The sequence below is a fragment of the Coloeus monedula genome (assembly GCF_965178545.1).
Source record: "Coloeus monedula genome assembly, chromosome: Z".
In the NCBI taxonomy this organism is placed as follows: Eukaryota; Metazoa; Chordata; class Aves; order Passeriformes; family Corvidae; genus Coloeus; species Coloeus monedula.
The window spans coordinates 61072242-61216420 of NC_138822.1; the positions used below are offsets into that span (position 1 = coordinate 61072242).

Genomic DNA, 144179 nt, shown 5'->3' on the forward strand with positions numbered 1-144179 from the left:
CATAGGAACCCAAGAATTATACACATGAAAAACTTATTTCCTGGTGTGGGAAACTTAGGTAAGCTGTAGTAGAGGTAAGAGAGTATAACAGCTGGACTTCTGTCTGACAGCACTAGTTCAACTCTTTCTAACTGCATGTGCTTTTACTATGCAAAGTCTCCAGGAATTATGTCTGGTGGATCTAGAAGTGTTGTAAATATGTGAGATTTCCATAGGAAAAAGAGGTCTCATACTATGTTGGGTGAATTTTATTTTTCTTTTAATAGTGTTTTTAAGTGCAGCTGCTCCCTCAAGGCCCCCTCTCTTCCTCTCCCACCCTGGTGGAATGAGGAGAGAATTGAAATAAAACTTGTATGTTGAGATAAGAATAGTTTATTAATTGAAAATGAAGTAAAATACAATGATAATGGTAAATAATAATAATAATGGTAATAAAAAGGAAAAAAATATGAAATAAAGATAATAATAAAAATGGAAAAGTGCTGCACTCTGCAATTGCTCAACACCCAATGACCAATGCCACACCACCCTTCCCAAACCCAGACTGGCCCCCCTTCCAAATAACTCCCCCCAGTTTGTATACTGGACATGATGTTCTGTGATGTGGAGTAACCCTTCAGTCAGTTTGGGTTGCCTGTCCCAGATAAGCTCCCTCACAGTTGGTTTTTTTTTTTACCTCTTCACTGGCAAAGCACGAGACAAGGGAAAAAAAGAATCTTTGGTTTAGAATAAACAGGACTTAGTAAAAAGCCAAAACATCAGTGTGTTATCAGCACCGTTCTCATTCAGAATCCAAAACACAGCACTGTCACAGCTACTGAGAAGAAATTAACTCTACCCTAGCTGAAACCAGGACAAACAGTAAACTGTTTTTACACTTCTTGAACTTTGAACCCAACTGATAACAGACTGTAAGTCAAATAATTGTGGAAAAGAGCAAACACGAAACATATTCTGTACATACGTAAAAACATCTACATATGTAAAATTAAGTTCGAATTTTTCCTGAAAAATATGGAACTATAAAGCTGTGATGTATGAACACAACAGATTAGATCACTCTCCACTCTTTTTCCAGGTTAAATACAAGAGCAAAATAGTGAATAGCCTTGCATTCAAACCAAACAAATTCAGTATGTTCTGCAATTGAGTTAAAATACACTTTGATGCCACAGATATAATGGAAATCTGTTCAAAATTGATTTCTGTTCCCTCCATGTCTCCCTCTGTATTGTTATACTGTCTTAGGATTTTTCGTTTTTTTCTAATCTCACATTTCAAAGAAAATTAGTTTAAAACAAATTGGGAGAATAGTTTTAAATGAACAGAAGTCTTTAACCAGTCAGATGACATGAAAATTAAGGAAATGCTGAGAACACAAAGCAGAAAGATAAATAATTAAATTTCTTTTGAACGTTGAGTTGTTACCCTGTCTTCCAAATGAAAACGTACATACAGTCGTCAGTTGTCCAACCAAAGTCAATGAGACACTGCATTCTTCTGTGTTCGTCCACTTGTGGGATCACGTTTTCGTCTCTGGACCTGTTTATTCTCGGCCACTAGAGGGTGCTCAGATAGCAGTATTACTGGGAGTTTATAAATCGTTTCAGGGATTTGGGGCTTTTATGCAGCTAGCCATGCATTTAATTCTCACGTTCCTACTTGTTTTGGCTGGTTTATTTATTTGCTTGTTTATTTTCAGTCTGTCTCTTTATTTAGAGCTTCTGCAAGGTGAGGGGTTCTTGCTGAATGAGTTAGTTCTTTGTCATCTTGGTGTTATTCTAATGATCAGCACAGCACAAATAGCCTTACCGTGTCGCTCCTCATATGGCCAAACATGCCTTACTACTCTGCAAATGTGAAATCAGCGTTAAAAAACAGCTTCCAAGTGATTAAAATAGATGTGATAGAATCCAGGAATTCAGGACCACTGCAGGGTAAGCAATGGTACATGGCTCACTCCCTTCTCTCTCTCCTTCTGAGAAATTCACATATATGTCTTCTCCAAACATATCAACTTCCATTTCCCATGCAAGGAGACATTCCATGTCATAAAACTATTCACTCTGTCACTGGTATTAAAAGCCTAAGCAAATGCACAGGTCTTGCATAAGCCTCATGCATGATGAGTGTTGCCACTCTTCTGTAAGTACATTTCACTGCGCTGCGTAGTGTCACCCTGTGTTAAAAACCTCAGCCACATGGGAGCCTTTGTGGTGACTTCAAAAACTTTGTGTGTAAACTCTTCTATATTCTCCAGGGACAAAGATAGGAAATTTTACATAATCGGGACGTCTGAACAGCTAGCAACCAGCCTCAGATTAACTAGGCTTTAGCAGTAATTGAATAATCTGTGGAACACCACATACCTAGACAGTGCCGACAAAACCCAAACAACATTATTGTTATCCCCCATTTCTGCTTCAGTCTACAACATAGGCCAAGAAACTGTAAAGAACCATTATTTAATTAAAGATAGGTTTGAGAGATTATAGGTCAAAAAAACCCAAACCAAAACGAAGCCCACCTTTTGGGGGATTCCAGGAATGAATGGATTGGAAGGAAAGAGAGCACCCAAAGGACAAGGAGAAAAGTGTGTGTGACTGTAGGCTATTGGCAATTTTCAAAGATGGGTGAGGAAAAGGAGATAAAGTCTCTATAAAGAAAGAGTTCTGGAAAAGTGCCTGACCACCTGTGGATACAGAATTGAGTGCCTTTGCTGTATACAGTTCTGCAGGCATATTGTGTATGAAATCGTTCCAGAGTAAGCCAGAGCTTTTAGTTAGTTGGGTTAGAACGTAATTTTTCAGGGACAAAGACAAGGAGTTTTCTTAGAGTTTCAATGAATTAACTCCCTTTGAGAATAGATAGTACCTGTGATTCTTTTCTTCACTATCCTGTGCAGAACTGAGTATCACCATTTCTTCAGGGAGGTTTTGTTGATGTTTTTGCTGAAGCAAATGTATCTGGGTAATTGTGGTCCTATTAAGTACTAGCTGATGCTAAACTACTCCTTGTACAAAGGAAGATGAGAAAGTCATCCATTTGCCTTCAGTATTATTGATCAGTATTATTTCAGAGTCATGTGAGTGAAAGAGCAGCAGTAGCTATAGATGATGATCTTGCAATGGGCAGAAGTATCATGTGTGTGCAGTTGGATTAGTTAAATTTTGATCATCCAGCTACTCTTGGTCATAAGAGGATGAACATGTGATGATGGTCACAGATAGAAGGCAGAACTGCATTGGGATAATTTTTTCTCTTGGTTTTATTTGATCATATCTTTTTTCCAATCTTTTTTGTATTAGAATTGTACTTCTGGTTATGGTCAATCAACTAGAAATTGTGATTGCCCTGTGAGTGAATGGTCACTATCACTACTAGATCTTCCAGCAATGTGGAGGGCTCAGATAGATGGGAATATCATCAGCCTTTAAAAGAACTGTTTGATGGAATAGAGAAAGCAGAAAGCTGATTTAAGGGGTCACCATTTAATTACAGAAAAATTAGGTAGAGAAAGGAACAGCATAATCCAAAATATTGGAGATGAGAGAAAGATGGTGTGAGAAGGCAGTAGCTTTACAAACTATTATTGCTGAGTAAAAGGTTTTTTGGAATAGAAACCCAAGGTGTGGCCCTGTAGACAGGTGGGGCAAAAGGGCAAAAACTGTAAGGGAGAAAATGCTCATGGAGGTGGAAAAAGACACAGGGAAGGGAGAAGCAATGGGATGAATTTGGAAGTTTGAAGGGAAACTGAGGCAGGGTAGTCTCTGCAAAGGCACATTTTAATAAAAATTAATGGGTAATGTCATAAGTCTAAGGCAGCATGGTTTTTTTACTGGGGTTTGTTTCCTTCTTTAGCTGAAGTTGTGGTATTTGTTAGTATCTGGTATAATCCACTATGGAAAAATAACCCCGCTCATACAGTGCACTGAGAAACCCATTATGTCATTTTAAAGGTCAGATTTTAAAATGGATTTGAACTTGGTTTGTAGATATGAGCCTGTAAACATTGCACATGGTGATTTGCAACTGCAAATAAAGAATATTTTACCTACCTGACTTGTGGATGAAAATGGTCTGGGTCAGCAAACAAGTTGCAAAGGGTTGTATATTGTTCACAATGGTCTTACTTCCCTAGGTTTTTCTAGGAGGCGTTTTCCAGAAGTAGGTAGGACTGCCCCCTGACCTGAGATCTCATGTGTTTATTCTGTTACTAGAAATAAGTTGGGGAAGAATGGTAGCTTTGATAACTTTTGTCCTTGTGCAAGAAGTTGTCACTCAACTGAGTAGTACCTTTGCCTTTGTCTGTGAGTTCTGTGAGGAGTGCTTTTCTTCTGGAGATCTCACGGTCTAAGTGGTGGGATTTTCCAGCCTAAGGGGCCTGTGAGAAATCAGCCAGTCTCCTAAAGGGGAGCACATTCAGCTGCTGTAATCACAAAAGTCACTACACAGCCATGCAGAGCACATACAGCAATCCAGCACAATGGCAAAGAAGGTGGCAAGATAGCAGGACATGGTTACCACCCCTCCAGCAAGCCATCCATGCCCCTGTGGAGTCTACAGGGACAAACTGCAGACAGCGACCAGACTGGGAGTTGGCTTGGCAGATACCATGTTGCCACTTTGTGAGTCAAAGTACTGGTATGCAGCAGGCAATTCAGTGACTCTACCCCCAAGTTCATGAAATTTCAGGCTGCCTTCAGGACTGAGGCACCCAGGGGTAACTGCACCTCTTTGTTGCTGCTCTTAGAGCATTATGCCTTGAACACACCACAGCTTTTTGTACTCTCATTTGCCATGTGCAAAGGACTTCTGTGCCTTTTGTGCAGATATGTTTTTAACACACCTACTACCACAGCTAGGAAGAAAGTAGTGAAGACGCTGCTTGGATGCTTCTTGGGGGGCAACACAAGTCATCTTCATTGCTTGTGGAAATAAGCAGATGGCAGCAGTTGTACTAAAGACAGGACTGTGCAGCTCAGAGAGAAATGTATAGTTCTGCCACCAGATCTTTTACAAATTGGTATGGTTTATTATGGTCTTTACGGTTTGTTTGTTTGGTTTTTTTTAATGTTGCTGTTTCTAAATTCCTGCTCTGGAAATCATTTTTCTCCAAGCCTGACATAACTACAACTAGTTTGTAGATACGCTGAGACTAATGTATGCACAGGATATACAGTTTTAATGTTTCATGAAGTAGAATGGTTTGGTGACTTTTTTTCTGCCAGCTGCTGGACCTAGCAAACCTTCACTGCATTTCTAAAATTACATTATTTTAGTCATTCCTAGAGTAACTCATTCTTGTATGTGCTACACTAATTCATCCATATGTACAATAGAAAGCAAAAATCCCAAAAAGAGGGTTAATCTTTCTAAACTGAGTCTGTTTGTAGAAAGCCATGACTTGCACATCTGTGTACACCACTTTTTGGTGCAATGGCTCTGCGTTAAACATTATAATATGGAACAGAAAGGATTCTTTCTGCTGTGTCTGTCTCATTAGTTGTTCAGGACTGATTGTGTTTGTGCAAGTTCGCTGCATTATTGCAAAGAGATGCAAAAATTAGATTATTTCTGTACAATGAGCTGGGTAGTATTTTCTTAAGCAATAACATTGGAGAGTTTTCAAATGCACCTGTTAAAATATTTGTATTCTAGCAGGTGCAGAAGCATTCCTTTGTAAACATCATATTAACACACGTTTTGCACAGGTACATTATCTTTTGCCCCAGAACTGATGAGTTTTTAAAATGTCACGTGAAGTCATTTTTAAAATGACTCACGTGAAGTTTGTATTCATCATAGTTACCTTGGCATGAGCCCTGTGCCTGCCTATCCATGCATGGGTGTCACACAAGTACACAGTCTGTGATGTAATAATCATCTGTGACAAAGGATTGCTTACAACAGGGTCCTGCTGTGGAGTGCTCTAAAATAGTGAATTCATGTTTGTGTGTTTGAAGCGTTACCCTGAGAGATTACAGGCACAGAATGATTCATGCCGCTTCCTTCTTTTGTGCCCCAGCCAAGTAACAGGATTCTGCCAAGTATTTGTAGCTCTTGAAAGCTGTGTTCATGTCTTTCCAGGATGGAAGATATCCTCAGTAAGTACACAGCCTGCCAAAATGAGAAGAAGAATTCCCCTACAATGGTTTAGATGAATATTCCTAGTACTATTTTATAGCAAAATTTATGTCAGTGAATACTCAACAACAAATTCCCAAAGCTATTAGTTACTGTTTGTTTGTGGGAGACAGCAAAAAGTGCAGAGAGCTTTGCTTGAGCTAGAGAAGATTTTTATTTTACACTACTTTTAGTATGAGTTTGGTCTGCAATTCCTTATTTTTTGAAGAACACAGTACAAATGAGGACTTGCTGAGTTCTTTTAAACTGTTTTTCAATTAGAAAATGTCTCCTTCCTCTGACTCTATAAGTGGCATGGCTTACTACTGAAAGAGGAGTGGACCACATGATCCACCAATGATGCATAATGATTGAAAAAAACAAAGTCTTCATGCTGACAAAAGGACCTGTCCATAGGTGTCCTAAATATACTTGAGAGTGAGAAAATCTCATCTGAAATATGTGGTGAAATGTATGTTCTCTATTCTAGACAAAAATGTCTTACAGTGCTTAATTCTGCTAGTCTGGCTCCTTGAATTGGGCATTTCAGTATCTGTAGTTCTTCTTCAGTGTTGTGTAGTGTTCTCTTCTGGTTTGCAATAAATCTAGAGAGAAATAGTATCCCTCATGAGTATTTGCCTTGTGTGATGTTTGTGGCTTTCTAGTTTATATTTTACAAGTTTTGCTGTGCTATTATTATACTATTTTTATATTTAATTACTTTTTTTACCTCATAAGAACATAAAATAATTCCATCAGACCGCATGTGTAACAATAAATGGATTGTCTGCCAATCAATGAACCACTCCAAGGCAAGACAAGATGCTACTGTATATATCAACTAATACAATTTATAACATCAGCTGGTATGTACTTAAAACATTATGGCATTGGTTGCATATAAAGATTACACTGTAAAAGATTAACTGTGGCAAATTAAATGATTGATACATTCTGAAACCTATAGATAAGAGGATTAGTGAAGTATTCTGCAGCTTTTCACTCATATTAGCAGTCCCATCAAAGTCAAATGCTGTCAGGACTGTCTGAAGCCTGCTGGAAACTCTTTGAACTGACACCCCTCACTCCCAAGTGACCAGTGATTCCATTTCATCCCCCGTGGTTCTGAAAACCAGGCTCAAGAAGTGGGACTGAGAGTGCCCGAGAACCAGGCACCTAAAGAGCAGCATAAAGCCCACAGCTTTATCACCTTTATCTTTTATATAAAATGGCAGCAAATTGTCCAGGAATGTAAATCTATAGCTATTGTTACTATTGGTAGTAGTAGTAGTAGTAGTAGTAGTAGTAGTAGTAGTAGTAGTAGTAGTAGTACTGTTACTGATTGACACTTCCTCTCTGAAAATGGTTCCTTCTTAGCCACAAGCAATACTTTTCTGAGTACGCATCACATGATAAATCTCTGTCAGGCAGTGTCCTGTTCATCCAGCTGTGCTCTACTAGAGAGTATTGTTAGGTATCTGTTTACCTCAGCTTCTAACATCAAACCTTAATGATTTTTTTCTGTTTGTTCTTGCAGTGATCTGAAAACTTGAGGAGAGATTAAATTCAAGCTGGTACATAAGAACTGCATTAAAAAATAGTGAAGGAGAAATGCAGGGAAAGGACTGTGAGGAAACTGCAAAAAGTCTATGTTGCTGTATCCAAAACTTAGTGCTGGGGGCACTTTTGAGCCTGTGTGTCCAGATGAGCACTCTGCCCTGATTGTGATGCAGTGCCTAGGTAAGATACTTCTTTTGGGTTTTTGTTGCAAACAGAACATGGCTGCATAGAATGGCAAGAGTAATTAATTAGTCTCTAATTTGTCCACCTAGGGAAGCAGGCTCCCAGGGCAGACTGTGATGCTTTCTTCTCTGACAATTATTGGAAATAACTGGGCAAAGCTGATTCTGAGATTTCTGGTTGACTGGTTGATACCTGGCACTTTTGCAGAAGAAGAAGAATGGTTATACCTCCTCTGAGACTGTATCAGGGCTGCAGTCCCAGGTATCCAAGAACATGACTGCATGCAGCTGAGGCTGTAGGAAACCTCCCACCCACCTCATCCATGCAGGACCAGGACCTTTGAGAGAGTGTCAAGGACATGAGCTCCCAGACAACAGCTCTTGCAGATGTATGGCCGCAAAGAGGGGGATGTTCTGACCTGCTTTTGAGGGCATTTCAATATGCGCATTGTCTAGGGTTTCTGGAGAGCTCAGGGATTGTATTTGCTGACTGTGTGTCTTTTTCCCCTAGAAATAGGGCAGATCTTCACAGTCCCTAGCCTCAATCTGACATAACTTGCTGATCCATGCTTGTTCTGCTTCTCCTGTCTAGAACAAATTTTCTGCACAGGTTCAGTGTGCTGGGTTTATTTTGTGTAGTGATTGGTGGGGTTTTTGGTGGTTTTGGCTAGACGGTTGCTGTAACTTGACCACTACTTGTCCCAAAGCTCCCAATCATCTTTAATATTGCTCTGCTTTTGTGACATTCACATGCTCTCCACTGCCTTGTGTGCAACCCCTTGACTTTTTTGGGTAGGGATTGTTTTTTATGGTGTTGTCTGAGTATCTTACAGAGTTCCCTCGTTGAGGCCTTGTGTACCTCTACAAAGCACTGACAATATTAATGAACTTCGCAGAAATAGCAAAAATCCAAAAGGAAAAACAGACATTAACTGTTTTTAAGGCAAGAGGGGAAGAGTAAGAAAATGAGAGAGTCAAGTCAAGCCCAAAGATGTCATACCCAAGATGATGCTTTCCACCTGCCTCGTACTTGCTGTATACTAGAATACCTCAAAGATGAAAATAGGCTGTTTGAAGTATGTTTCCAATCCTGCCTCTGGCAGTTGAGATTTGCTCCAGATCATGGTTATGTTGCTCTCAACTCCAGGCAATTTGTGTCCCTTCTCCTCCTGGGTTTTACTGGAGGATCCTGAAAAGCACCAGCACCAGCTATCAGCCCTGTGTGTGGATTTACCACTCTCTCTCAAAGGCATAACTTTTAGCTATGTGAATCATGCCAGGCTCAGAGCACCTGGTTCGCTGTACTTTCCCCGGGTGCTTTACCCCATTAGTAGATGTTCCCGTCGGGGCAAACAATGATCAGTACAGCGCAGGGGCAAGAGGGGAGACCCGTGTGGGCAGGTTAACTCGGGGAAGCCGTTTTGCTCTCCTTCCCTACGGGAGGCTCAGAGGCGAAACTCATCTTTCTGGAGCGCTTCCAGCCGAGCGGGGCCGGGCGCGGGGCGGTGGCGGGAGCTCCGGGGGCGGGCCAGCCCTGGGGAAGGTGGTGGTGGCCGCCGTGCCCGCCCTGCTCACCTGAACAGAGGCGCCAGCGCTCCGGCGCCGCTCCCTTCCGCTCCTTGGAGGATGAACGGGCCGGGGAGGAAGGTAAGGGAAAGCCGGGCGGGTCAGGGGGTGGCGGGGCAACCCCAGAGGTGCCCGAAGCTGGGACACGACGGCGTCGGGTGCTGACACTTTCGGGCGTTCTCCTGCTCCGGCCGGCGGGGCTGGAGGAGAAGTGTCCCACCGCCGGTGCCGCCGCGGCGTCTGCCCGGCCCCGCTCAGGGCGGCTCGGCTTCGCCGGGAGTTGTACTCAGCAGTGCCCGGAGCCCCAAAGCCAAGGAGTCAATCTTACCGGTGGTGCCGTGACCACCCGAGAGGGATTTGCTGTGCAGATATTCCCGGAGAGGAATAAATCAAGGGAGAATAGTTCTGTTGTTGAAGTAATAACGAGCAAAGAACAAGCTGCTCGTGACGAAACGACCACTTAAGTGCTGCTGGGGGGACTGTTCAGTGCTGACAGGAGAGCTGCTGTTGCATTTCTTAACTTTTGAGTGCTGTGGAGTATTTGATTCCAGCCAACCCAAAAGGCAAACCAAAGAGTTTGCTCGGGAGCACCAGCCTAAACCTTTTACATGTGGTGTGATCACTGTTGTTCTAGATAATTTGCTCATAACTAGAAGTATTTGGCCACCGTCCTGCCAAAAGTTAAGCTCCTCGGGTAAATGCTACCGCCTATTGCTACTGCTCGTGGCTGAAGACTGTTGTTACTATGTGTTTCTGTATGTTACTCTTCGTCTTCAAAGCAGTGTAGTAAAGGTTTGCTGTGTCTCTCAAAATAAAGCTGATAGTAAGGACAGTACCAATTTGGCCCATTCTAGGGAAAATGGCTGCAGAAGTCCATCCCCAGGAGGGAATCTGCATCCCTGGGGCAGCTCATCATCTCTCACCAGTGAGGAGCAAAATCCCAGAACTGCATCTTCTCCTACCGCTAGGGAGAAACAACTGCGTGACAGAGTAGGGCAGGAACCAATGCACTTCCTTGCTCGCTCACAAAGCAGTGGAGAAGGTAGAGAGTGAAGGAAGGCCCCCTGCCCCTCTCTGCGCTCTCAGAACAATTTGTGCCTGGTACACTTATACAGTGGCAAGGGCTGCTAGTGGAAAGGAAACCAGACTGAGCTTCCTCTTCATCTTTGCTGCCTTGAAACAGGCTTCTTTCCCCACTTGCAAAACATCCATAACGTAAAGTATTTTATGAACTTCTGGGCAAAACTGAACTAAGTGGTGTCCAAGCCAGTCAAAATCTGACTGTTAAAGGAAGATCGAAGTCAAGTTCTATGGTGAGATTAGCAAGCAATTCCAGCAACCTCATTCTGTTGAATGATACCTACTGGAGGCTATCTTTTTTGTAGGATTTTGCAACAACTATCAATTTTGTAGGATTAACTGGGAGACTGTTATTCACAGTATGGTAAATTAAAACACAGTTTTGCTGCAATGAGTGATTTTTCAAAGTTATGAAATTAAAGGAATTTGGTGCAAGAATTTAAAAAAGAATATTTTGTGTTTAGGTTGAGTTTGAGAGATGTCATTGGTGCTAGTGATGTTCCTCTTTATTTTTTTGTTGAGTGAGTCATTGGATTTGTGGACTGAAAACCACACTTTGCTCTTTCTCAAGCAAAAGTAACCTTCACCTCTTGTATTAAATAATCTTTTTGATTTCCAAGTGCCATAATTTCTTGTATTGTTGATGAGTAAAAGCATGAAGTTAGCATTTTATAATATATTATTCATTATCAAAGTACCATAAAGATGGGGGTTTTTAAAATTCAACAGAAGTGTACAAAGAAAAGTTCTATTCTAGCTCTCATGATTATTTTTCTCGTATCTAGTTTAAGTTAGAAACAGTGCACTTAGTCTGGATAATTTAAATAATTTTTAGGTATTGACTTTGCTCTAATCTGGGTGTACAGGATGTTAGATTTTACTGTAGTTAAGAAATTTGTTGGACCAATATGAAAGGAGTGAGAAACTGTTGAGCCTCCTAAGAGCCTAGTAAATTTTTTTTTGTACAGGCTTATTTATACATTCTTAAACTGGTTTTACAGTAAATGAACCATGAATAGAGGTAACTGTCTTCAATAGTGGGTTGTCAAGTACCAGATTTTCAAGTCTCTGTAAAATACGACCTCTGAAGTAGTATATTCTTACTGCAATGAACTGGGATTTACAGATGATACTTTCAATAATGCTGACATTATCTTAGCAATCTACTCGTAGCATAACGCCTTAATATTGAGGTCAAAGGGAAGCCTATGAGTGGCTTTGGAAGGGATATAAAGTTTTGAGGAGTATATTTTCTTCGTTCTGGAGGGATTTGCAGGTGTAAACACCATAGAGAATGTATATCCACTACTTTCTACTCGAAAAAAACCCCAAAAATACAAGATGCTTCAGGGTCCCACTGCTGGCTTCCAGAATCACTCATATGCTTAAATTCATCATGCTGAAATTAGTCTGGTGTAAAAAATTGGTTTCCTGTGAGCATAAATTAGTTAAGATTTATAAAGTTGCAGTTAAAGCCAGCAAAGGCTCTTTAGTAGTGGAAAAACTGATACATGTGAATATTTTCCTGTAGCTGGATGCACTGACTTCATTCTGGGGCCATACTAAATATGCGTTTCTGAGGGCAGATTCTACTTCAGTATATCTGTCCCTTCTGTAGGTCTTGGCTGGCACATGCTACTTGCAGTAAAGCCTTCTGCTTTAGTGCTCATCCAGAGCATACTGCAGCAAGATGACTTCAGAGGCATGACTGGAGTGTGCTATAAGAGGTGGTGCAAGTGTACATGCATGTGTTTTAAATAGTCCTTCTTTCTCCTTGTTCAGTAAATCCATGGTTGTCTTCTCACAGGCAAGATGCAGGAAGAGCACTGATGGTAGGAAAAGGAGTCTTTAACTTTCCTTCAGTTCCTACTTCAGTGACAGACATACTTTCCCTCTGCAGCCATTCACACAGCTCCACTCCAACTTCTGCTCACATTGATCATCACTTTCTTGTTCTGTCCCTCTAAGTTCCTCCTGAGCACCATGCTTCTGAGGAGAGGCTGAGAGTTGAGACTGTTGAGCCTGGAGAAGAGCAGACTCAGGGCGTATCTCATCAATGTATAACTGAGGGGAGGATGCAAGGAGGACAGACTCCTTTTCAGTGGTGCCCAGTGACAGGTCCAGAGGCAATGGATGTGGAACAAACTGTAGAATGGGGAATTCTCTCTGAACATCAGCAGGGAACTGTAAGGGTGGCTGAGCACTGGAATGAATAGGAAGTCTAGAGGTGTGGTCTTCATACTTGGAGATACAAAAAAATACATCCAGATACGCCCATCCCAAGCAGCCAGCTATAGGTGGCCCTTCTTGGGTGTGTGGGGGATTTGACCAGATGCTGCTTTCGAACTCAACCATCCTTTGGTTCTATGATTTTGTGATGCTGCTGTCAGGCAAAGCATTGTTACTCTTCCCACTTTTCTGTTGCTTTTCAGCAGTCACATAGTTCCCCATCCTGAAGCCTTCACTCCTCTCAAGCACTCTGGCACTTTGCACAGAGAGGCTCATTCTCTTTAATTGTGCTCTTTCACCACTAACCTAAAGTAAACAGCATGGGGGTTGCTGCTTGAGGGCTGCATTTAGCAACACTTCTCCAGAATTGTGACTTCTTATTACTACAACTTAATTTCTGGCATCAACTCAAATGTATACCTAAGCAAGGGAAGTCCATGTAAGAATGGGCAGATTCCTGAAATGCTGTCTGAAATCAATAGCAAAGTTGTCACAGGATTCAATAGGAACAGGGCAGAAACCGGAGTACTAGGATGTTAAGGAAAGTTGAGTATTGACTGACTAACAAAATAACTTATCTGATAATTGATATCAGTTCAGAAAAAGGGACTGTGAATAGCTAGCAACACAGTTTAGGGTATGACATAGTATTTTCGCCAAGCTCATGCTGCAAAGTCAAAATATGGTTTATGTTCATATCCTTTATTAAAATTCTAAGTGCTGTTGATACCTGGGGTGGATAAAATCCCATGAAAAAAGGTATCAAACTAGATACTCAACGAATCTTAGAGGTCTTTTGGGTAACATTGCTTACCCAAAAGCAATGGGTTTTGGGTGTACCCCACAAGTGTATGGGTTCTGAATGGCATTCCTGCGCTCCTGGCTCTCTTCCAAATCTCAGTTGTGATGTAGGGCAGCCAGCTCAAATCCCCAGCTTAAATTTCCCAACCATTAATAGAAAGGAAGAGAGACTTGAGAGTATTGCAAGGAATGCATAAAACTGACTGCTCCTCTTATTAGCTGAGGTTTTAGGACACATTCATCTGCAACTAAGTGCATTATGCTCTGGGAGGCAGCGAGGTCTCATCCAGAACTGCAGTCTAAGCAGCAAGAAAGGCTACATGGTTGAGTAATGAAACGCAGTCTGCTTCATTTTAGTTATACTGAGCCTATCTTCAAGGTTGTCCTCAAAGATAGCCACCAGCAGAGCACTGTGGCAATGGGCAAACATGCAAATATGTAGCATATGCAGGATGTAAGCCACAAGTTTATTTGTGAACAGTGACAACTAGTGGGGAAAACAATTAACTAGAAAAATGTGATCACCAGGGCCAACACGAGTTCACTGTGGCAACTGGAAATCTGAAAATACTTGGTCAAACAGATTGATGATCTCAGTCCAGTTTCCTGATGGATTAGTGCCTGTCTATATTGCCATAATTGCAATGACCCATGGACTGAATCAAGAGAGACAGAGGCTGAAGGCTCGAAGTCTCTCTAAACTGAGGCATTTTAGCTGTGAACTCATCACTTATGAATAAACTGATATCTAATTCATGAAAGTGCTTCAAAAGCATAAAGAACCAAAATAACATATTCAGACCATTTTGTCATTCAACATCATAATCCTTGCCCAACCACGCTTCACATTTCTGGTATTTTTATACCACTCAGTAAAACTAGGTGGAGAAATAGCGGTCAAACATCAGGTAATATTCCAAGAGGAAGAAAAGGTGTATACACAAGCGTTCCTTGGTGACTGGGTTTCAGATAAATGCTTTATTAGGCAGGAAGCATACTGCTTGGATGACATTACCAATTCTTGAAGGATTTATTATGTGCCATTGAAAACAGAGAGATTTAAACTAAAATCTTGCAAAGACTTAAACCCTCCATGTTTAGCTTTACACCTCCTACATAGTTTCACTGAGGTCAATGAAACTATTCACGGTGGAAAGCTAAGAAGGTGTGTAAATCTCTGTAGCATTAAACATTTTTCTTGATTATCTCCCCAGGGACTGGAAGCATGGATTGGCAGCTATCAGACACCTAGGGTAAAATGGCAACTTGTGTCATTGAGTGCTGGCTTAATTGAAAAAGAGCATTAAGAATTGTGAAACAATTCTGGCCTTTTTTCCTTAACTTGCAGTGGGTGCTATGTGGCTCTAAACTGCTCCCTTCAGTACCTCCAAACAACTGAGATTTGCTCACCCATGGCTAGGGCACATTTTGACTGTCAAAATAAGTGTTTGTAACTTCTTTTTTTTTTTTTTTAAGTATTTAGCATAACTGAGGTTGCAGGGGAGGTGTGCGTGTGCGTGCGTGTGTGTGTGTGTGTAATGTTGTCCATACGGGAGGCTTGAAAGCAGACCCTCTGCCTAGGTCGCGAGGGGGCTGCACCACCGGTGATGATCCTTCTCAACCTTCTTCTCATCCTTGTCCTCATCCTCCTCCCCCCACCCCAGGTGGACACAGCCCGGTGGTCGCAGGCGCTTCGTAAGACGCTGCCGAGGAGGGGAAGGGGCTTGGCGGGTCTGGGGACCCCGGAGGCAGCGCGGGGAGCGGGCGGGGGTGACGGGGAGGCGCCGCAGGGGCGGGAGTGGCCGGGGCAGTGCCAGCGGCGGGGGGAGGCGCCGGTGCCGGCGGCTCGGGGTGCGCGGCGCAGGGGCGGCGGCCCCGCAGCCCGGGCGGGCGGGCGGCAGGTGGGAGCGGAGCCGAGCCGAGTCGAGCCGAGCGGCGGTGCAGCGGGGCGGGGTGGCTGGGAAGGGAAGGGATGGGCTGCGCACCCAGCATCCACGTCTCGCATAGCGGTGTGATATACTGCCGGGACTCGGAGGAGTCCAACTCCCCCCACCAGACCACCACGATCTCGCAGGGCACCACCACCCTGCACGGCCTCTTCGTTAAGACAGACGCGGCCGACTCCATCCCCTCCGTCCTCGCCTACCAGAGCCGGCAGCCGCCGCCCTCCGCCGGCCCCCGCCGCAAGGAGCGCAGGGAGTCCGGCGGCGCCTCCGCCCGGTCCAGGACGCCCCACTGCTGCAGCGTTGAGGCGGAGACCCAGACCAGCAGCTCCAGCCCCAAGGTAAGCGTCGCCGCTCCGGAGGGGTCTCCAGCGGTGCTGATGCTGGTCCCTGCCGGCCGCGGCAGAAGGAGGACGGTGCACGGAGCCAGCGCCTCCCCCGCCGGAGGATGCTCGGCGGGCGGGATGCAGCTGGCAGGAGCGGTGCCCTAGTGCCCACTGACTCACCGCAGCTGCGGCGGCCGGGCCGGGCCGGGCTGGCACTGCTGCGGGGGGGCCGCCTCGCCTGGAGCTCGCCGCGGGGGGAGCAGAAGCCGCCGGGCCCCTCGGGCTCTCTCCGCCTCTCTCCGCCCGGAGCCCACGGCCTTGGTGCTGCTCCGGGGCGCCCTGTGCTGGGATCGATCACGCACGCCCAGCGAGCGGGGAAGGGGTTTGTTTCGAGCTCTGTGACTGATGGCAGAGAGTGGGCGCCTCTGGGAGAGGCGGAATACGATCTTCCCCCGAGTAATTCTCAACTGCAACAAGCCCCGTACTTAGTGCTGGCTTTACTTCATCCCTTTTTCTTCCCGCCGTATCTGGTTAAAATGAACTGTTGCTACTAGGCGTTGATGTTCCGCTGAGAACCGAACCACTGTGACCAGCACACGTATGCAGATGCACCTCGCTGGTGTAGGGCTGTGGAGATGTTCCTGGAGGGGCGGGCGAGGGCTGTGTCTGTAGGGTATCTTGAAGGCTTGGGTCCCCCTCTCAGCGCTTAAGGCAGGCACTGCCGCAACCCGTCTGTCAACGTCTTCACTTAAGTTTAGCACTTGAAAAGAGATGATTGTGCTGGATTTTTTTTTCCATGATGTTTGTTGGGGTTTTTTTTTTTAATATCAGAGTAGGTTTTTCATTAACTTCCCTGAAAGCCTTTTAGGAATTAAATTATGCTTTGTTGCTGTCTTCCAAAATTTATTAATATAAAAAGAAAAAAAGGTGTCATGATCCTAGCTGCAACTTAGGTTACTTTTCTGTTGTACTCATAAAGGAGGATATCATGTCACAAAGTAATCCTAGTATTTTGTTAGAATATCAGTAAGAAATTCCAAAGTTATAAAATATTCCCTAATAATTTAAAAATTCAGAAGTCATCTTAAGGAAAACATAAGTGGAAGAAATCACAGAAAAAAACCCAAAAGCCGCCACAAGCCATTGTCAGTTTGTTAGTTCAAATGCTGAGAAACTTGTAGACTTGTCTGCAGTCACATTGACTGTTTTACTCATTCAGATGAAGAACCTGCATCATCAATGACTGGGACAAAATTCAAGCATGACTGGAGTAAAACATTTCTTATATTTTTTGGGGGTGTGGATTTTTTTTTTTTTTTTTTTTTTTTTTTACATTTCAGAGTGCAATATTTAAGACAAAATATGATTTCTTTTTTAATGTAGAGGAGAGCAAAATGAAAAGATTTTCACAGTTGTTTTAAGTTGAGAGTAGAAAAAAATCAAAAGAATTGAAAAAAAATTTTAGAGTGGTAACTCAGTTCTCAATAGTTGTTTATTATACATTATTACATTATGTGCTGTTATAAACAAATACATTTCCCAACTTCCTAGTTATTAAAACTGAATGTATTTCAGATGTTTTTGAACTTTCTGATTTGTATTGTAATATTATTGGTTCAACAAGGCCAAGTGCCAGGTCCTGCCCTTGGGTTACAACAACCACAGGCTGGGGCAGAGTGGCTGCAAAGCTGCCCACAGGAAAAGGACCTGGGGGTGCTGGTGACAGCGACTGAACGTGAGCCAGGGTGTGCCCAGGTGGCCAAGAGGGCAAATGGCATCCTGGCCTGGATCAGCAGTGGTGTGGCCAGGAGGACCAGGGATTGTCTTCCTTGTTTGGCACTGGTGAGGTCACACTTCGAATCCTGTGTCCAGTTCTGGACCCCTCACGACAAGAAGGACACTGAGGTGCTGGAGCATGTCCAGAGAAGGGCAAGAGAGCTGGTGAAGGGTCTGGAGCACAAGTGAGGAGCAGCTGAGGGAGCTGGGGGTGTTAGCCTGGAGAAGAGGAGGCTCAGGGATGGCCTCACACTCTACAACTGCCTGAAAGGAGGCTATAGCCAGGTGGGGGTCGGCCTCTTCTCCCAGGCAACAAGTGGCAGGATGAGAGGAAACAGCCTCAAACTGCTCCATGGGAGGTTCAGGTGGGACATCAGGAAGAATTTCTTCACATAAAGGATTGTCAAGCATTGGAAGGTACTGCTCAAGAAAGTGATAAAGTCACTATCCCTGGAGTTGTTCAAGAAATGACTGGATGTGGCACTTAGTGCCATGGTCTAATTGAAAAGGTGATGTTAGGTCATAGGCTGGACTTGACGATCTCAAAAGTCTTTTCCAACCTAGTTAACTCTGTGATTCTGTGAAAAGATGTCCAAGATTGAATCCAATCTTTGATCAATCACCTCTGTATCAATGAGACCATGGCACAAAGTGCCACATCCAGTCTTGTCCAACCTAAATGATTCTGTGGTTCAGTGATTATTTTTGATAGCTTCACTTCTTTTCACAAATTATGAGTTTGTTTGGTGTCTGGGATTTTTAAAGTTATTTATCAACTATTTCAATTATGTAGAGAAATATTTCCATTCTTATAGGAATTAAGATCTGTAAAATTTTTTAGATTTTTTTTTAAGTTGAGGTAGAGCTGCCATTCTTACTGCCAGTCCTGTCATAATTTTGTACATCACCCTAAAGTATTGACTAACCCAGGGTTAGATTATTACAGAACTATCATAAAGGCAAAAGAGTATACTACACTTGACAGAGTATAAGAAGTGGTAAAGTGTGGAAACATGCTTTTCCAGTAGTACATGATAACAATATTTATTTCTACAAAAGTGAGGAAAAGCATTATTTATTTTGGTACAGAAAGAATGTCTAGCAATTCCACATGGTTTTAGCTGCTGTAGTGCTTAGTTGCATGTATTAGCTGTATTGGATATTCCATACCATATGTCATCACACTCGGGGAAAGAAGGAGAAGGGGGGGACATTTGGAGTGGTGGTGTTTGTCTTCCCAAGTAGCCACTGCACATGATGGGGCCCTGCTCTCCTGGGGATGGCTTTACACCTGCCTGCCCATGGGAAGCGGTGACTTAATTCCTTGTTTTGCTTTGCTCATGTGTGCACCTTTTACTTTAGCTACTGAAGTGACAAAATTAATGAGTTGTTTCACTTCTACTCTTCAGATTCTCTCCCCATCCTGCGGGTGATGGAGTGAATGAGCAGCTGCCTGGGGCTTAGTTGCCATCTGGGGTTAAACCACCACAAAATCTCATCTAAGTGTATTAGGGGACCAAACCAATATACTGGTCAAATGGCTGTTAGCACTATTATATATTAAAATAATCTTCCAGTTGTGTAACTGCTCAACCTGCTTAAACCATGTTTCTTGATGTGTCTTCATTTTCTGTTCTAAACTGTTCTTTAGTTGTTTACACAATCAAATATTGCACTATTTACATTTGACCCTGCCTTTTTAAAATGTTTTAAAACTCATCCACACCATGGTATGAAACTAGCACTAAAAGTAATCAATCTGTAATAATTTCAACCCTATTCAGTTCAAATAAATAATAAAATAAAAACCAACCAAACAAAAAATTATCCATGTCACTTAAAACATATGGCTCATCTAAACCTTACTTTCAAAATCAATTTGATCTGTATTCATTTGGCTTGAGGTCAGTGTTACAATTTTTTTTTTTGTTCTCTTTTCTTCTCCTTTCCTTAACGAAAAGTTCTGAACTGTCCAGAGCATTGAGATGTGTTGGTCCGATCCCACTCACACTGTTTATGAGTAACCATTCAGCAGTTTTGGTGGGTGTATGTGTGTTTCTTTCAATCTTGAAAGCTTGGTAACGAGTACTGGCAGGTTGCCTGACAAAGATCTCAAGTGGACTTGTTAAGTGTTAGAAGATGCATCTGCACCCTGATTTGGAAAAGGACCCACAATTCCTGGTGCCCAGCCATACACTGTGCAATTAAGGTACTTGGGTAGAAGCACTCAATTGAAAAAACAGACACTTCTTCCCTTGTACCCTCCTTAACAAAGCCAAGCAGTATCATGAAAAGAAAGAGTAGTAATATCTCAAACCCTCCATCAGCTTTATATAAAGATACAAGGCATTTAGCTTCCATTACTGAAGCATAACAATGAGATGAGAAGGTGCTGATTGTATAATGGCTGCTTGACCCATTGCTCGGTTATTGCTGGTTCTGAAGTGCAACAGTACCAGCTGTTTGGCAAGAAGTAAACAGTTTTTTGGACACTTCCTTGGGGATTTGAAAAGGTAATAAAATGCTTACCTTATCTACTTTTGTATCTTTTAATTATGGCCAAATCTTAAGCAGAAGTTATGAATAGTTCTGCTTTTCTTGAATATCTTGAGACTTTAGCATTAACGAAACCTTACAACAACAGACAAGTTTCAAAGCTCATGTTGCTAACATATTAGCTAGATGGAAAAAAGCCTCCAAACAATTTGCAGTCTTCCATTGATTGCTTTTTTATATTTTTCTTCTTGAAATTACAAGAACAGCAGGTGTAATCATTTGGTTCTTCTTATGCTGTGTTCTTTGTGGAAGAGAAAGGCCTGTTTATGAACCTCTCTTGATCAGTCACAATAGGAATAGGTTTTGACAGTTTTCAGGCTTTTCTGTAGCAAAATAATTATTAGAAGCAAAGCTCAGAAATAAGAAAAAATATGGTGGGACAGTATGTCTTACCAGCATTGGTCTGTGTTATGTTCCAAGGTGGAACTATTGGGACAGATCCTCCAAAATGTCAAGGACCTAGCTTTTAGAATTTTGGGTGGGGGAGTGGGGGGTGGTTGTTTGGGTGGGTTTTGGTTTGTTAGGTTTGGGGGTTTTTTTGTTTTGGTTTTGGGTTTTTTTTGTTGTTGTTGTTGGTTTGTTGGGTTTTTTTTGTTTGGTTGGTTGGTTTTATTTTTATCTGGAGGAATATGTGAAAGAATGCAGCTGCCAAATACAAAGTGGAGAACACTGAGAAATCCAGTCATGAGAGAGTTGCATCCGGTCCACAGGTCCTGGAGAAATGCAGTCATAAGTATTGCCTTGATTTCCAATGCAGTTGCCTTTCAAGCAGTACCATGTGTAAGAAAACTCCATGTACTTCTTGCACTTCTTGTTTTGTTTGAAGTGTACTATGGTTTAACTGGCTGCTAGTAAGTTCTCTGGCATGTGGAATATACCAGATGTAGTGTAAACTTGGAAAATAAACCTCCCAACTCTGCAACTTGGTGTGATGAAGGTGCATTTCACAACTCAGTAGGACACCTGAGACATAAGACACCTCTTGAACATAGCTGAGGTCTGCAGAGTTGGCATAAAAAAATTGAGCAGGCCAAAAAGTTTTGAAATATGTTACTGTGCAGGACCTTGTTAATTTAGGCTAGCTGTTCTCTGAGAGATGCTGGCCTGAATAGCTCTTACCGTAAAGAAAATTGCTACTATAGAAGTGTTCTTCTCTGACTAAGCCCAGACATCATAAATGAATACACTAAAAGGACTTTTGCTGCTCTTTGTCTGACCTTTCCATTCCTCCTTCAAATGATGCAGGTAAACTTCAGCAAGCACTGTAGTTATGCTCTTAAGCAATGCTACACAGAAGAACTGTTATAGAACAGATAAAACCATTTCTTCAGAAAATATTAAACCACCTGGCAAAGACAAGCCTAGTGAATGACTTTGCATTGAGTCACACAACGTTCTGGACTGCAAAAACTGCTCTGGATGATATGCATTTAAATCGTTAAATATAAAATGAGCACATGTGTGTTCACACACACATATATAGGAAAAGTGAATTGCTGAAAGATTGTAGGAGAACCATGAGCCTCAGCTGTTTCATCATTAGAAGTCAACAGGTCCAGGAGCCCTCTAAGTCCTTAAGTAAAAATTTATTTTGGAACATTGGTTTTCAGCACCCAAAATACCAAGCAGTTTTAAGTAAACTGACCACTAGTAGCATCTGTTTTCCACCCCTTACTTTTGCTATGCACAAAATGAGACTGAGGTTTTATCTTCTGAGGAGCTTGGAGTGAATCTCTCAACACTGTCTTTAGTGTACATGTGTAACTTTTCTAAAAGTGCCTTTAGTGAACACTGTGTGTTCACTGTATACCTGTGTGGCTGCTAGAAAATAACATGTGAAGTGCATTATGATGTAGCAGAGTTTACCTCTTTTTGGTGAGTCTTGTCAAACCCAGGATCATAGCTTAAGGCAATCAACAATCACATTTACTCATGTAAAGACAAAAGTACAGAGCATTGTGAAAAGCAGCCTGTGTGTTTGAAGTGATTGAGGGCACGAGCTTACCATGACAACTTCTACCCGATGATCTCTTGTGTAGTACTGTCTCCCTCTGGCACAGATCAGTAGGTGCATTTCTGGCCCAGTAAGTCACCAGCCTTGCAGGGCAGCAACACAACGCCTGGCTGTCCCCTTGCTTCTCTGAGGGCATCTTCTCTGGGGCAATCTCATAGGCCATAAAGTAGAATGAGCTCATTCTGCAGGAGCTTCCACAACTCCTCCAAAACACCGGTGCTTTTGGCTTGTGAAGCTTGAGTCACCTTTGCTTCTATGTGAGGAAGAAGTGCTGTCTAAGGATACATTATTAATTTTGAGTTACAGTGACATTCTGTACAGCTTTTTGGAGGTGGTGTCTACTGCAGGTAACTTTCTTCACTTTAGAGGACCATTAGTCCATTTGCTGGTGAACTTTATTTTTCCCTTTCACTTCAGCCATTTGTGTCAACCACAGCCCCATCCTTCAGCATCCAATTATTTATAAATGTCTTTCTCACCCATGTTGTCAGCTATAAAAGAACAAAATGCATTAGGGACATGCTGTTCTTTTGTATTACCTCTGACTCTTTGAATAGAGAGGTACTCTGGAGAATAGTTTAAAAAAATCCCTGTATATCTCTATCCACTGACTTGGCTATCCAGTGCCAAATATTTCGCATCTTGGATATAGAAAGGGTAGAGTGTAGATTTATGCTGAGAAACCCCTCAGCTAAATGGTGCTACTTCAGAAACTGTCTCAATATTAAACTCTTAATAATGTGAGTTATTCCCTTTGAAAATGCAGATCTAATTTTGATGCAGATTTACAATTCATTGACCTTTTGCCCTGGATTCAGACTGCATCCGAAGAGGCAGCTTTAGTTCCAAAAGTATGGGAAAACTGGACCAACACAGTTGGTTTCATAGCATGAAAGAGTGGAGCAGGAATTGCAAAGATCTGGGCCACCTGGACTCCAGCATGCAGAATTCACAGACAATGCAGCCAAGTGTGAACGTGCATATAGATATTATTAAACCACATTTAAATAAGAATTCCGATGGAACAACGGCTAATTGAGACACTCTGCATTAGTAGGGTCAGTAATGTCCACTGCTGAAATGGGCAAAATGGAGTTTTGAAGCAATATAGGTATTAAAAATCAAGCTATTCAACGTCTGTTTGTAAGCCTAGGAGAAACTGCTCACAGCCAGTTTGCATATAGAACTATAGCCTGTTAGATTTAATTCAAATCCATTTGTTTATATTTGGAGGCGTGAGGTCTGATTCCTATCTTGTTATATGCTTGTTTTCATCAGATAGTGATATAGTTACAGGTGGTATACCTGTCAGTGCTGTAAAAAAAAAAAATCAGTGTAATTGAATGTGGAATTAGATATGAGGTCTCTGGTGTTAGCTTGGTCTCTGGTGTTACCTTTGCTCTTGGGTAGCATCTTGCCACAGGGACAGTGAGAGAGGCTTTCCTCTTCCCCTGTCACAGATTTGGAAGGGTGTCTGAGGGCACTGTGAACTTGAATGTTGTCAGTGGTCATTGTTCTCCTGCAGTTATCGTGTCCATTATGAAATGCAATTTATGAAGCCATTGTGCTAGCCAGAAAACCAAGAAGTCTCTTTTAGAAAAGGAGAGAGAAAATGAGGCTTTAGCTTTTTGTGTGTGTTCTTTTCCAAAGTTTATCAAATTTCTTCTGAGCCCCCAGGACAGGCATTAATGTGATGGCTAGGGTGTTTTCTGGAGAGATACCCAAGCTTAAGTCTCTGTTTTGGAAGAGTCTAAAGAAGCTCTCCCATGTGAGTACCCTTCTTCCTGGACTGTTGGCTATTGTGGATTTCTTTTTCTCTTGCTTCTAAGACTGCTTCCCTGAAATCATGCATTCTGAAGAGTTCCTGCCTGAATTGCTACTTCCTCTTTGTTGCAAAGACAAATCTTTCTTAAACAGCTGTTTAATTATATTGTGAAAAAACACAAGCTTTCAGAAAAGGTGGTTATATTACATTTCAGAATAAAGCCATTCACATGTGTTAAATGGTTAGTGCTGTGTTAATGTTCAAAGCAGCGCTGTGACTCATGGAGGAAGTCAGTAACTGCCATGTCAAACATCTTGCTATGGCCTTGTTCCAGGCTGCTTCATTTTACCTCAAATTGCAATGTGAGGGAGACCAGGATAGCAAGACAAAAAAGTTAAGATTTCTTTCATTCTCATGGACATGGTGTGCTAGTCTGCAGCTGCTGGACAGCACTCCCTCCACATGGAGCTCTGGATGGCAGCCACAGTGTGCTGGTGGAAACCTGGGAAATCTTTGGCTACCTTTATTCTAAAGGTTTGTGCAGACATCAAAAAGGTCAGCTGGAGTACTATGACAGTGTGGTGGCTGGTTAGAGAAGAGATGGATGAAGTGAAGATCTGAGATGGGCTAAGCAGGTGAGGCATCATTGTTCAAGTGGGAAAAAAAGTGATCAATCTAGCCTAAGCTGGGGTGGTTGTGGATGGGTAATCTGTTATGGGCTGGGGGAGGTCAGAGCAGAGACATGCCAAAGGGAGTGGGGCTTAAGGGGCATATGGGTAGAGAGATGTTTTGGCAGGAAATAAAATGTCTTGTCTTGGTGGCACAAGATGTCTTTGACACTTGGGAGTCTTGAGGAGATGCGATTCCCAGTCTAGTGATTTCTGTCCAAGTCTTAGAGCTGTACATCAAAAAAGTCTCTTACCGCTTAGTGCTGCTGCAACAGGAATTGCCTCGATGGTGTTCTGTGTACAAAGTTTTAGTAATGTATCCACTACTGCCTAAAGTCACTTGATAGTCTGTGCTTGTCTCTGTTTTATTAACGCGCCCATCACAATAGCAGAGGACTCCTTCTACATCTTATAATTGAACATTTGAAAGCAAGAGAAAAGTGTCTAATATTTGTCTAGACAAATTGAAGATTGTTACAGTGGGGAAACTGTAATACGTGTATCAGATAACGAGGCCCGTGGAAAAGAAATATGTATGGACCGATTCTTGCTAGATGTTTCAGAGATGTTTATTTCCCCAGCCGCATGGCCGGGGCTCTGCCCAGGAACTGCTCAGTCACGGGACCCGAGGGTCCTTCTGCCCGTGCAGGGAACACAAACCAACCCATGGGAACGAGGCTGAGCAGGGGCAGGGAAACCCCGTGCCTGTGCCCTCAGGGCCCCTCTGCCAGGGCTACACGGCAGGGGGAAAGGGACCCCAACATTTCACCTGTTTATTTTTAACAAAAAGAGATTTAAGACTTAACATTGAAAACAACTGGATAAACATGACATAACAAGAACAGTTTCAAAACAAAACAAGACACCCTCCTGAGTCTTTAAATGTCCAAACAGATTCTTTGGAACATCTTAAGGCTGACAGAAGGGAGACAGGACTCTCCGGGCATGCTTTGTGGGGAAACTGAGGCAGGAGAGGGTTTCTTCCATTCGTACCTGTTGGAACTCTAAACAACAATAGTTAATTTCTTCCTTCCCCCCTCTTCATCCCCCACTCAGCATTGGAAAGGGATTTTTGGGGAAACAATTGGCAAAGGCATGGTTTTGTGAGGGAAACCATGGGTGAGAAAATGGATTGGGAATACACTGGGGGTAATAGGATATAGGATGAAAGGCAAAGGTGGGATTAGGAAAGGGAGACTGTAGGGGGGGCTTATAATGGAGATATTGTCTAACATGACTACAATTTTTAGCGTATATACTGCCTTTCACAGAAACTCCATCAGTCCCAGTGATGTCTGCTGCTTGTAACCCTTTTCTACCTTGCACAATTTTGAACTCTACTATTTCTCTGTCTCCTAAACTTGGGATGTATTTTTCAGGGTTATTCTTTTTAATAGCTGTTGGGTGGAGTCGCGGGAGACAAGCACTCAAGGCATGATGTTCAGCAAGTCTCGATTTATTTTTCAAAACTACACTTACTTATAGTACCTTTAATTAGCTCATACATATTGCAAAAGTTGAGCTCCTCATTGGTGGGAGCTATTCCGTGGGATCTGCAAACACGGTGGTCTTATCTTTCTCTTCCATATGGTTTCTGTCTTCTTTCTTATCTGAATGCACACTGTTATTTATGCAACCTCTTGCTCAAGGACTCAGTGTCTGCATCTTTTCTAAGCCTCCTGTGTTATCATGACCTTTGCTCTTTAGCCATTCTTCAGAAAGACTCTCAACAAATAGCAGTTCTAGGAACGAATATGTCTTCTTGGTTGTCACATCTTGTTATAAAACCATAATTTTGTTTAACATTATACCATTTTACTATTCCTAAAACCTTAGCTACGATGATCTTTTCCTTTTTCCGAGTGCTTGCTGTTTTCTGTCTCACTGCATTCTTGCTTTCTCTTTCACTTTCACTCGCTCCTGTGTTGGAACTGCCAGGGTTGTCAGTGCTGCTGGGGCCGTCAGGGCTGCTCGTGCCTGCACCCTCTTCTCGGGGTCGCATTCGGGGCCATGCGGGCTGGGCCGGGCTGCACCGCTCAGCTCCCCGCGTGTCGCTGCCTCTGCTCTCAGCTGCGCTGCCGCTGCCTGGCGCCGCACCCACGTCTCAGCCAGGCCCCTGAGTGACGACCCCCCTGTGCCCTGCTCCAGCACGCATTTTGGCTAGGTGCAGCTCCGCTCCACCACCACCCACGCGCCACTCGTCTCATGGGGCTCGCTCCACCACGCTCTGCACGGGGCCGGGCGGGCACCACCGGGTCCCGCCGCTCCCACCGTGCCCCACTCCGCCACCGACACTGCGGCTCGCGTGGCTCTGCCCGCACACAGGAACTGCCTCACTGCTGCTTGGAGAGTGCTCGGTGCACGTGGCCTGGGTCACATGGTCCCTGAGCCAGGACACAGCTGACATTGCTCAACAGTCTTGGTAATTAGTTAATATTCACTAAAGTATTCTTCCATCGGCATATATTTTGACTCAGAAATTTACTGTGTCCAAACAGTCTTCCAAAAGTCTTCGATAAGACTTAAATCCCAAGAAACGTAGAAAAAGTTCTTAAACAACCATGAAAGGAAGTATTTCAGTCCCTTTTGAGCTTGAATTAAGCTAAAATTTACAAATCATTGTTCAAGAATCTTCTCAAGTTTAAGATAAATGTCCATATGCAGCTCGGAGAGCCAAGAGTCCTTCCGCGGTTCCTCCATAGTTTAGAGATGGAACAGCAAAACAAGAACAAGAAGAGAAACCAGAGTTTACTCACAAATCAGTCGCTGTAGGGATTTGGGATCATTCTGCTCACATTATCCACCATTTGTTACAGTGGGGAAACTGCAACACGATATATCAGGTAACGAGGCCTGTGGAAAAGAAATATGTATGGACCGATTCTTGCTAGATGTTTCAGAGACGTTTATTTCTCCAGCCGCATGGTCGGGGCTCTGCCGAGGAACTGTGGCAACCACGGGACCTGAGGTCCTTGCCCACGCAGGGGAACACAAACCAACCAACGGGGAACGAGGCTGAGCAGGGGCAGGGAAACCCCATGCCTCCCCCCAAGGGCTCCTCTCCCAGGACCACATGGCAGGGGGAGGGCCCCAACAGAAGATCACTAACCACCTGTTTTCTGGAGAAAGCTTTGACAAAAGAGAGGCAGAGGTATTCTCCCCAAAACCAAAATTACAACAAAATAACACCAAAGCAAAACAAGTAACCACTAAGAATCCAAATTGTTCTAATATGGAGATATTACTAGTATAACTGGTTTTGGTACAACTTCTGTGATAACTTTGTTGAATGGCAGCATGCACTCCTGCATTGCCATCCCAATTAGAATATTGCCAGGAGAGGACCCATATGGTATGTTAGCTCTGTGAGTCTGGTGCATGGGCATCATTTAATGTTAACGGTAGTTTTTTCTTTCAAATGCAACTTCATATAAATGTTGTCATGTTATTTGGTGCAACAGTTTCTTTGATACATTCTGGCATTTTTTTCATTTCAGTGTGACAGAGCTTTTACTACTCTAGTCCTTCAGGTGAACTTGGACTGAGCAACAGAACTGGGGTTTTTTTTCTTACACCATTAGTCGGTTAAAAACTATGTGTTTGATAGATATTATTTAAGGCTCACATTCAAGACAAGAGTTGTGCAAGTCTTAAAGATAATATATTTAAAATGTCATAATTTTCAGTTAGATTCTGTGCTTCCTGGTGTTAGAGATATCAGTCTTTTTCTTTCAGGTTTATGAAAGTGGAATATAAAATTATCAATAACAGAAAAACTAGTGGGACTGATGAGTATTACACTCAACCAGAATGACGGTTTGCAGATACACATTAAATAAAACAGCTGATGCACATACAGATCTCTTCTGCCCCTCTGGCATTTTAGTGGCTTAGACACTATAACCATACAGTTCAAAGAGTTCAGTAATGAACTATCTTCAAAGAAGGGAATCTTTTTCATGGGTTCCACTGCATTTATACAAGGGGCTATTTTTAGATGAAGGATTTTTTTGCCCCTTTGCAGCTATAAGACATCTGTGACCTCACCTTTAAATTTGCTGTGCTGGAAGTAACTCCTTTAAGGCCATCCTTTCATGTTTGCTTTATTGTTATTTTTCATTTGGTTGCAAATATTTCCAGATCTGTAGACAGTTTAAAACTGATAAGGACTCTGTATTTTTTTAGCTCACATGTAAAGTCTTGTCAGAGAATACTGTTTTCCTGTATAGTTGATACAGATGGTTGCCCATCAAAGGCTGACCCTTAATCACCTGAATTTTATGTGTATCAGTTCCTATCATTGAAGAAATAGAAGCATTTTATTTCAAAATCTAATGAACGATCTTAAAATGCAAAACAGTGTTTAATGATACAACAATAAAAACTTGGTATGATTTTGCAGTTCCGGCCCCAGTGCAGAAATGGGAAATGTATACATGTAGCCCAGTAGTCCAAATTTAGCAGTCACCACTCCATATGTTAGAATGCAAATCTTGCATCTGGAAGGACTCCACTGACATCAGTGAGATGAAGACCTGACTTTTTTAGATAGGCAATGGGCAAAAGGCTATTCAAATTTTCTGAAAATTTTCCCATGTTTTATTTTTAATTCAATAGAAATAAGTGACTGGGCCTTGATACATTCTCTTGTCGTTAGGGGACTAAAAGGGATCAAAACAACCCCTGCATAGCCCTTGACTATTTTAGCTGTACTTGGGCTGGGCAGTGCTGCTCTTCCAAATGGCTTGTTCCTAACTGTACCTGATAACTGTTCAACATTTCTTGATTGCTGAAGGAGGTAGTGGCAGGGCATCAGTGCAACATACAAGATTTGCATCACTTGGAGATGTCAGCAGTGCTTCTTGCCACCACACCCTTTGGTTCATCTGCCACCCATCCTGTCCCAGGATTTTTATTTTTCACCTGTTCTTTCAGCATAGGATCACTGAGGAAGTGATCACATAGGAAGAGGATAGTCTGCCTTCTGTGAAAAATGGGAGATTCTTTTCTATGTTTGTACATGTACTTGCTGTATTCTTATCTGCAGGTTGGGCGAGCCATCTGCTGGCATCTTTCCTCCAGTTTTGGTTGGTTTTATTGCCAAAATAAATTTTATTTATTTTGTTCCCCCTCTCCTTGCCCTTTTGAACAGTTGCAGAGGTATTTCCTTTACTGAAAATGGAATAAAAACAGGATATATTTGAATGTGTGGATTTCTTGGTACTTTTGGGTCACAGTTCACAGCCTGCTTCTACCAGCTGCTAAATATCTTCAATCATTCTTCCTCACTCTGAAGTAGAGCTGTTCTTTGTCTATTCCAAGTATTATCTAAACTGATTAGTATCTGACAATGTACATATATCTTCTTTTCTACTACCAGCATGCATGCCATGGACAGGAAAAATAATGGCATAAATGTGGGACACAAAAAGTACCTTCATGCTGCCTATCACAGGATTAAGTGTAAAACAGGGAAGAGCCTTCTGCGCATCTTCTCTAACCTCCTTCCAAACTTCTCCTGCTTGCCCGCTCAAAAATTCACTTGGCAACTGAGTTGTATGCTAATGGGAAGTCAGATCCAGAACTGGATTTTCTGTTTATTTGAAAATTTCACTCCAACAAGGGAAATATTTCAAGGACAAAATCCTGGAAAAATGTTTCACATAAATCAGAAGTCAATATAGTCAATTTGAGATTGTGGTTATCTTTTGATAAAAATCATCACCTGATTTACTGCTTCTTCAAAAGGCTTTATTTCTAATACATTAATATCTTCTATTAGCTGGGAGGATCCAGCTGAAAAATTTTTCACTGTCTGGTATTGCTAACTTCACTTCATGCTGCAGTGCGGAGGTCCAAAGGCATGTTACCATAGAGATACCCACAGTAGTTTTAAACCAACTTTAGGTTACTGAAGCTTGAGTGCTAATGATTACTGCAACATCAGCTGTGGAATGCATGCTGTCAGGCTGGATATATGCTTCAGCAGCTGATTGCATTGACTAGCCCTAACTACAGCCCAACAGTACTCCTTTCTGAAGTTGGAAGCATAGGACTGAGACCTTACAGCTCTTCTGAGACACAGCCACTCTCATACTAGGGAACCTGACCAGGTCCATAAGCACCTCAGTTGTGCCACTATTATTAGGGAGAAGTAGGTGGCCTTTAACAACTAGATCAGATCTATAGAGGCCCAGTGTCTCCCCAGGTGGAATTGCAGTGCTTGCTGCTTTTCCTCATTTGGTAACTGACATGTTTTTTTACTTTTTGTGATGATGTATTTCACATCTTGGGCAGAGGTTGCACTGTTAGATCAATATTCAGGGTGAAAAATAAAATGAGTGATTATTTACTCATCTCACCATCAGCCATAACATCTTCCATGTAGTTATAGATTTGCTCCACTGTGTTTAATGCTTTCAGATGTGTTCAGTGAGCACGTATGGAAATGGAAGTTTAATCCCTTTTGAAGCAAAAGATGAAGTGGAGCACTAAGGTGAAGAAATTAGCAAACAATCTTTAAATAAATATGATTTCTGATTTGGTTTCCTTCTGATCCCAAATCAGACAACAGAAACAAGGCAAGGTGGACGAGTAGGCTGTTGCTGGTTCTGTTGTCATTATGTTTCTTTTTGTGGAGAACCTAGTCATATGAGGAAGCACATGAATGAAATGAAATGCTTTCCTGATACTGCTGGCAGCAATAGAAAGGTCAAGTGTATGACAGTGGGTCGTGTATGTTCTGCTGTGCATACAAATTCATGAAGACTACTGTGCTGCTTCATGCTGTACACATTTCAGTGAGAAGTAATAATCTCAGGTAGAAACACCTGCAAGTCTACCTGTCAGGAGCAACATAGACAATCATTAAACCAAGCCACCTTAAATAAGATGGGCACTCTTGAAGCTGTTTAATTTTCTCAGAATCAGTCCGTAAAGTAGTAGTAAAAGCATGCTTATAAATCCTTTCAAAGTAGAGTGTATATATTCTTCACTAATCTTCCAAGGATAATAGAATAATTTGTGGTGGGTACCAGTGAAATTACTGTGTTCATAGTATAATCTAGTTACTTGAACCTGTGTGAACGCTGTGCAAACCTGTGTCTAAACCTGTGTAAAGTGCTTTACTACTACTTTACAGACTGATTCTGAGGCCTCCCCAGAAAACACTGGCTGCAGAGACAGTTTGTGCTTTGGGATGAGGATTCCTGCAACACTGCAGAGGTTGTCTCAGTGTGACCAAATGGGAGCAAACTCCCTTGGCTGGAAGGGTAGTTTCCAACACACTCCCAAGAAAAATGGGAACTGTGCCTATACTTGCTTTTAGTTTGCCTTTGTAAACTTCCGAATATGTATCTCTTAGCTTACTCACGGTAAATGTTTTGAGGCAGTCATATTTTGAGTGCGGTAAGAGTGACTGAATAATTTAAAAATACCTCTGCATACATCATGATTGAAATTAAAATACAAAATTAGAGAGTGACTTCTTTTAATTTTTTATTTTTAATGGCAAAGTGTATTTCTGGGGGCTGTTTTAATGAAGTGAAATGTAAAAAACCAAACAGTTAATGCACAAGTATTTCATTGAAGCTTTTATGGGACAAACTGTATCTGCAAATATATGTGTGACTCTACTATAAGCTGCAAGAGGAATTGAAACTCAAGAAACTTCCAAAACATGAAATATTAAGCATAAGCCAGCACTTCAGACTTTTGTGGGGAAATGGCATTTTCTCAGCATTTTGTTTGTATTCAGTATATTTTTTTTAAAAAATTGATGCTGAAATGGGTCAGCAGTGCATGCTTCTATAAAATCCCAATGGTTGTCATCACTAGCAAAATGACTTCTCACCTTTCTCATCTTACTGCTGACTTTTATGGAGGCTTTTTTCCTGAGACCTCCACTTGTCTTTTAGAGTACACAAGGCAAACCCCAATCTCAGAACAGATCTCTCTGCCTGGTAAGTCCACCATGCTGACTGCAAAATTGCCTTTAAGTCTATCAGAGCTGTTGTCTTTGACCTACTGCAGATTCATACCTACTGCAGTGGTGTGTCAATGCCTCTTGTTTTTCAGAGTACACAAGGCAAATTCCCAATTTCAGAACAGATCTCTCTGCATGGTAAGTCCACCATGCTGACTGTAAAATTGCCTTTAAGACTATCAGAGCTGTTGTCTCAGACCTACTGTGGATTCAGGGTATGTTGATTCATACCAGCTTTGAAAATATGACTGTATCTACCTAGAGAACTTAAAAATGGCTTTGCTTTATTTTTAATGAAAGTTTTCTGAATAATCTGTATCTTTTACATGGCAGTCTCTATGAAAAACAAAATGACTGCAAATTACAGAATGTGTCAGACTGTGCCATGCTTCTCAGCTATATATAAAAAAAGAGGTAGTGTTCCGTGGTGCACATAGCATGAGCTCCCAGCAAGAGTACAAAAATAAGTAAAAGAGTGATTTTGGGAGGATTAATAAGTTAAAAATTACTTCTGTGTATTTTGGAAATGTCTAAGGCCTTCAGTAGGGAATGGATGTGGCAGGTGTCACATGTGCTTACGCTTGGTCTGGTACATATTATCTTGTGTCAACCCTTCTCAGAGATACGATGTTAGTTTGGTGGCTTGATATGACCCTGTGCAGCTGTTATGTCTTTGCAATCCTGACCTTCATTGAAGCCTGACTTAGCAAAATATTTAAGGGCACGAGTAGAACCATCCAGCTTGACTGGAAAAACCAGAGCACCGGTTTGACTTAATATTTTTGCAGGGTCATCGCACTCAGAAGAAGTCTAAAACAGCCTTGGGGTGGTTATGACCTGTGTCTGGCGGCAAAATATGGAGCAGTTGGTTTGTTCCATGCCATCGAGGTCTAAAACGGAAAAGTGGGATTTCTCGAAGAAGTGCATATGTGAAAATTCATTGTTTTATTAATTTTACGTGGATCTGAAGACCTGAGGTATAAAATCTGTAAGGAGTAGTAGTAATATATTTGCAGTGCCATAACTGAAGGGCTATGGGGTGCTCTTGTGTTAGTCATTGTGAGGATCCAGCAATCTACATTACCACTTCATCGCAGGATTTCTGCAGTTGGGACCAGTGAGCAAATCAGAGTGTTCTATGTGTGCCCAGAAATGAACTCTTTATGTTTCTTGACTATAACAATTACAGACATTTTATTACAGAGGAGGAGGCCTCCCAGCCCAACATTTCTTATTTGCTTTTGGGAAAGCATTTTATCTTCAACAGTAACTTGCTGTGTGAAGTAAAATGTAATTTCTGGACTCTAGGGTCAGAGACCTGGCCCTTGCAATTGTCGGAAGCCACCTCCTGTATCTCCTTTGGTTTCATCAAAGCCTTCAAAAAGTTTACTTCTGATCTTCTCTGATTTTCTGATGGGACTCCTAAGCTGCCATCTCTGCTTTTTCTGTTGTATTCAGCTAAAAAGCTTCTAACAGATAGCAACATAACTCTTTGTATTGTTTGAATTTCACCTCATTACTATGACTCCTGCAGTCAAGGTTCTCTGCTACCCTACCTACATTGCAGTTATTCTTTTTCCTCCAGTTTTTTTAATAGCTTTGCCTGTGGCATTCCAGCAAGCCCTTTTCAGCAGTCTTGAACAGGGCAGGTTTATTAAATTTCCTTTCTCTCGAAAATCACATTTATGATTTTATATGTTTTTGTATTTTGATATACTTTTATAAATATGGTTTTATCTGCACTCATTTTAGAGTGACCCCATACATTTTATAAAATGATATTGAATTGCATTTTCTGTTCAATGTAACTCAATGTTTTTGTTCTTCCATAGAACTCTGTCACGGAGTGACACATGAGCACCGCATGAGCAGCCTGAATGCCCATATCACTTTACCTGCTCTCTTGGCAGCTCATTTCACCCAGTTTATGCCAATCAAATATTCTTAACTTCTTTGAAAACTGAATGGTACCCAATAAGAAACTTACAGAAGTTACTGTTTCCTGTCTTGTGACATGCACTTGTAATAAGTACAATATTAACAGGAAATACAACATATTTCCCTGCAGACTCCATCCAAAGACGGCTGTAAAATAAAGAGATATGTGAGAGAGATATATAACAGAAAACTCAGCAATATTCTTTACTGTTGTAATCTCATGGACTGTAGTCTAACAGTGTGAATAATTTACACATAAGCAGTTATTCATTAGAGTTGTACATGATACAGGGTCTAATCCACTGAAGACATCATGTCTTAAAAAATCTGTGTTGGTGAAAATGTTTGTCTATGAAATGAAACTAAAATATTTTATGGCTTTCAGAGATTGGATTTCTTAATAAGGGTGGTTGGAAAGTGTCAGGCTTTTAGTGCCCATGTGATCTCTTGGAGAGGAATTTAATACTCTTCCACAATTCATGATATGTATACAGTTCCTGTTGCTTAATAAGGGCTTAATTCAGTGAAATCCTGAACATTTGGGCTATACTGCCTTTAACTGTAGAAAAAGCCCTTTTTGTCTCCAGAAATATTACTCATAAAATAGAATAAAACAATTGCTGAGCAGAGTTCACCTTCTGCAATATAAGGTGCATTGAAACTAGTCAATTGCAACTCTTCTTTGGGGAGAGAAAGTTTGGCAGTTAACACTGCACACAGCAGGCAGAACTTCTGCTTTTAATTCTTAAGGGTGGAAGTTCATGCTGTGCATGTGCAGAAGCCATGGGAGAAGATTGATTGCCGAGACATTTGCAAGAGGGTTGTGCTTCACTGTCTGTGGAGAATATAACAGTGCAAATTTTTTAGCTTCTCACTAATGTGTTGGTAGGAAGTTGCATAATTACAGCCTAATGATGGGCAATTCCAATGGTGGACAAAAATTACTATATTGTGTTCAAAGAGATGTCAGTACATAAAAACTGGAGTAGCAGTAAGAGGTCTCTGTAGAACATTTGTGTGACTTTTGTAATGCTGGGTCTGAACTGTGGCACTTAATTTGATGGTGCTTCTCCTTGGTAAGGCTGGAACAAAATGTCCAAAAAAACCCTTTTTCCAGAAAGCTTTTAATTTCAAACACACACACTGTGTAAGTAGATGAGTAATACCAAAACTATTATTGCTTATTGCATAAATAATAATTCGCACTGATGCAGCAGACCAGGTGAAGGTCTATGGTATGCCTTCTCTCCATGCTTTTGCAGAGCTTATTTGGATTGCAACTGTATGCAAAAGTTAAATCCTAAAATCAGATGCTGATCCTACCTGCATTTACATGAATGGAATAATGGCAGTGAAATTTTCATGATTGCATTCAAGTTTGTAAGACTGAGTAACTAAGTTTCATCAGAGCATTTCTTGCTCCTGCAAGGTATGGATTCCTCAGGTACATCTAACACCTGCTGCTCTGTTCCTCTGAGTCAGTGCTTCCCCTTTCTCCCCACTTCATGTATGTGATTTATACCTACCTTGTGTAAATACTCCTTCTACTCTTCCTCACTCTTCATGTCTGTTTGGGTAGGGCTTATAGGATCAGTCAGCCCATGTGCCCTATTATAAAAGTGAGAGGTGATCTTTGAGAACTGTAAAATAAGTCAGACAAGCTTTGTAAACACTTTAGTCTTGAATGACAAAACACAGAGGGTGGAAATGCTGGGTTTGGGTAACGGCTGTGTGGCTTAGTTTGATGAGTCACAAGTGGGCAAGGCACTGTGCATATCCCAGAAGGTGATATGTGGATATCAGTCTTGGAGTATTTGAGACATGACCACTGCTCTCTGGATCAGCTGCAATGGCTTTGTCTAAACTAAAATAGAAACTTGAGCTGAATTAAATGTAATCATGAATTATTCAGTCAGCATGAGAGTCCTGGAACTGTTTATTTTGATGAGAATTTGGCTTTGATTTTCATTGTCTGGACAATTTTTAGTGTGAGACATGGCACAGACTTTCATGTTGATAATTTGTAGTTTCACAATACAGACTGTTAAGCTGGAGGCTTTGTTACAGGAGACAGCATCACTTGTGATACTTGAGATGGTAGGGTCTGGTCTGGGAATAATTCTATTTGTGGGTTTCTACCTAAAGGATCAATGGCAAAATAGTTAATTTTGACACATATTTAAATGCTATTTTTGGATTTTAAGATCAATGTTAGACTGTAATGGGAAAAGTGTCCGTAAGTGTCTGTTATCCTGAAAACTTGGTAAGATTTAATTTTTGTTTTATTGGTGTTTGTACTGTGTATTTGCAGTTTGGACTGTTGTTGGGTTTTGTATTTTGGGGTTTGGGGATTTTTTCAATAGAGTTCCTAGGCATAATTCTAAGACATATCTTGTGGATGGTAAAGTTTTAATGAAAAGCCAAACTAGTTGTTTTCAGTTGCCTTTTCCCAAACTCAACAGTCAAGACAGAAGTGCTGCAAAACAAACACTGTTTGACAAAGTGAAGGAGCAGGGAGGAGAGAACATCATGTTTTCAAAGGATGTATACCTGTCCTTTATGTAAAATACCATGTTCTTTACTGGAGTTTATTTTGGTATTTTTGTAAAATGTAGATCAAAGTTCAATGCTGAGGTTTTTTTCTAACTGCAAGACAATTCAGAAAACTTCAGTAAATGACTCACTCTCATCAGAACATGCTGGTTCTGGATTTTGTTGGGGGGGGTTTGTCTTTTTTTTTCTTTGTTACAGCAAGAGGAATATATTACTTTATAGAGGTTATAGTCTGAGATAGTATGTAGGTGGCTTTCAGGAGCTGGCAAAAGAAGATAGGAACAGACCTCTTTGAACCAGGAAAAAAATCCTTCCAGCAATGCCCACCAAGAGAAGAAGTAAGAGGAGGTAATACAAAGCCAAAACTCTAATGGTGATGTCCATCATGCATCTCTGGAAAAGCAGCCTGGTAACCACTGCAGCCTGGGGTTGATGTTGAAAGCTAGCAGTATCTACAGTGGGTAGTGATGGAGAAGTGGTAGAACAAAGCCACAGGTGTTGGTTTTGTATGGCCTGGTTTTTGGTAGCAGGGGGCCACCGAGGTGGCTTCTTGTGAGAAGCTGCTGAAGTTTCCACTGTGTCCAGCAGAGCCAATCCCTGATGGCTCTGAAGATGGACATGCTGCTGGCCAAGGCTGGGCCAATTAGAGATATTGGTAACACCTCTGTGATAACGTATTTAAGAAGAAATAAAAACCAAAGTGGGACACGGTTTTTTCCTAGCCAGAGAAGAGGAGGAGTTGAGAACATGTGAGGGAAACAACATGGAGACACCAAGGTCAGTGGAGAAGGAGGGGAGGAGGTGCTCCAGGCAGCAGAGCCGAGGTGCAGACCATGGTGCAGCAGCTGTGCCCCTGCAGCCCATGGGGATCCACAGGGGATGCAGAGATCCACCTGCAGCCCGTGGGCGAGGTGCCCCTGCCAGAGTGGGTGGATGTCTGGAGGAGGCTGTGATCCAGTGGGAGACCCAGTGGAGAGAGGGGGCCCTTGCTTCCAGGCCAGAGCAGCCTGTCCTTGGAGAACTGCACCCCGTGGAAGAGTGACCCATGCCACAGCAGTTTGGGGAGGACTGTTTGCCCATGGGAGGAACTCCCGTTGCAGTAGTTTTGGCAGGACTGCTGCTCGTGAGGTTGGAACCACGTGGAGAGGTTCACAGAGAACTGTCTCATGCGGGATGGACCCCATGGGGTAGCAGGGGAAGGACTCCTCTCCCTGAGCAGTGGAAGAAAACCTCAGGTGATGAACTGACCAAAACCCTATCCTGTCTCCTTGTGCTGTTGGTCGAAAGGAGGGGGAGGGGTTGGGGAAAAAAGGTGTTCTATAAGGGCTTATTTTTACTTCTCATAATTCTCCTCTGATTTTCTTGGTCATAAACTCACTTTGTATTTCTAAGATGAGCCTGTTTGCCCTTGGAGTGTTTTCTCCCTGTCCTTATCTTGACTCATGAACCCTTTTTCTCTCCTCTGTCCAGCTGTGGCAGGGGAGGGTGAGTGAATGGCTTTTGTAGGTGCCTGGCGTTTGGCCAGTGTCAAACCATGGTGCCACAGCACATACCTTGGGTCAAATTCTTTTTTCCCTTTTAACCTTTGTAGTAGAGTCCATAGTTACCTACATGTGCACTTGCACACCAGGATTTCAGGTCCTGATTCTGACTGCTCTCAGGCTGTTGAGGGGCATAATCTTAGTGCTTTTGTGTACTTTCAGTAAAATGCTATGTAGTTCATGCTAAACAGTGGAATCCAAGACAACTACATTTTTCAGGTTATCTACTACTGGAAGAGTAACGTTAAATTAACTGAGTATGCAGATAACTCAGGTGGATGCAGGTAACTTCTGGATGCTTTTTCTTAATCAGTGTTTGGAAGGCAAAGTAAATTTTGCATTTTAAAATGATTGTTTGATTGCAGACTAGCAGTATGCTTCACAAGTTATGGGTATTTACCTAGGCCAAGAGGTGATGGAAGACTATCATGACTATTTAGCTAATATATTCCTGTAATATTATGTTCTAGCTGTTTCTGTGCATATTTCTATGATCATCTTACCCGAAATTTCCAGTATTGAAACTCACTTTTTGGGGTTTTTGAATCAATTTTAATAGCCATGCCCAAGAATTGATCTACTGCATTGTAAATCTGTCTGCCTGTTATCTTGTCTTGGGCAAGTGTAAGGAGCCTTAGACAACAGAGAGAAAAGAGGGCAGATGGAGAGGGATCACTCCCTGGGCTTCTTTTATCTTATAACTGAAGGGCTTGTGAGTTGAGGTTATGTTCCTACTGATGTGTTCTGCAGCAACACAGGGGCCTACCTTTGGTAAGTTTTGTTCAACTGCTTTTTTAACAGTGCCACTTCCAGTGGCCTGCTCTAAGTGCAAGCATTGTATTTCTTGTATTGGGAATACTCTTGGTGCGTCATTCTTCATTCTGCTCTACACTACTCCTGATTTTAGAGATGCCTATTCAGTTCCTTAGGTAGCTCTCTTCCTGGAAGAAGCAGCCTAGTCTTTTCAGTTATCCAAAGATATATTGAAATTTCCCGATTATTCTTTTTGCTTTCTCTTTAATTTTTCTAGTTTTCATTAATTCATCTCAAGGAAAACAAAAGATTGTGTACAACACTGAAAGTGTTTGTTCACTATAAATTTACATGGTAGTATAAAGTTGTTTTGTTTGAATCTTTGTTCCTTTCCCACGTTGGTTGCTTTTTTGACTACCTCAACATGCAAACATGAAAACAAGATTAATTTTTGTATCTTTCTTTGTCTATTGTCTTGGGTCTTGCTCTCTCCCAGACACAGTGCACAGTGCATTTTTGAAACAGCTCAGTCTCAGTTGGTGTGTTTTTCCCTAAGGTTGATGTAAAGAGATTTGATTGGGTTCCACAGTAATGTACGTGACTCATGCTCCTGCAAAGTTGAGAATGGACAGTAATGACAGATGGATTTATAGAAAGAAGTCTCACCATGACAAGATCCATAAGTCTGGACATATTCTGTTCAGTCTGACAGATGTTAGGAAAAGTTTGTTTTCCCCTCACCTCTTCACACTGCAAGGACATTAACATAACTTACCTGCCATGCATATTTAGTGAACTGAAATTTGTGTGCTAACAAAATAAATATACTTTCAGAGAAACTGCTGTTGATAAAGTCAAAAGTATTCAAAATAAACTTGATGCATTCTGTCATTGATTTTCCTTCCAAAAATCTAAGAACACAGTAGTTTGGAAATTAAAGCACTTGTCCAGTAAATGGATTTTAATTCCTCTCTTGTCAGTACAGGCTGGAATGTGGTTGCTGAGCAGCAGCCATGTTGACAAGGGATAGGGAAAGCTGTGGCTGACCTGATCAAGCATTGCAATGGCACCACTTGGAGGGACTAGATGGCCTTCAGGGGTCCCTTCAAGCCAAAAATTTTGTGATTTTTTATTCATTGGTGTTTCACTGAACATCTCAAGCCATTAGCCTGGCCCTTCCTCTTATTCAGGTTCTTAATATCTGGGGGAAGGGGAGGAAGTTTCCCAGTGCTGTGAGTTTGGAGACACTGTACGTGGTCAGTGAAGAAATGGATGATCTTCATTTAAATGCCCTACTGCTTTGTGAGCAGAAAAGCATAAGCTGAGATGAGCTATAAATGTCAAAGTTAGGGGGTGTAAGGGACCATGTCACTCTGTGCTTGCCCTGGTTTTGCCTTTTCCAGTTTTCCATCTGCTTTTGGCCACTTCTGAAGACAGGATATTGGGCCAAGATTGGTTGGTCTGGCCGATTTTTTGATTGTTCCTCACAGGATTTTTAAAACTGTGAATGTGTTTAGAAATCTCCCTAGAGATTTTTTGGTGTTTTTTTTAAGGAGCATCTTAATCAAATGTGTTCAGGCAACTGTATCTTGGACACCAAATTTGCTCTGTGCTGACATCAAGAAGCAGAATTTTGGTAGTGGTCCTAATGGTAGATTGTGATCCTTGAATCCACGTAAGAAAAATCTGTGTGGTGAGAAACTGTGTGTACAAAGTGCAGGACAGCTTCTAGATGCTGTTGAAAGCCCTAATGTGCAAATTATAGGAATAAAAGGGATGTGGACTACCTTCTAGGGATTGAGGGTTTCTGAGCCTTTTGTAGCCTTGAAAGGCCTCAAAGTAGCTGCTGCTGTGCACAGAATTGAGGACTGCTCAAAAATGGTAGTTTGTATGCCAAGTGTAGCACCATAATGGCTGAACTAGTGTCTTTTCTGCTTGTTTGTTCTATTGTCCTATTATGATAATGTATTCACAAGGAAGCTGCTACCAAACTGTGAGCAGAATATAAAAAGTCCTAAAATAATATTCTTTCGTCAGTTACATGTTTATTATACTAGAGCTCATAGGATTATTTTACAAGTGTCAGCTTCCTTGTTCAAAAAGTCATCTAAAATCTCTATCAACTTGACACTGGTATTTCCTTCTCAATTTTTGTTCTCCTTAGGATGATCCATTAATTATGACCTGTTAGTGCTAACTGCTTCTTGTTTCCCTCTCTCTTCCCCACGTCTTTCAGAGGTTTACCTGCATTCCCCTGTTTGCTTTTCTTCCCTTACCACTGATTTTAAATTGAAACAGCAAGATTATATGATCATTACTGACTTTAGTTGCTTAAAAACAGATTACTTATGTTCTGGGCTGGAGAAAAGGAGTGAGAAATAGAGAAGAAACAGATCTGTGGTTTTGACTACTTATTTTTCTAATTTCTTGTTTGAAACACAAGTCAGGAAACCATATAGAGAGGAATGGGAATGAATGAAGAAAGAAATCTTAACATCTGTTCCTGAAGCTGACTCTGAGACAGATCTTTTCAGCTTTGCACAAAAACAGTTGTAGAAGCGGACTCTGAGAACCAAACACAAAAAACCCCAAACAAATTAAACATTCAATATGTTAACAACTGTGTAATTCCCACAAATTCAACTTTAGGCATTTTATCCTTACTTTGAAGTTTTTATGAAGACTTATTCTTGTCTCCAGAACTCCTGACCATCTTATCTCTACTAGGATATGAAGTCTTGGCACATGGCTCACAGTGAAGAACGTGTGGAGTTCTCAGTCAGAGGCATCTCTGTGGCAGGTCCTCTGAGGAACCCAGTCAGGCTGCTATTCAGAGCATGGGAGAAATGCAGGGACTGCAGTGGACTGGTGGATCTGATATATGGTGTTCTATGCCTAGCCATGCTTGGTTTGAAATGCTTCACTCCCAAATGGGAGCTCTCCCACCAGGTGAAGGCAAGGTTGGTGGGGAAGAAGGAGATGTGGAAGAAAGTTAGGGCTTAAGGCTCCTTTTCAGACACAGATCACTGCAAAAAAGGAGCTCAAGGGTCATGGGTGAGAGTATGCAACAGGAGCTGGATTTCATCAGCCAGGAGTAAAAGTAGTAATGGAAGGAAGGGCTCTTTTTCCTCTTGACTTTTTCCGCTCCCTTGTAAATTTCTAATTCTTTTGTGTGCAGACACAATTGGGGGTGTCAATATGGCCTTGTCCCAATTCTTGCTTTTCAGAGGCACAAAAACCAGATGTAGGTTTGTGAACTCTACCCTTGAGCTACATGTAGGTACAAAGTACGGCAGAGCCTGCCAAACATACGTGTCTTGTGGGTTTGGGGTCCAGTGTGTTGCCTGTGCCTGTAGTATTTTCATGCTGCACACCTCAGTGTGTGTTGTCACACATGCTGTTAGCAGGCCACCACTTCCAAATGTCTATTTTTTACCTGTGTACCTGATGGGTTGGGCTTCTGTTAAGGGTGCTTGCAGAGACTGCAGGAATGAAACTTATTTTTTCTAAGTGGTATGTGTGTTTGATGATTGTTTTCAGAAAAAAAAATAGCATGACCTTGCATTAACTTCAGAGTTGAGCTATCCAACCATCTGATGCTCCTCTGGGCTCCTTGGATAAGTGGCAGCCAGCTAGCAAGAGGGGAGCAGCTTGTGGAGCAGAGTGAGTTGGCAGCCCTCTAGTGGGGGCGAGGAAAATGAAGGGCGTGAGCATCTCAGGAAGCAGATGTAAAAGTCATCTGGGAAGCATAGCAAGGAGAATTTGACGGGAAAAAATATAACAACTACAAAACCCAACAGAATTTGACAACAGAAGTGGCAGAGAGAAGTGCTTCCTGAAAGAGAGTTGTGACAGTAACTGTGCTGGTGGGTGGAGGGGATGAAGAGGCAGTCAGTCAAATGAGTGAGGTAGGGAAAGATGGTTTCTGAAAAGGCTGGGGAGGAAGGTCAGGCCAAAATCCATCTAGCTCAGGACCAAGTCTTCAGCAGTATGAGTATGTACTGTAGGAGTGATTCATCCTACCTAGTCTCCCCCTTTGCCAGCTTATCATTTAGAGGCTTTTTGACTCAGAGTTGAAAAGAGCTCTTCAGTTTTCTCCTGTAAATCTGCCCTTTCTTTATAAACACAAATTGCTAAACAGGTCAAGTGATAGTCTGTGTAACAGTTGGAGCTGGCAAAGAAATATAAGGGGACTCCAAACAGAGAAAGAGTGGCCAAGTGTTAAAAACTGTACCAAAATGCCAGTGGATTGGAGTTGAATGGACCAGCAGTGATAAAAAAGTAAAAGAGGAGAAAGATTGTGATATAGTTCTACTAAGGAAGACAAGACAAAGAAAAAAAGGGGAAGAACAGAGAAGTGTAAATTTGCTGTCGTGTGCTCTAGCAGGTGGAGGAGCAGGACACCAGCTCCAGGCCAAGGGTGTTGGAGAACAGCTCTTGGCCCTGTGTCTCATAAGGGAATTCATGCAAGACTAAGGCCAGTGTTGAAGTCACACGTTTGTGGACTGCTGTTTGACCAGGCAAAAAAAAAAAAAAAGCGAAGGGCCTTGAGGTTCAAAACAGTGGTACAATCAAACCTAGACATGGTAATAGCCATGAGAGAGGCTAAGGTGCCAATCTTCACCATCAGTGTGGATAGAGGAAACTGAGCTGGAGGGAAAGAACAAAAGAGCCCTGGCAAAGATGGGGAGATGTGGCCAGGCAAACACAAGGCTGTGGTGAAAGCTGGGTCAAAAAGAGATTCCTGTTAACCTGCTTGAAAAACCGAAGGGGAAGGCATCTGAAAACACTACAGAGCTGAACGAAGGGATGCACCAGGGAAAGGGAAAAGGGCAAGGAGACCTCAGGGCAAAAGGGCATCCAAAGGGACCTTGGCATCTGTGTGTTGCTTCTCAACTGGCACATCCATCCTGAGCCTTTTTAAGAGACTGAGCTCACCAACACCTTTGCTTCACTGCTTGGTTGGCTATAGCTGCTTTTGTTGCTCCGAAGCAGCACAGAATTATGCAAGAAGATGTTGCTGTACTAATTAGTCAACACTAATTACAGTGGCGTGTTGGTAATTATTGATGATTCATAAACTGCAAGGGCTGTAAGTCTGCAGCCATAATGGGGTGAAGACTTTTGTTCTGGGGATTTAGAAAGGTGAAAATTCGATGAAGTAGTAAGTGCATTTTGCTTAATGGCCCTGCTATGATAGTAAGATAATTGATGATCACCGATTTACACAAAAGCCTAAGAGCTAAGAAAGTGCCATTGACTTTGTCTAATTATTTGTTTCATAGCTGATTCCTTTGGAGGTTGCTTAGGAGATTATAATGATACTGAAAATAGTTTTCAAAAGTTAAAGATGTTAAACCTTTTTTTTTTTTTTACTGTTTTTAAGCTTTTATTATTTCTAGGTGGTTATTTCTTTGCTTTCAACAGAGTGTCTGCTCCTCTGCTCACTGAAATTGGGGATTTTCTCACTGGCCTCTTTGGAATCAGGCTTGTCTCTGCATGTTTTACCAGAAAAGTCTGTTATGAGCTACTACACTAATTGATTTAGGTTGCAGATCTATTAGCAGTCCTTCCTGGCAGCCAGTCAAATAATGAGAGCTTTATTTAAATTGGAAATCATCAGCAATGTGATATTCACTTAAGTGAGGAAATGAACAGAGGTATGGTCATGGTATCACTAATATGGAATGTCCACATGATCAAATTCTTCTGGGAGTTCAGAAGATGCGGAATTATTCCCTCCAGGCCAGTGAGAGATCCATAGGATTTGTGAAGGCCAGGAACACGTCATTATTTTTGTTGCCTCCTTTAGCTGAGTCTTGAAAGAGAAAAGTGAGTCAGTCACTTATACCTGCAGCAATTTGGGCATATGAATCCAAGGGTCTGATTCAGGTTGTAAAACAAGACTCAGAACTTAAAGACCAGAAAGGAGGATGTCAGACATAGTTTTTGCTGTATCTAATGAGAAGGTTTATTTATCCTTCCCAAACTGAGGTCCATTACCAGTCTTGATTTGACAGTCCCATCTGTTTCCATCCATTGTATAAGTAATGAAGTTGAGCATTTTAGGGACTTAAAGGCTATACATAGCAATCTTTCAGACATAAGAGCACCTATTCTGCATCCCTGTGTGGTTCTGACCCCATCATGTCTGCACTGAGCAGGACAGGGACAAGTTCACCTACATCAAGGCTCTCAGATTTTCTAATTTTTACCTAGCTTTCCTGCTGTTAGCAAAGACAGGAGCACCCTGAAACTGGAAGGAAGAGAGAGAGATAGAGAGAGAAAGACCCTGATTTTTTTGTCCTTCTATTCAAGTGTTTTCTATTCATGAGGCTGACACAGAAAGAGCCAGGAGAAAAACTCTGAGTCAGAGTCTGAGTGAGCGGATTATTTTGTTGCTGTTTTAAAATAAACAGGATAAGAAAAGTGGCTAATCTATAAAGTAATCTCTGTAAAGGATTTGATAGACTTGCCTGCATTGATCTGTGTCTTGGACATAGTTATTCCAGTTTTGACAATAGAGAATGACTAACACTGGATGTCCTCTGAAGTGGTAGAAAGTGGAAAGCATTCATTTACAATGTGAGTTCCCTAATATTTCTCTGGCATTAATAAATGGATAATAAAATAAATATCTGTGTCTGAACATACATGGATGTGTCTGTATTCCTTTGTTGAAGAATCTCAGGCTCCTGATCCACAGATTCTGAGACAGTTTGAGCTATGTATTGTCAAAAAATAAGCTTTTGCTCTGAGACTTGACTGAAGTCTGTTGTGTAATCTTACAGATTTGTCTAATAAGATTACTTCAAAATATTTTTTAAATCAAAGCATATAATGATAAAAGATTTATTTAAGAGCTTTGTACTTAGTACCATTGGAGTGTGAATGTGCAGGGTTTGGGGTTTTTTTGGTTGGGGGAAGAGGGGTTTTGAGCTTTCAGAGGACTGTTCCTTTAACTTACTCTTAACTCGTGGCTGATGATGGGTGCTAACTTCCATTTCTGTTCAGATAGTCTTACTGGCACTAAGCTAGGTTCTGCTACAGCAGGAGCTCAAGTGGGAAGTGAAGCTTTTCTGTGAGAAAAGGAGAGGTTAACTACACTTATATTGGGGGCAGTTTTTGCTTTGGAAAACAGTGGCAGGCTTTGTAGTTTAATCTTTTGGAGTGCTGCCCGTTACCACCTTCTGACGTACGTTGTTGGGCTGAGAAGAATCGATGTGCAGTGGTGCATGAAAGTCCAACGTGTCAGTTGTAGCTATACATAATGCCACTGTCTCACATGCAGGCAAGGCTGTTAATGCTTAACATGGTATTGTATTCTCTGAAGAAAAGAGTGGAATACTGGGAACTTCATCTGCTCTAAATATTTATACACATTCCTTTGAAAAATACATTTTTTAAGGATTAAGTGTTGCCTGTATCAAAGGCTCAAACTTATGAGTACCACAGAGCAAAATACCACAGAAATAAGGCTCCAGGATTCCTGTGTGTCAGGGAATGGCCTTGGGAATCTGCCTGCAATTAGGGGTTTGGTCAGATTACATGTCTTGCAGGGTGATTGCTTTAACTCACCTACACCTGGGACACCTGGGCTAACTGGTAACCAGGAAACCAAAGAATCTGGCTTTTTGGAGATTGGTGACTTGCAACTAATTCTCCATATACATGAACATTTTAAGGGTTTAAAGACTCTTCTCGTTAAGTGTGTGCACCTGTGTGAGGACATATGTATTGTTGAGTTGCTTAACAACCTTCTGTAGCTAATGATCTGAAGTGAAACAAACCAGTAGTGTACAGGAGAAGTGTACTGAAATGTATCAAGACACAAAAATACAAAAAGTATTAGCGTAGTCCAGCTCCTAAGAAGTAAAACAAACAAAGCAGCCACAGCCCACATCTACTGGCTTTCTTGCAGTAGGTTTAAATTATGATGTGCTCTCATGTCTTCTGAAAATGTCACAGCTCACATGGTAGTGATATTTTTACCTGAAAACTAAAGGCTGTGGTTCTGGGAAACAACTTTAAATCTGCAACCCAAACAAGTTCCCTTTTCTGAAAAGTCACTTCTTTCCTAATCAATCCCATTAAAACATTATCATCTAGGATATGTCACAAGACCATAATAAAATTTCTGTATTACATTCAAATGAATAACTTTTGGCCAGAGATAAATAGCTTTCTGTAGTCTTCAGCAAAAACAATCCTTCTATGTAACCAAGGCTGGGGAAGGAGGGAAAAGGAAATGTGTGTTTCTTGCTTCCTTATTTAAAACCCTACAATTTTTAACTTACAGGCAAGTAAAACAAATATACAAATCTGGTAAATATGACCATGTAAGATACACTTCAAAACAACCAAGTAAGGCTGCTAGTCATATGCCACTGTGCCTTTTAGCATCCTTTGTGGTTCTGTTTGATCTTTAATTCTTGTATGTAAAATGCTATCTCGTTAAGAACCAGACTGAAAAAAAATATCTGTATTACTCTTCTTTAGCAGGCTTCAACTACAGAAGTACAAGTTGGGCCCATGAGACTGACACAACACCCAATACAGGTAAGATCCTCCTTCAGTTTCTGATAGAGCCAATTCAGTGTTAACAGGTGAAGAAATTAAGGTTCAACCTCTATAGTTAAGTATAATATTTTAATTTCACTTGTACAAGGACTGTGAGATGGATATTGTACATTTTGTGTATCTGATTGCTTGAGAAGAGATCTACAAGTAAATTGACTCGGTAAACAAGACATTTAGATTTCCATTAACATCCCCTAATTCCTTTTATCTGTCCTGCCAGTAGGAGTGTGTGTATGTGCATTAAATGGGGAAAGAGCTGCCCCTGTGGATATTAAAAACTGTTCCGTTTTGATATACCAAAGCAGAGAGCTTCATGAAGTTTACGTACGTGTTCAGTTTTGCTGGATTTTGCACAACAGGACAGACAACTGTAACAGGACAGAGAACTATGTTCTACAGACCACCAGTCCAAGAAATCACACAACCTCCAGCAAGACAGGTTGAACTTCAGCTTAAGGAGCAACAGCTCTTATCCACACCTGCTTCTTTTTCTGTAGATTTTGTTCCTGTGACAGTATCAGATCCCAAGTGGGTATTTTTTTAGCTTATAATGGATGTTGAAACTCTCAGATTATAGGAAATGAAATAATTTTAGCCTTTAACATTGTTTTAGTGATACGTAATTAATCTGAATTAATTTATGGGTCACTTAATTCTGTGAATTACAAAGACATTTAGTCACCAGTCACCCTCTGTGTGAAAAACCTATGTGTGGAAGAAATGCATCATAAGGCTTTACATTTTTATGTCATTACATTCAGACTTAATGATGACTCAATCTGATGAAATTAGTTGTTGATACTGCAATAAAACTGTGGGGCAGTGGCTTCAGCAGTAGAACAGTCTTTGGTTTTGCAGGGAATTTCAACACATAATTGTGGAACTCTTCACGGAAAAATGTTTCTAAGTCATGTTCATCTTCAGAAAGATTATCAAGCAGATATTTAACAACTACAAATACTCTCAGTGCTTTGGTCAGGATATTACTTTCTAGAAATTGGATTTGCCCAAGGGAAAGTTGGATTTTTGTTGTTTTTAAAAACTGACATTCTTCTTGGTATCTTTTCAGATGGGGCTGTTATTTTGTCCTTACATTGCACAAATGAGAATCTGTGTACGAAAAGAATCTGTCTTAAGCAGAAATTATTAAGGAAAATCATTAACTGAAGAATTTTCCTTCAAGACGTTGCCATAAATTAACTTATTTACAGTAAAATAAAACACTTTATGTAAACCCACCTCATTTGTTTGTGGAACAAGTCACATTACCTCAGATAATTTGGCAAGTATTGCACACATCCACGCATTTAAAAAATGGTGTGCTAATCTTTTATTCCATCTTGACAATACAATTATGTGTTTCTCTGTGCAGTGCAAACAGCTACTGAATATCACATTTTAAACGTCTATTTGTGGATGATTAATCATGTTTACAATTGTCTGAGAGAAAGTTCAGTTTGTTAAAACAATTGCTACTGGGGCTTTTCTTGGTGAAGTCCATTTTATTGCTGGTGTGTTTTAGGCTGTTATGGGACACCTGTGCCAACCTCAAAATGGCACAAATTTTTTGTCTGAGAAGTGACCTTACTTGTGCCTGTGACCTGCCATAAACCATTTAATAGATTCCCCATTGGACTTTATGACCATATATGTCAGAGGAAAAATCTGGTTTAGTTTGTACAGAATTGTGACCGAGGTGCTCCTGGCCTTAAGAGGCAAAGGGAAGAGTCCAAAGCAAACCAGCCTACTCCAACTCTCCAAACATCCCATATACAGCTTGCACAGTTGCCTAAATTTTGTGCCAAGTCTTGCAAATAGGAATGGTTTGATTTCAAGACCTCAGAAATGACCGTGCTGAAAGTAAGTGAAAATGTGGTTCCTCCAGGGGACACAGGAGATCGGTGGTTTTTATAAACAATTAGTGCACATAAAAAAGGTGTTGGATCCTCTTGCAGAAATGTTTGCTCATAAATGTTTGGGTGTGTTCCTATTCAAATGCTGCATTTTCTCACCTTTTAGGACATTTATCTGCCATCATCTCTTCCACAGTGTTGACACTGTGATTTTCCCCCATGAGCTGCAAATGAAGCACGACGATGCACAGCATTTCACTGTTCCTTCATACCAATATAACAGCAGCCCCTCTGTAAATTTATTCAGAGATACTATGTCTTTTCCACCTTGAAAGTCTCTTGCTGGGATATGATGATTTGAAAATAATAAGTAACTTCTTAAGCTGCTGTAATTTTCTTTTTCCGTTTGGCAGCCTGTGTGTCCTCAGCTGGTATTTCTTCTTGTTTTTCAAACTCTTTAAAGCAAATTTCTGTCCATTTTCTGTATTTGTGTAATGAACTGGGAACAAGATGTGCAATGGTTGTGTGAAGCAAATACTTAGAAAGAGGGTAAAAATTTCAGTACATCACCAAAATTGTAAAGGCCTCTACAGAGAAAGTCCATGGTGTTCCCAGACTAGGGCAACATTGAGTAAAATTATCTTTTTACAGTAACATCGGTATACTATGCAGCAAAAGAATAACTACATTTGGCAGTTTTTTGCCAAGGAACACATATTGAATTTAAGCATTTCCTTGATAATGTTGTTTATACGGATTGTCATATTTTTATCTTGACTTCAACAGCGTTCTTCAAATGTACTTGTAGTTATGTTATGTTTTGATGATTTATAGTAAGCTTCATACAAATGTTAATGAGAAAGCATAGTATTAATACTTTAAAACAACTTTCAAAGTTAATATTCTCAGAAGGATTTGCACACTGATAATTAGCTACTAGTGAGAGATTGGATGGTTTCATTAATCTCCGTTATTTCACAGCTGGTAAAGGATTGCATTTTGCCATCCTTTATTTCCAAACTGGGAGTGCTGAGAGAAGGAAGATATCAAAAAATGAGCCACCCCCAACCACCTCAAATTTTCTTTCCCCACAATGTTCCAGACTAAGAACAAAATAAAACTAATGGCAGTTGGAACCAAACAGAAAATTGTATCAGAGAAGGGACTTGAATCAGGAATCAGCAAAATCTGCAGCTTGGCCACATCACTGCTTTCCAACACACTGATGGCTGGGAAAAAAATCAGGGATTAGGAGGAGTGACAACAGTTATCTTGGGTGTTAAGTGTCAGTAAACCAAATCTCCTCATTGATAATGGCAATCAAAAACCTTCCAATAAATCGAAACTTTTACATTCTTAATATTTACAGAAATTCTGAGTGTATCATTTTCTTCCATTGTTTAATAAAACTCTGACTGGTTGTCCTGTCACAGTAACAATGATTGATTTTTTTATTGCTTAGAAGCCAACAATCCAGACAACTAAAGACAAGAGGAAGGCTACTGTCACCTTTTCTAGCTTCTAGACTGATGGTGTTGAAATTCATGTGCTGACACCCCAGCTGCATAAAGCAAGACAGATAAAGGTTATTGACCTTTCCTACAGGCATTTGGAGCAAATTTTGCATATTTTTCTTAAACAGGTTGCTTCAGTAAAGTCAGGGGATGACTTCTATTTGTGAAATGAACAGGATTTTGCTTTATACATAACTAGTCTCTGGGTGCTGACTTTTTGTGCAATTTTAATAGCTGTGGATAAACTTTTGACTTTTTGATGCCTTCTTTTTCACAGCATATTTGCATTAAATGAGCCCTTTTCTGTATCTGACACATAGGGTAGCATGGTTAGTTATCAGTAGCCATGGTAAATGTGTGCAGTTGTAATGGGAAATGTCTGCACAACTGGTATGAATAAATTGGATGCTGATAATGTGTGCACTGTAGGGCAAGGAAGAAAAATTTATTCTCTCTGAAAAACACTTTGTTTTACATAAGAAGCACAGAAATACAGCTGTTTTCAGCCTCTCCTCTCTGTGCCAGCTTGCAAACAGGCTTCCTACAGCATCTCCTTGATCTTTAGAGTAGTGCCTCAGTAGACTTCCTACCTTGTGTGATCAGTTCCTTAAGTGTTCAGTTGAAATTGTCTAAACTACTTCATATGCTTAGGGACAATTTGGGACAATTTATTGGGTAAAAAATTCTCATATTTGAATATTTTTCCTCCATACTCCATCCTGTACATACCTGCTTGTCTGTTGCTCTTTTTGGCTTTGAAGTAATATTGGTTAATGCCATATTTTTTGCCTTAAAGGAGAAAGAACAAATAAAACTGTGTTAATTGCTTGCCCATGTCTTCAGGGATGATAAGTGGTAACTAAGGCAGTTGCATTTCACACAGTTCATTACAATCAAAAGTGTGTGTGGCTCGGATGGCCTGATGAGAGTGGCAATGATGTTTGAGAGTGGCAATGATATTTGAACACTCCAGCTGGTTGCTGATTGAATTGGAACAGGAGGGAGGAAAAAATCATCATGTGGCAAGTTGGTTTTGTCCTAAATACCAGTCCTTGTTTAAAAAAGGTAACTATTGATTATCTATTGATGACCACTTTATCCATTAAGAAAGAGGTACTACTGCATTGGCTGGTTTACAACCTGTGGTTCAAGCTTCCCACTTCAAAGCAGACTCAATCTTCTACAGGGCAGAAGTGTTTGTTAAGACTTGCACCATGCAGAGGACTACTTTATGTGTTTAATGTGGTGCTGCTGTTTTCCATCCCCTGCAGGTTTTGCTGGTCTTTGCAAAAGAAGACAACCAAAGCAATGGCTTCTGGTGGGCTTGTGACAGAGCAGGATACAGGTGCCACGTTGCCTGGACTCCAGAGTCAGCGCTTGAATGTTTCCTGGATAAGCATCAGGAAATAATTGTTATAGATCACAGGAACTCCAAATATTTTGATGCAGAAGATATCTGCAGGTAACCTAAAGGACCTTATGCTTCTCTTAAGCTGCAGAATACATTGTACAAAACCAAACCTCCTAATTTTAAAAGAAAAAATAGGGGGGAAAAGAAGATAAAAACAACAAACAAAAAATGAACACCTAAAATTGTAGTAAAATGGAAGTTTGGGGACTGAGGCCAGGAGGTTTGCATACATCTGTAAGAGAATAACGATATGAAAACTACACTATGCCAAAGTTGAATTGTAGAATTGTCTCTAGGTCATGGGGCTTCTATCAGAGCATAAGCCAAAGCTGTTGTGAAATTATTCCTTGCTGTCTGTGCTGCATCTTTCCTGGCTTACTGCTGCAGCAAAATCTGAAGCTGAAGACTTCAAAGGAATGTGTTTGTTTGTCCACAAGGTCAGGCACTGCCAGTTCTTCGCAAAGGTTTGCATCACTCTTCCAGTCCACATGGTTGTGTCTAAGGTGCATTAAGATTATGAGTGCATAGTATTGGAATTCTTTGCTAAAATACACTGTTTCAGCTGCAGCATGCATTTTGCATCATACTGTGCTTCTAGTCTGCCATGAGCTGAAATTCGCCACGTTTATGACAAGGGGCATTTAGTGCTCAAATACTTGTGCTGATGTATGTTCTTCTACCATACTTCTAAAGACCAACAGATGAACATAAAGATTGTTTATTCGGGACAGTGTGATATGAGTCCAAAAACCTATGATTAGACAGTAAAACACAAATGGGGTGCTCTTCTGATAGCTGGTAATATCTTTTTCGGTTTCTCAATAATATGCAGGGTGGTGAAATTTTGCTTATTCTGTATATAATAAACTATAGTCTTTTCGTAATTTGTTATGCCCACTTTTCTTACTTGCATGCCTTGAAAGCACTTCCCACCCTGTAAACAAAATTTTGTGGTGTCTAGAAGGACAGTGGTAAATATTAGAGGGGGCAGAGATTCTTGTTTAAATTAGTCAAGGGCATTGAAAATGCTTTGCATGGACTGACCTTTCTCAACTCTTGAATTCAGGGCAGTCTGCCCCAGATAAGCTGAGTACACAGGGGAAACCTTCACTAGGTCATGCGAGTGGGTTTGAAAAGCTGATGTTTGTACTCTGTGGTTTTGGAGCTTTTGCCTTCTTACCTGCTTAGAGCAAAATGAGAAATCTGGTGGCAAAATGAAAATGGTTTGTCTAAGTGGGGATAGGCAGGTTTGGCAGTGCACTATCGTATTTTCTAGCCTCAATGGTGTCTTTCAGTCCTGACTTTCATTTATATTTTCAGTGAAGGTACTCAGAACAATATTGAGAAAGCATTCAGTGTAACTGACAAATTTTTGTTTCCTCAGGTCTATTCGTGCCACAGAGCCATCAGAGCATACTGTAATACTTGCTGTGGTTCCACGCATGTAAGTATTACTGGTTTGTGAAAGGTTTTTATTTTACTTTGTAAGAACAGTAATTTAACATAGAACAGTTATATCTTACTAGCAAGTCTTACAGAGTAAATGCAGTATTTTTCACCCAAAATGCGCTAGTGATGTTTTATGTTTTATTTGAGTGTTTTATAACTTTCCTTTAGTGCAGATTAGTATTATCACTGTCACCTTCAGAACAGGTTGTATAGTAAGAAAATCAAACAGGTATGTGTTTTTTCTAAGAGAAAAAGAAAATCCAAACCAAAACCAGAAAGCTGTGTATTACTTTCTAAAGGAAATTACTAGATAAGTAACACGTTGTTTATTGAACTGGGTTCTGGGGAAAACCTCAATCCTGTTGATGCTAAATTCACCAGAATGTTGTCCTGAAACCCTTATTCACTAATTCATACCCCATACATTTAAGAAGAATTCTTACTGATTTAAATATATATTTATCAAATACCTTCAAATACCCTTGTTATAACTCCTACACACTACTGAATCCATTGTCATTTTATTAATTTCCTAGATCAATTAAAATATTAGGAAATAGAGTGGCAGGAGAACTATTACTGGCAAGATTTGAAAATCAACTAGATTTGCTGCTGAACAAGATTTTGCAACTTAACTTTATTTTAATAACATTTTTTTAAGATTGTTTCTCATAGGATATCACAGAATGTCTTTTATCTTTTTCATACTTTCTTTTTGCAATCACCTTCTGTGTATGTAAAGAGATACAGGACTTCTCTGGATGACCTGTCAGGTTTGCTGTAGGAATAACTATCAAGCTGTATAAAAGCTGCAAATACCTATAATAGAAGGCTGTAGCACCAACTTCTGTAACAGTACGATTTTACGTATGTATTTTAGGAAAAACTCTTCTCACTGAGTTCATTATAGTCAGAGAACTATGTCAAATTCATACCATCTAATCCTCAAGTGTTCTGTGCCCATACAATATACCAGCCCTGCTTAATATCTGTGTCAATGTCCTGGACAATGGGATTGAGTGCACCCTCAGGCAGTTTGCAGATGACACCAAGCTGGGTGGGAGTGCTGATCTGCTGGAGGGCAGGAAGGCTCTGCAGAGGGATCTGGACAGGCTGGATCATGGGCTGAGGCCGATGGTGTGAGGTTCAACAAGGCCCAGTGCCAGGTCCTGCTCTTGGGTCACAACAACCCCAGGCAGTGCCACAGGCTGGGGCAGAGTGGCTGCAAAGCTGCCCACAGGAAAAGGACCTGGGAGTGCTGGTGACAGCGACTGAACGTGAGCCAGGGTGTGCCCAGGTGGCCAAGAGGGCAAATGGCATCCTGGCCTGGATCAGCAACAGTGTGGCCAGCAGGATCAGGGCAGGGATTGTCCCCTCATACTCGGCACAGGTAAAGCCACACTTCAAATCTTGCATCCAGCTCTGGGCCCTCATGACAAAAAGGACATTGAGATGATGTCCAGAGAAGGGCAACAGAGCTGGTGAAGGGTCTGGAGCACAAGTCCTATGAGGAGTGGTTGAGGAAGCTGAGGGTGTTTATCCTGGAGGAAAGGAGGCTCAGGGATGACCTTGTTTCGCTCTACAACTACCTGAAAGGAGGCTATATCCAGGTGGGGGTCAGTCTTTTCTCCCAAGTAGCAAGGGACCTGACAAGATGAAATGGCCTTAAGTTGTGCTAAGAGAGGTTTAGACAGGGCATTAGGAAAAATTTCTTCCCTGAAAGGATTGCAAGCATTGGAACAGGCTGCTCAGGAGAGTGGAATCATCATCCCTGGAAGTATTTAAAAGATGTGTGGATGTGGCAGTTTGGAAATGGTTCACTGGTGGGCTTAGCAGTTCTGGGTTAAAAGTTTGACTAGATGATCTTAACAGTCTTTTCCAACCTGAATAATTCTGTGGTTCTGTGATTTTGTTTTGTAGATCTGCTGACCAAGAAGAGACTTCTGTTCTTCCCCTTCTTGATGCAGGCTTTGATAGGGTATGTATAAATTGCCTATGTAATACAGAAAACAGTAACTTCATCAATTACAGACACTTCCACTTCCTCAAATTGAAAATTATACATCCTTTTCTGTCAGAAATTTATTGTTAAGAAAGCAGTGGCAGTTAATTTACTTTTCTTTTCAACAGTGTGTTCCAGAAGCATATGAAATGAGAAGCTCTGTGATGTAGCTAGTCCTTTCAGAATGGCAGGAGTACTGAGATTACTTCCATGTGGTCTGGCTGGGTAGTGGGTGCGTTTTGTTGATGACTGCACTAAAAAACAATGATGGGAGACTCTGATTAAAATATTGCAACATGCTGGCTCATCACCCAGACCCCCCGTGTGTCTCAGGCTGCTGGGATTTCTCTTCTAAAGGGCCTACAAACCTGTCCAGCTCGTGGTGTGAAGAAGAATTTTTTTTCCCATTATGTCTGTTATGTTGGTTTGCACAGTTCTTCTCAGTACAGAGTTAGAGACACTCCTGTACAAGCAGCAGAAGGGAAGATAACTGTTGATACTGTTTCTCAAAGGGCTTTGAAGGAGAGAGCCAAAAGGCAGGAGTTCTCAGCTCTGAAAATCTAGGTTGCTTACCCTCTCCTAATCTTTATGTGAGTGGCTTTGGATGGATATGACTGTTACATTACTCTAAAATAAACCAGCTGCATTTTTTAAGTTAGCCATTCATAGGGAAGGATGTGTACTTAAGCAAAAGAAGCACATCTTGAGTTAGAATTAACTGTATATACTTTCTTAAATATATATATAGTTAGGAAAATTAACTATAGTAGGTAATATCAGGGAAGAGATGGAATTAACCCAGGCAAAATCTCATGTTCCTATGCTCATACTGAGTCCAGTGTCTGAGCTAACTCACATTCAGCCCAAGTTTGTTTACACAGCAGAACATGAACCAGAATTACCATTTTCAGATCATCTCCCAAAAAAAGAGGTATAAGATCTTGCCTCTGCTACAAGGGTACTGTGGGGCCAAAGCATTTCTAAAGCACTTAGATGCTCTAAAAATTGGAAAAGGTGAATCTAAGAGAAAGGTCAGCCCAAGAAGGCCAGTGGTCTATTAGTGTAGTTTATCTCTCTCCCTCTCTCTCTCTCTCTCTCTCGGGCTTTAATATTTTTCAAAGAAAACTTTGTTACTTCTCATGTCTAGGGTTTCATTTGAACACGATGCAGGGCAATATGTTTTGTGAGCTAGATTGTAACTCTAGGTGTAGCACTGGGTAAAGTCAGAGGAGACTGTGCAGCTGTGAGACACGGCTCAGTGGTGCTCTCTGCCTTGGAAAGAAAAATCTTTTTGCACCTGACAGCTGCAGTAACTACTCTCTCTTGCTGTCCCAAATTTATCAGAGAGCTTGCATAATGTAATAATTCACTATTGGAATTATTTTCAAGACTTTAAAATACATCTGATGTCAAGATTTCTACTTTTGCTGTGGGGTGCACATAGGAATCATTTTTGCTTGGATGGGGATCAGTAGGGACTAAATCCATTACCACACAAAGATTTAAAAAGACCCTTCTTCAAACAGAAAGGTGTATTTGTGGGGAGTCTCTTCCTCAGCAGCAAAAATGAAATTTATTTTTGGAAAATCATACCTGCTGAAATCATAAGTTTTTTTTTTTGCTGACTTATTTCTGTTTTTTCTTCCTTCTTCTCAAGAACATATTTTATTACATCTTCTGATTTTCCCCCTATATCATTAACAGCTTTTGTGTTTGTGTATTAATGCTGTTGCTAATCCAGTACATTAATTATGCTGATTTTTTTTTCCTCTCTGCCTCATTAATCTGATAGTGGTGGCCTACTTAGGGTGGGCTAATTTGAATAAGCAATTTAGCTTCCTGACTGATTTTTAGCTATGATTTAAATCAGCAAACCAGGGATCTTAACATTTGCAGTTACTGAATTACAAACTTGTCTTGTATTTTGAACTTTTTTCCTAAACAAATGTTGATTCTCATTGACCAGATACTATTAAAACTTTCTGGATTGGAATAAAAGAAGTCTTTAATATTAAACCTAATTTTTATTGCTAAGCAAGAAGAATTATGCATTCCTGTTGGCTTATAACTCTTGTGGCTTGTACTAAGTTCCATAAAGAACAACAGCAGAATCCCATTATAATGAAGTAAAAAATAATTTAAGAGTACGTGTTACTTAAATCACAATCTACTATATACATACAAAACTTTCTGTAAAGAAAGTGTTTTGTCTGCCTTCTAATATCTGAGAGTTCAGAGATCTTCTTATCCTTGTGTCACATTAGCACAGATTACAAAAGGAAATGTCTCCTGCCATTTTCATGTCCCAGTCAATTTCTCAGCTTTGAGTCAGCCAGCGAATGACCAGCATCAACACTGTGAACTTAGGGAAAGTGATTCTGTACATCTGCAGAAGACTATACAGCAGTTAAGAGCACAGTTAGAACTTTGATAAGCTGCAATTCTTGATTCTTAGCAAAAGATTTGTGCCAAGAGTTTTGTAGGTGAACAGCAGTGGTTAAATTTTTTCAGTAAAACACACTACTGTAAAATTTAGTTTATAAAGAGCCTTAGTATAGTCTAGTAAGTCTATTTCATAAAATAGGTTGCCATCATTGATTAATTTTATATTATTGATAGATTTGTTCTTATTGTTTTAAATTTAGCACAAATGTATTTGATTATTTAAAAGAGCACCCTAAAACTGAAAATCTAAATCTACACTGCTGTAGAAGAGAAGTTTGTTTGCAGGCAGTTTGATATACAAAAACAAAACTTTGTTTGCTCCTTTGCTTCTGCCAGCTTGATATTGTACCTTTTGTTTTCCCATGCATTCTGTAGTGTATGAAGTGAAAGTTACAGCAATATTTTAAGATCTTAACATTAAGGAGTGAAACAGACCCATGCCAACAGTTGTTTTTAATTTTACTTTTTTTATGTTTTGCTCACAACTTGGAATTAAGCCACTGGTCTCCAAAACAGAGTTTTTCATCCAGGACAGAAGCATAGATTTCTTGAAGGCTCTTCTTTGGACATTTGCATGCTGCTCTGGACTGTGTGTGCAGCTGTGCTGTGAGAACTAGTGACAACACAGGGCATTTCCTGTGATAACTAAAGTCAGTGCATGTGATTGATCAGTAAACTTTAACTGAAGTCAGAGAATCTACTTCTTTTGTAGCAACATAAAATTTCTGATTTCAGCAGGACCAAGCACAAGCACTTTCAAACCTAACAGAGAGAACATTCTCTCCTGTCTAGAGTAAAAGTTTTTTCACTGTGGCCAGCATGCTTCTACTTTATATACTTTTCTGCACTTCTGAATTCACAGTGACAGCTCAGTGAGATTACTTGTGAAGCAAACTTACTTCCTTTTCTGAGCTTTAGCCGCAATATTTGCTTGGAAACAAATGCCAAATATAATTCTTTATCTTTTTCTTTTTTGCATGAATGTTTTTATGTCTCTAAGGTTTTCCATTTCCCTTGTGAATGAACGATAGGTGTTCAAAATAAAACATCAAGGCAGTACTGGTTTTGTGTGAGACTGTGTTTGGGGTTCTTTTAAGAGTATGCGTTGGATTGCTAAAACCAAATGGGAAAATTGAGTTAAGGATTTAGCATATTTTTATGCTTGCTTTGTATTTAGATATTTGTGTTGTCTTAAAAAACAGAAACTCATTCCTGAGGAAAAGATGATTATTCACAACACAAAAGGTACAACTAGAGCTTGTTTCTACAGAAAAAGAAAGCATGGTTGAGGTTGGGAGGGACCTCTAGGGGTCATCTTGCCCAACCTCCCTGCTCAAGTACAGCCACCTAAAACAAGTTGTCCAGGACCATGCCACACAGCTTTTGAACATTTCCAGGCATGGAGACTCTGCAACATCTCTGGGCAACCTGTGCCTAGGTCACCCTCACAGTAAAAAAAAAAAACCAAAAAAACCAAAAACCAAAAAACCCTGTTGCCTGATGTGATGTTCAGGTTCCCTGAACCTCCTGTGCTTCTGTTTGTGCCCATTGCCTCTGGTTCTGTCACTGGGTACCACTAGAAAGAAGCTGGCTATGTCTTCTTATAGTCTTCCTTCAGATATTCATATACTTTGATAAGTTCTCCACTTCAGCATTCTCCTTTTCGGGCTGAGACAGCTCTCTTGGCCTGTCTCATGGTAGAGGTGCTTAATCACCCTTGTGGACCTTCACTGGCCTCGTGCCAGCTCTCTTTAAAAAGTTTAAGTTTTAGATGCAGGAACAGAAATAACAGCCTATTTAATACACTCTTGATTTGTCTTCCAGCAATTCATGGAGAACAGCAGTGTCACTGCTTGTTACAATGAACTGGTTCAAATAGAACACGGGGAAGTGCGATCTCAGTTCAAATTACGGTATGTAGAAGTGTGAGAAACTGCAAACATCAACCTCTTGGTCTAAATAATTGTATCATGTTGCTTTCTGCTTCTTCCCAGCTCTGCATATGTGTGTCTTGCATTTGTATGTATGTGTATGTATGTAATAGACTACATTTTATATTTTCTCCTTCTGTTATTTCGTAAAGGACGAACTGAAGTGCCTTAGTAACTGGTACCCTGAGAAAGCTCGGTCAATGTAGGTATGGACTGCGAATTTACATGATGGTAAAACTTCACAGAGTCATTCTTGATCTTGCTTGTCTGACATTTCATATTCAAAGGCTTGATCTGAATACGATCTTGATTCAGCTCTGAGTTTTTATTTTCTTGCTTGGCCGAGACTTGGCAGGCCAGGAGCACAGTTGTATATGTTAGTGAGAAGTTAAATGATGTTTATTCCCACATGCACTTTTTCCTTACTGTGACTAATTCTATATTTAATATAGGTGCTTTTGCATGCATGTAGATATTTGTGCAATGTAACCATATGAAATGATAGGAAAGAAATGCAGAGAAAGGGCTGTTCTCTCTGTGGCATAAATTAATTCCAGTTCCATCTACAGAAAATACTATCACTTTTCTACAGGTTTCAGTGTGTCTGTTTAAGAAGGTGATTTTTCTAAGATTTTCTTTGCAAACCGATACCAAAGTGACTTCACATTTCACATGATTGCATGTTCATGCATGCAAACTGCAATTACAGTAAAATTTCAGGGAAAAAAAATTGAACTTTGGTTTACACAATTTTAAAAGTTGTTTTCCATAACTCAGCAGGAATGTCTTCCCCCTACCTGTCTTATTAGGCAGATGCCATTAAAAACTAATCAGAACTGATACTGGTTATAGCATTCAGGTACAATTCTTTTTTTCATTTGTGTGGTTTAATTAAGTGGGGAAAAAGGTGCTGCACTTCATGTCAGTGCCACTTGCCAGTGATCTGCAAGTCTTCTACACAGCTTTGTAAAAGTGAAAGGGAAGAGAATGCAGAAAGTTTGTTGATAGAATTAAACCCAGGATATGTCACATGTTCAGATACAAGAGAAATGTGATGAAAAACTAGCACCAGCCCCAGAGAGCAGTATATGAGGTCACATCAGTGGTCAGAAGTGTCTTTCTGTTCCTAGCATGGACTCCACTTTTCCACATAGCTGGTTCTGGTTTGAAACTTGGTTGGACATCTGTGTGGTAATTAAAGGGGATATGGGCCATTTTAACTTGTAATTTTGCTGGCTTGCTTGCCAGATCAAAAGAAAATACTAAGGCTTGAATAGTGCAAATATATGTGTGTTTTCTTACAGAAACTCTACGTAATTACATTTGTTAGCAGCTGATGTACCAGACAGGCATCTATCACTGAGACAAATTAGTTCCTTCACACAGCACAAAATCACACTCGGGAACCAGCTTGAACTGCTAGAAAATCACATATAAAATTACACTCCGAGCTCCTTTTACTCTATGAGCAGAAACACTTCTGTCATCTTCTGTATAAAACACTTATTTCCTACAAATCTTCAACCACATAACTGTGTGTCTGTGTTTCTGTGTACATCTCTTCATGTATCCTATTTGGTTATGAGTTACTTCTGTAATAAGGAGAAGTAGCAATGTTCTGTATTTCTTAATTCTCTAGTCACTGGTATTAATTCAAACTCTGCTATGCAGCCTGGAAGCAAGATGTTCCTTTTAGGTAAATACTGTATACAGGAATGTTTATGCACAGTGCGGTTTTGCTCCCTGCAATGAGACTTATTTAGAATATTATTAGCTTGTCTTTAGTGCAAATCAAAGATGAAGTACTGATACCTATCAAAGGAAGTATGCCTGGGTTGTTTCTTCTAGTATGCACTCTTTCTGGCCATGGCAGGGTGTTGGAACTACATGGTCTTCATGTCCCTTCCAACCCAAATCATCCTATGATTCTATGAGATATACATTTTTCCCTAGTATTAGGAGCCTATATTAATGTTAATGCCGTCCTGTATAAATCATAATTTAAGCAATTTGAATTCTGTAGCAAGAAGATAAGGCTTCTGTTTTCCTGCATTAGTTCAAGGATAGCCCTGGAAAAAAAATGGGGATCAAAGATCATCTGGGTTCTTAAAGATCAGGATGTATGGAAGTCCAGTCACTGCATTATTACTTGGAAGCAAGAAAATTGGTATTTTTTCACCTAGAACTTTGACATGGTTCTATTGCTTCCTTTAACTGTGTTGTATTACAGTTTCTTTTACAGTGCCAATCTACTTGCTGTATTGAAAACTTTGTATATACCTGCTGTCATGATTTTTGTGTTCCAAATTTTTAATTATCACAAAACATTTTGATATAATAGTATGTGTTATTTTTACTGCTCACTGTTAGTTCCTGCTGTCCAAAGCATGTATGTAGGTACAAGTATACTATTAAGATGCTGCAGTATCTATGAGCACTTTTATAATGTAATCTGCAGTAAAAGCATGTTAACAACAGGGATGTCTGAGGCTGGATGTTTTGAAAAAGTCATAATAAAGATAGTGACATGGTCTAGTCAAAACAACTGCTACTTTGTGGTTCATCTACTGATAAGTACAATTTAATCATGTATTTATAGTGAACAAAATGTTCAAACAAAAAAACTAATGTGCTAATCATTTCCTAATTTCAGGGCTTGTAATGCAGTGTTTACAGCATTAGACCATTGTCAGGAAGCTGTAGAAATAACCAGTGAAGATCATGTCATTCAGGTAGGGGGGAAAATGTTAACTATCTTACAGAATTTGAAAAGAGGAAACCCAAAGTAGTCCCTGTTCTATTTCAGTATTTTAGCTTTGTTGCCCATTAGAAAGCCTTGTACAATGAACTGCCTAATTTCTGGTTGCTGCACACTGATGCCTGCTGAATTTTTACGGATTTTCCTTCTGTAACTTCATTTAGATGGTAGTTTTCAGTAATGTTTTTTCTGTGCATTCACTGTCTTTCTGTGCTTTCTGATAGATTACATATCACCTTCTCTGTTCAGCCTCTTACTTGAATAAAATGTTTCACCATTACGTAGTATTTTATATGAGAAACACTGAGTTGTAGGGATGTGTGGTTGTGCCTTCAGCCATTTAACTTGTCACACTTCAATATTTATATAAGTTATTATCCTTGAAATAAATTCTTTTTGATATTGTCCTAATGTACCATTGTTTTGGCAGTATGTTAATCCAGCCTTTGAACGGATGATGGGGTACTGCAAGGGAGAGCTTATTGGCAAGGAGCTCACTGAACTACCTAAAAGTGATAAAAACTCTACAGACCTTTTGGACAACATAAACACATTTATTAAAAAAGGAAAGGTAAGCAAATAAAACAAACTCCTTTGAAACTGCTACAGAGTTCTATTCTGCTTTGGTTTTTATTGCTGTAGGTTTAAGAACACAAGATGTGTTTTTCATGAATATACATGTAAGACCAGAATTCTGCTTCTCAGATGTCTAAGCACAACAGCTCATATCACAGACAAGTGACTACAGATCTCATTAGCTTTGCTTTTAGGATCTGACTGAACTCCTGCTGATTTGTTGGCTTAAGATCAGTATCAGAATGTTTTCTGTGTTTCTGTTTTGCTTAGAGCCCATGGAGCTTTTGTTAGTTGGAATGTAACAGTTTGTCCCTCAGTCAGTCTCTCAGGTGGCTGAATCATCCAAACAAAATGTGTAACTGTTCTGTCAAACAGCAGAGCCTTCACTAACTGCATACTTAAAGCACCAAAATGTATTGGCACCCAGTGGGGTTTGCTTTCCTAATAACTGTAGTTAGAATATCTGCCGTGCGCTGTGAACTCCTGTCGTTGGGGTGATGAGCCTGGCAATACATTCCCCTAACACATGCAACAGTCTCCTATCCCATCTCCCCTGGGCTGCAGAAATACCTGTTGCCCTTCCCTCTCTCAAGTTCTGCTTCAAGAACTTTGGGGAGTTCTTGAACCTTTGAGTCACATCCAGCAATGATCTGAGCTTTGTGAGTCACTGTCTGGAGTTGTTTGCAGGTTCACCTTGGTTCATTAGTAGTACCCACAGGCCACTCCTGATGTGCTCCTCCTCATTTATATGGGCTGCCCAGCAGCTAGTACTGCCTGCTCAAAGGTGTCTTTTACCCATTTTCTGACTTCATCCTACTCTGCTGCCAGGTAGTTCCCTCCTTAAAATTATTCCTCTTTGAGATTAGTTGAAGGACATCTTTAGATCAAAGACTTCTGAAATTTAGCATATATATTGCATGACAACCAACAACTTCAAAGCTGAATGGTGCTTGGCACAGGGTTCGTTTCTGCTGGTCCCAAGGGATATCCTTTTGTTGCAGCCACTGCTTCTTATGGTGGCACCTAGCAAGAATGTTTGTCACCTCTTTAAGTAGATGATACCTAAAGTTCCTTGTAAAAATTGTAAAGTTCCTTGTAAAAAATACTTTCTCCCAAGAGAAACATAATTATCCTGTCCTTACATCAGTTAAAGGTGCTGCTCTCCACTGGGTGAGTAGTTGCTGCTCTCTCTCTGTTATACTTAAAAGTATATTAATTTTATATTATTTTTAAAAAGAAAACCATGAAATAAAAATAATAATTTAGTACATAAGGACTATGCAATAAAAAACGAATATTTGACTGTAAGCTATGTGTGCTCAGATGCTGTCATTGTTGTGTGTGTTTCCTTAGGAATGGCAAGGAGTTTACTACGCAAGAAAAAAATCAGGAGACAGTATCCAGCAGCACGTGAAGATAACACCTGTGGTCGGTCAAGGAGGGTAACTAACTTGTCCAGAACATAATTGATTTCTGGGTTTTAGGGCCTTTCTGCATCTGTAAGTTTGACATGAACCTCCATGTATTTAGCAACTGGACAACCTCGTGTTCGTGTGTGTGCTTGTACGTGTTCCCACCTTCGCAGTTTAGAATGGACACATTGCCAAATTCAGCTCCCAGATGTGCAGGAGAATTCCTGGAGCAACAGAAGCATCAGGTGTCCTGGGATAAAAACCTCAATGTTATGCTTCATGAAGGAGTGAGTGCTAGTCACCCAGTTGTCTTGCTGGTTTTGGGCTTGGTATCTGATATCATGACGGCTTGGAGATCTCTCCTGTAGAAAATATCAGTGTATCACTTCACTTCTCTCTTTACAATTTGATACAGTAACAAGTGATTATTTCTGTTGCTAGGCAAATAAGACACTTTGTGTCCCTCAAAAGGCTGCATTGTACCAATGAAAACAACAAACAGGTATTGTATTTCTTTCATGTGATAATTTTCATAGCTTTTAGTAAACTGATTTTTTTTGGCTTAAAATTTTTTCAAGAAGATGTGATCTATATTGTCAATGAGATTCTCATTGATTGTTGGGTCAAGCAAGAAAACTTCAACATTTGCCTGCACTATTCTCCTTTTGCAGGACTCCTGAGTAGAGGAACAACATACTTAATTTTCTGGAGCATGGATATGACAGTTGAGTCCATGATGCTGTGGAGCAACACAGACCACAGTTCAAAGGGAGTTCAGGGCTTTTTTTGTAGAGCTGTTCTTGCCAGCCTGATCTGGTGTACTTATGCCAACCAATGACCTATGCTCAGTGGTCCCAAGATTTGGCAATGTGTGGTACTTATATGAAGTGCAGCCTTCATGCAGGCCCTGAGACTTCACACATCTGCCAGAACAGGTGCTGTGAAAGGGTGTAACTCAAGCCATAACCCGAGTAACGTGGCAGTAGTGGCTGACCTGGGTCTCTGCAGTCCAGACACAAATCCGCACCAGCTGCTCCTGCAACAAGCTTGGTGGTGCGGAGAGCTGTTTGCCGTCATCTTCTCCTGGTTTCCTCCCCTCTGCCAGTGTCTGAGGCAGATGACCACATCACATACTCTGCCCCAAAAATACTCTACTAAGTGCCCTGTAGCGTAAAGTCTGGACTTTTGTGAGCAAAGGAGTGAAGCCTGTCTTTGGCATATGGTCTGTAGGGGGTGAGATAGAAAGTGGGAAGCATAAGAAGTGGATGGAAACATTTTAGACCAAGCATGTGCTTGGGAAATAGGATATGTTTCCATGTTGTTTAGGGAAGGGGTTCTCTATCTTGTTTTATTTAGAATTTTATGTGCTTTTATCCATGATGTGGGAAAAGACACACAGGAAAAGCATTTAGAAAATCTCTAGTATGTCTAGTTGCCCTTTCTTGAGTAGAACAATACTGAATATTAACACATTATTGGAAAACCACTACTGCTAGAGGAATTTCATTGGTGGTAACATTTGACCACTGAAACCATCCTTGTTTAACAAGTTTTTGTGGAGGTAGGTAGTAAAAAATCAAGGAGAAATCTGCATAATTCCCAGGAGAACTTTCCATGTCTATCACTGAAAAATAAGACTCATAGTATTTTAAACTTATGAGGCTTTTTGAACTAAAACGTGTATTTTAGTATTAGCAAAGTGTCATTTACAGTCACAGGATGTTTTAAAATGCTCAGGCTAGAGTGCAACAGAGTTTTATAATAAAAGCAGTGATAAAGTTACATGTATTTCTTTTTAATTCATTGCTTAAACCTCATAAATGTTGTTTCGTTTATAGGTGCTTCGAAGTTGATTTGAAAGTAAGACATAACCTGATGGTTTTTCTATATTATACACACAACTGAAAGACTGGTACAGGGAGGTGTATATATGATATTCTTAATGCAAGATGAGTTCAAAATAATTACAAACTTGTATCCATATGTAAAAACAGCAGCAGGAATATAGGAAAAAAGTCCTTTTCTTTTGTTTTTCTTTGCCCTGTAGATTGGACTGCTTAAACCAGTAAGAATCATAGAATCATAGAATCATAGATTGATATGGAAAGGGACCTTAAAGATCACCTAGTTTCAACCTCCTTGTCACAGGCAGGATCACCTCCCACTAGACCAGGTTGCTCAAAGACCCATCCAACCTGGTCTTGAACTTCCAGGGATAGGGCATCCACCACTCCCCTGGGGAACCTGTTCCAGTGTCTGACCACCCTCACAGTAAAGAATTTCTTCCTGATACCTAATTTAAACCTATCCTCTTTCAGCTTATAACCATTCCCCCTTGTCCTATCACTACACACCCTTGTAAAACTTCCTCTCATTTTCTTGTGGGACCTTTACATACTGGAAGGTGCTACAAAACATCCCAGTCTTTTCTTCTCCAAACTGAACAACCCCAACTCTCACATCCTTTCCACATAAGAGAGATGTTACAGCTCTCTGGTCAGTTCCGTGGCCCTTCTCTGGACCTGCCCCGGGAGGTTCATGTCTTATGCTGGAGGCCTCCAGCACGTTATGGCCCCTCAAGCAGTCGTGACACCACAAAGCTTGGTGTCATTAGCCAACTGCTGCTGGTGCACCTGATCCCACTGTCTGTGTCCCTGACAAAGATACTGGCCCTAGTGCAGACCCCCGAGGAGCACCACTCATCATTCCTCTCCACCCGGACTCCTGGTCATTGGCCACAACTCTTTAAGCAGGACCATTCAGTCAATTCCTTATCTACTGAGTGGTCCACCTGTCAAATCCAGATCTCTCCACTGTAGTCAAGGGTGTGCCTGGAAGCATCAAATGCTTTGCACAAGTCCAGTTAGATGACATTCCCTTATCCGCCCATCGTAGGAGGCCACCAAATATGTCAGGCATGATTTGCCCTTAGTGAAGCTGTGCTTGTTGTCTCCAGTTATCTCCTTATTTTCCATGTGTCTTAGCATAGCTTCCAGGAGGATCTGCTCCATGAATCGCAGAGCACAGAGATGAGACTGACTGGCCTGTCATTCCCTGGGTTTTCCTTTTTCTTTTTTAATCCTTAGAAATGACAGTTCTAAGTTTCCCCATTTCCAGTCACTGGAAACTTCACTGGACTGCCATGACTTCTGAAATATGATGGATAGCAGCTTAGCCATTTCCTCCACCAACTCCCTCAGGACTCACAAATGATGATCAGGTCCTGTGATCCTGTGCACCTTCAGGTTCCTTGGATGTTCCCAAACCTGATCTTCTCCTGCAGTGGGTGAGTTTTCATTTTCCCAGTCCCTGCCTTTACCTCCTGTGACTCGGACAGTGTATGTAGCTGGAGCACTTGCTGGTGAAGACCAAGGCAAAATATTCATAGAGTACTTCAGCCTTCTATGTGTCCCGGGTAACCACACCTCCCGTTTCCTTCCAGAGAGGGACAAAATTTTCCCTAATCTTTCTTTAATTCACCACAGTACCTATAGAAACTTTTCTTCTTGTCCTTTATGCTGCTGGCTAGATTTAATTCGATCAGGGCTTTAGTTTTCCTAACATGATCCCTGTCTCTTCAGACATTCTCTCTGTATTACTCCCAGGCCACCAGCCCTTGTTTCCACTCTCTGTAGTCTTCCTTCTTTTGTTTGTCAACAAGTTCTTTGTTCATCCACACAGGCCTCCTGGCATTTCTGCCTGACTTCTCTTTGTTGGGATGCATCAATCCTAAGCTTGGAAGACGTGATCTTTGAATATTAGCCAGTTCTCTTGGGCCCCTCTTCTCTCCAGGGCTTTATTCCATGGCACTCTACCAAGCAGGTTCCTGAAGAGGCCCAAGTCTACTCTCCTGAGGTCCAGGGTAGTGAGCTTGCTGTGTGCCCTCCTCACTGGCCTGAGGATCTTGTACTCCTCTTGTTTCATGATTACTGCAGCCCAGGTTGCCCTTGAACTTCATGTGCCCCATCAGCCTCTCCTTGTTGGTGAGAACAAGGGAAGTTAAGAAACAAATTTTATTTAAGGACTTGTGTCCAAGGTGACATTCATATCCTCCTGTACTGCTGGAAAGTACAATCCACTCTTGTCTTTTTAGTAGTTTCATGAAAAGCTACTGGTAAATTCAGCACTTATGTGATGATCTATAAGCCTGGGGAGCTTTACACATTTGGTGATCCCAGGGAATATGGCCTTGAAAAGGTTCTCCACAGGTACAGAGGTCTGCCACAAAGGTTAAGGACCACAGCCGAAGAGAAAATATGCTCTGTGGAGACTTAAGGTCCCTTAAAAAACAAGGTGTATCTGACAGAGCTGTGTCATTGTTCTGTTTCACTTCTGTCATGGAAATACCTCGTACCTGTAGGAGATCCTGGACAATGCAGTTTTCCTAATATCCATTCCTGAATACTTGCAGCAGTAGAACTTTTCCTTACACTAAAAAAATTAGGTTCCCTTTCAAGCCACAGATAAATCTTTATGGAAGGACAAAAGGAAATCAAATGAAACATTTACTTAAGTTACAGAGCAGTAAAAGCTGTCATAATTCAAATATTCATGCAAATGTAATATTTCACTGCATCAACATAATTTTAAACAGCTTGATTTCAGCATTCAGACAGTGTGTGCTGATGTCAAAACATCCTTACATTATTATGCATTGTTTCACCTTAAAAAATGTATCTGGTTTTTGCCATTAGTGACAGCCTCTGTAAGGGATATCAGAGACCACTGAAACCTTCATGTATTTCCATGCCAGATTTATCACACAGAAAAACCTAGCATGTTAAATTTATGCATGGAAAAAAAAAATCTAAAAGAGCATTAAGCATTCTTACAGTGAAGATTTATGAATGGGGATTGACTTTCATGTGACTATTCCTGTGTGCTGAGCCTAGGTAATTATTAATGCTGCCATTGTCAACTTGAGACCTGGCAGGATAGAGTCCAGTGTTTTCACATTCATAAATTTACAAGAGAGGTGTTGTTTCTTTCAAGAACATATTGACCCAAGATTAACTGTATAACTGCCCTCATAACTTACCTTACATGGCTCTTTCAGGACATGCCTGCAGAAGGGGAAGAGGAGTATTCAGAACAGAAATGTGGTTTATTTTTTTAGTAGAGCACTTGGAGAATTGCACCAAGGTTTCTGCCAGTTGTGCAGTAGACAGAGATATATCCATTGGCTTTGAGAGAAGCTCCAGGCTGGGGCCAGAACAAGCAGTTCAGATGCCTTGTGTCACTGTACCATACTTGATGAGATTTCCTTAACCTTACTCTGTTTGGATGAGATTATTTCTCTGAGAGTTTCTTGGATACAAGAAAGGCATTCAAACTTTTAAAATTTTTTTGGATGAAGAGTCACTTCTTACACTCCCCTGAACAAGATTTATATGGAACATGAGCCCAGGGTTTCCCTTTCTTCTTTTTTTTTTTTAATTACAAAAAGCCATGCCTGAATTTTTTGGGGTTTTATTCCTTCCCATTTTCTTCTCTTTTCCTTTCACCCTCTTTACCTACCTCCCCCCACAGCAGACAGGAAAAAAAGAAGATGTGCAAGAATGACAGAAAGAGAATTTTTATCATTCCTTTCCTTTCTTTCCTGAATAATCCTCATGAGGACCCTGCAGCATGCACTGTCACAAACTGATACAGACACTAAGAGCATACAAGTGCAACCCTGTTGTACTGTCCTTTTACCTGACAGGTTGCAACCATGGATTTCATGCTTCCATGCAATCTAGTGCTTCACTACAGGCAGGTGATTGATTTGGTCAGAGGAACCAGTCACCATATGACAGTAATGGACTCCTAAATATTATGTGTACTGAATAATGTGTAATTACAGTGTCAAGCACTGACAATTATTCATCTGAAGTAAGAGGGTACGTGCATCTTCTCTAGTGACTGCAGTAAAAAAAGTAATGTGTTATTTCTAATCTTTCTCCGTGTCTCTGTTAGCTATGCTTAAATACATCATGTGCCAATTTTCAAGGGAAGACTTGAGAAACTGCCATTTCTGGTCAGTTTTCCTACGAACAGCAAAATACTTTCTTCTAACCACGTAACAAAGGAAAGGGGTGAGGTGATTAGCAGGTATTACACTGTTGTGAACTGGCCAGTACTTTTGTTTCTGAGAAGAATGAAAAAGCAGAGGAACATTTAATCTGTGTTATTGCAGATCAAGCAATAGATGTAAACATTAAGATATGGAAATATCTTATCTAAATTCTAAGAAAGCTTGAAATACCTACTGTTGGAGCTACCCAAGATGTTTCAGAAGGACAAAGAATTAAGATGCTGTGTTTAATTTTTCATTCTTGAGAATGATTAAAAACTACATAGAAATTAAAGTCTGATGAACAACACCTACCTCTACCCCTTATTTCCTGGAGAGTTATTTTTATAACTGAGTTTTTTTAAGTCCAGTTTATCAGTGACCCATGAAAGGATGCATTCAAAATTTGCTTCAATAGTTCTAAGAAAAAAAAATTTTTTTTTTCATTTTATTCTTTTAGGTTCATATGCAAGTTGCACTTAAAACACTACCTAAAATGAGTATCAGTTCTCTTGTAAACACAGGCATTAAACAGGAATTTAGTACATAAAAGCCCTTGTATCTGTGATTTTCTGCATGACACATCTGTTTGCTTTTGTATTATTTCTCTGCATCTAATTACACCTGAAGAAGAGTCTTTGCCAAACACTTTTTTAAAAACAGCTGAATGGAAAATGCTGGATATGGACAGTGTTGAATGCAGCCTGTTTAAAGATTTTTTGTATTCTTTTTCCTTACATATATATTTTACTCTTATCTCCAGCTCTACAAGAGTCAACGTGAGGATAAGTACACAGGAGACAATTCCCAGTCAGGTTAGAATACTATAATTTACCTCTACATTCTGCCGTGCTGGAAGTTGTGCTGGGGTTCTCTGCTGGTATGAATTGTCTCTTCCTTCTGTCCAGCTAGTGGTCAGAGCTGATGGCCAATGACAGATGCCAGCTGCTTCTGATGTAACACCATGAATTGGACTTAAAATCATCAATAACTGAGTCTCCTGTGCAGACCTCTTGCTGTGCATTTGAAGTTAAGATGCATTGTTCTTTGTTGTATTAAAACACTGTGTTTGATCCCATGGCTGGTGTACCTTGGCACCTCTTTGTGTTTGAAATGTGGACTGTGCTGATTTGTGCCAGCACACCTGCCACAGTGTTTCCAAGTTTAGGACCTGTCAGCAGGCCGTTGGTTTGGCCCCAGCACAGGCTAAGACAGTTGTCTGAGGTGTCCAGGCCCGAGCAACTCAGTTCCAGTCAGCGCTGAGTTGCTGCAGCATGTCTTGTGTCTCAGGTGGGTTTGCTTACCCACAGACAGCAAACTCCAGCCCTCTTTGAGTTCTGCAGAGAGCTTTTGACTAGAAGTGTGGCACATAAGGGAATAATCCTTTCCTCCAGTGCTGTGTAGTGTTTGGAATAACACTTTTCCCTAAGGAAGGAGGCACTAAAGGCCAATTTTAAGCTTCTGAATCTAGTGGTCTCAGCCAGACTGATGTCTTATTATGAGTGAAAAGGTTCTCATGCCTTGTTACCTTCTGGCACCTGAGGCCTCTCCTGCTATGAAAGGTGAGACAATGTTGCTGTGCAACTTCAAGCAGCTTCTGGTTTTCACATGGGAGGAAGGCACAACATACTAAGAGCATGCAATGTGACTGCTTGACATCCCCTGCTGTTTCAAGTAGCCTAAGAATACCTACAAACATCTGAGAGCTTTGTGATGCCAAATAACAGTGGGCAGGGGGAAGAAGAGACCATATGCAATTGGCTGCCCTCATTCCCATTGCTACCACCAGAACTGATCCACAGTTTGCTTCTGTAGAGCAGAACATCACAGAACCATTTGCTCCTACCAGACTTTCTTCTCACTGTTTATTTCCTGAAAACAGGAAGGTGAATAAGCCCATAAATTAAGCAGGACACTTGTTACTAATTAACACATTGATATTAGCTTACTAATGTTATACATTTGTTCATTGTTGTGACAGATTTCAGCAACACTGGGAAGCCTCATACTAGGCACCACATTGATGAGTACAGTGCAGTAAAGTAGGCAACCTCAGAGGATGTCATGTAGGTTACCCTTCCCTGCAGTCCACGGCTGTGATCCAAGAATAAATTTCCAGAGCCATGGGCATATACCAATATGTGATGAGCACAGAAAAGTAATCCATGTGTATCATGCTGTTTGAGGTGGTGTGATTTGTAACTAATCTGGATGATTAGATTTGATGCTCACCAGGCAAAGAAAAAAATTTTACCTAGGAATTTAAATATTTACAAATGAAACGGTAGTATGGCACAGAGTAGCTTTTATGCACCTGTGACTCTCTGGGGGGCATAGGCAAAGTTTCTGACTTGCTAGGTGGTATTTAACACAAGGAGAGTTGTTTGTCAGCTACAGCCACTCACAGCTCTGTCTATGTATAAATGCTTGGTCCCACTTAAGTGCCTTACGATAAACTCATCCAAATGCAAGAATGGGGTTTGTAAGAGGAGTACTACGAAATAAATAAATAAATAAAATTATTTAACATGCATTAGTTATGCCTTGCTCTTAGGCGTCAACAGAGGAAAATGCTTCCAGTTTTTCCAGTTCAGACTACAACACAGAAGACCCAAGCTGTTCTATAAATCTGTGGTAGAAAAAGAGAATTAAGACAGAAACTACAGAAACTATTTCAGTAACTTTTAAGATGGATGAACTTTTAATTCTAGAGAATTGTATATATAAAGGCACAAAGTTAATTTCTGGGCATAGAGCAGCGACATGGGATACACATCATAAAGTCACCCCAGGACAACATTTTATTTTGCTAAAGACAGGCTGCATACATCCTGTCTTGTGGCATAATCATGAAAATTGGTCTTTATGTTAAGAATATTGCAGTTATGATACTTCTGATTCTTCAAATGGTTTTATCTGCTTTTGATCCTTGCTAGGGTCTCTGATCCTTGGGTGGCATTTTAGATACTCTGGGAATAGGTACTATAGAGACTCTTGAAAAGAGGAAAACAGATGCATGATTGCTGTTTTTAAACATAAGGGAGAGTGCAGAATTTAATATACTGGAGAAAAATGAAATTTTACCAGATTTTTTTTTTTTTAGGCTCTTTCCTGGCATTTCATCCAGCTTTTGAATTGGACTGCATGTGATTAATTTCTCTTGCTTTAGCAAACAGCAGTTTCCAGAATAACAGCTTGTTGCATGGCTAATTTTCACAAGAAATAAATTGATTTTTTTATCATTCTCAGCAGGATTTTCCTTAAACACAGGGTACAAATAATTGCAAATAATAATACAAAAAATTGCAAATAAAAGCAAAAGCTGTCTGAGTCTGAATTATGCTTTGGCTTGAAGTGTGTAGACTGAGATGAGATTTTTCTCATTTGGTTGAGGTTTTAGGCAGTTAAACTCAGCCTTGTTCAGTGGTCAGAGGAGAGCAAAAAGAACTCACACAAGGGGTTCAGCCCACTTGCCTGAGACATCTCTCCTGAAGCAGGATATCTGATAACCTTAGATGATGGCAGCCTGCAAGACTGCTGCTTTTCAAGAGCTAAAGTTAGGTGAAGCAAGTCTCTGTTACATAAGGCATCTTGACTTAAAAAACACCTTTCCAGGTGACTTCAGACAAGTTGCTTTAAAATGATAGGCACTGAGTTCCTTGTGCTGGTGTGCAGAAATTACAATATTTCCCCCATGTATGTGATATTGTTAAGATCACTTAATTAAATTTTCATCATTTTAGATGAAGGAGATTTTGTAGAGGTTTTTCTTGATGCATTTTTAAAGCTTTTGTTTTGTACTTACAGAATCCAGTTCTTACAAGTGCAAGAACAGAAGGAAAGACTCAGTTGATGTTAAGTCAATAACATCTCAAAGTAGTGATGGTAAGAAAGCAAACTGCCAAGAAATATTGTATTATATGTATGTGCAATACTATATATTAATATATATTTATAAATAAAGAAAGAACAAACTTTGCTTGGGCAATGAAACTGCAGACCAAAGAATAACCAGACAGATTCACAGCTGATTAAACAGAGATTACTCCATTTTTTTATACCTGCTGTAAAATTTCTTCGTTTTGATTTGAAAAGCAGTGCCCCAGCATGAGTAGCAGCATTGCTATACAATGCATGGCAGTGCTGACTGCCTCCATAGGGAGGAGCAGTGACTGTGCCAAGGGATGGGAGCAGCTTGCTAGAAGTGTGTGGTGAAGTGTTAGTGCCACCTCTCTTAGAAAGCTGCAGCTTATGCTCCTGAACACAAACTTTTGGGTTTTTAATGTTTAACACGAAGGAATCTATTGCTGCTAGTTACCGGAGAGCAGTACTTCTACTAATCCCACTTGTGACTGCTTACAAGTGAGACAGTGGTGGCAGAGATTTCTTTCTGCCCCTGTATGTTGTGAGAGAAGCACTGCTTAGGGGGAGCAAAATGGTTTTCATTAGAGCAGCTGTACCATCAAGATGAGGGACACACACAGACTTACAGGAGAAGCCATGTCTGACACAGATCCATTGCAATCAAAGGGCATGAAGTGTAAGTACAGCTCCATTCTGAAGTGAAGGATGGATGGATAATCTGACATCAAAAGTGAAGGGTGGCTGCCAAAGAGGCAGACAACAGTGCAAGAAATGAAACAATGAAGTAAGAACTTGCAGGAGGAGAGATATAGGAGAAATGGGATACAAGACTCTTATTTCATTGTGCTGTTCCCCAGCCTTCCACTCTCTCCAAATGCTGTCATCTGATTTACACTGTGGCTCTCTTTAATGGCAGCTCCAAGTTTACAGACCCGACGGTACTCTTCAATGGCACGGATTCACTCTATGACAATAGAAGCTCCTATCACAAAGGTGAGTCCTGAGCAGACTTTTCCACAAACTCCAGTCTGGAGTTGCACTCATATGTCATTTCTGAACAGAGAAGCAGAGGTTTCCTGTACTTTGTATTTAACAGAATAATATAAGTAATTTTTTTTTAATACCACTTTCTATATCTCATCATGGCATTCCAAATGCTAGTCATAACAAAGAATATTAAGGAGGGGAGAAGGGTGCCCTTGCTAGATGCATGGCTTCTGGCAGGAAGGGGACACTGCTCTGTTGGGTCATGTATGAGTAGGAGAATGTTCTTCCAGTCTCAGCTTTGCTCTCACTATTGATATTTATAAGATACCAGACAGAGGAGGGAGCACCTGTACCATCTTCTGTCTTTCCCACTTTCTGCAGTCTTTTCTTCACTATCTGTTTTATACAAACTCTGCTGTCACAAACCAGCTGCACAGTCACTTGTAACACATGAGGGTGTCCGGTATCTTCCACTTTCAAACCATTTTTTCCTTTCTCCCCATTTTTTCTTCTATCATCAAGCTCTTATTTCCCAGCACCTCTGTGACTCTAAGAGCAACTGGGTCTTTTCCTTTTCCTTATCCTCGGCTGTACCCACAAGGGAGGCTTGTAGTGGCTGTGTAGCCTCAGCTGGCTCCTGGAGAAGACAGCAATGGAACTTTCTCCCTGTCAGTTTTGGCAGAGCCAGGAGCAGTCACTGCTGCATTCCCAGATTGTCACTGAGGCACAGTGTGGGTTTCAAACAGCCATCCTCTTCTCCCACAGCCCAGCTCTTTCTGCTCTCTGCCCTTCCATTTCTACATGGAGAAAACTAAGGCTTTACATCCAATATCAGGATATCTGAGTCACATCCAAGAGTTGTTTGTTTGGGTTTTCCTCTAGGGATTGAATAATTGCTTCAGAGCAGACCTGGACATGCTGAAGGACTGGGACATTGCTAGTTTTTGGTCCACCCACCTGCAACAATTTCAGATACTTCACACCGTTCTGCTTTCACTTCTCAGGAGTTTGCCAGTTAAAAATAGCAGATGGATACCAGGAAATCCGAGCACAAATTTACATTTTCAGAGTTGTATTTCAAGGGTTGTAGGGAACTACACTGCATTTCCTAAATGAGAATCAGCATAATCAAGCCAAGAATAAAAATTTTGTAATAAGAAAAAAGTGCCATTCACTTTTCTTTGCCTGCCTCCTTAATCTGCTTTCAGGTTATTAACATAATTAATGCTGCCCAAGAAAACAGCCCTATCACAGTAGCAGAGGCCTTGGACAGAGTTCTGGAAATCCTGCGGACAACAGAACTTTATTCCCCTCAGCTAGGTACCAAAGATGAAGATCCTCACACAAGTGATCTTGTTGGAGGTCTGATGAATGTGAGTAAAATTAGTAAAGATGAAATTGCTGCTACCAGTGTCCCACATCACAGTTCAGTGCTCTGCTGTTCTAAAATTTCCCAAGCAATGGGAAGGGGACTCATAATTCATCACCATTTCAGTTAAGTATTTTGGCCTCTTTGCTAGCAGTAGGCACTAGGATGTAGATGGCCACATCTCAGTCTACTGGGTGCATTCCTCTTCACATACAAGTGAATGAGGTTGCCATTAGAAACTACATCCAGTCTCTGGATTTGTCTCAGAAGATACTGAAGGAGATACTTTCTAGAAACTCTAGAAGCTTATATGGGATTAGAGGGATTGCTCTATAGCTGGTCCATTGTATCAGTGAAGTTGCTTTAATCAGGTTCTGATTTTGGTCCTGTAATAGCAGCAAGATAGAGACTATCTAAATTCTGTCATGAATTTACTCATTTTTTAATAGACACTGAGCTAATCCCTGCCAAATAATATAAAGAAAATTTAAAATAAATTATAGTGGCCAATTTGAATGATGAAATCCTGCAGGTGCCAATGAGAGGATCAAGGAGGGCAATATACTGTGTATTTAATATCTTCTCTGGAGATCCCATACCAGTGTTCCTGGGAACCTCGCATATTTATTTTGAAAGACCCTAAAACAAGGATTATGCTATACTGCTGCAATAAGAGCAGTGCTTTTAGTACCTGGGAATAGTGGCTGAAGTGCATGTAGTGTTCTTGCAACTAGTGATACAAAAAACATAAGATAAACTTGCTTTCTTTTTCAGGATGGCTTGAGAAGACTGTCAGGAAATGAGTATGTGTTTTCTAAGAGTAAGCCACCATTTTAAATTTCCCTATGCACATGTGACTTCTTTTGTCGATACTTCTAACATACAGCTTCAGGCTTATTTGCAGTGGGATATATGTCTCTGGAAATGGTTGTCTAAATGACTGCAGCACAAGTGCTAGACTGCCTCCATTTTGGTGTTGAAGCAGGCTCAAATAATTAAATTAATGTATTTCAAAATGTTAGCAAAAAACCAAACTGTCACTCAAAGAAATGTTCACTGATCTTTTTGGTTCATGTTCAAATGCTCTGTAATAAACCTTTATATTATAGGCATTTACAGACTTTTTCATGTCAGGAAAAAGAGTTGTTTTTCTCAAAGAGAGTTGTTTTCTAAATGGAATTCTGAAGAGGGGCTGTGGTAGTGTAGGGGGAATAACCTGGAAATGTGTTAATTCCCAAATTCCATTTCAACAGATATGAACCTGAGCCATACTCACCTTCCAGTGCCAAACACCATCAATGATGTTCCACCCTGTATTGCACAGCTCCTAGATAATGAGGAAAGCTGGGACTTCAATATTTTTGAGTTGGAGGCTGTTACAAATAAAAGGTACTGGACTCCTTTCCCTGGGTGCCCAGACAAAGTTTGTTGAGGAGCTGTAGCTCTGGAAAAACTGAAGCACAACACAGCAAATCTGTGAGAGCCGTCTTGCTTGACTCACATCCACTCTGTCCAGCTGACACTGTTCAACATAGTCTGATGTTGCTATGTGCTGGATGCCCTCCAGATGGCCCTTTCTCCTGCTCATGTGCAAATGGTCATGCTGGAAAAAGCAAACCTCTCCCCTTCCTCACCTAAATCATCCTACAGTTTGGGAAGATCTAAAGCAACTATGGCTTTTGATTATAGGGATAAAAAATGGGATGGAGGATAAAGCAGTGATAGGATCAAAAGACTGGGATTTTAAAGTTGATAATGAAAACAGACATCAGTAGCCTTGAGGTCATGCAGACTGCAAAAATAAGCACATCATCCAGAAAGAAAAGTGGTTTTCATTCCAAGATGCAAAGAATCAAACAAGCTACCCGTTCTTTTGTACTCTCTTAGCACAAAATGGCCACTTTCGAAATTTGCATTTGTCCGGTTTTAATCTGCAGATGTTGGGGTTTGGTTATGCCCTTCTCAGCTCAGAGGCTTTGTAGGTCATCTTGCAGGAGTGAAAAATGTGACTGATGGACTCTCTCACAGGCAACACAGAGTAAAAGACAACCCAGAGTGGATTTGGATACAAGAATCAAAAAGATTAGAGGCTTTACTCTGTTTACTGTTTCACACATGGGCTTCCCAGCATTGTGCAAACACACAGACACAGCACTTGACATTTGACCTTTTTTTTGCTTAGGGCTTTTTAGCCTTTGGGATGTGCCCATGTCATGTTCAAAGTCTGCTTTTTCTCCTCAGGAAAAAGATAAATGAAATTTTGTTTATTTGACAGATACTAAACACAAAAAATTGGGCTTTTAAGATTTTTTTTTCTGAAGCCACACGAATTGTTGAAACTCTAATGGAACTGCATCATTTCTACAAAACGTATTAAAATAATGTCTGAAAGGATGGTAGATGCAATAATTTGTAACCTTGGCCAGACTTTTTAGAGATTATAGATATGCAATTTAAAAATGTTTAGCATCCCCCCTTTTTAAGGTCTTGGTTTCTTTGTTGAATATATCGCTTTTAGAACATCACAAGTTCCCATTTTACAGCACTGCTCTTTTTTTTTCTTCTATTGTTTTTCAGGCCATTAGTGTACTTGGGCTTAAAAGTTTTTGCCCGGTTTGGGGTCTCAGAGTTTTTAAACTGTTCAGAAGCAACACTACGGGCATGGCTGCAGGTCATTGAAGCCAACTACCATTCCTCCAACTCATACCACAACTCCACACATGCAGCAGATGTCCTGCATGCTACCGCCTTCTTTCTTGGGAAGGAGAGAGTTAAGGTAGAACCATCACCTAGGAGTTCTCTGGGCTAGGATTTCAACGTGTTGTTTGCCATTTTATGTGTGTCATTCAGAAGTCAGATGTTTAAATAATGGTCCTGGCTTCATAAACTCTCTCTGTCTTTGAAGTTTTCCTGTGATGAAAGCAAGCTCACACTGTTTCTCTAACGTCTGTTTATAAAAATTTACATTTTTAAGTAGCAATGATGGAGGTGGGGAGGGAACCTGGTTCTTTTCTGTCTCTTGATAACTGGCTGTATGTAACAGTTCTTAATAATGCTTCACAAAAGCTTTGGAGAGGGAGATGTGAGCTATTCTCCCTGGTGCTCAGCAACAGGGCATGTGGGAAAGGTTCAAAGCTGAGCCAGGGGAGGTTCAGACTGAACATTAGGAAACATTTCCTTACTGAGTGGCTAAATACTGGAACAGTAATTCCCAGAGAGGTGGTTGATGCCCCAAGCCTGTCAGTGTTTATGGAGCATTTGGACAATGCCCATAATAAAACATAGAGGGTGTGTAGGAGCAGAGTCCATACAGATGCGTTCAGGCAAGCATATAAAGTGCAAGGAAACCATTAGGTAATCTATCCATTAAAGAATGCTATGCAAAGATATTGCTTGGGTGACAGCAATGTAAAAAGCTTCATTAATGAAAGCATATTTGGGTAAGGGTAAGAGTGGGAGTTTTGTGGTAGGTAATCTGTGGGCACAGTGAATGGAAAATGATTGCAAGGAGGTAGAATCCCTGCTTAAGTTTACATTTGTGTAATTGTGGGTACCTGGAAGTAATCAGAAAATATTTACTGTAATTTTTGTGCCACATCCTAATTTTTCTCTTTTCCTGTAGGGAAGTCTGGACCATTTAGATGAGGTAGCTGCATTAATAGCTGCCACCATTCATGATGTAGACCATCCTGGACGGACCAACTCTTTCCTGTGCAATGCAGGCAGTGAACTAGCTGTCCTTTACAACGATACAGCTGTATTAGAGAGCCATCACACAGCACTGGCGTTTCAGCTTACAACAAAAGACAGCAAATACAACATTTTCAAGAACATTGATAGGTGTGTCTGCTGGAGAAGGGGAGTGTGCTTGTGTGGATTGCTTGTTTGGAAGTTTTAGTTTGGGGCAAATTGAGAGCCTATCTTCTAAACAAGAATACACAGTTTAAATACACATATTAATATTTAACCTCTTGCAGAATCCTATGTTCCATGATTTATAAAAAGGCTTTCATTTCCCCCTTACCCTCCCTGTCTTCCAACTTGTAATTATTGGAAGCTTAGATAGATGTTTAATAATCTTTTATGGATTACATTAGGATTTCAGGAGTACTTTGCACAGGTATGTATATTTTTATGATTTAACTATTGTATTATGTCCAGAAGCACACACTGGCTGATCTGCTGTTCCACACAGGGTCTGCCTGCTGTCACCACGGAGTCCAGTTTTGGTCCCATTAACAGCCCCAAGGCGGCATCTTGGCCCACTGCCTTTTCATTGAAGGAGCCTGGGCATTACTTTTCTGGGGTGTGTTTTCCACCCCAGCAGCTAGATGCTGCATGTTATGTCTGCACAAGGTCCTATGCATCCCAGCACTACTGCATTCACATGGAATGGAAAGGGTGATGGCAGAGGACATAAAGCTCTGGGAGAGCTGGAAGCTCCCTGTGGTTGGCTGGGCATGCAAGTAGCCCAGGAGTTCCCACTGCATGACCCTAGCTTTCGTAGGGACAAGGTGAGAGAGAAAGAGGTCTGAAAGGGAAAGGGCCTGACCCCAAAGAGGTAACTGATTTGTTTACTTCCCACAACACTGCTGGTTTTGAAAAACCTGAGATGTGCACTCCAAGCTAACATACTAACATACAGTGCAATGGACGCATTGGTGCCATTCCTGGAGAAGTTATCTTAGTCTTAAAGCATTATGAAACTGAGTTGTTTTTGTTGACCTCACAGGATTGATTTTCATTAGCTAAAAATAACAGAGCAGGGGGAACTCAGAGAGGCATCTTGTCCGTTCCTCCATCCCCAGACTGTTCCTAACTCTGAAGGTGCCAGCTTGTGGCTGAGCCCCTGAGCAGTGTTTTGCAGCGCTGTCTGGGCAGGGATGAGGAAAGGGCAGAGCTCTGTCTGGCAAGCTTGTGAGCAAGAACTCTTTTTCTTTCCTAGAAATCGCTACCGGACATTGCGACAGGCCATTATTGACATGGTTTTGGCAACAGAGATGACAAAGCACTTTGAGCATGTGAACAAATTTGTGAACAGTATCAACAAGCCTGTGGCATCTGAGGAGACCAGCCCACATGTAAGTGCTTGCAGGACTTCACGCATTGACACATTTCAGTGAAGTTCTTCCAAGACAACCTTAAGTATCATTTTCATTCACCTTGCATAAATTTGCATTGTGGTAATGCCAAAATTACACAAATGGATTTGTGGCCTCACATATCAAAGTGTGAAAAAATACTCTTTTCTTTTCTGCTCTTAGTTCATTTAAACACTTCATTTTATAAGCCTTGTGTTCAAAACCATCTTGTATTCAGGAAATGTATGGGTGGATGTTGTTTTACATGGAAAATTCTGTGCACGGAGCCAGGTTGGCACCTGTGCCTATGGTCCTGTCTTCAAACAGTGGGATTTGTCTGAGCCTAGGACTGTAATTGAGGAACCTCCTTGACAGTTTTGTGTCTGTGTAATCTGGAGCCTTCAAGTCCTGAGGAATAACTTCCTGAGAGCTTTCCACTCCTGACTGTATTAAGAGATGTCCAAGCCTTTTTGTGTAACAGTTATACACCCTAATGTTCCACCACCAGCCAAGGTTTATTTATAAGCTGCCTCTGAGTTTCCCATCCCCTCTTACCTGCTCTTGCCACCTCTTGAGGCTGAGCACTCAGGGCCTGACCAGGTTCTTCAGGGCAGTGTTACCTGAGGAAAGACTATCTTAACCCACCTTAGTGAAAATAATGCTTTGTTGGAAACATGCAAAAAAAAAAAAATCAGACAAAATTGAAGGTCAGCAATACTAAACCCAAATAGAAGTAGCTTCTGTTACCTATCCATAACTGGACTTTGTACTGTAGACTGTCATGGATGCCGTTTACAACTTTAAAGACAACATTCTGTCAGCTGAAATTACCTGCTTCTAGGGACTGCTGAGCTCCACTCTTCCAACAGTCTGAGCTGGAAATCACAAACACTGCTGAACTCATGTCACAATAAAAATCGAGGACAGAACCACTTGCACTACAGACTTCTTGTTTCCCCTCAGTATTAGGCTGTTCTGTTCTTTACTGTTAGCAGTGGCTCTTTCTGGTTTGGATCTTGAACAGCAGTTAAGGTACAGGGTTAATTAGAAAGCTTCTTTGATGGGCTACCCATGCTGAAAAAGGATTAACTGCTAAACATAAAGTTAGAAGATTAATGCCTGAATTGGCAAAAGTCACTGCAAAGTATTTCCCCATAAACCACAAAGACATTAATTTACCTGTGGTGGCGAAAAGTACGTATGTTCAGTTTTTGACTCAAGAGTTGAATTTAGCAGTGAAGGGAGGCCAAAATCACACAATATATTATGTTGAGAATAGCATTAATGCCATGTGAGCAGAGGTGGAGGCCTTTCATTACTCCATAATACACCTGTGCCTTTCTGAACTGTTCAAGACCCAGAATATGATGCCACAGCAGGCCCAGAACAACTACCTTGTCACCTCCACCTGGTCTCCAGAGCAGTAAGTAAGAAGTTTGGTTTTTTACTGTCTAGGAAGCCAAGAATGTCTGTAGTCAGTCTGTCGCTCCTGTGATTTCCTACTGTTAATCTCATAGATTATGTAAAATTTCACCCTCACTGGGAACTAAAGTCAAAGATTATTCCAGGCTGAGGGTTCAAAATCTGGCACAAAGAAAGCAGTTCTACTCAAAAACATGCTGGAACTGAATGTCAGCGACCGGCTTTTCAGTGTGTAAAAGAAACTGTTGTGCAAGTCAGTTTAGCCCCCTGTGCCTGTCTCAGTTTTTTCATTTAGGAATAAAAATCTAACTCCGGAAATTCCCCTAAGTGGTCGCCTACCATCACCATCCCTGCATTTAAACATTTAGAAGTGAGGAGTGTTTATGAGCTTGAAGTCAGTGAATGCATCCCCGGTCATGGCCTCTTCCAAGCGGGCAAGGCTGGGATGCAGAGAAGGTAACATCTTACCTGATGAAGAGCCTGTGGCTCTTTATTTCACTAACTTTGATATTAATTTTGAGAATCTTCACAATTATAATATGTATTTGGGTTATCATTAGTTACTTAGCAAAGCTCCAGCTCTCAGACATCACTTTCTTCTCCAAGGTCCTGGTGTTCTGCATGAAACTGTAAGGCAGCAGACTGGGTGCCTGCTTAGTGCCTAAGTGCAGTAAAGCTGATAATGACGCCCTCACTCCTGCTAGCAGGGGATGCTGCCACTGGCCCCTGTAACCAACTCTCCTTTACAGAGCGAAGGCAGCGACAGTGAAGGTACAGCCAACATAAAGAATTTTCCAGACAACCAGACACTGATCAAGCGCATGATGATTAAATGTGCAGATGTAGCAAATCCATGTCGCCCCCTAGAGCTATGTATCGAATGGGCAGGCAGGATTTCAGAGGAGTACTTTGCACAGGTACGTTTATCTTTATGATTTAACTACTGTATTATATCCAGAAGTGCACACTGGCTGATCTTCTTTTCCACACAGGATCTGCCTGCTGTCACCACAGAGTCCAGATGTATGTTTTTTGTTCACAGTCAGAACTGGCCCCTCAATTTCATGCAGAAAAATTCACTCCAAGCAGTTAGCTAGTTTGCTTACCGTGAAGCTCATTGTACAGAATGGTGGAAAAGGAGGTTTTACACTTTCTTCATCTGACCAAAATTATTTCATTAGTCCTACTCAATTTAACTGGCTGAAATTCAAGACAGTCAGCACTCTAGCTTCTTGTCCCAGTACCTTCCCTGAAGATTCATGCCTCAGCTGAACTATTAGGATGGCCCTTTCTCTTCTAAGATGGCATGTGAACTACTATCATTGTAGGCAGAAGTAGTGCAGGCATGTGGGCAATTTAAATACTTATCACACATGGGACGTCTCCAGACAGAACTGGAAGCTCGGCTTTCTTTCTCCAGATTCAGTTTTTCTGACAGAAATGCAACCAGCTTCCTGAAACACTCTTTTAGCTCTTCAATTAACAACTGACAAAATCATAGCTTTTATTTGCCAGTAATGGTGCGGAAGCAACAGCTATGAGTGGAGAGAAAGAAGTGGGCATGCCTACCCTTCAAATTCAGATCACACATGTGATAGTTACTACTGAAAGAAAATTGTAGCTACTACCTGAGACATGTCTGAATTTCATTTTCATCATAGTAAATAAATTCTGTCATGTCCTAAAAAAGATCAAGAATTGCTTATGTCGTATCTCCCTAGCAGTCAAGGTATCACAAACTAGTTTTAAATTGCCCAAATTAAGCACTAGCCTACTTGCAGCAATGTGAGGTGCAGAGAACTGTTCTGCTGTTCATTCACCTCTGCTAATTTTGGAGACTGCTCTGTTGCCAATTCATGTATTAAGTGCTGCCTGTACTACTTAAAAGGGGATGTTATTTGGAATTATATTCTAAGAAATTGCTGAGGTGATCTGATCCTCCACCATACCGAGTACAACAAAACCAGGCCTTTTCCAGTTGGGGACACAGAGTTAAAGGGCATACTTTTACTTCCATTCATCTTATAACCTGATACAAGCAGAGGAAGTAGCACCAGCAACAACCTCTTCTTACTTAAAAGAGAAATGGTTTGAAACACCCACTACAGATGTGGAAAAATGAGAGATCAAACCTGTTCTCTGCTGAAGGACTCTGCAACCCCATTTTCCATCTTTTTAGCTGGTGTACCCTAATCACTAGGTCATAGCATTCTGTCTTGTTGGAGCTAAGTGCAAGTACTTACTTTTTACTGCAGTAAAAAAGAGTACTTGTGAAAGGGAAGAGATGTTGATTTCAGTCCCTGTTCCAGACAAAATAACATGCATGAAACTAAGGCAGTTCACCTCAGAGGTTCTAAGGCTTGTCTCAAATCTCCTATTGCAATTCATCTAATGACCTGACCTCTGCTACTCCAGCATGAAAGTCAGCAAAGCTCTAGTTGCTAACTGGAGTTTTATCTTCTTAGACTGATGAAGAGAAGAGACAGGGTCTGCCTGTTGTAATGCCAGTATTTGACAGAAACACCTGCAGCATCCCCAAGTCTCAGATTTCCTTCATTGATTATTTTATAACAGATATGTTCGATGCATGGGATGGTAAGTACAGTTTTTTTCTTCCTTGCTCTGAAACAGAGATTCCTACAGACCAAAATGACCAATCTCAAGCTGCCCTTGTGTCCACTTTTTTCAGAGGCAGTATCCACATATAAGCAGCACAGCACAGGACACTGTGCAATCATGACACTGAAGCCTGTTTCACTGCCTGCTATGAAGTTGAGCACTTACCAGGCAATCTATGTAGAGAAGGAGTAATGGCTTAAAACAAAGAGCTTTTTTCATCTATGTATTTTTTTTCCTTTAGCAGTGTATTTCTTCTGAGCAGCAGAAACTAAGACCACCATGGCTGCATGTTAGCATAATTTAATGAAGTCACCATGCATTTGGAAAGGGATTTTCTTGAAAGAGAAACACACCAAAAAGAATCTTTCCCCTTCTTGTATTACTTCAAGGAGTTGGAAGACAAAAGCGAGTAGAATGCCAGTTTCAGATTAGGCTGGGCTGTTCTTCTGCCCATTCTATATACATGGTAAAACTCTCTTTCCTGTTCTTTCAGCATTTGCACATCTGCCTGTTTTGATGCAACATTTGGCTAATAACTACAAACACTGGAAAACACTGGATGATTTGAAGTGCAAGAGTCTCAGGCTCCCACCAGAAAACAACAACTAACACTAAGTCAAGAAAACCAGACCTCCTGCTCTACCAGTTTCACTGTGAATCATTTACAGAGACTCTTGGCTACAAAGGGGATTAATGTTGCCTTTCCAGTGAAATTAAGACTGCGTGACAAGAAGGAAATATTTTACTCATTTTTACACTTCTATGAATTCTACAGAAAAATGTTTTTAGAGGCTGTATAAACCACAGATGACTAAGTGCTCTTTGGAAATAATATTTTGTGGCAGAAAATGTACTTCTGAAACTAGTTTCTAATACTGAATATACACTTGTTGAATCTTGTAGCTGATACAACTGTATTCACTAACACTTCACACAACTGTTTCTCAGAGAGAGGGGTAATCTAGTCACCAGTAGAGTAAGAATAGCCTGACAAATAAGCATAGAAACATCCCACGTATTTATCATAAATTTGTTCCAATTCTATCAATGTTCTTCAGCTCTCTGAACCATACTTCTAAAGAGAACATGCACAGCAAAACAAGTAAGCCTCAAACTGGATACATAAAAAAACCAAACACGACACCTTTTAAAACAACCTTCTTACTACAGAGACTCTCTCAGAGCACCACCTGCTCTTTCTTTTCCATATAAAATATTGGTAGGAGTCAATGTTCTCTAAAATTGATCATATAACAAAAGAAAATAAGCATGTTCTGTATAGTTAGTGCCATCCACATGGTTCTCTGCCATCTTCCAGATGTTATCACACACATTTTCATCAAATTTTACACAAAAAACTATTGTGGCACTTGATCACCACCCTTTTTTATAAAAATGGTGTTTGTACACATGGTCATCAGTTTTATTACACTGATCTAAATTTTATGGTAAGTTCATTTATTGTGCAACTTCTAGGATGAACCTATCACTTTTTTAAAAAAAAGTTTCCAGGCTGTAATTTATAAAAGCATTATAATTTGTACTGCTTTATCCTCCTAATAAAATGCTGGTTGGTTTTGTGATGTAGAAAGTACTTCAAAATATGTAAATCAGTTGGAAATCAAACATAGTTCTTCATTAGTTCTAAGATACGAAATTTATGCTAAGGCTTTCAAAGTACAAATGCATATTTTTGTACATCTCATTTTAATCACATGCAGAACATGAGTTTAAATTTTAGATTATTCTCAGAGTATCCAGTAAATAAATACTAGCAGAACTGCTGATTTTTAACACTGTGCACTCTAGACTGCAAGCAAGACTCTCAAAGCTGTGGCTGCAGTTAAAGAAGCAGTCCACCTACCCTGTGCTGTATCAAAAATCAAACTGGGTAAAGGAAAAGGGGGAAAAAAATAAAGCAAACAGCATAGATGCTACGGAAGAATAGTGACAATGCTGTTTACTGCAGGTAGCTTACATATGTGCCAACCTTTTTTGTATGTTTTGTACCAAGTTCTGAAACAAAAAGCAACATTCATAAAATGTATGTGCAGAAAAAATGTATAGAAGCTATATTTTTGTTAGAATTGTAACAGATCCTTACTTTTGTCATAGCCAAGGCAGGTTGCTGTGTATTAAAATGCCGCATTGTGTATATTTGAAGAATGGTGTTTCTGGTGAAGCATGGTTATTCATTCTTTCCTATTATCTATGGCAAAATTTTTCAGTGGATTTTTATTCAGAGAACTTGAACCTCTGCTTTTTAATACTGTATACTGTTTGCTTCTACTATTTCTTTATTTAGAACTAGTGCTCTTGGTGGTTGTACCTTAACTATTCTGATAACTGAACACTCACTGCAGCTTGCATTAGAGAAAAGAATTTCCCAAGATTTAAGCTTTGTTAATTTAATTTGTTAGATACAGCAACATTGTAAGACCACATCCATGTAAAACAATTCATAATTTCTGTCACACTTCTGTCACACAGAACAAAATGTCAACAGTGGAAGGCATCAAAAAAATAAAGTTCAACTTGTGAACCAGAACTGAGGCCAAGGCATTAATACAGAATCAACATATTTGTTGCAAGATCTTGTGATTCTTCCTAGAGTCAGACAAAGAAAAAAAAAAAAAAAAAAAAAAAGTAGTGTGGAATAGGTCCTCTTTAACAGCAAAATAAATCAGCACAGATTAATCATCATCTGCCACTTGTGTCAGATCTCCTAGACCAGTCCAGTTTACTAAGAGCTGCTTGTTTCATGCTGTTGTCAGTGCGCAGATGTAAAACAGCCACCTCAGAGTTGTAAAAGTATTAAGAGTAGGTCTGATAAAGATATTTACTTCCATGGTGTGAACATACGAAATTCAGTGTTGCTGTAAGGTGGAAAAAAATTTAGAAGGACACCAGTTAGATGTAAAAAGTCTCATCTGGTTACCATAATTCTGCTCTCTGCATCTCCCAACAGCAAGTAACAAACTCTTATTTAACAAAGGACTGGGATATATACCTATGTTCTGTGTTACACTCAAAGTTCATTTGTAAAACAAAGAACTCAGTACTTTCAAGTCAACCATATTTAAAGATGAGACCCTTGGGAGATTGGAGTGTATCTGAGAACAATGGAGTGTATCTGAGAACAATGGTACTTCTGATAAATAGAAATATTTATACATGCATGTAGGACTATTTAAAGCTGAATTACATCCCTGTAAAATGCACAGCGAGTTTTGTGACTAGAACTGTTCAGTTAAATAGGTCTGTTTCTCTACCAGGTATTCACTTAAAAGCAGTCACATAAAAAGGAAATAGTTGTTCTCACACTTTAAGAGAAGAGATAATAAAAATATGATCTTCCTTCTCTCTAGTTATGACTGATTATAGCAGTAGGCTCTCCAAAAAACCTAGGTTTTATAAGCTTTCACTGTAAAGGTTTCGTAACAATGTGTAAACACAAGCATTATATACAACCAAATAGTTATTTCCCCATTGAAACAAGAAAAAAGATCCAAAGAGAGGTTTTATCTCCCCAGCTCCTCCTGGGTAAGCCAAAAATGCAACATCTGCTGATGAAGACAAGCTGAAGCAACGCAGACTTAACATGCTTTCCTCTCTCAAGTTTAATGCCATATACCCAAAGGCATGTTATCCTCAGCTGTAATCCAAATGCCTTTCCTACACTGGTCAACAGAACAGCCAGCCTTGGCAAAGAAAATGCAGCTCAAGCTTTAACACTGATTTAACCTTCCTGAATTGAAAGGAGAGGGTAATTTAACAATTCCTCCATCGGTTTTGTGGTTTTGAAATACGTTATTTTGAGCTCTATACTCAAGTAAGATTAGCTGTACAACTTGGCTAAGATAGGGAAAAAATACAGTTCAAAATCTACTGTCCCTCTGCTCTGCTTTCCAGAGAAGATTACAGTCTCATAGTAAGACCCAAGAGGCAAAGTTGGTTTCTGGATGGTTGGAGAAAGGCAAGTGCCCACTGCTGCTGGGGGAAGCAAGTCTAAAAGGTTCTTTGGTTTCTTCTAGGAAGCTAAGAGCTTTCTCCTTTTGCTTCTGCTCTTGCGATAATCTGCTTAGCCCTTTGTTTTAATTGCACTTACTGCAACCACTGTATCTGAAGTCTGGAATTGCAGCCATGTATTTCCTGTAGTGAAAACAATTCTCACTGATTCAAAGGGAAGAGATGGCACTAAAAAGTTGCACAATATTTGTTCCTACACCATTTAAGTGCTGTATCTTCTGAATAGACCTGAGGACAGTAGCATCCTCTTCTACACAGTTTTATGACCACTAAGTTCCCAAACTTTCCCTTTTCCCTAGCTCTTCCCTGTTCAAATGGTAATGTACCACTCATTACCTTGTCCTCCCTCATACTTTCTTTGTATCAGTTCTGGGTTTAACTTTGCTTCATTTTTTGGTTTGTTGTGGTGTGGGGGGGTTGCTTCCTTGTTTGTTTGTAGATTAGGTTTTTGCTGTTGTGTTTTTGTTTGAGCTTTATGTTCTAGTTTGCATTTCTTTCCCTTCTCCTGTTTAGCTGCTGCTATCTCAGACTGCTAGTACATGTGTAGTTAGATGCTTATTTTTTAACTTTGAAATACTATTTACCCTTACAAACTTGGTGCACATTTCTCTGAAGTCAGACTTCAGCTGAGAATTTAGTATTTGTATGGCAAAACATAGTTTCACTACTATTGAACATATCAAGTACTACTGCTTAAGAAAGCGTTCTACATTCTGAAAATTCATGGTAATGCAAATGCTTTTTATTAAAGACAAATTAATTTAATGAATGCACTATGGAAAGACCAAGCTAAACTAATCACACTGCATGCTAGATTTGGTAATGGTGCTGTATAAACTCCAGCAATGTAGGCTAATCCAAGTAAAACTGCAGCTACTACTAGCAGGAAGTATCTATGTACCTCAGTTTGCCAAAAATTAAAACCAGACAAACTGGCATTGCCTACCACTTTTTCTTGCCACTGGTGCAGGATAGTAACTTCAAATGCAAAAATTCTGTTTGAGAACACTTTCTTTTGGGGTTACTGTATACACACAAATCTGAGCCACCACTGAGGAAAGTTTAGCTTCTAGAAATAAATTAGATAAAGCAGAAAGCTGCAGAATTTTTCCCATGCCTTCTTCCTGCACATAGCACTGTGGATGCTCTCAACTGCTTTAATTATGATCCATTTAAGGTATTTCACAGTTCTTAATTTTGACATTCACCGATGATAATTTTAAACATTAGGAATAATATTAGAAACTATTTAATGAGTCATCATTACCTTTGGTCTTTCAAGAGAACACCATTTCTACTGACAGAGTATACCAACACGCAAAGTTCTCCTTTGAGAAGAGTAGCAACTAGTAGAAGTTCCAACACAACACATGATATTAAATGTAAGCCTTACTGGTAGTCAAATTCCCAGTAGCTCAGACGTACCTTTACACTCATGTTTAACACATATCCAGTTCATATATATGCAGCCTATTTTAAAATAATTTAAAGTTTGAGCTGCAAATCACCATTTTGTGCCAATTTTTTAAATAGTGCTAAACTGCGGAGGCTAGATTCTCGTTCACCATCCTTCCACAAAATAATGAGGTGGTCAGCAGAGCATGTAGCCAATCCCAGTTCACCAAAGTACAGGAACATCTGCAATGAAACAACTATTATTACCATGATGCTTGCATGAGATAGTCAACTTGTTTCATTATTTAGTGCATAGATGGACTAAACACATACATAGATCTGAAATGGCTCTGCTTATAGATAGGAATACAAAATTACATACTGTCTGTATGCTTGAGATTCCATAAAATTGCTACGCAAAAACAACTCCCTAAAATTGCTACACAAAAACAAACTCTTTAAGCACTTCATGCTGAAATATCTCCATCTAAACAAAGCAGGAAAGCCTTACAGATAGGGAAGCTGAAGGAGAGAATCCTGAAAAAACTTGTTTCAAGTCAGCAGTAGAAAAGTGAATGACTTGCATGAACTCTGATCTGGTTTTTTGGAAACAGAAGCCACTGTTCTGTTCACTAGGTACACTGTCCCCTCTCCCCTCTACAACAAAACAGGGTACTAGCAGCAGGCCTGGAAAAATCAAAGAATGAAAAATTGTGACAGACATCAGCAATCAGCAAATGCCTAGCCACACAGAGGAAGTCAAACAAGCAAGAAACACAACACTGGAGGGAAGTACAGCACCAGTGGAAGGATTTTGCAAACCCAATGGAGCTGACAAATCATGAGTTAACCCCTGACTTCTGAGATCTTCACAAGACTGCCTAAAATTAACCAGTAACTGCAGTTCGACATGACAGCAAATGGAACCAATGATGTCACTATGACACTCACAGTGCCCTGACTCTTCATTTTGTTAAATGGATCTGTCTGGGAGAAGCATTCAGGCCAAAGCCTACGTGCCTGGGAATTGGTCACTTATAGCTACAAGGTTCCAGTAGAATCAGTCTGCCAAGCCCTCATCTTGGCCATCACATTTCATCACTACTCAACATTTTCTTCTGCAACAGCTCCTGTCTGCCCAGAGTTTAAAAAAACCCAAAATTTTCCCTATGTAAAATATTGCAGGAAACCACATCCACCATCATCTCCATTACTCCTTTGCTCTGCATCACAGCCAAGACCCAACATATGCCTCTCACCTTCTTTGTGCCTCTTGCTGAATTGCACACTGTGTCCTCTTTCTTAGATAGCAACTTTCCAATTGGACAGCAAGACCCTTTTCAACAGTTTTTCGAGAGAAAGATGGCAGAAAGGAACAGAGAGCCTTGCAGAAATCCCTCTAGCAAAAGAGTTCACCTTAGCTAATAAGAAAAGCTTTCAAGTTTTAGAAGCAGCAGTTCTGAAATCCAGTCTGTCTCACAAATACTTGTGAGTAAAGCTACTCCAGAACCACACCATCCCCTTCTATCTGCCCTTCCCCCTGCTCCTGCCAAGAATGTGTGTAAAAGTCCACTGTAATGAAGTGCTTTGCTACTCCAATACGTTCTTCACAAAAGAGTGCGGAGGGAAAATGCCATTTAAAACAAAAACATACTGTATTAGGCAGATAGAAGCATAGAATAGTACTAGTAGGACTGCTAAAATTAAAAGACCTCCTTAATACTCGCAGCACAGAGGGGTAAGAAATTACTCAAAGTGTATTCATTTTGGGGTTTTTTGTAGGAGCCCTTGCTTAGCTTGTGAACTTAAGATGAAATGTGGGTCATGTACATGGCTCCCAGCTGTATTGGCTGCAGTCTATGAACAAAACCAAACACTCTGTCAGATTATCTCTAGCATATATTTGCACATGCAATCCTCAGGCGCCAGTGAGAGAGCTGTCATTAGAATATTAAGTCAGTATGTATTACTGTTGTCACACTGCACTAAAGATACCCCAAAAATAATGTGCTCCTAGCCTCCAGAGCCAGACAGTCAAAAGTTACAGCTGTTTAAGAAATGCTGTCAAATTTATGTTACTTACTAACATTCACTTTTTCTCATTCTTACTAAAGCTGGCTTACCTGCACAGCTGATGAATGACCAATCAAATCACCAACCAGCTCCAAGAAATACATAGGTGTATTCTCCTGCATCTTCTTAGCAGCTTGGTTTGCCTGCTTGTTTGCCCTTCCAAATCCCCACATGTTGAAAAACCCTGAGAGGGAAAAAAAGTCTCTTGTTTTGGCAAAAATCACAAATACAATTTATTTCCTCTAGCTAAAGAGAGAACTACAAAAGCCACATAAAATCTAAACGCAGGACACTCTGTATGGCAAAAGGACAGAAGCATTGTACTGTGCAGCACTTTAACATCTGGATTATTCATCTGGAGGGAAAAGGAAACACAGCTACTTAAATTACTTAAGGTAATTTAGAAAACAGGCTGAATTACCTGGACAAGACAATACACAGATTTAGAACAAACACAAAGACTTCTAAAAGAACAAACTGAACAGCAAAGGTAGATGCAGGACAACGGATGTTTATGTTTGCTCTGCCCTTCTGAACTGTTACTTGTGTAAAGAGCACAAAAATGAGGTGTCAATCTCTCCCCTGTATGTTCTGCACTACAGCATTTAAGTGCTGGCTCATTGCCTCCTTCCTTCAGGTTTAAAAAGATCAGCCAGTGGGGAGTGTAAAGACAGTACTCCACATGTTCCATTTAGACAGCACAAAAGTACACAGCCACAGCCCCCAGAACTGTGCAATAGTACTGACACAAGTAAGAAGGTTGGCTTCTGTTGACAATGCAGTTCAGACTTTATTCCCAATCCTTCCCTCAGCCCTATCAGCACATAAAACTAGAATTGTGCTAAACCACTGCCTTGGTGCAAGGGAGATAACTGGTGAGATGAACAACTTCTCAGGGGATCCCTAGAATAAAAATAGTGCAAATCAACAGCAAAATCTCCCTATGGTTTTTTCAAACATCTTGATTCATAGAAGTTAAAAATTTCTAATGTGAAACCAAGTACCACCTGTCACTGTGTAGACAGTGACACATCTGTCACACATCTGTGTAGACAGATCAGCCTGTCACCAGCAATGCTGAAGACAGAACATTCCTGAAAAAGTATTTCTAAATCCACCGAGACAGCAAAAATGTATTTTCAAAAGTTACCAAGAGATGAACAGCCAGGTAGACAAGATACATCAAGAAAATTATTCACACCTTGAATAAAAAATTCCTTTAGAAGAGCAACAGTCTATTGCTGTTCCCAGTCCTTGATACTAATTATACTGTCCAGAGCACCAGTCAAAGACCACAAGTGCCAGTGTGCAGGGGGGCATGGTCAAAGAGTAGCAAGTACTTCAAAGGAACTGTCATTACTTAAGCATAAGCAGGAAATACACAGGAGATGGAAGTCCGGTCAGGCCACTTGGAATGAATATAGAGAGGCTGTCAAGAGTAAATAAAAAATAGACAAGGAAGGCCAAGATGAATCTGGAATTAAATCTGCCCAAGGATGTCAAAGACAGCAAGAAGGGCTTCTTCAAATATATCAATAACAAAAGGAAAACTAAGGATAATGTGGGCCTGTTACTAAATGGAGGGAGGGACCCTGGTAAAACAGAATGCAGACAAGTCAGATCCTGAACTGTGCTTTGGTCTTCAGTGACAAGATCAGCCCTCAGTATTCTCTGACCCAGGAGACCAGGGTAAAGAAATGTTTGAAGGAAGGCTTTCCCTTGGTCGAGGATTAGGTTAGAAGCCATCTAGGCAAAACTGACATCCACAAGTCCATGGGCCCTGAGTGGATGCATCCATGAGTGCTGAGAGACCTGGTGGACACCTCTGCAAGGCTGCTCAAGATCATCTTTAAAAGGTCATGGAGATCAGGAGAGGTGCTGTGGATTGGAAGAAAGCAAATGCCACCCGGGTCTTCAAAAGGGGCAAGAAGAAGGAACCAAGGAAACTACCAGCCAGTCAGCCTCACCTCGATCCCTGGGAAACTGATGGTGCACCTCATTCTGAAGACCATCTCTATCCACACGGGTGACAAGATGATGAGGAATAGTCAGCATGGGTTCAATAAAGGTAAGTCATGCTTGACCAACCTGATTGCCGTTTACAATGAAACAACTGCTTGGATGGATGAGGGGAAAGCAGTGGATATTGTCTACTTGACTTCAGCAAGGATTTCAACACTGTCTCTCACAACATCCTCATAGACAAACTCAGGGATGTGGGCTGGATGAGTGGACAGTGAGGTGGGTCAAGAAATGGCTGAACAACAGATCCCAGACGGTCAAAATCAGTGGTACAGTTGGAGGCCTGTCACTGGTGGTGTCCCCCAAGGTTCAATATTGGGCCCAGAACTGTTTAACTCATTCATCCTTGACTTGTAAAAAGGGGAATGTGCCTCCTCAGCAAATTCACTGACAACACAAAGCTGGGAGGAATGGCCAACACATCCAGGCGTGCTGTGCAGCCCTTCAGAAGGACCTTGACAGGATGGAGAGATGGGCAGAGAAGAACCATCTGAAATTCAGCAAAGGCAAATGCCAGGTCCTGCACCTGGGGAGGAACAAGCCCAGGCACCAGCACAGGCTGGGGCTGACCTGCTGGGGGGCAGCTCTGCAGAGAAGGACCTGCGGGTCCTGGTGGACACCAAGCTGTCCATGAGCCAGCAGAGTGTCCTGGTGGCCAAGGAGGCCAATGGTATCCTGGGGGGCATTAGGAATGGCATTGCCAGCAGGTCATGGAAGGCAATTCTGCCCCTGTACTCAGCCCTAGAGAGGTCACCCCAGGAGTGCTGTGTCCAGTTCTGGACTCCTCAGGACAAGCAAGCGGGTCAAGCAGAGGGCTGCAAAGATAATGAGGGGACTGGAGCAGCTGGACAGGCTGAGGGAACTGGGCCTTGAGAGGGGACCTCATCAACGTCTATAGGTATCTGAAGGGGGGGTATCAAGACAATGAACCAGGCCCTTCTCAGGGATGTCACGCAATAGGACAATATGCAATGGGCAGAAACTGATGCACATGAAATTCCACCTGAATATGAGGAAGAACTTCTTTACTGTGTGGGTGACTGAGCACTGGAACCACCTAGACACAATCCAATGCAATGTGCTCCAGGATGATCCTGTTTGAGCAGGGAGGTTGGACCACATGACCCATCGTGGTACCTTCCAGATTTATCCATTCTGTGATTCTGTGAATGTCTGTACTTGGGGGAAATGCTTCCTGTAACAGTACCACCTAGCTCTGAGGACTCTGTGTGCCCAGTGAGTTTGGATACAGCTTCAAAGTAAGTCCCAATATCATTCCCAGTTCAAAGAGGAGATGTGGAATACACTTTTTTTTGGTACCAGCTGCTTATCTGCAAGCCTTCTTCACAAGGTCCTGCAACTATTTACTCTTGTATGGTATAGAATTCAGCACTACTCAGTACAAGGAGGAAAAAATCAAGGTTTGTCAGGTCATTTTTTTTTTAACCAGCTCATACAACTGTAAACTTTAAGCAAGCTTTATGGCACAGAATTGCTTCAGCTGGACCTTCTACCATCCTGTATCAGATCCTGGAGGACTTGTACACCCATGCTCTCTTCAATTTCCCTCCCACACCTGTAATCAATTGGTTAAACACAAGACATCATCTCTCTTTACAAAGCCTGAAAGCCTCTCTGATCCTTTGTGGTGAATACTGGGTTTTTTAATGTTTTTTTCACTTCCCACTACTAGCAAACCTGTCGGAACTGGTTCAGCTGGCAGCTGCTGCTTTTCTCTGAGTTCCCAAATGCGTACACTGCCATCTTCTGAACAGGAGATCAGCTGCCTGTAAAAACAGTTGAGAAGCAACACTAGCAGGGATAGCTCTGCAAATCACCTTGTGATGCTTCTATGAAAGAGACAGTAAATGCCTTAGGTTCCACACAAGTTTACTAGAACTCTTAAATGTAGCAAGGTGTGCAGATGTTCCACAGAAAACAAAATTCCTTAGTAACAAACAAACTATAATAGACTTGTAGAATAAGTGAAAAAAAATAAACCTTTTCAACCCCATACTAAAAGCATACCACTATGTAAACCAAAACATAACCAATCTAGACTCTGCAAACACAGTTCCACTAATTGGTTTCCATAAGTTTACTGTCATTAAGCAAAACCCTATTTTTTTCTTATGGAAAAATAACTAAAGGAAAGGTACTCTGTTTCATTACACATTTAAAACACCTTAGCACATGCATTTACAAGACCAAGGCCTCAGTTTTTATCTTCTGACAGACTCTGCCCTATTGAACATAGGATCTAGCACCACTATTAGCATATACATATAAATGCAGCAACTTGTCCAAGTTGGCTGTCAAAACAAGTTCCAGCTGGAAATTCTGCACTAACAAGCAAAAGCTGCAAGTTATTACTTTTTGTTAAAACATTTCAAGTGTTACAAAATATTTAGTGAAAAATATATTCTGAATATGCCATATGCCTTTGCTTTCTAGAAGTAAAATGCCATTAAGCTATATTTCACAATACAGACATAAGGGCTTCATCAAATCTGATTTTGAAAATAGCTGAGATATTTTCAGCCTGTGTACCTGTCATACTGGAATATAGGTTTTCCCACTGAATTACAATGACAAATTTTCCTAAATCAGATCAACAAGCTCTACCTAATAAAAGCAGTTCAAACTGATGATCAAGTCCCTGCCCTAGAAATCCAATGTAGCTTTGCAGTCTGTCTCTAGTCACCCTTCCAAGTTTTGCTTTCCTTTATTGCATTAACAAAATGTACTATGTTCTGTACCTGTTTGGAAGCTTCTCAATGTGCAGCACAGAGGAGTCGTGAGCAGTTCTCTGGCAGGCAATCACACGCTTCATTTGAAGATTATATACGTATATGCCTTTCCCAACAGCAGCAAACACACACTGGAAAGAAAATTCAATAGAACAACTTACAGAAACATACTGAAAAATCACCTTGCATGTAATGAATTTCCAGCGATACTATAACCCAGCTTGTTTCTGTCCTCATGTTACTGCTTTATCCCAAACATATGAAATTAGCAACGTATAAAAAGAGACAGATTTTTTAAAAGTAAATGTGGGATATGATCCTATATTACTCTAAGCAGTAATTTAATGTCTGTATTTTTCTCCCGTACCTCACAGTCTAAGCAGAAACTACGGATACCAACAAATCAACACACTTCTGCAATTAAATGCTTATGTTCTTCCAGTAAAATAATGCTCCATGTTTTGAAAAACTCTTGGTTTATCAAGAAAGACTGAGAATACAGGAAACTGTTCTGCATTTTTGACTTTTTTTGAATTTAACTGAAGATAGAGATAGATAAAGAGGCCTTGCTCAAGTATTTGGGCTCTACTGAAAACAGAAAAGGAACTCTCACAAGAAAGTATTACAAAATAATTCATTTTGCATTCAATGCTCTTCTTCAGAAGAGTGCAGGCATTCCATCTCATAACCATCATGACCCTATCTCCTAGGTTACAGTGTAAGATGTAACCAAAAGTATGTATTCTATTATCATCTTCACAAGCTGTTAAAGCAGATGGGGCAGTGCTCGTTATCTCCTACCATGACTCATCCCTGATAACTCCCTCTGGAAACTATCTCTGTTTAATGGGCTATCAAGGACCCACTGCATGACTCATAAAATGACATCATTCCATTGTGAGATGCTGCACCCAGGGGGAGGAACCAAGCATTCCCACCTAGATATAATCTGAGGTTTGGAACAGCACAAGCAGCCCTTACCTGCTGGGTGCCCAGAGGACAAGAGCTACATAGCCACCACTGGGCCTTCAGAGGAAGACCAGACCCTTCTACAGGATCACTGCTTCAACAGAACCACTTCAAAGAGGACTGCAGCCACCACTTAATCAGACTGCTACCACCACTCTGCCCAGCAGGGTGTCAGGTCGTATCCTGACTCTCTCAGGTTGTGTCAGTATTTCTGCATTATTGCCTTGTTATATACACTAGTAAAGAACTGTTATTCCTATTTCTCATATAATTGCCCAAAAGCCCCTTAATTTCAAAATTACAGTAATTTGGAGGGAAGTGGCTTACATTTTCCATTCCAAGGGAGGCTCCTGCCTTCCTTAGCAGACATCTGTCTTTCAAACCAAGACACCCTAAGAAGCCAGAAACAGTTTACAGATCTTTGGACCTGGACCGCTTCATGACTTGTGATGAACTTAAAGAGGACAAGTGTATAACTGTATGTATGTACACATGATTAATATTCAGTACCAGAGGCGTGCAAGGTGTTTCCATTCAGTACATATTTGCAGTTCTGAACACACCTTGTTTAGGTGACAGTGTGCTAGAACATTTCCCTGAACAGCCTGCTTCCATTTACACAACCCAAACATTAACATCTCATATGCAATTCATACTACATGCTGTCAACACTTTGTACAACTTGTAACCTAGGGTCTTTGACTAAAATTTCCTATCTATGTTCAACAATGTTTTGACATTGTTCAAAACTCTTTGTCCAGGTTTTTAATCTTTCTTTTTTTTCTTACGTGTATCTGTTGTGGGAGAACAGAAACTAAACAGATAGCACCATTGCCAAATCAAGACAAAAACAAACCACTGAGCCCATTATCCTAGTTTTGCATAAGGTTCAAATTCAATGGCCTTTCATATAACTCTTCCACTTTGAGCCCTAGTCTTAAAGTTTTGCAAAAGATGCTCTTCACGGAGCACTCTTTTTTTTTCCACAAGCCTTGGCAAAATCCTCGTCATCTCAAAATCCAAGAACATAAAAGATGAAAAGCATAAACTGTACACCTCTCTTAACAGGCAAGCTGAACACACACATACCAGGAGAGCGGATGCACTCCTTAGCACTGTTTCCTAGTATTGCCAAACCTTTACCATCCCATTTGTTTCTGAACCATGTTTTGCCTACAAGCTCAGCGTCATACTAGACAAGTGTATCTTCTCCAACTACCTAACTACCAGGTCTAGAAAACAGAGAAAACATACATTTTACATTATTTTTTTTAACATGAAGAACAGTGTTCTGCTTTGAGGTAGCACGTAACAAAGTAATACATTATATAAATACATTTTTGCACCACCTTTTAAGTAGGAACTTTATGATACAGATAGCTCTACCTTAAAAGCACCTTCTATTTTGATATGTAACACTAGAACCACCTTTATTCCCACCATTCAAAACTCTCACAATAAAAAAAAAATTCACAGCAATTTATTTAGTTCCGTTACATGAATGGAAGAAAGACTTCAGCTTTCTTTTAAACCCTCAGATTCCACACTGGATGTTTTAACAACTTCTGACCTTCCCCACATTCTTTTCTACTTCCCTAAAACACATCATATGTAGCTTTCAAGCATGGAATGAAAGTGTTTTGAAGCCAAATTATAGAACTTATCGTAAACAAAATTCGCTTTCGGCTCATTGTAGAAATAAGCACTGACAACAAAATCACTGGAAATCCCACCTCTAAAGACAACCACATCTTTTTTAGCCCCCACATCCCACAATAATTCTCTCTCCAGGGTTTTACAAAATTTCTATTCAGAAAAAGGCAAATGCATCAGGTGACTACTTGGTCCTTATCCTATATTCAGGCTTTTCCATAGCTTTTATTTTGTTATAGCTTATATATCTGAATTCATTTCCAAGAATCCCTTTCTTAATCATTCCCAATAACTGTGTAACTCCCTACATACCCCAAAACAAAATCCCACTGTACCTCAACAATGAAACATCTTTTACTTTGCCACTAACAGCTGGTAACATTTCACAAAATTAAATATCAACCTCAGTATTTTTAGTGTTTGCTGAACAGTAACTGGATTCTGACTGAGTATTCTGACCAAGAACTTATCTCTAAAATACGAATATAGTAGACTGGATCTTGGAAACGTATTTGAGCATACAACTGCATACAGCCCATCTGAACAGAAAGAGCAATACTGATTTACTATAAAGCATAGACATATTCCTACTCTTAAATAGTACCCTCATAGTATTCTCACAGTATCCTCAGCTATAACTGCTCAAAGAGGTGCATTATTGGGAAAACTGCATTTCCAGAAGCTGGAACATGAAAGATGCATGCCATCAAAACACACACCCTCATATGTATATTTCTCTAGTGGTATTGTTAAGAAGTAATGAATCTTTGTTAGTCAAAAACAAATGCTGCTGTGACAGTTTGTTATGTTAGTTTCCATACCATCAACATATTTTAACTTTCATACAGGTCAACAGCCAATACTTTATATAAAAAAATGTGGACCATATAAAATAGCTGTGCACATTTAAAAGAAGCATCTCATACTAAAACAAAGAAACTGAAAATAGAAACCACTCAGTCTTCCATGGTAAGATCATCCTAGTTTACTGAAAGTAATTCACTCTGAAGCTTTTTACCTCCTCATCAGATGTTAAGTGTTGAACTGAAGTTTCATTAGGGCTTTGGGATAACTTTATTTCTGGCTGTACATCTGGATGGACAGAGGAGTCCCAGAAGTTGCACTCAGCTGCCTGCTTTGTCCAGTCAAGTGCATCCCAAACTATTAACTCACCTATGTGAGAACCTGTCACAAAAGTCAGATCTGGAAGGGGGAAAAAAACCACACATAGAAACCACATTATATTAAAAAAAATTAATTTCACACAAAGTTACAGCCCTAGAAAGGGAAGACAGCCCATTTATGCAGAAAGCTATGTAGAGTGTGCAGTACATAACTGACTGGACAAAAACCTGTCTCTTTGAGTAAATACTCACCTAATTACCTAGCATAGCTCAGATGAGCTCTCTTGTAAAATTAGAACTAGGAAGGAGAACATTCACTGGCCACAGTGCACAGTACAGAGTTGCAAAGGCAAGGAACACCACCAGAAGTGTGTACAAGTATTTGAACTTCATTTCTGCATCTAAAGCCCTTCTATTCCTTGGAGAAGCAGGTGTACAGACACAACAAAGTATGTCTTTGCCATAAATAGAAATACTGATCACAAGTTAAATGATTGAGTTAATGGCAATATGGAAGTAGCTGCTCATGAATTTGTTTATCACACATGGAAAGGAACTTCTACAACGATATTTAATGCAGGTAGCATCCTGTGTTTGTAAGCCAAACACTGCTTGCCTCTCATAATCAAAAAGGAGAAAATAATGGCAGCAGTTAAGCTGAGAAACAAGTACCATAGAATCCAAGTTTTCTCTTTTCCAGCCACTTGTTCCCTCTGTAACATAGCCCCTTTGTGCCAATGAGGCAGACACAGATACACCCAAAGATAAATATACACTCTCTATCCCACCAGTAATACCTTTTCCTGGGATCTGGGGGTGCTCCATTAAAAAAAAAAGATAGGGAAGAACAGCATAGAAGGAGATGATACTTGCAGCAGAGTAGACAGAATTTCAAGTATTAGTTCAGTATTACCCTAATGAGCAGCATAGATCACATCATCTTCCAGACCCTCTCTATAATGGATCTATATGCAGGCTCACACCTGCACACACAGAACCTTCAGTTACCTCAGGACTACAACTGCAAGGGACATGGCACTGCATATCCCATTTTAAGAATAAGAACAAACAAGAAAAAAAAAAAGTATCATTTTTAGTTTCCCAACAGAAAGACCAAGAGTTCCATTTCCATCAATGACATTGACTCTTCTACAGTGCAACTTGGCTGGTTTCATTTCATCGTTAATCCATAAACACAGGAATTACATTTTGTCATATCACTACCTTTGCAGCTACACAAAAAGGTACATCCACTAGTTAGTAAGTTTCACTCCAGTTAAAACTTTGGTTCCAATAAAAACTCAATAGGTGAAATATCCCACCAGTAACTAAGAAAATCAGTAGCATTATAAAATCACTCTTACCATTGACACTGACTAATGACGAAATGTTATCCTGATGGTCAACAAGGCGCTTTACTTCAAGGACATTCCAACCTTCAGACCCATGCTTAGAAGCACTCAACCTAAAAATTACTTCAAAGATAGAAAAATTTTCTAAATAAGCTTTTTCATTTGGATTAAGATGGAGCTATGCATAAATAAAACATCATTTTCAGAGACACAAACTAAAACATTATAAGTGAGACCACACAAGAGCCACTTATGATCACTCATAACATCAAAAACAGGAAGGAATTATTTCAGCGTTACCACTAAAGCCTCTTACCACAGCAAATACAGGATAAAACACGTCAGCCTAGTAACTCTGAAATTCAAAGAACTGGTCAACACCAGAAGTGCAAAGTATCAGACACCTTTAAGGATAAGCAACCAAAACTGAAACATGTTTCTTGAGGACTCATCTCACTGGAAAATTAATATTCAAAAACAATGCAATATCCTCTAGTAAGGCAATCAATATTGTCAGAAATTAAGAATTTTAACGAGTCTTGGAATTTCTTTTGTATCTTAAAGATACTACAAAAGAAGTATGGGATGTTCAGATGAAAGTCTATATTGTATACCAGTGTCTAAAAACAAGAGGACTATTTTTAATTTGTTCCTGCTTCTTCAATCAGAGTATCAGGTTGCTCTTTTTCAACTAGGTGTTTAACCACCTCATTGTTTTGCTGATATAGTGCTCTACTTTTTCTCTTGGATTTTATTCCCTATTTTGAAATCTCAGCTATTTTATACAACACTTATCAAAAAGCTTCTTCACCAACAGCTAGCCAATGACTTACAGCTTGCATACACAGAAAACTCTGTCTCCAACTAAGCAAGAGAAATCATCATATTGTCTCTATAGCTTTGAATAGTAAGAAATCAGCAATATCTCATACTTCGAATCCTGGGATAAGGAGGTTCTAGAGAAGCCAAGTATCTGACAGCTCAAGTAAGCAGTTCCAGACCTCCAGAAGAAAAAATGCCAAGTGCTACAATCAGATCTGGACAGAGTGGCACTAACGCTGAGGGGGCTGGCAGAGGAGCCCACCATTTATCATCAGTCCTCATTAACTAGGGAGGTCCCAGTCAACTAGCGATTGACCAATGTGATGCCCATCTGCACAACTGATTGAAAGAAGGATCCAGGGAACTACAGGCCTGTCAGCATAACCCCAGTGCCAGGTAAAGTGATGGAACAAATTATCTTGAGTGTGATCACACAGCACATACCGGACAACCAGGGAATCAGGCCCAGACAGCAGGGGTTTAAGAAACACAGGTCCTGCTTGACCAACACGAGCCAGGCATGCCCAGGTGGCCAGGAAGTCCAGTGGCATCTTGGTCTGCATCAGCAGTAGTGTGGCCAGCAGGACCAGGGCAGTGATTGTCCCCCAGTACTTGGCTCTATAGCCACAACTGCCACTTGAGGTCACACTTCAGGTTCTGTGTTCTGTTCTGGGTCCCTCGTGACAAGAAATATACTGAGGTGCTGGAGTGTGTCCAAAGAACAGCAATGGAGATGGTAAAGGGTCTGGGACACAAGTCTTATGAGGAGAGAGCTTGGGTTGTTTAGCCTGGAGAAAAGGAGCCTAAGGGAGACCTCATCACTTCTTAAAACTACCTGAGAGAAGGTTGTGGCAAAGTGGGCACTGGCCTCTTCTCACAGGCCACAAGTGACAGGACAAAAAAAGGAAGTGGCCTCAAGCTGTGCAAGAGGAGGTTCAGGTTGAACATCAGGAAGAATTTCTTCACTGAAGGGGTAGTCAGGCATTGGAATGGGTTGCCCAGGGATGTGGAAGGAGTCAGTATCCCTGAAGGTGTTCAAGAAATTACTGGACATGATACTCAGTGGTATGGTTTAGTCGGCATGGTGATCATTGGTTAAAGCTTGGACTCAAAGATCTTGGAGACCTTTTCCAATCTTAATGATTCTGTGATTCTAAATATAGAAAAGTTTTGTCTTTATGTCATGCAGCTCTCTAAAACATTCTTGAGTAAGATCAGTATTGCCTCCTCTTTGTCAAATAATGGTAAAAGAAAAAATACTGCTGACCACACCCTAATACCATTTTCTTTTCCTATGCAAATCCAGCAGCATGCTCTTCATATGTATCTCTGATAAACAGCCATTATGGAGGAACATGAACACTGGAAAATGCAAGATACTCACTTAGCTCTTTGCCAACTGCTGCTGCAACACAATTTTTGGGCAATTCAACCAAAGCACTGATGCCTTAAAAAAAAAGAGGGGGATAAGGGAGAAAAGGATATTAACTGGTCACACAAAAACACAACAAACTGTTAATTCCTTATTAACAAAGTTCTTAACAATCTTCTTTCCGCTTATCAAAACGGAAGTATATTGCCTGAAGTGAAAGCTAAATGGCATCAGAAATGAACAGATTATCTCAAACAGAGGTACGGGTCAAGAGTCCTGGTCCTGAATCCAGCAGAATTCTGAACATCAAACTTGTGGTGAGGCTGAAAGTAAATTATCTTTTTATTTTAAACACTATTAAGATATTTACATCCTAATGCTGGACAGTATTTAAAAAAACATGGAAATTATTGTGACTCTAAATACAGGCAGTACCAAATTAGATACTGATGCTACCTCAGTATGCACAATTCTAAAATACTATGCAGAGCAAGATGAAGAAGAATCAAGCATATGATAAAATACCTAGCCTGCTGTTCAGAATTTCCACAGTCTGTGCCAAAGCACTCTTAGAGGAAAATTCCCCAAGGAATAAGTAATCTCTTTCCCAACAAAGGAAGTTAGAGATTAGGACAGAAGAGAAGGCCCGTGCCACACATTCCTTGTACCAAAGTTTCAACAGCACTCCATGCTAAGCACCACAGCATGATGACCAACTGCTTTTACCATAAGATTTCATACTGAACCAAAACAAGTATTAATATCCTCAAGGATTCAGAAGGCTTTGCCTACCACTACTCTATTCTATGACAAAAATAAGGCCATATTGGTTCCACCTTTGAATGTGATTCACAGCTTTGTAAGCATTTTGGTAAAATACAGCAATAACATGCAACAATTTTCTTCACATGGACAGATAATATAAAAGTTTATTAATAGAAAAGCATGATTAACATTGATTTCTGATTAGGTTTATTACATTCCTATCAAAATGTGCATTTTCTACATCAAAAGTACTGATTCTTAACAATAAAAAGTCATCTTTACTGCTCTACTATTACAAAGCTTCACTTAGGAATATAATAAAACTCCCACTAAATCACACAAAAAACCAGTCAAAGGATCTGGTACACGTTATGGCAAACACATGAACCAGCATCTGAGCTCTAGCCCTCTAAGTCCAAGATAATGTACAGTTACTGGTATCTGAAATATTCTGAAATTCACACAGCACAGAACATTAAAAGCAGTCTTAGTTCGGAATCCTATTAAATCTGACATTAAAAAAATAGAGTTGCTCTAATACATAATGTTATCTTTAGAATTAAAATGAATTTGCCGAGTTGGTTTTGCATCATTATAGAGATCCATTTTACTTGGACTTTAACAGCTATAATGAGTCATTTTCATTTTTACCTGCATCAGTAAGATGACTGGTCTTACACAAGAGATCTAATTTTCGGTTCCAAACACATAGATCACTCCCTCCAGACAACCATACATTCAGTCTTGGAAGAACTGTCAAACACTGCAGAACAAAAATCAGATATATGTCTCCTGCAAAAGTTCTACAGGGAATGTCTGTATTTCTCAGTGAAATGATCATGAGCCTTAGCTAGACAAATCTTTAAGTACTTTGAAATACAATATCAAGGTCTCTGAGAAATACATATTTAATTACATACTAATACGTTAAATTTTTCATCAACAATGCAAGAACTTTAAATGTTGCAGGTTGCCTTTTCCAACACAGTAACAAAACCGAGTCACAGCATCACCTTTGTTCTACGTCCTTTCAAAAAGAAAACCGAGGTACTAAGACTTCCAAAAACAAATTAAGAATTGTGCCCACTTCTCAGCCACTCATTATGTACCTATTATTAAACAAAATGCCATTCATTCTAACACACCTGCCCACATGACCCATGAGTCAGACATAATAGCTTAATGTATACAACAAAACAACAGACATTCATAGGGCTTCCTCAGCATACCTTTACAGTAGAATGGAAACATGAAACTTTCTGAACCTGTCTGCCACTAGTGCAGTCCCAAATCTGTCTTTATTCATTAAGGAAACTGAAAGGTTTCTATGTGTTATAAATGTAAATGCTGTGTTGGTAACTAAATGACAGGTTAGGAAAGAGCTATGCAGAGGCTCAGTCTCCTAAATCTGACAGTCTTTTCAATATTCAGCCTAAATGACATATTCATAAAGGCCTGTTACAGATTCATTTTTGTAGCAAGGATTGTATCTACATGTCAGCAATAACTAGTGAAACCCCTGTGTAATCCAATTACACCCAGTGGATATTATTAGCCATTAAGGTTTGAAATGGGCTGCAGCTTGTGTCAGTGTTACCTTTAAAAGTAAAAACCACAAAAAGCCCATAGAAATTTAAATTCTCTCCAGACCAAAGGATACAATAACTGTTCTATCAGCTGATGCTGTTATAATCATATCAGTTTTTTCTTCAGTACCATCTGATGAGGAAAATGGTGCTATAGCTGTAATTTTGTGTGTGTGCCCATGAAGTTCATAAAGTTTTTCTCCAGTCTGAAAAACAAAAAACATGGAAAACTAAGGGTAAATATGAAAATGCCTCCCGTAGCATCAAATAGAGGTATTAAATGACTTTTGAAAGCAAGAATTTCTAAAGAGTCTAAAATTTCCCTTCCTAAAGTAATTTAAGGATTTGCTAGTTACTACCTTCAGTGCTGTTCAAGATCTTAAATTAAATAACATATTATGTGTAAGTTTAAAGATGTGGTACATAATGCAAATTACTCTCAGAGTAAAAAACCTCTAAAAGCCCTTAAGAACAAAATTCTGTATTAAACTCATTTAATTTTAAGGCAAATACTGGCCATTCACCCTTCTTAATGACTACTACAGCAATTCAGATTTGTTGACAATCCCTCACTTTAAAATCTATTTATTTTCAAATTTAATTATTGGAAAAGTCTGACCTATATTTATGGCAAACTTCCTGCCAGATTTGTTTAGTATGCACATTATCTATAGATTCAAGCTGGTGCTTTAGACAACTACAGCAACTTCTACTAACATTTTTAGTTAAACGGCAAAACACTACAAACAAACATGCAGAAGCATAGTGGCATTTTAAACATGCAGCTAAAATGCAGGGTAATTTAAACTGCAAACTTCTTTACAGATGTGGATTAATGTTTTAAATTAAAACTACAAAGATTTGCTTTAACAAATACAACAAAAGTCCTACAAAAGTAGAAGATAGAACTCAGTTCATAAGCTCGATATCCAAATGAGTTTTACATTCACAAACTGCTCAGAACACTGGGCATATATATTCACATACATGGGTTTTAATATTCAAATCCCTTTACTTTTCCAAATTATAGAATTATAAAATTATAAAAGGCCATCAAAACCAGCAAAGCACTAATGGAAACTGCTTAAAAGAGAAGTTTCAAGTCTCTCCTTTTGTATTTTAAAATTACACCATCATGAATGTCACATAAAATTTTCAGAAGATTTTAAAGAAAATTTAAAGTCTGAAATTTTTTCTTCCTCAGTTCAATGTTACTGTAGACAGCACAGTATGCCTCCCCTTCAAGCTTCTTATTAAACAATGTAACTCATTGTTATACTAGAGATGTAACTCATATACTAGACTTCCTTAACAAAGGTCTAATATTCATCAGTTCTCTACAATTTTGTCAACAAAACAGAGTAGAAGAGCAGAACGGAAGGTGTCACACTTACAGAGCACAATTTGTATGATAAAACTAATGTCTTAGTAAGGTTTTAAAAAGTTATGAGAAGATTTTTATTACAGCAAGCAATTAAGGGCCTGTTCCTGCAAGGCATGCAATGTTTAATTTCTACTGACTTTGTTATCTTTCCAATATAATTTTGTGATAGCTCTCTATTAATCAGTCATACTACAAAGAAGTATTATTAATAGAGCCATTGAAATGCATCTAAATCTTAAGTGTAAGGCAGGTTTGGGATCTTGCTACATATTTGTTGAGTTACAAGTCAGCATTTCAGCATTTACAGCAAACACAGAATAAACTTTCAAAGAGTAAAACCACAATTTCATACACACTTCTGCTTTTAACAATATGATTTAATCTGAAATTTCTCTAAAATCACTGTTGTCCCAAAACATTCTAGCTTTGAAAACGTACACTTCTCTTGGGCTCACCCAACTTCTGCTTCCCTAACTTTCCTTTGTAAACTAAGATTCAACACTCCTTTCACTTTTACATTTTCAAACAGTAGCTCTGCAGCAATTCTTATTCATTCTGCTTTTTTGCTCCTAGACATTTCTACCTCTTCTCTACAACTTCGACCCTCTCCACAGCACACAAGCCATCCCTATAAAAGATGCCTAACCTGAGCATTCCAAAGAAATACGATCCCGTCATCTCCTGCAGATGCAAACCTGGAAAAACAAAACAAAACAAAACAAAAACCACAACAAACTGAAAACTTCATTATAGCATAATGTAATGGAAAAACAGTAAATACTTACAGAAGAAAAAATACTTACAAGATGTATCAGACTCTAAAGAATAGGCATGTATTTGTAAATTACAGTTTCTAATCTGAAGTCAGTATATTTAAATAGGTGGTTATCAACATATACTTAATATAAGAACAAGACTTAAGAATTCCAATACTATTATAAAAAGAATGTTCTCATGGATCACCTCAGTCTTTTCCAGTCATGATCACCATCATCTATAACCTTGTCTGTTTCCTGAGGAAGCAAGGAATGGTCAAATGATCAACAAAAAAGCCTATTTTTAAAATGTGTTATGAACACTGTTTAATTTAATGTGTCAATGTAGAGTATCACTTGCAATTTTATCTCAGTCCAGTTTTTGGAAGACTCTTGCTGAGACTTAGCCTTCTTTAGTGATCTTCCAATCAATATGAGCCCTACTTCATGTTCAAAAAGTACAAGAGCAAAGAAGAAAAAAAACCAAAAAAACCAACCAGCTTTCTGTTACATTCATAGAGGATTTATTTAGTATCTTCAAAAACCAATCTGAGAAAATTTTCCACTCACTGGTTTTAGCTGAGCCACTGAGAAAACAAGAAAATCCTTCTGTAAAATTCTCACTAAGATGATATTATCTAAAGACTTGAAGCGTGAAACTTGGCTTACAATAGCTGACAAAAAGCACACAACAGAATAGCTGCAGAAACTAAATAAAAACATTTCAGAAGCCGAGTAACAATACTAATCTTACTGAAAAGAATCAAGTGAAAAATATTGTGTTTAACAATATAGAAAATACCATATTCTTGATAAATAAAAATTTAGAATTACTGTCCAGCAAAACAACTCCATTAAACTCCTCAAACTCTCAGAATACTAACCAGCTATACAATTTACTCCTTATTCATATGCTATTTGATAACCTGTCTTAAATGTAGCCACTCAGACTTTAGTTTTACAATGATTATCATTATTTTAGCTTTAGTAATTTACCTGCTACCAAATAACAAAGTCCAAAATGGTAAAAGACTTCTTTGTAACAGACAGTGTGTGCAAGCTAAGAATACTGTGGTGTTTCTACAAAGATGAATTACACCGATTCAGTATGCATTTTGAGAAAAACATACTTTGATAAAGGGTTATTTTAATAACTTGTCTGGGAAAAAAAGGACTGAAGAAACCACACGAGATTCTTCCATTTTAATATGAATCTTCTGGTGGACTACTACAATGTAAAAATAACTTTCATGATAATGCATGTAACTTTTCTGACATACATATATTTACGACATTAAAAATAAAAACTGGCAAGCCAAAAATCCTCCATGAAGTCTTCTGTAAAATTTTTATTTATATGTGTGTGTGTGTATATATATATGCACACACACATATATAAAATATATTAGAAAATAAGATTCTGTGAGCATTTCTGAACTGGAAGAGACCACTGGCATGGTCTCTTCCAGTCAATGTGCATGGGGAGGGAGAGAACCTTTCTTCACAAAACACCTGCTGTATGCTGCAAGGATATAAAACAAACTCTTGCCCACGTTAACTTCATGTAGTGAATTGATGAATATATTAGAATTTCCCTTCTCTGTCTAATCCATAAAAGATATAAATTACTACAGCTCCTTAACAGAACTACTCTCACCTATTACTTACGTTCTTAGTCATTAAACATTTTCTATTTAATTCTCCGCATCAGCCAAGAGTCACTACATTTTATGACTGACTAAAGACTTCACAACCTTACTTTTAAGGCAGAAAATTATTTCTTCTCTTGTAGAATTAAGTTAAATTAAAGAACATGCAAGGCTAATCTAGAGAAAACTAGAATAGAAACTAGGTTGTAATGTACAACTATCATAATTCATTCTCTCAGTCACACTTCCTAAGTGACATAGGTAAATACAAGTACTTCATCTTAACCAGTTTTCCAGTTTTTAGATAACTCTGTCCTCAGAAGATAGATAACCCAGTCTTCAGAAGTTACTGATAAAGACTGTCAGGAAATATAAAGAAAGGTGCATACAGCTGAAACCTGAAGGAGAGAAACAAAGGAATTGTCAGGTTTCAAAGAGGTATAGCAAGTTGAATCAGATCAATCTGGAAGAGAAATGTAATGCAGAGGTTAGGCACATGGTGACTTTTGCTAAGTAGTCATTCTGAATAAAGTAGCTGAAAATTTTTAAACTTGAAAAGTTAAAAAAAAATTGCATTAACCAAAGCTCAAGTGAATTTAGCACCCTAGCACCAACAGAAAGTGCAACAAAAAATCGGAAAGAGAGAAAAAGCAACACTCGGTATTGTTGATGTCATGCCCAGTTGCTACAGCATATCTGTAGGAGTCTATTACATTCTTTCATAGAACCAGAAGGTAAAATAACAGCTATGCTCAATTCAGAAACACACAACACATGCATCCTGTCAGAACAGCAGCAGACAGTACTGCATATTGTTCTGTGAGAATCTATGCATGTACAAAGGGTAACACTCAGACCAGGAACAGACTGAAAAAGAACAGCTGAATCAGCTAAAGGCAATTCTTACAAACAAATGAATTTGTACTGAGAAACATAAACAAAACAATTGCTTTGTTTATGTTTCTCAGTACAAAAAATTATCACCATTATTTTCTCATTAAACTATAACTTAAAAGAGAAACCAAAAGACATAGTAACATAGCAAGAAAATCCCTTGCCTTTTTTGACACCAGTTTTTCCTGCCCTCCCCCATCAAAAGTAAAAAGAATTAAAAATGCTACCACATTTTTACAAACATATTGCTAAGGACATTGTGAAACAATTTGAAATGGCATTTCATACCTGCAATCATCTATTTGCACTAGAAATCGTACTATATCTTGATGGCCTTTCAACACAAGGAGCTCTGTGTAAGGATTCTGTATTTGTTCTTCACCAATTGTCTGTACAGAGGATTTCTAAAATTCATAAAAAAGGAAGTAAATTTATTTTGTACTAACATAATTATTTTCATCATGACTTTGTAATGTCTAACAATCTACATAGAGACACGTGAAGTTTCTGAAATGTCATTCTGACTTAATGAAAATCATTACAAAATACAATTTTCTGTTTTTTCAAGTAAATAGAAGCTTTCTATAGCATGTATTTTAAATTATGATATACCATTTTCTGTTTAACAAAAACATTTTGTACCAATTTAATCACTGATACAGTGAGATGAAACCCCAGCTTAGTTATGAGCTGTCATGAGGAGCCAGTTTCATGACTCAATTGACAATATATTCAGATTTTCATTAAATTACACCTCTTACGAGATGGCTGTGAACCTCTCACATCTTTCATCTACTGTTAATTTTAAAATCCTATATTAAGACAACATATTTAAAACAAATGAGAACAAATGCTGTTTCGTTCCATAATATATAAAACACCCATTGGTACTCTACTCACAAAATACCAAAGCAAACCGCTCAAAAAACCATAGAGAATGATTAATCATTTTATAGAACAGCATCTGCAATTACCCCCAACTAGACTATTAATTAAAAGAACAATCAATCACTTGGAGAAAGCTGATCACTAGGCAGGGTCAATAAAATACTGCATAGAACTGCATTTTCAAGGCAGAGGAGTTCTGCCAATCTCAATCATAATTTTATTTCAAGACAACTTTTTTGTAATTAAGGTCTTAAACATTCTGTAACAACTTGTTGTCAGATACTATTTTTTAAAAAAAACATCTAAACAGTTCGGTAGTTACTCAGTGACAGCACCCTCTTCCCTCTGGATTTATTTTACACAACAGTCAACATCACACTACTTCCAAGACTGTCCTTTCTTTGAGGACTTCAACACAATGTACATTGTAAAACAGCAACTACAGAACACTGTACAACATCCAGCACACGTGACAGGTAATACCACATGAAAGAGAAACATGTTATCCTCAGAAACTTGAACTTTTTCTTGTAAGATTAATAAATTATTTTCTATTACTTTGATATTGGTACTATGGTAATATTCTTCAGAAACTAAGAATGACATAGTTAATAAATATGGATGGAAAGAAACCTTTATTTGGCCTGCGGATGGAAAGAAACCTTCATTTGAAGAGTTCTCAATTTTTAAATGAAGCTCTTGTGATTTTATCTTGGTTTTGTGCTATCTGGGGCATTTCATGAAGCAACTGTTCCTCATTTTATGCAATCACATGAGAATAGCAGTTCCCATTTATAATACGACAAGTAGAATCTGCATGGCTATAATAACAAATATAAAAACTTAGAATTCAGCCATCCAAAGCTAATCAAAACATTCCTTAAAAAAAATGACAGTTCTAAAAATCCTAAGTAAATCTCAGTACATTAGCAATACTGCATTTAGAAAACATTCAGCAAACAATTTTAACACCATTCAGAGAAACAGAATTTGTATCATTAATATTCCAATTCTACAGTCTGTTGTTGCTTCCTATTCAGTACAAGATGGTGCTAGTTCTTCTGAACAATATGTCTAATCTTAATTCTAACAATGCCTGTGAATATTGGAAGATACAGTGCTGATGAGGTACCTATAGATGAGAACAAAATAACATCTTTTCCCCCAGAAATGTCATACAACAAGTTATGCTCTCTTCAGATCTTCATTCATATTTATTCAAGTGTTGGGTTAGATGAGCGTTCTTTCTCTGAAGAAATCTATATACAAACTATTAACTGGTCTCTCTTCCAGCAACACCAAGATTTTTGGCGATAAAAGCTGGATGCTAATGTTAATGGAATCTATTCCCAACTTGCATGTTTTTATGCATGACCTGTAAGCAACAGTAATCAGAAAAAACCAACCAAACAAACAAAATGTTGTTCTCAACCTCAAAATTTCCTATAACCTCCATGATGTGAAGCACTTAAAAAGTGGGACTTTCAAAAGCAATTCATGAAAACCACATATACAAGACTACACAGGAATACTGATTTATGGATCACGGAGCATGACAAAACAGCTCCTATGGACCATAATGCTCCTGCACTTAAGCGCTCCAACTACCAGAGCCACCCTGCCTAAACCATGGCTGGCCATCAACTGAAGAGATTCAGGAGCTTAAGTCTAAATGACTTCCAGTTCTACAGTAAAATAAAAAAAGAAATGGGTAAGGAGAAATTTCCATTTCACAAACTTAGGACAGCTTTGCCAGAGGCTTTCTCTATCCACCCAGTGCAATGCCACTCTAACACATCTGTCTGAAGTCACTGCACAAGAAACAAACACTGTTAAGTCCATAGCCCACACACTGCTGTGGGCTTTCTTACCTATTGAAGAACTAACGGCTATGAAGATTATTAGATGAAACAATATTGCATCGTACTAAGGGTCTAACCCTTAGCAATACTTGTTCTTCAAATCTTCCACAGAGAAGCAAAATTATTACCATCATTCCACAAAATGTGGTGACAATGAGAACAAAAGTCCTGTGGATTTAACCAAGGCAGAATGGAAGAACCAGGCCACACCTTGATTCATGCTCATGCTTTATTAAATCACAGTATATAAACCAGAGCCAGAGTTTACACTTTGGAAAGGGACACACAACAACACAGTCTTCTAGCACATCTTAGAAAACTGCATCATATTTCCCATCCTCCTTCTAAAAACAACTGCACACAAACCTGCAAGTATGGCTGCGATCCAACTGCCATTTCGACTGACAACAAAAGTCATAGGTAATCCCTCACATCGTCCTTCCAAACTGGTGCAGACCCAAATTTCCACCAAATTAAGTACTGACCTTTGAAGTCAACCACGATATTGGCATAACTTGCTCATGAACAGCAGCAGGAAAATAATTATTTCCTTATACTTGTCTAGATTATAAAAGCACTAAGTATATGGAGTGCAGCAATACTTTTAATTAACTCTTGTTAAATCTGCAATGAGAACTTCAGCAGACTCTTACGGACATGAAAATTCCAATAATCTCTCCCTCTAATTCAGTAACATTACTCAATCTGAGTAGCAGGAAGGATGTCAGCGTACTACATAACAAAGCATATTTCATGGATGAGGAACCAAGAAGAAATGCTGGAAGGCTACTACAAACTACTGTGACACATAAATAAAAACTCACTGCCTATAATTTACATTATCGACCTCAGAGTCCTGAAGGCAGGACTTGCAAGAACTGCACGTAAGCTACACACCATAACCCCACCGAGCGGGAGGGGCCGGGATGCTCCCGATAGCTCCCGGGCGAGCTCTGCTCGGTCGTTCTGCTGTTCACAGAATCAACTAATCAGCAAAGGACCTCTGAGATCAAGCCCAACCCATGACAAACACCACCATGTCAACTAGACCACGGCACTGAGTGCCACGTCCAGTCCTTAATACCTCGAGAGATGGTGATTCCACTACCACCCTGAGCAGTCCATTCCAATACCTTTCTGCGAAGAAATTCTTCCTTATGTCTAACCTGGACCTCCCCTAGTGCAGCTTGAGACTATGTCCTCTTGTCCTGTCACTGGCTGCCTGGGAGAAGAGACCAGCCCCCACGGCTAGAGCCTACTTTCAGGTAGTTGGAAAGAGTGATAAGATATCCCCTGAGCCTCCGTTTCCCCAGGATAAAACACCCAAGCTCCGTCAGCCGCTCCGCACAGGACTTGTGCTCCAAACCCTGCACCACTTCCGCTGCCCTTTTCTCGACACGCTCCAGCTCCATGTCCGCCTTGAACTGAAGTGCCCACACCTGGACACAGTCCTTGAGGTTCGCCTCTGTGCCTTCCCACCTCCCCTGGTTCCCTTCGAGGACGCCCGCAAGCCGTTCTATCAGTCCGACCGTCTCGAAGGCCGAGAGCCGGCCCGGAGCACGGCGCATCACGGGGCCCAGACCCACCCAGCTGGAAAGGCCACGGCCCAGCGCATCCCGACCGCATGGCACCACTCGCCCCAAGCCTAAGGCTCCGCAGGGAGCCGCCTCACCTCCGCCAAGCCCTGCGGCTCCCGGCCGCCGCCGATCAGCCACCGCAGCATCGGGAGCGAGCCCGGGACCGCTTCCGGGCCCCACGGCGGCAGCGCTGAGGGACAGGCTGCTCAATCGAGCTCCGCGGGAGACCCGCCCGCCGGTGGGCGGGGCCGGGCGCGGCCGGAGCAGTCGATCGCCGAGCGGGTGTGCCGTGAGGGGCAGCGGGTGGTGTGCCCGTCCCGAGCGTGTTTGCGCGGCTTCGTAAGGCGGATAAGTGAAATATTTATTGGCGTTTTATCTCGCTGTCTTCCGACGTCAGAGAAGATTTATGCTATTACCAGATTGATGCTATTATTTTACATATTACCATATTGCATATTCCCACATCACAATTACGTTATTGCCATTTTATTGTGACTGTCTTCAACTGTTTTGTGAAGTGGAATGAGCACCAAAATGTTTTCTAACTAACAGATTTCCCTTGGCTATGGCTATTTCCATCCTCCCTGGGGTCTTTGATGATCCCATCAGGATGGAGCAACACATACGAATAAACTCACCTGATTCACTGTCCTGCTCCTCTGCTGCCCTTCACAGAATCACAGAACCCCAGGATGGGTCAGGTTAGGTGGGACCACAGTGGGTCATCTGGTCCAATCTCCCTGCTCAAGCAGGATTATCCTAGAGCACCTGGTACAGCACTGTGTCCGGGAAGTTCTTGAATATCTCCAGTGAGGGAGACTCCAGAACCTCTGTGGTCAGTCTGTTTCAGTGCACGGTCACCCACACAGTAAAGAAGTTCTTCCTCATGTTCAGGTGGAATTTCCTGTGCATCAGTTTCTGCCCATTGCCTCTTGTCCCATTGGTTGGCACCACAGAGAAGAGCCTGGATCTCCTTCACACTCTTTAGACAACTGTAGACATTGATGATGCAGTGCATTAATCTTGGAAGCCTTTTGAGTTTTAGGTGAATGTGGGGCAAGATCACAAAACCTATCCCGAAAGACCACACAAACCCCGTTCTTGAGCAGACACAACTGGCAGAGGAAGTGTTCAGACGCATCCAACAGGCACTGCTCTGAGCATCTGAATGTACACAGGTCACTTGCCCTGATGGTTTTTTGCCCACATTTTTTCAGATAACACCATGCAATGCCTGAGATTTCTCACAGGGCAGGAGATTATGGTGCTTCTCTAAATCACAGAATCACTGAATTGTTTGGGTTGGAAGGGACCTTACAGATCATCTAGTTCCAACTCCTCTACCATGGGCCCGGCCACCTTCCACTAGACCAGATTGTTCAAATCCCCATCCAGCCTGGCCTTGAACACTGCCAGGGATGGGGCATCCAGAACTTCTCTGGGCAACCTGTTCCTGTGCCTCACCACCCTCACAGTAAAGAATTCCTTCCTAATACCCAATCTAAATCTACCCTCTTTCAGTTCAAAGCCATTCCCTCTTGTCCTGTCACTTCATGCCCTTGTCAAAGGACCCTCTCCATCTTTCTTAGGTCCCTTCAGGAGCTGCAAGGCCACAAAAGGATTGACTCAGAGCCTTCTGTTCTCCAGGCTCAACAATCTCAATATTCTCAGCCTTTCTTCACAGGAGAGGTGTTCCACCCCTCCTGAATGTCGGTTAATGAGCAGCCTCTGTGTATAAAGCATGGGATGCATCTCAGATCTAGGATGAAATGACACTGTAGTAACCTACGTTCAACAAATATTTGTGATGTGTCACCTGAGTTTTGCCATTTGTTAACTGCTGTGAATTCCTTGCAGCTTTGTAACAAACTGAGGTTGATAACAGTCATAAACCAGTTTTAAAGCAGCTGTTTACCTATTTTAGCAAACTTCTGCTTTTTCATTTCAGTGCAATCACACTGATTTCCATCTTAGAGGTGCAATTCCTGCAGACTAAAGGCACAGCCAGTGGAATTACTTGGTGCATGCAGATACACCCGCAAAGGTTTCCATGGTAATGTTTTGTCATCACCAGTCTGGTCCTCGGCAGTGTCCCTAAATAATTTGGTATATTCTCCAAACTGTCAAGTGTTGAGTCATTTTGTTACATTTTATTTATTGGAAGGAAGGACTGCACAGCATAATGCTACTTACAGCTGTATGACCTGTATGAGCACGTGAGTTGAACCAACCACAACCTCCTTCCACCATCCCCCTGCACATCTGAAGGAGGAAGAGAATTTGTGAGTAAAGTTGAGCCCAGAAAGAAGGAAGAAATGGAGGGAAGATGTAAGATGTTTTTTCCCTTATCTCTTGTTATAAACATATATTATAATATTGGCTTCTCGCAAAGTATTAAAGTAGATATTATATAATGTTAGAAATGCTTTTTTGCTGTGTGGATGTAGTCTTCTCTCGTTTTAGCAAGAATGTTAGCAAGTGTGAGCAAGTAAGATAACCTCCAAGCAAACAGAGGATGAGGCCCGAGAAGCTGCTAATCAACACTTTGTCCAGAGAACAAAAGGGCCCAAAGGCTGCTCTGCCCGGAGAACGGGCGGCCAGGAGGGTCCGAGAGCCGCTATCACCGCTCTGCCCGGGGGGCAAAGAGGCCCAAAGCTGCAATCAGCCCTGACTGTCTGGAGAATTGAGAGGTCCACCCTACCATCGACTCTTACCTAGTGGGCCCAACCCCAAGAATCAAAAGAAATAAAACCACAAGGCAGAAGACTACACATGCTCTAAAAAGGCAGAACCAAGGAGTGGCCATGCAGATCAATTCCTGGAAAAGTTTGAATATGCATAGAGAACAGACAGTAAAAATGGTATAAAAAGGACTCACCTCGAGCATCAGGTGTGCTCTTGGCAGAGCGCCAAGGCACCCGGCTGTTATCCCTTTGCTTTATTTTATGTGTCTCTTATTGTCTTTATATTAAACTCTTTAAATTCTAACAGGAGAGTGAACCTCGTTTTTCACATCTCTCATTATCTTACTTACTCTGATTTGATTGGCAATAAATTAAATTAAATTTTTCCCACGTGTAGTGTGTTTCCCCTTGATGGTAATTGGTGACTGGTGTCTCCCTGTCCTTATCTTGACCCATGAGATTTTTGTTGTACTTTCTGTCCCCTGTCCAGCTGAGAAGGGGAGTGATAAAGCAGCTCAGTGGGTACCTGGCATCCAACCAGGGTCAACAGACCACAGATGGACTTCAGGAGAGTGCTTTTTGTCTCCTTAATTAGAACTGACTTCAGAATTCTGCTTCTGAGCATCTTTTAATTCCTTTAAAAATGCTGTCTGCTTCCAGAATTTTTACTCCATTTTCCATTTCTCTGCCTTTGTAGGTTGTATGAATTTCTGTACATTTCTTCTTTGAATCCTTCTTGCATTCTTAAAAAAACAGTTCTGTTGTTACTATTTCAAACATCTAGTGTACTGTACACTTTGGGAAGCAGAAGCAACTTCTCTGTTTCCTGGTGTGGTTGGTACAGGTGCTGCGTTTGTCAGGATTCCTGGGTAAAGAGTGCAGTGGATCACACCATTGCATTTGCTAGGCCAAGATGCAGTGTCTTCTGCAATTCATGGCTTGTTGCTGTCAACCATTGGCAAAGGATTGTGTTCAGGCTCTTAAACTATGTGAAAGTGATGGAGTGTTAGAGGATAACACTCACTGCAGTAAATTTGCAGCACATGTTGTGATTACACATGCACACTTTTCCACAAATGTGACATTTCTTGTCCCCAGGCTTTTGTATCTGAATGGAGGAATACTTTTTTTTCCCGCTTTCTAGCACAATGGCTTCCCTCTCAACTTGCCCCAGTGAGATCCTGGCCTCTTCTGTAGGGACTAGGCATAGAAACTGTCACTAGGTTACCTCATGCTCTCTTAACTAACATTTCCAGTATGTCATATTAATTGTATATCTCTTATAAGTTATAAGAGATATATAAATTATAAGTTATGTAAGTTATAAGTTTATAAGTTATATAAAATTATATATATATATAAGTTTATATAACTTATATAGTTATGTTATAACTTAGTAGTTGCTTATAAGTTGCTGAAGCCTATTACAGTTTCCTCAAGTTACACAGTTCAAATTTTTCTATAGATTTTATTCATTGAATGGAGTCCCTAGGAACAAGTGAACAATTTACAATCAGTCTTATTGTAAGAATTACTTGGAGAGATTTTTACCAAGGAACTACTAGAAAGCATTCTTTTTAAAGTGACTTCTCTAAATCAGACCATATAGCTTTGAGATATAATTGTGATTCAGTTTCAAAATGCCTAACCCAGATAGTATTTTCCTTTATAGCAGATGAAAAGTGCCTGCAAGGATTTCACACTCTGCCAAGATCAAATACACTTTACATATTAAAGAAACAGAGTTAGAAACAGAGTAGTCCAGACAACAGATGATATATCAATGGACAGCATATGCTACAGTTCTCCACAACCATCATATAAGTCTTAAAAATCCATGCTGCTCTTCCTTGTGTTCAATGGTGGTTAAATCTGGCCCCTCAGGAAATGGCTAACTTTGCATTCCCAGTTCAGGTGAGTGATACAGAAGCTCAGATATCTATTATTCCTACAGAGAAATTATCCCTTTCAATCCGTACACCCTCTTAGAAGTGCAACGTGTCGGTGATTGAACATGTACTCCGATGGGTGCGTGCAAAGACGAATTTTATTGTACAAGGCACATCTTTACATAGTGTTACAAACTAACAGTTCAGCAGCTACAAAACTTCAGTTTCTAAGGTCACATGTTTTACGTCTCCAACGACCACAGATTGCAATCTCCTTGCCCAATCTCCTATTAACTATCCTACTCTTTTTTTCGCGGCCTGCTCCTTGTCTCGCCTCTGCCAAATGCGGCCCGCCCGTCTCTCCCAAGGCCCTATGCCAGACAGAGCCATTCTCCTTGGCGACACTCTGAGCTCCCACACAAGGTGGTCTGAGTGATGGGGGCTAACATAGCTGAGTGTCACTTGCATCTTTCTGGTGCTTGAGGCCATGCTGTCTAACCAGTTCACTTTGTGACTGAAGGTGATAAAAAGTGCTGAGAAAAAATGGACCCAGTGTCTCCTGCCAGTTCAAGGGTGCTCTTGTAGACCTGCAGTGTGCCACCAGGGCACCCTCGTGGCATTCCTTAGAGGATTCAATTTATTTTGTCACATGACCACCTATCTCCCAACTAACCACCAGCATCTAGAGGTTTAGGAAAAGAGTAGGAGGTCATCCAGCAATACCACTTGAGCACAATGAGTTTCCCTTCTTGGCCTGAATCCTGGTTGCACTAGACCTGGGATATTGGCTGGATTTAGGTGAGCCTGAATCTAAAGTCTAGGAATTTGTGAGGGAATGGAAGTTGAACCATGGGTGGTAATTAACTCAACCCTACATATCCTAAGGTGATCTCTGCAGCTCCAGCCGTGGCATTGTATCTGAGAGAAATGTTTCCCTATGTGAAAAACGAGGTTCACTCTCCTGTTAGAATTTAAAGAGTTTAATATAAAGACAATAAGAGACACATAAAATAAAGCAAAGGGATAACAGCCGGGTGCCTTGGCGCTCTGCCAAGAGCACACCTGATGCTCGAGGTGAGTCCTTTTTATACCATTTTTACTGTCTGTTCTCTATGCATATTCAAACTTTTCCAGGAATTGATCTGCATGGCCACTCCTTGGTTCTGCCTTTTTAGAGCATGTGTAGTCTTCTGCCTTGTGGTTTTATTTCTTTTGATTCTTGGGGTTGGGCCCACTAGGTAAGAGTCGATGGTAGGGTGGACCTCTCAATTCTCCAGACAGTCAGGGCTGATTGCAGCTTTGGGCCTCTTTGTCCCCCGGGCAGAGCGGTGATAGCGGCTCTCGGACCCTCCTGGCCGTCCGTTCTCCGGGCAGAGCAGCCTTTGGGCCCTTTTGTTCTCTGGACAAAGTGTTGATCAGCAGCTTCTCGGGCCTCATCCTCTGTTTGCTTGGAGGTTATCTTACTTGCTCACACTTGCTAACATTCTTGCTAAAACGAGAGAAGACTACATCCACACAGCAAAAAAGCATTTCTAACATTATGTAATATCTACCTTTAATACTTTGCGAGAAGCCAATATTACAATATATGTTTATAGCACCTACCTTCATGGAAGGTTCAGCTGCTTTCATCATGAAATTCTGGAGTTGCTCACAGGCCAAAGAAATGTATGGGTTCAGATTCGTAGATGAAAATAAATAAATTTGTATTTTTTTCTAGATTTTTGTGGCTGCAAGAAAAGGCTTTGTCACCCCTACCAGTCAATGGCTTCAGCTACCCTTGAAGCCACAGTAGAAATTCACATTGCCCAATTATATGAGGTCACCTTTGCATTCTGTCTTTTTTCTGTGTCAGTCAAATGACCAGTGATGTGAGAAAACACAAAATAGCTCTGCCTCTAGAGACAGACATCCTTCATGGTCCACAGATCCTTGGCCCCAGAGCAGCTCACTCGATGGAAGGACCCATGAGTAGGTACTTAAGTCCTTCAGCTCTTAGGACCATGATGCAGCTCATCATACAAGCTGAGATGGAGCCAAGCAGTGCAGTGCTCCTATCCACCCCTTCACGGAGAATTTCAGCAGACTGGAGAGAAGTGGAGAAGGGTATCACACTGCTCCTGGCCAAGGGAAAACTAAATGGTGCCTTGATTAAATTCTCAAGAAAATCTCCTCTCTCCCCTTGGCCTTAGATTTAACATCTAAGTGTGCAAAACATATATTAATTTCTCCTGCCTGTTCAGATTCAGAAAAGTTCACCAGAAGTGCAGATGAATACTAGTAGTGTGGAGATGCTACTCACATACTAACAGCCTTCATTTCTATTAAGTTGTAATTTCTGGGAAAGACTCATATGAGTTCTCACTTTTGTCATACTGGGTTCATAAGCCCTGAAAATAAAGTTGAGGAAACTCTTACTTTTAACACTAGTTTAATGGATTAGAGTTATTTGCTGCATATTTCCATTTTTAATGCTTTGATGTTGCAGTTTATCTGTGCCTTAACAATCACTTTTCTGCTTCTGCAAACTGTGGCCTTCTCTGTCTGATGTAATCTAGTCTTTTCTATGTGTTGCCAATAAATAAGCTTATTTTTGTGTTTCTTGTGTTTGGTTTATATTTATCTGTGAAAAACAGAGTACCTCACGCAGTGCGTAATGCTGTGTTTCTCTTCACAAAGCAAATTGGTTTGCTTCTTCACTGCCTATTTCTTGTATTATGTTCTTGCTGAAGGTTTAAGGAAACAAGTGCCATAAAATGGAATAGCACCTGCATGAATTCCTCAAAGTCTGACTGTACTTTGTGAAGAAAATGGAGGGAACAATTTTTTATCTGACAGTACAAATTGCATGCTGCTCTGATCTAAAGTGGAGTGTGATGGCAATATAAGCCCCCAGGTGGCATTCTAACCTTGTTTTTCTAAATCGCTTGTTTTCATAAGGAATGGATCTGATTCTTTTGTTTAAAAAGAAATTTTCTTCACCCTCATGGTAGATTTAAACAAAGAAATTAAAGCCATAAGCTGATCATTTTTCTTTCTTGAGTTTTCCAATTTGTACATGTTTTGGTGATTCAAATGCAGTAGCCTAAACCCCAGCTTGAAATCTGATAGATATTTGATGGAATTATGTAAATTACACTATATTCCAGATATTAAAGTCCATAACCGGATGATGTCCTGCAACAGCTATTCAATAAAAGATACCATTTGAATTTGGAAGATCACAGTTGCAGTAAAGTACTTAGCAACTAATTTATGAGAGAAGCGTAAATCCAATTGTGGCTAATACCTTACAACATACAGATATTAACTGATGCTGGGTTACAATGAAATCCAGGCAGAATTCAATATTATGACTACATGAAACCAGTGTGATTCTGGTTGGATTTCTGTTTGCTTCCAGGAGTACCAGGTAGGCCTTTGCAAAGAGCACAACTCGTACCTCCTAACATAGTCACTCTGTTTATGTACAGAGGGTGCTTATGGCTCATCTTCAGGTCCCTCATTCACCAGAGGAGGGATGGCTCCCACAGAGATTTACTCAGACTACCCCACGTAGCTCCTCAGCTGAGTTGCTCCCTGCTGAAGCATTTCTTTCTCCATCAGCTTCACGGTTCAAAGCTGGGGTCTAGTGTCACTTTTGCAGTGTTTATTCCCTTTCAGCTCTCTCATACCCAGATGTTACTTTGCTAGTGAATACCTAAGTGCTTTCTTCCACACTGTCTGGTACTGTCTGGGGGGAGGAGTGCCCACAAAAAAACTTCATGTTCGCCCCTCAAATCCTTTCTTCCAAGTTTTCTCTGCAACAAAACCCACAACTCCCTTAGAAACCATTGGGCTGATGTGCTGCAAATTGTCCTTACAGCTCTGACCAAAATTGTCACCTAATCATGTGCACCAGGGGCTGCCCCACCTGCAACTCTTTGCAACCTCTGCTTTTATTTGGATTTTAACCTCTTTGAAAGGCAGACCATTTTAGTTTGTATTTGTGCAACACTCAGACAAATGGAATCTTTGTCCCTCTTTAGGATTCCAGTGGGATACAGAGCACAAACACACAGTAATCATATTTAATAAAGCAAATGGAGCTAATTTAAATTACTGCTAAAATATATCAGTATGTAATAGGTCATAAATAAAAATCGACCTACACGCTGCCCTGGATATCTTTAAGAGTGTACTTTAGGAGGAGTCACTGAATCAGAGTATTATCAATTACAGTTCCTAAAGCAACAAAACCCAAATTGCTGCCGCACTGTAAGACTGTGAGTAGCCAGAAGGCACAGAGGGAATGTTTGAAATTCAAGCTTCATCTGTCTTTGTTGTGTTTCAGCCCTAAAGCTCTCAATGGTCTTTCTGAAAAGTCATTCCAGTATATTTTTCAGTATAAGGACCAAGCCTTGGTTTATACAAGACTCTTGCCGGTGGTGGGCTGGACAAATGAAAAACTTCTTGAATTTAAATGGATTTTGAAACAAAGCCATGTATATTTGTTCACAAAGGTTTATGAGTTACCCTTTGGGCTGTCTTGCACATTACACATTTCTGTTTAGTTGTTTTTGTATTTGTCAAACACATTTTTTCATCCTAAGTTTTCTAGCGATATTTAGTTAAGGATATGTTTAAATCTATGGATAGACTTAAAATTTTAACACCCTGTCCCCTTCATAGAAAGTCCAAAAATTATCACAAGGTATTCTCTTCTTCCCTAATTCAGAAAAGCTTGAGAGAATCCCTTGCCCTTACAAAAAAGAAAATTCATCTTGACAGGTAAAATATAGCCTGACAGCTGATCACAGTAAAGTTTCATACATGTAGCAAAGAGGTCCAAAATGGAAAAAGCCTCACTGTCCCAGCTGTAGTGAATACTCTGGCAGCTACAGCAAAATACCTTCAATACCTACAGCACATTAAGTAATCACAATGAAAGGACAGGTCACTTCTTACCTTGCCAAAGAAGAAGTTATTGAATGTCCTCGAATGTTAATTTTTTAATTCCCTTGGGGTGACACTCAGTTCTTGCCCATATGAGTGCACTGGCAGTGTGATGCAAATGTGCAGCTAATCTCTGCAGCTACAATGGTGAGGTACTTCTAGTACAGATATTTATAGAGACCAGCACACAGGATGCTAGGCAAGACCTGATGCACCATGTCATCTGCAAGTCTGGCTCTCCACTAAGTCACACCCATGCATGAGTGTGGAGCAGTCACCTTAACCCCAAGGCTCATCGTATCCTGTGACACCAGAAATTCAGCTCAACCAAACACAGGTGAAAAGGGGACAACAGCGCTGCCTTGTGTATCATGGAGACACTACAAGGAGGCTGGTAATTGAGAAGGTTTTTTATCAAAAGCAAGGTTTTGGTCACAGAAGCTCTTAAGGGGCTGCATAATGGCACACAGAGGTGGTGGTTATCCTGGAAAATCCCTTTGATGCTCCTGTCATCATGCGCCAGTCTGGCAGAAGGCCACTAAGTAATGAGCAGGGACATACAATTAGACAGATATGAAAGATGCGTATACCTATCTCTTATCTCTGAACTGAGCAAGGTGGTGATGGGGAAATTTCAGCATTTACTTTATAAGATCCAATATAGCAAAGTATTTCCATCACATGTGATATGTGCAGTGCCTGAATTGTGTCACCAAAATATTAAAAGGCATTCTGTGTGTAAGAATGCTGCCTGAACACTATGTGGGCCACATGCTGATAACTGGGTTTCATGCCCTCTCTGTTATTCAAGAGAAATCTTCCTGCTCAGGTTAAAAGAATAAAGCCAAACCCTTGAGCATATTATTTATTAATTTATTCCAAGTAACTTACTTGGAATTAGTCAACTAATTCTAAATATCTGAAGGAGTAAAGGCTCAGTCATAAAATACAAGATATGGTGTGACTGTGAAGTCCAGCCTCCAGTTAAGAAATACACCAAAGTACAGGTTACATGAGCACCAGATATTGAGGTTTTTTTCTTTCACATTTCAGTCTGCAGAGTTTGAAATAAAATGTCATTCAACTTTACATAATAAGTTCAAACAAAAATTATAATTGATGAGCAATAATGATTTATAAGATTAGCTAGGGAAAAGTTCCTTTCTATGCATACCATGGTTAAAAAATATTACTATGTTAATTCATACTGTGTCAATAAGTACAATGATTTTCTAATTCTGACTCCCTTCTCTGTAATTTGTAAGGTTAAGTCAGGAGAGGTCCCCATTTTCTTTGGCCTTGATCTCTTAAATCCTTAGAGAATGTACAGTTGGAAGCTTAGAAATGCTGTTCTCAAGGCCAATTTTGGGGCAGAAGAGTCTGGATGATACAGCACTGAGTGTCTGACTGTTACCTAACCAGCTGTGTCATTTGTTCTGTTGCTGTGTGGCTTTCCTTGCCTCCTTCCAGTTGAAACTTGCTGTGGTTGTTTTCCAGAGCAAATACAAGCAAATGCTGCATCTGGACTACAAGACAATTTGGGTGAGACCTGCAATCTTCCATTAAGTGTGTAAATGATTCAAAATAACCTGTTCCCTTATACCTTTCATGACAAAAAGGGTAAAAAAGGCTCACAGAAATTGTTAAAATGAATGACCAATGATAGTGGGAACCTTGGTCGACAGAACAATCTGGTGTAAAAGCAACATGTATTTCAGGAGAATCAGATTCCCTGGCTAAACAGGGATCCTCAAAATTACACTCCAACTCCTGTCTCTTCCTCTTATAATAGGACAGGCTATGTTGATACCAACATTGGTCAAAGGTTATCTCTTCTTTTTCAATACCGCTTTCTTGAGTAGTGCATTGTCTCCACAGTGTCCTGGCTTGAGGAGCATTTCAATAAGCTTTCAGACCTCTCTAAACATTTCCGCTTCTTTTCTCCCAGGCATTCTTCCAAACAAGCCTATCACCTCAGAAATAAATTAAAAGCCAGAAAGAGCTACTTACTGTGTTTGGTAACTCATATCTTCCATGTAACACAAACCAGAACACCTCACCCAACCATTTCTATAGCCAGCTCCCACACAAGCTGCAGTGAATCCTCATAAAGGCAGATGTTCTCCATGTAGGGATTTCATGTGACCGAATCCAGCACGCACGTTTTCCAGCTACTTCAGGGCTTGATTCACCTCACTGTTTAAAAATGTTTAAAAACATCTTGAATTTTTTTCTGACTGTGACATCCAGTGACAAGGATCATTAGCTATTGAAATCTACCAGATTTCAATAGCTAATCTGTTCATTCCCAGACAAGTCAGCAAAGTGAGAAACAAAGTATTCCTACATACTTTTCTGTACTTCTGAACTGTTCTTTTTCCTTCTTTCCAAGATATAATTTTGCTCTCCACCTCAGCATCTGGGCTCTCCTTCCTGACCTCTTTATTATATTAATGCTGGGAGGTTGCAAACCCATTCATACCTCCTCTTTGGTCCATAGACTTGTGAGAGTGCAAACTCTGTAGCATAGTCTCACCTTGTCTCACTACTCATTTTTGATTAAATAAAGAATCAGAGGATGGTGTCTATCAGAGACCATGTGTAATTTTGTGAGAGGATTGTACTTGAGGGAACCTCCATAAGTAAAAACTGAAACTTCTGATATGACTGAAATGTAGACTTTGAGGACAGATGGTTTTAACATTTTGTCGTTCAGCATGCAGCTGAAGAGACAAAAAGCCCAGTCATTGCTTTTTGCAGGCAAGAGCTGCTTTTTACAAGGAGCCACCATACAGGCAGCCTCAGCCTGTCTGAAAAAATTAGGGGACGAAAAAGATATATTCCTGCCCTGGGGCTAGCCACAGCTGCTGCCTCGTGTGAGGGAATGGGGAAACACCAGGCCCATTGCTCCTCTCCTTCCTCTGACAGCCTTTAAAAATGATGGTGTTCTGAACAGATAAAAATGATGTGGTGCTGTGATTCAGCAGCTTTGACCATGTTCAGCACCCTGGCAGGCTCAAGGATAACCTCCTGGGTATGAGCAGGGAAGGATGGAGGTGAGACAGAATTTGCAGGGACTCGGTCAGAAGTTGAAAAACGGACATCTTTGGTGTCTTGCTCTTCTCTTCTTGAGACATGTTAAACATGTTTTCCATCAAGAACTACCAAGGGTCTAAGTGCCAGTGAACCTTTGAAGAACAAAGCTCAGTAGCTTCCACCTTGAATGATCACATTTTGGGGTGTTTTGGTGTGGGGTGGCAGGCTCAAGGTGCTTTTTCAGAAGTGCTGAGTGCTGTTCACCAAAGAAAGGCTGCCCGCAGCTGTCAGTGCTCACTGCCTCGGGGAAACACAACTTAAGGGGTTCTAGACAGCCAAAAATCAGGAACAGCTTTTGGAATGTGTAGACTTACAAAGCAGCTGAAGCAGCTGTACCACTAACCAGGCAGCTTGCTACACTGCCATTCAGGTCTGGTCCAGCACCAGCTTTTAAAAGGAGATTGTTGAATAGCATGGCCATTTCTGCAAGTGCTTCTTTGTGAATATGGCCTTGAAACTACCATCTCCTTTTTTTTTGTAGCTGTGGTTATATCCAAATGGTACCTTTGCTGCATCAGTTCTGGATCCAAGTGAGAATTCAAGAGAAGCAAAGGAAAAGGATGAGGTTGTTAAAGGAGAAGCCACCGCCCAAGAATTCTCTCACCATTCAAGGAGTGTCACACACACCACCCAGGCTTTCCCTGCTGGGACTGGAGTCTGTTCTCAGCGGGGCTGACGGGCTCCCTTTCAAATCCTTGCACAAACGCTCACTCTCAGGTGTACTTCCTCCTTTAGGAACGCTTTATTTATCCTGGGTTTTCCGCAGCAGAGTCTCAGGTGTCAGATTCATAAAAAGAAATAATTTAATAGAGTGGTACAGCACCAGACCAGCTTATACTGACCCAGAAGAAAAAAATCTCCAGGCAATTAGACCTCAGGATTTATGCACCTGCCCTCACGCTCTCTTCACGTGATTTCAAGTCCAGTGGTGATTTTTGGGCTGGGGTCTTCTAACACCGTATTGGATTCTTTCTCTGTCTCCCGTCAGCCAGGCTGTTAACTGCTCTTATCTTGTTGAGCTGTAGCTTCCACTGATGGCTGCAGCCTGTAGGAGCAGGGGGGTCACTCGGTCTGGGTTCGGACGGTCGGATGGTGACGGATGGAGACGAGAGATCTCTGTAGTCAGATCTTGGAACATGCGGTTTATTGCAAAGGGCGTGGGTACAGGGGCACTGCTTAGAGCTGCAGCTGGCAGCTCTGAGCAGGCCCAAGAGAGCAAGAGAGTAAGCGGGTAAGCAAAGAGAGAATAGTAAGAGTCTACAGTAAGAGTGTATAGTAAGAGTGTAGTAAGAGAGAGAGCATGAATGTCTGAAGTCCTGGTTACAATACAATAAATCATCTTCTGTACTGAATATTCTAATTGTCACTAACCAATCTAATACAAGATACAAATCCTATAGCATTTACATACAGCCTATAAGAGTTCTTATATTACCATAGAGTGTTACATCTTAACTTCTAAAAACTACTCTTTGGACCCCTTCTGCTGAGCTAGTAGGGTCTGCTCTGACCCTTGGACCTGCCTGCAAGCAGAGGGTATTGTTCAATCAAGAGGGGATTACATTCAGTTGGCCATACCATTGTTTTCCAGTTGTTCAGTAACTAAGACTTGGTATCTCAAAGGTGGCTTTCATTTCGATGTCGCTTATAGTTTTCATATTCCCAAAATCTTTTGTCAGGCAATCATATTTATAAGGTTTTCCTGTTTCATCTTTCCCAACAGCAGCCTCCTTGTCTTCTGGTTTGTGTTTCTTGTGCACTAAATCAGTCAGGACATAGTAATGAAAAAAGGCCTAGACTTGGGATAAAAATCACTTAGCAACAACTAAACATCACTGTGTTATTAATATTCTTCCCAAACTAAAGACAAAACACAACACTGTACCAGCTAGTAAGCAAATCCACTCTGTTCCAACATATCTGGGTGAAAGTTCCCAGCTTGAGGCCCAGGGCTCCAGCAAATCCAACTGCTTGTGCTGAGCAAGTAGAGCCAAGCAAAGAGCAGATTAAGTCACACACTAAACAAAAAGTATCTCTTAACAGAGAAAATTTTTTTTTCTTCATAGCTAAAGAAAGTCAGAGCCCCTTGCCTGCACTTTCTAGATAGCCATCTGGAATTCCATGCATATCCACCTGTGTATGGATCTGGATATCCATGTTAGCATTATATGAAGCTGATGACATGGTTTTCCCTTTTTTTATTTTAGTGGGGCTAGAACTTCACTCAGATTCTTCACAGAGTCAAGGAAAATTGTGTATACATCCTTGGAGACAGAGCTTTGCTTTCTTGTGCAAGGTAGTAGAACTCCTAACAGTCAGTGTGTGTAGAAAAGTCTGGTTCCTAGGCATGGTCCTTGTCAACACCAACTCTGCCTTAGACCACATCAATGAGTTGCTGCAGTTGATACCAACACTGCCACCACCTGCACTGCGCTCTCCATGTCAGCCCATGAGTGAGATGTGGACTCAGGGTACAGTGGATACCTTTTTGCTTTCTCAGGTCTGGAGTAGAGGCAACTTTTGTGATTAAAACAGATGTGAAACAAAACAGAGTTACTGGACCGTGATTTAAGCTCCACCTTGTGTCATACTCTGTGATAGTGACTTAGGCTGCTTCTGCTTTCTCCCCATAGCTGCAGGTGAGGGGAAGTGTTTCCCTGGACACAGACAGCCAAGAGATACCAACAACTGAGTGAACACAAAATGACAAATACATAAAGCTTGTAGGCAGTCATTCCCATCTTTGCCAGGCTCCTGAGCTCCTCTTGTCATCTCCTATGTTAGACAAAGAGCCTGTCAAAGCCAAACAGATTGGTAGATTACAAAAGCCCCTCTGACCCACTCTCTTCTCCCAAGAGGATTCTCTTCCTTTCAGCTTTCACATCATTAGCACTCCCACGGCAGGCAGGGGGTCATTTCTAATTTGTGAATGCCCTTGGACCACAAGCTGGGATTTTAATTTGTTTACCTTGCATATTAAGCAGTACTTTCAAAGGTACTGTCAATAAATCCTCTATGAATCAGGATCTTCACTCCAGACCTTTTTGTTACTTTCACTTTTTTGATTTGACTAGACAAGATTAAAAAAATTCTGTAAGGGCAATCTCAGTCACCAAACACAGTGTCATCCCCAAAATCCCCAGGGCAAACCTCTAGGGCTTTGTGACATGAGGGAAGAGCATGACTTTGCAAAGGAGAAGTCAAACCAAGCTGCTACATCATATCTACAAGTGTAGACTCAGTTCCTAGGGTTGTGGCACTGAAAAATGCCTCTTGGGAGAAGCTCACGCAGGGCCTCTGCCTATTAAGAGGGATAAAGGGTGCTGTATCACCTTGCCCAGGGTACCCTTGGGAGTACCTAGACATAAGCACCAACAGGGAAATCTCAATTAGTTCATCAGCGTAGCCTTCCCTCAGAGTCCACGCCATGAAGGAAAGTATAGTACTCAACACAGCTGTTACAGCCTTACATCTTCTTAAAACCTTGCTTGTAACCTTGTCCCTCTTATCTCTTCTCCAAGGGTAAAGGAGGAAGTTTTATTTACTTTTCATGTTTTGAATTCACGAAATAGTTCTATTAAGTTTATAGGGCAAAAAGGGAAATGCTTGCATATATTTGAACGTAAATGCATGACAGTAGATCACTAGTGCTCACGCTTTCTCCCCATCTCTGGCTGATAGGTGGTGTTGCAGGGCTATTGAAATGTGGCACTGTTCACATATAGAGCCACATGAAACTCAGCAGTTTCGGTTCACAGGGTTTCTGCTAACCTTGCTTCCACTTTTAGCTCCTGGGAGGTTTGCTCACACATATAGACCAGGTCTGAGTCTCAGAACATCTAAAATTTTGGAGTAAAACTTAGCTCAGCTTCTCATGGAAACTGTGGCAAAGCCATCACATTTAATAATATGTAATCAAATGGTCATTGGAAAGAGGCACAGTCAAAACTGTCCTATATTTGGTCCTTTTTATTCTAAAATTAATTCAAAATTTTGTCCCATTTCCCAAATGTGTGGAAATTAGAGCAAATATGTAAGGACCCAAGAGATCCCCATTGAGCACAGGTGAGTTTAATGATAGATTGGTTTCCTGGTCCTTCTACTCTGGTACATCCCAGTAAATTTCACTGGATGCTTCATAGGAAGCTGCAACAGGGGAAAGAGATAAAAAAATAATATGAAAGAAAAACAAACCACAAACTACCTCTCAAGCAGTTAAGACTTCACCTTCTCCAGGGTAAAGGGTAAACTATCTTTCAAATAATTATGTTTAGAGCTTACCTTATATCCTGAAATGTCAAGGATATTCTATAACACAGCATGGGAAAAGAAAATAATATTGTCAAACTAAACATACACTTGAGCAAACACTGTCAGCCAAGGGACACTTACTATCTCAAAAGATACTTTACATTTTCATTACCTCCTGGCCTTCCCCTCTGCTTCATCATGAGCAACTGCTGCAGTGGTCACAGCTTCCTCTTCTACCCATCCTTGTCTGTGGTTCCTGGGTCTTCCAGGTAGGGCTTCTCCATCATGGAGAAGAGTTGGTTACCTCAAGCAGTCTCTCCAGAGGGTAGCAGGAGTGTGAACAGAAAAACAAAGCAACGAAGAGGCAGAGAGGCAGTGGGTAACCTTTGGCTGAGACCACAACGAGCCACCTCTGCAGAATGTCTCAGCATTTATCTTCCTAGCTGGATCTTCCCTCCAACACTCCTCACCAGCATTCTCTTTCCTGTGTTCAGTGCCGTGAGTCTGGGCTCAGGGATTGTGTCCTGCCTACAGTCTTTTTGCAGATGCACTTCCACTGCCCCATGGAAAGTCAACCAGTGCAAATGACCATCTGTGTCTAACACAGCTGCACAAGAAATGCCGTAGAGCCTCTGTGAACAGGGGTGTGGAGCCACACTGGTGATGGGAGCAGCACCACGAGGGCCCTGCATAGAACCCTCCTGCAAAGTGGTGCACTGGAGTGGAGAGACTGTGGCCACACCAAGAGCGACAGCCAGCTTCATAGACTGAGGCCCCTGGAAAGGAGAATGAGAGGCCAGAAGAGCCCCTTAGACAATGAATTATCTAAATCAGGCAGTAAGATGTAACGCTGATTGAAAAGCTTGTTCAAATTGCTTTCACTGTGATTCATAAACTCTTCATGTAAATTCATATGTTAGGATGAGCACAAAAATTAGAAAGCTGGAATAAGATTGCTTTAATTTAAATAAGAGACATGGTTGTGAATATTAGGCCTTTACACTGTTAGCAGTAACCCATCAGATGTTAACAAAATCTGATATGCAACAGTTTTACATATCCCCTTGTGGGAGAAAGATCAACTTGCAAACCGCTTTATAAATCAGCCACACTGTTAGAGTTAGGCTACTGTATCTAAATGGCTTTTAGATATGCTTCCTGTTTTCAGCTACCATATTTACAAATGAAAGCTTTTTCAAACCACGTCTTTTAATATAATTTGCATATTTAGTAATACATTGATTAACATTAAACACGGATTATTGCAATTTATTTCAGAAACAGATGGGATGCATTAAGTGAAAAGCCAGAGCGTTTAAACAGAGTACACTCCCAGGCTGACTTCCGATGATTGATGAATACAAAAACTTTATTAACTATCAAGAAAAAGAAAAAGGAAAAAGGAGAGGACACTTCATGCTGACTTCTTTTCAGGCAGCTCCCTCGCCTAAGAGTATACAAAACTGCCATTATGGGGAGTTTAAATAAAATAATGCCATTCAGATGTGTGCATGGCTTTATGCAAGGCACAAGGAAGACAAAATTCTGACCCTAGGTCCCAGCTAAAAGGAGGAAAATCCTGCCCCCAGGAGCCGGGGACTGGTCCCCCGCCGCGGACTCGTCCCCGGTGCCAGTAGGTGGCAGCCGCCCACAACGCACATTTCCAAGGCACGTTTGGGTTGGTTGGGGTTTTTTTTCAGCGTTCGCGGGAAACTTCTTGGGCTGGGGGAAAGCTCCGTTAGGTTTCCTTCTCTTCGCAGTGGCCTCACACCAGCTGGCTGTCAAGTACGTTGCCTTCAGTTGGTACCTGATAGTAGGAAAACCCTGAGATATGTTGTGGTACTCTTGTGTGTGCATGTGTGCGAGTATATAGGTGTAATTTTGACACAAAACCAAGATGCACATAAACTGTATAGAATGTTCTATGAATCAGTCACATGTACACGGATGTGCATGGTTTTTTAATAGCAAAATGAGCATTTAGAGCAGCAATGCAATGTAAATAAGGCCTTCATGTTTACAAATATTCTCCTCGAAGGGAAACCTTCATTTCCCAAAAACAAGGTGGCAAGTCTTTAATCTTTATTTAGGAATATACATTGCAATAGTCAAGAAAGGAATAGGCAGTGTCATTGAAAGGTAGGTCCATTGGTGGTTTTAAAACATGACAGTTCATGAGCCATGGAAGTGTGATACAGGAGGGATTACTTCTGTATATGCCCTGCTTCTTACACTCTTTTAAGAAAATGTATCCACTGCTGGGCACTGATTAACCCACAGCCTGACCCGGTGCATTGGTTTGTATCTTATTTAAATTAGCTTTCTGTATAATTAATGATGCAGCCAATTAGTCTGACAGAGCCTGGATACCATAGCTAAAATAAGCTTTGACACTTCAATAGATCTCTTCAAGTAGATTACATAAATGTTATTTCTATACTACCCGTTCAGAGCCTTTCCTTTTGTCTCACATTTCTAGCAGGAATGGTCCTTCCCAAAGCAGGACGTGGAGCTCTCCAAAAGGAAGCAGTTTTACCTTCCCCCTTCAGGTCATTTTATTTCCAAGTGGGCCTTATTTTCCTCTCATGCAGTTGCACATGAGCTTTGCAATTTAGTATAGTGAAGGAAGGGAAAACATTCTGTCCTCCACACAAATACAGACTCACATGCAGCATAATTGTATTCTTTTCTTTCTGCATGCAGAATATATGTTACTGTAGAGCTAGGAAAATAAGACTCTGTCTGTCAGAGCATACAGTTGGTCTTGGGGGAGTAAGAACGACCCCCCTTGAGCAAAGTATGAGCGAAGAGACCTGGGAAAGGGAAGGCAATTTTATCTAGGGTTCACCTGGGGGGTCTACTCCAAAATTTGTCCAAAGAATAGGAGCAAAATTAGCTGGGACTGATTGTACTGATGCTGGGACTTAACTCCCAAATTCCCAAATATTCCCGAGTTCTCTGTGAACCCAGGGGAAACTAGCAGAGGGAACCTGTGTGCTCAGTCCTCAGTAAGTCAGCCCACCACCCCTGCAGTCAGGTGTCTGTAAGACGAGAGGACACTCCAAACTCCAGGCCCAGGGCTGAGCAGGGAGATCAGCCACTGGTGAATACAGGGGAAGAAACTCTTTCTTTTTTTATCCTTCACCCCTGTTCCTCCTTCTCTGTCCTCTTGATCCTAAGGCCTCTTTAGTGGGAAATGATTTTCAACACCTCTACTTTCTGTGAAGGGAAGAAGGAGAGCTGTGTATGACACAGGCATCTCCTGCCCGGACCCCAGTAGGAAGACCAGCTTGTACATATCCACACCAGTTTGGGTGATCATATGCAGCACGGCTAGACATACAGCCTGGCTGAGACACGGCACATGGCTTGGCCAGTTCATACCCTACTCTTCAAACTCTCCTCATCTCCTTTCAAATTTGGCCGTAGACCTGTCTTGACTGCCTTATTTAAACCCCTTAATCAACAATCCCTCTATTTTCTGTTTGTTTATCTTTGCCTGCTGTTACAGTATGCAAATCTGGACATTCCTTTAGGTCACAATTTTAGGAAAGATGATCTGCACAACTGTATCTTCACTTAAATCTCTTTCAGATTAATCCACTGTTTAAGGTTACTTGAGTAAGTTTCTTTGCATTTACTAGAACAGGGAGTATTTAGGGAAAAAATAATAGAGAGTACTAATTCATGAGCTTGCTAATACATATGAGCTCTCCCAGCTCTGGGAAAGAAATTCTTTGTTAATATTTTGGGTTGCTCTGGCACAGAGCCAATGTTTCAGTTACACTACAAAAAGCACCCAAAAATTACCAATACCTCTTTTCCCTGTCTTCAAACTTTTATTAAATACTCAAAAGTATTTAAAAGGTCAGTTACCCATTTTGCTGCTATCAGGAGATTACTCTAACATGATGTGTTTGTCTCCTATTGTGAGTAGTGAAAATCCCCCTGTATCCAGTGTGTTTTGTTTGGATTGAGATGGCATGCAGCTGATGGCTGTGACCTTCATGGTGGCTTAGATCCCTGGCTGGCACTGATTTTTGATTTAGTGCCGATCTGCTGCGCTTGTCACAGGCTGCAAGGTGCTTTCCATGCACTAATGGAACAGCTCAAGGGCAGAGGGGCCCTGTAAATGTCTATCTTTCACCAACACTGTGCTAAATAGAGAGCTGAGTTTTCTACATGTGAATGACAGAACCTGAGATTATATACAGGAGTGAACTGGGAGTTCTTTCACCTGGGCTGATGTTCAGCAGTAAATAAATGTCACTGTAAAATGGGAAGTTTTTATTATTCTGAGTGGTAATGAATATAAGTGTACAATATTAAACAGGATACTTAATATTGCCTATATATCCACATCGGAAGACAGGAACTAGCTCTATACAGGCCATGTCCTCATAAGCAGTTATTTCCTTTGAATACCAGAGGATTTGTACCAGAGTTCAGTTTGACTCTGTCTGCATTAATAAGTCATTAATAAATCCTGTTCCTTAATGACATATTCAACTGAAAATGAATTCACCCTGAGCTCTCCCTCGCAGGAAACCAGCACACTGGATTGCAAATGGCAAAGGATTCCAGGTTAACTCTTTGCTTATTCACTAAAGTTAGGAATGGATGAAGGGCCAAGACTATACAGGAAAAAACTCCTACTAGGCTTGATGGAGGTCTCTTTGACTATGAGTGCTTGCCTCAGCCTCCCTCTTATAGGGAGTAAAGGAGTGTATTCTAGCTTCATATTAATTTTATAGTTTCTTTTTAACAAAACATGTTTTAACAGGATAAACGTATTTCTTGCACTCAAGACCTCCTGGGGAACTCCATTGTAATTTCCATATATTAGATACAAGCTGGAATATTCAGATAACATAAACAAATGGGATAATAAATACATGCCCTCTAAAGTATAGTGAACCAGATCATACCATCAGTTTCTGCAAAGGAATCCTGAGTGAAATCAAACTTAAGAACTATGCATGGGCTTGAAGTGGAATGAGGGATTCTGCTTACAAGCCAGAACTGCCTCTTTCTCTCAGTTGATCACCTCTCTCCTCATAATTGGAAAATTATCTAGGTTTTAAATACTTAACTGCTTTTTTGAGTTGTTGGTTTAATCAGTAAGGTTTCCATCACTAATTTCTAAGGTGGGAGATGAAAGGAAAGAGGCCGCTGCTTCCTTGTTCTGCCTCTTGACAGCTAAGTCCATTCTCAAGACTACAGAAAACAGCATTTTGCTGCCCATTGCCCCATGGAGAAGCAAGAGGTAATTGTAACCTGGGAGCACTTTGGCTGTGGAGTCATGCACAGGACCAGCTTTGCTGACTTCGGTCCATGTCCTGGGTAAAACCACTAAACCACTTTTCTAACCAAAAGGGTACAAAAAAGGCATAGCAAAAGAAAATTATTCAAGTCATTTTTCAAACCAATTTTCTTGCTTATGGAAAACAAACAAAACTATGACATTGAATGAATGCATTATGAGTATATAAATTATTAAATCAACCAAGGAATTTTTATGGGGAAGGTAGAGGGAGTAACATCCACTATAGAATTTTGTAATACAGGGATTTAGTGTAATCTTCTCCAAGCCCTCTTTTTTCTAGCAGTAATGAGTACTCTGTGAGTTTTGTCTGTAGGAAAAGACCTGTAGGAGAGGACCCATAGCTCTCTCATTTGGCCCATGAATGTCCTTTCACTGGTTTTGACAGTCAGAGGCCAAGCAGGATGAGGGTATAGGCTACAGGCTACGGAGCCTCAGCTTCCTCATCTGTGGCAGAGAAGTGCTTTTCCTAAGGGTCTTGTTGGGCTAATTAATTGCCTTTATCAGACTGCAACAAATCTTACCTGGACAAGAGTGAGAAGCTATCAGTCCCACCTAGTGCTGAGCTCTCTATTGGGCTTCGGCCTGAGCCTTGGCTCAGAGGAAGATGATTTGGGAGATGAGGGTGACATGGTACAGTTTCAGGCTGTAGAGGACTGGGCTTTCTCTGCAGCACCTGCTGCTGCCTGGGGTTCATTTGAGCGCTGTGGTGGTTTGGAAGACCTTGAGAGGGACACCTGGAGCTGTCAAATCACACACTGCCCAAAGCTGCCAGGCTGGCCTCCTGCCTACGTCCAGATTGCAGCTGGGCACAAACCTATCTCTGCCACCCGTAAGGGAGCCAGCATCTGGCAACCCCATACCACTGCATTCCTCCTCCCTGCATAAAATCAGACACTGCAAGAAGTTCAATATCTTACAGTCTTTCCTGCCACAAGTAGAGGGCTTAGTGTTTTTTGGATGCTGTTCAAGTACGTTGAAGTGCACTGTTGTGACAAAGCCTGGACCTCACTTGTGAGGAAACAAGTGCCACCTCCTCTGCACCTTGCCCTGGGGCTGTCCCCATGGTCCCAAGACCCCGATACCTGAACTTCTGGACACGTCTGTTTAAACAGTGCTGGGACAAGGCTTGTCCTGGTGGTAAAATCGGGATCTTGGAAATGCCGCTGCAAGAAAGGCCTGGACACCACTAGTCAAGATCTGGTGTGGAATATCACAGGTGTTGACAGGGTGATGGGAGACTACAGACAGGCATGTGTATTGGTGGCCATACTTAAAAGACAATATGCCTTTTGCTTTGGTGTGCACGTGATGGTTTAACACAAATTAGCATCCCTGGATACTCATATATTCCTTAGCATGGAACTAACTATGGGGGGGAACAATAAAATTACTCAGTTCACCTCTTCATTGTTCTTATTTTATAAGAAACAAACAGATCTAGGAAGTAAATGGTTTTTGCCCCAGCCACAATAAAACTATCATCGGAAATTCAAGACCTATATGGACAACATGTGAGAGCATGGATTTACCTAACGTGTAAATGACGTTATTTGAGAATGCTTCACCTTCACATTAACTTTTTCCTATAAAGCTGCCAAGGTCAGCGAGACCTTGGTTCATCTGCTGCATAAGTGCCAGTTGTTTAAAGCAGAGTTTCTGTGGAACAGGACTCTTGAAATATTCCTATCTTCCAAATTTGTGAATTTGTGGAGAACCTCAAATATGTGTTTCAGAGCCTTTACCAGCTCTCCTTATCCCCTACTGCCGTTTAGGGTTTCTAATGCAGCATATTTCTATGTATTCCTCTGAACACCCCTGAGCTCTGCTATTTTGAGAAAATCGGGTATTATCTGAAAACTTGCTCTGCAAAACTTACAAGAAGTATTCAACATGCTCTTTCTTGTTCAACTTAACAGTGACATGTACAGTACATATGCATGTGAACAATAGATCCCTACGGCTGATCCACTCTGCAGAGCTGTCAATAGATGGATGACGCAGTCATCACATCCTATGAAAGACCTTTTCCTTCTTTTTAATATTTTTGCCATTGCCTTTTTGACTATGGCTAACTTAAGACCAAATTCTGAGGGAGTCCCTGGGCCCACGGCCTGATCTCTTTTTGTGTGCATGACGCTGAACACTCAGTCGCTCAAATGGCTGGAGAGTCCCAAAGTGAGGGATATTAAAACCTAATTTTCAGACTTAATTTTAGAAAAAGCTGCTTCAGTGTTATGTGGTACAAGATATCTCATTAGCTCTTACCAGATCCCTGCCTTTGGAGGGCTCTTTCACTGTGCTAATGGCACTTTGACATTTTGTGGATTACTCTTTCAGGTTCCATAATCAATTTAACATTAACATTCATGTAAACTATTAATGAAATAATATTAAAAAAGAAAAATGTTCCTACAATACTGCAACATTTTAATGCCTCATTAAAATCATTAGTAATGCTAATATTAAAGAACTTACTTCATCTTTCAGAGAACCCCAAAATAAATCATAATCAAATGTTTGCTAACGTACAGCCAGAGAAATAATTTATACATTGCTGGCATATAGGCATCACGTACACTAAAGATGACACCGTAAGGTCACATTATTAAGCACTCACAACTAGTTCTGGGTTTGGAAAATCATTGTACACAGTATTATTTTATAATTATCATTAAACGTACTGAATATTGTTTGTGGTTTTTATTTATGAGGAAAAAAGTATATAGTGTGCCTCTCAGCCAGCCAGGGCTTTCATGGAATTCAAGTTGCAAACAATGACATGCTTCACTGACCTCAATGACTTACAAAGGCCATTTATATTCAGTACTCTCATTTACTCTATCTTTAAAAATGAGTAAGAGACATATATTAATAGCAAGAAACTGGGAGAATGATTACATCACTACCCATCTCCAGACTTATTGCAACACTTCATTCTCCAGGACTTGAACTGGCATGGGAATGTAAATGTCATAGGTAATATTTACATAAATTTTTCCTACATGTGTAAGGGTAGGCCTGTGGTCCCCCCTTTGCTGGCCAATTTTTTGCATATCATCCTGAAGAGCTGTAGCCACAGGGGTAGCCTTTAATCAGTGAATTGTAAGGGTGAATACCAGAGCAGAGTTCTGATTTGGGGCACACCAGAGCTTTAGCCATGTAACAGAGACATCCTTAGCAGTGGGCTGGGAGGAAAGCTGTCTCCAGGTGGGTTCAGCACTTCATCACACCAGCAGCCTCTAGGGAGTGGTCTAGAGGATGCTACTGCTGAGCTGGAAAGCTTTCCCAAATGGGTATATCATTTGGTTTAAATCACTGTGGACATTCATTTATACCAACGAGCCACCCATTCCCAGACCAACAGTCCTGTGACGTAAAGTGGCAAACGGGCAGGTAACTGAGCATCCAAACCCACAGCAAGGAACCAGAGAAAGACCCCCTCCAGCCTTTACCTGAGAGCCCCACACTGCCAACCAGTTCAGCAGTGCAGGTACCAGGATTCAGCCCCCTAGCCCCTCTCAGGGTGAGCCCCATGGACACAAGCTCCCTTTCAAGTCAGGGTTGCCCCCTCCAGCACAGCTGAGCTAGGCAGGGCTGCTCCAAGGGCAACTGCAGCTTTCCCTGCCATGAGCCAAGGTCATTATGTTAGGCTGGGGACATGCTGTACTGCTGCACTCAAAAAAGGAGTTAGCTTGGCTTGGATCTTCTCTCCATTAAACCACAGCGTTCAGTTCATCCCTCATTCTGGAGCAAAACACACACGATTTCAAAAAATCATCTCCTCACCATTGGGTTTTGCTGGTTGCTGTGCCAGGTATTTGAGACCACTGGATTAAAGAGGAGCTTCAGTCTTAACTTCCAAAAATAAGATACCTGACCTTTCCCAGACAGTGTCCCAATCCACTCATGGAACACCATTCTCCCTTATAGCAAACACAAGCCTTGAATGTCCTCCCTTAATTTCCAGTATCAGCTGAACCAAGTCCTCATTGCTGAACAGATTTTGCTTTGCAAAACCTCCTTGAGGAATCTCAGCAAATAAATCCATTGGCATAGCCTTCTGAATTCAAAATCAGAGGGCTGATTCTGGCATGGTTTACATTTTCTGTTTTAATTTGTCATTTGGTTTAGATGAAAGGTTAATTGCGTTTTCTCTTAATATATTTAATATATTGTAGTAACAAGCAAGCTCTAGAAATGATGAAGTAATTTGTTAAAAAACTCAGCTACATCATCTTTAGCCATTCATGTTCCCTTCAGAGGGAAAATTAATTGTTCCAATCTAGTAAGCTACAAAAGAAATACAGCCGACAAAGGGTGAAATATGAACATCAATGGTAAGTTTCAAATTTACCCTATTTATTTTGAATGTAAGATCTTGTGACCCA

At 40.5% G+C, this 144179-nt stretch overlaps 2 protein-coding genes across 2 annotated transcripts; one reads left to right on the plus strand and one right to left on the minus strand.

The window, feature by feature from the left end:
• Window positions 1–15516: 15516 nt before the first annotated feature.
• Window positions 15517–87298, plus strand: PDE8B (phosphodiesterase 8B; the record flags this gene model as incomplete). Its single annotated transcript, XM_082301402.1, has 22 exons — window positions 15517–15828; window positions 47861–47920; window positions 52580–52770; window positions 54104–54163; window positions 56089–56146; window positions 60440–60528; window positions 63200–63278; window positions 63735–63875; window positions 65234–65322; window positions 65734–65794; window positions 72111–72162; window positions 75155–75232; window positions 76128–76204; window positions 77407–77571; window positions 78342–78387; window positions 78821–78956; window positions 80145–80343; window positions 81190–81407; window positions 82513–82648; window positions 84820–84987; window positions 86536–86665; window positions 87183–87298. 22 exons carry the CDS (start codon window positions 15517–15519, stop codon window positions 87296–87298), a joined length of 2661 nt encoding a protein of 886 aa, XP_082157528.1.
• Window positions 87299–89302: 2004 nt separating this feature from the next.
• WDR41 (WD repeat domain 41) lies at window positions 89303–117825 on the minus strand. Its single transcript, XM_082302015.1, has 13 exons — window positions 117706–117825; window positions 113572–113687; window positions 110632–110680; window positions 108676–108807; window positions 108245–108307; window positions 107667–107778; window positions 106263–106325; window positions 104069–104179; window positions 102599–102783; window positions 98968–99089; window positions 97907–97995; window positions 94237–94370; window positions 89303–92356 (listed from the first exon to the last, which is right to left on the minus strand). The coding sequence occupies exons 1-13, from the start codon at window positions 117754–117756 to the stop codon at window positions 92204–92206; spliced, it is 1380 nt and encodes a 459-aa protein (XP_082158141.1). The 5' UTR covers window positions 117757–117825; the 3' UTR covers window positions 89303–92203.
• Between the last annotated feature and the right edge of the window lie 26354 nt (window positions 117826–144179).

Excerpts from the sequence above, each read along its gene's own strand:
- WDR41 (XM_082302015.1), bottom strand. The coding sequence starts at position 117,756 with ATGCTGCGGTGGCTGATCGGCGGCGGCCGGGAGCCGCAGGGCTTGGCG. Across the intron at positions 106,326-107,666 it reads CAGTCATCTTACTGATGCAG|GCATCAGTGCTTTGGTTGAA; the intron begins GTAAAAATGAAA and ends TTTTTTTTTAAG. Across the intron at positions 97,996-98,967 it reads ATTGAGAAGCTTCCAAACAG|GCAGCTGATCTCCTGTTCAG; the intron begins GTACAGAACATA and ends CTGTTTTTACAG.